This window comes from Epinephelus fuscoguttatus, linkage group LG2 (assembly GCF_011397635.1).
Source record: "Epinephelus fuscoguttatus linkage group LG2, E.fuscoguttatus.final_Chr_v1".
NCBI lineage: Eukaryota > Metazoa > Chordata > Actinopteri > Perciformes > Serranidae > Epinephelus > Epinephelus fuscoguttatus.
Genome location: NC_064753.1, coordinates 38,566,832 through 38,696,071, shown reverse-complemented (window position 1 = coordinate 38,696,071; position 129,240 = coordinate 38,566,832). Strand labels below are relative to the sequence as shown.

The 129,240-nt window shown below is 40.4% G+C and overlaps 3 protein-coding genes and 1 long non-coding RNA gene across 4 annotated transcripts; all 4 read right to left on the bottom strand.

Annotated features, from left to right (window-relative positions):
- Positions 1-9,533: 9,533 nt before the first annotated feature.
- On the bottom strand, positions 9,534-27,420 carry LOC125906150 (mortality factor 4-like protein 1). Its single transcript, XM_049604599.1, has 12 exons — positions 27,245-27,420; positions 26,737-26,783; positions 26,561-26,628; positions 26,339-26,425; positions 24,681-24,761; positions 24,452-24,477; positions 23,847-23,935; positions 20,328-20,429; positions 18,529-18,617; positions 15,756-15,928; positions 12,361-12,445; positions 9,534-10,101 (listed from the first exon to the last, which is right to left on the bottom strand). The coding sequence occupies exons 1-12, from the start codon at positions 27,282-27,284 to the stop codon at positions 10,017-10,019; spliced, it is 972 nt and encodes a 323-aa protein (XP_049460556.1). The 5' UTR covers positions 27,285-27,420; the 3' UTR covers positions 9,534-10,016.
- An 8,775-nt stretch (positions 27,421-36,195) lies between these two features.
- rxfp3.3a1 (relaxin family peptide receptor 3.3a1) lies at positions 36,196-38,455 on the bottom strand. Its single transcript, XM_049599966.1, has one exon. The coding sequence runs from the start codon at positions 38,052-38,054 to the stop codon at positions 37,068-37,070; it is 987 nt and encodes a 328-aa protein (XP_049455923.1). The 5' UTR covers positions 38,055-38,455; the 3' UTR covers positions 36,196-37,067.
- Positions 38,456-41,225: 2,770 nt separating this feature from the next.
- Positions 41,226-43,225, bottom strand: LOC125902635 (uncharacterized). Its single transcript, XR_007451120.1, has 2 exons — positions 43,103-43,225; positions 41,226-43,033 (listed from the first exon to the last, which is right to left on the bottom strand). It is a non-coding gene; the product is annotated as an uncharacterized LOC125902635 (long non-coding RNA).
- A 5,016-nt stretch (positions 43,226-48,241) lies between these two features.
- On the bottom strand, positions 48,242-127,699 carry LOC125902628 (E3 SUMO-protein ligase PIAS1-like). The gene is made up of 13 exons (XM_049599127.1): positions 127,679-127,699; positions 87,737-88,232; positions 61,123-61,207; positions 60,879-61,017; positions 60,545-60,679; positions 58,264-58,369; positions 57,397-57,470; positions 56,943-57,103; positions 53,910-54,046; positions 53,293-53,524; positions 52,296-52,435; positions 50,706-50,746; positions 48,242-48,657 (listed from the first exon to the last, which is right to left on the bottom strand). The coding sequence occupies exons 2-13, from the start codon at positions 88,227-88,229 to the stop codon at positions 48,298-48,300; spliced, it is 2,103 nt and encodes a 700-aa protein (XP_049455084.1). The 5' UTR covers positions 88,230-88,232; positions 127,679-127,699; the 3' UTR covers positions 48,242-48,297.
- Between the last annotated feature and the right edge of the window lie 1,541 nt (positions 127,700-129,240).

Here is a 129,240-nt window from a genome sequence, read left to right as displayed (position 1 = left end):
GACGACAATAGAAAGTGTTTACCTAGCTGCCACCACCTGCAATAAAAATTATCTTAATAACTACCTAAACTGTGTGTCACCCAGTTACCTGTCTGTGTGTGTCACGGATCACTGAGTTCACTGTACCTGTAACTGTACTGTGGTAGCCCTGCAGTTATGTGCTAATGTTAGGTAGGCCCACTGCAATTTACATGCTCCTGATTGAACCTTAAACTTGGTCTCACCCAAATTTAAAGAGGAAATATTAAGTATTTGAAGAACAACTCAGCTCTTTTATGTATTATACTTTATTAATTAATTGACAGGGAGAGTGTATGCTACTAACTTTTATGAACATATGTCAGAATTAGCCAGAAATGCTCAATTTTATTTATTTATTATATGTTATATTCTGATTATTCATGATCATACAATATCAGTGTTGTTAAACTGTGCAATATCTACACTTCTGTTGGTCAATAATGTAAAATCAGCCAATCAGTATGTCTCTTTATGATGCTTTCTTATTATTTAATGCTATTTGCTTATTGTTCTGCTCTTTGTTTTTGTACAGTTATTTACTTGATGTTTTTACACTCCTCAAAAAAATTGAGGGAACACTTAATAGCTACAGTATGACACCAAGTCAGTTAATTTTCACAGATATCAATCTGTCCATTTAGGAAGTACAAATGATTGTGAATCAGTTTTTGGTGCAAATGAAAGTGACAACAGGTGCAATGGAGAGGCAAAAACAAGACAACCCCCCCCAAAAGGGAATGGTTTCACATGTGGTGTCCACAGACAGTTGCTCTCTCCTCATCCTTCCTGACTGATTCTTCTCTAGTTCTGTGTTCTGCTAGTGTCCTTGTCACTACTGATAGCATGAGGCAGTACCTGCAGCCCAGTAAGGATGGGTTCCTCCTGTTGTAGGACAATGCCCGGCCTCCCTTTTGTTCCACTGACCTAAATCTAAGCACCTATGGGATGTCATGTATTGGTGCATCCAATGCTGCCCAGAATCACCACAGACTGTCCAGGAGCTCACTGATGCCCTGATCCAGGCCTGGGAGGAGATCCCCCAGGACACCATTCGCTGACTCATCAGGAGCATGCCCAGACAGGAGTGCATACAGTAACGCGGGGGCAATAATAACTGAGTCACATTATGAGTTATCATGATAAAATTCACACAAGTTGGATCAGCCTGTGATTTCAATATTTTACTGGGATTTCCGGTGTGATTTTAAATCCAGCCTTCAGTGGGTTGATGGTTTTGGTCTCCACTGACTGTTGTTAAATCATTTTGTTCTCAACAAATTATACAATGACCCCTGAGCTGTTATAACATGTGAATTTCCCCAGTGTGGGATTAATAAAGCCATATCTTATCTGATCTTATGTTATCTTATGTTAACTTATCTTGTCTCATCTCGTTGTTCAAGCTGGGTTATGCACTTTAACAATAGAAGCTGGGTAGAATCAAGACCTTTGACAGTTTAGGGCCCCTGTGTTCAAGATAAACAACAGATTTTCTGACAATCAGACAGATGCTCGTTCATTTATGTCCAAATCTCTACTGGGCCATGTTCTTTTTTGGGAGTACTGCCGCTTCCTATTGGTCAACTCCAGAATCATTTTGGGGACATGCTTCAATGGCTTAATTAAAAAAGTCCACCAAGTTTGGTGATGTTTGAAAAAGCCCTCATTGACCATGGCTAAATTTTGTGAAAGGCCATAGCACTTCTTTGGAACTTGTGGTGTCCCCTATTAAAGCAGTGACAAATATTCAGATACAAACAGAGCCTGCACTACACAGAGACAACAAAGACAACAGCTATTATAAGACACAATGAATTAGGCAAAAATGATGACGAGCAGGATAACAAAAGACGAAAACACATCAACAATAAAAGCACTCAACAGTAAAAGCAGTGGAAAATATACAGATAGAACAGAGCCTGCACTGCACAGAGACAAGGAAGACAGTGGTCATAACACACAAAGAACTGTGCAAAATAATGAATAACAAGACAACAAACAACATGACAACACTTCACTGGTCTAGTTAAAATGATATTTGTACTATAGTAAAATAGCAGCAACACTGTAAAGAAATACCCTGTTACAATCAGAATATCCTGCATTGAGTAAATGGGAAATGGGAAATGGGAAATGGACTGCACTTGTATATCACCTCTCTAGTCTTCCAACCACTCAAAGCGTGTCACTTTATCCATTCACACACATATTCACACACATGGTGCCACCTGCTACTCACCATTCACACACACTCACACACCAATGGAACAGCCATCGAGAGAAGTTTGGGGTTCAGTGTCTTGGCCAAGGATGCTTGGACATGTGGACTGGAGGGGCTGAAAATTGAGCTGCTGATCCTCTGATTGGTGGATGCCCCGCTCTGCCTTTAAGCCACAGCCCCCAAGTAAAAGTACAAAAGTATTAGCATCAAATTATACTTAAAGTACCCAAAGTAAAATAACTCAGTATGCAGAATGGCCCATTTCAGAATAATGCAAATAATATTATTGGATTATGATCCATAATAATTGATGCATCACTTTAATGTGTCAGCTGGCAAAGATGGAGCAGATGTTACTTACTTTACATACTGCTTTGTAGCTTAACTGCTAATAAGTCTTATAATTTATTAGTTCATTTATATTTTGTATTGATTATCTGAATCTAATCTAAAGTAGCTTGTGACTACAGTTGTCAAATAAATGTAGTCGAGTAAATGTACTTAGTTACATTCTACCACTGGAATTTATATGGAATATCCTACTTTTTACCCCATGGATAGAACGATAGCTAGAACGATAGCTAGAACGATAGCTAGAACGATAGATAGATAGATAGATAGATAGATAGATAGATAGATGGATAGATAGAACAATAGAACGATAGAACGATAGAACGATAGATAGATAGATAGATAGATAGATAGATAGATAGATAGATAGATAGATAAAAATAGAACCATAGATAGAATGATAGAACGATAGAACGATAGAACGATAGATAGATAGATAGATAGATAGATAGATAGATAGATAGATAGATAGATAGATAAAAAATAGATAGAATGATAGATAGAACGATAGAACGATAGACAGATAGATAGATAGATAGATAGATAGATAGACTGACAGATGGACGGATGGACGGACAGACAGAGTTTTTTACACTGCATAATTTTACCCAGAACAGTAGAATGGAATCTGTATACACTCTCCAATAAACCATAAGAATAAATTATCCATCCTTCCTATCTGCATTTATCAAATAATATAAACAGTCATATCTTTCTGCATCTAAATATAACCACCACTGATTACACCCATGAACTCAACAGTACGTTATCTATTACTTGGAATAAAATGCCTCATTTGTCTACATTTGCTGCTTTAAATAAACAGCTGCCATTACCTAAACTGAGCTATCTGCTGTTTTCCCAGAACAAACATCCAACTGTCTATTATCTTTAATAAACATCTTGGATGAAAATATACTTCTGTGAGAAAAAGGTCTTGAAGTGTTGGTTAGAAACAGCCAGATTGTTGCTGTACAGTATATATATTTTTTGATTTAGACCAGAAAATGAGATGTAAATACAGGCTTGTTGGTTCAAGGACATGTGGGTAGAACACTGAACAGTCATCTGCCCTTGAATTATCTCATTCCACCATTTTATGTGAGTGTGGAATTATACAGAATATAGGACAAGAGTTTTTAATATATACATACATATATATATATATATATATATAACAGCATGTACAACAGAACATGTGCTCACTACTTAATGCCTGAGGTACAATTAATACAGAAAATACCTGATCAATTGATTGAAATACTTGTTCCAAAGACTATTTGAGATTCAGATAGATATATTTAAAGATTATTTTGGAGGCTTTTTATGTCTTTATTAGAAAGGATAGACTTATTGCGAAAGGGTGAGAGAGAGGGGATGACATGCAGCAAAGGGCCACAGGCTGGAACTGAACCCATGGCTGCTGTGTTTTCGTACGTGGGGCACCTGCTCGACCTATGTGTCCCTTGGTATCCTAAGATCTAAATGTTAATTCAAATATCTAAATCTGTTTTAGGCTTATTTACTCTCTTTGGTATTAATGTGCCAGAGAGTAGAGTGGTGGATTGATTGATTTCAACATAGAATGTATGTAAATGCTGAAATACCACTGCACAAAGGCTGCATATAGCCTTCTATTATGTATTGTGTCATTCTGCTTAATAAAATGACCAAACTATGTCATCAAGGGTCAACAGTGGTAAACGCTTGACAAACAAATCAACAGGGAAGTAGCCAGTAGCTATTTCCACTGTCAACATCTTTTTACTTCTTCTCCTCTATATCTTAAAGGTAAATATTGGACGTTTTGCTCCACTGTATTTGTCTGACAGCTTTAGTTACTTTTCAGATTACGATTTTTCATCTCAACATCCAAGGAAAACCATGCATCTCCAGATTTGGTGTTTTGAATTTGAATGTTTCTGATAAAGAGTGAAATGTTCCTTTGTGGGGTGAGAAAATGATCCTGCTACTTAAAGGTATACCATGCAGGATTGTTGGCAGTACGCAGGTATACGGAGTACACCCGCCTCTTTTTCTGGTCGTTTACAGCAGTGGTTCCCAGCTGGTCCAGCCTTGGGGTCCAGATTTCTCTTAGTCGTTACTTCAAGGTCTACACAGTTTAATACATTCAGCATCATACATGCGTTTGGCCATGTCGTCGAGCAAGTTTGCTGTCTTTATCAAGTAGCTGTCCATTAGTCAATTACTCTGCAGCAGGAAATGACACTTTGAAATGAAGGCTATGCCTGAAATTCACTGTACTTCAAAATAAAGTGTTTTTTTTTTTTTTTACAAACTTGACATGTCCGCGACCCACCAGTTGGGAACCACTGGTTTATAGTATACCCACCTATCACCTAAAATGCCACTGTAATATGTAGGAGAGTACCCATCTCCTCCTTGGTTACCCACAGATCTACTTAATGGTTCTGCCACCTCATCAACTATGACTACACCACTGATTGTTGGTTGCTGCTTGTAAACGCCCTTGCCGGCGAAAGTAAAAGTAAAAGCCAACCCCAGATTGACTCTCATTTGACGTTTCACCTCACTATATTTGCAGATTTGTTTGGCATTGTGTCTCTTGGATGCCTGCTGCTTATGATCTTGCACCTGGTTGCTACCTTTTTATAAAACCCCACCGAGCACTGTGGGGGTACACATCCATAAACGTCCTGAAAAATAGAAAATAAGTACAGACAGGCGGAGGGAGTCTCTGCAGAGAAGTACAGCACCACACACTTCTAGTGAGTCATAAATGACAGTCATTCTGAGTCTTACATTGTTTTTTTAGGGCAAATCTTACTAAGTACATCTTTTTTTTTATCGCTCACTGAACGTCCTGCGTCTTGTGTTTCTATGTTCTTTGTTGGAATCCATCACTTGAGTGTCACAACTAATTTCATTGTATTCCTATGCAATGACAATAAAGGCTTTCAAGCTCTGGTTCAAGTTCTTTAAAAACCTGTCTTGGATCTGCAGAGAATTTGTTTCCACATCCTCTTCATGAGAATTTAATATTTTCTAAATGCATGTGGAACACCACGTCCTTCACAAGGGCAGAACGGGCAGAAGCACGGGGCGTCGATGGCTTAGTGGTAGAACACTTGTCTGTCCTATCCATTAAAGGCTAAAAATGCCAAAAAAAAAAAATCTTTAAAAAAAAGAATGGGCAGAAGCCCTTGTTTGCATCCAATTTAATATCAATCCACGTGCTAGTAGTAATATCATGTTATGTTGGGAGCTGGTTAACACAAGATCAGAACCTTTAATATCAAAGACCACAGGTCGACCCAGGACGACTGATAGCAACTGAAAAACAATTTGCTAATATGTTGTGACTCTTGGGCAGTGCCAGGACAGATAGGTTAATGAGGCCGGCCACTGCCCACAACAGTCACACGCTGGACTAATATTCTGACATGTTTTACATGAAAAGTTGAATTTAGGCAGATACATGGTTCTCACAGGACAGCCAAGCTACAAACATATGATGACCTTAAAGAATATGATGCATTGCTGTAGATTAAACTACCAAACAGTATATTTAACAACTCCAATCAGCACAACCTTCAGCAACTCCAGCAGCAAATTCAACATTAATGCAGCAGTAATATTAATCCAATATTTGTATAATAGTAAAACACTGTCAGGGAACATTTACTGCAGAATTGGTACTTTTACTTTAAGTAAATTCAGCTGATAAAACTTCAGTACTTTTACTTGAGGAAAATACTGAATGCAGGGCTCTTACTTATAGTGGATTATTTTCATTTCCAGTAAAGGATCAGAGTACTTCCTCCACCACTGGAAGCAGGTTAAAGCAGCAGGTGAAGTTTTTGGGAGAATCAATCAAACGCAGGGGGGAAATGCTGCCCCCTTGTGGCCTCTAATCGGACAAAACTAAAACAATGAGTCAATCAATCAATGGATAGATAATGAGTAAGGTGCAGTCTGGGAATTTGGGAAAACCACCTGAAACTCTGAGGAAACCTTGAGTGTTAGTTTTTAAACTTCGGACCCTCAAACACATTAATTTCACTTAATGAACGATGACACGTTCAGGTAAAATGGGACAGTCATGTGTGTTTATTTTTTTAAATGGTAAAATCCATTTATCAGTTTAGTTGTAAATTAATTAAATCATTAATGCAACCTGTAGCTATTCATTCAAAAAGTCTATCTAAAGCAAAAAAAATCAAACACTGAAATCTAAACTTGTTTTGTTTTTGTACATTTTGCTGAAATATGTTCTTTAACACATTCATTCATATGGGTTGTTCCACAGTGGTACCATGTTGTCTGAGGGTAACGCTCAGACAAATAAACTTATGAAAGGAGTTTATTTTTAATGTTTTTCAATTTCAAATGGCATGAATTTTAAACTTAAAGGTTTTTGAATATTTTCCATGAGTATTGTATAAAATTTGGATTAAAATTTTAGACAATAAGCCTTTTTTTCAATTTCTTACTCTAACGGCACGGTGTTGCTTTAAGGTAAAAAAAGGAAAATATATATGTGTGTGTGTGTGTGTGTGTGTGTGTATATATATATATATATATATATATATATATATATACAGCTCTACAAAATAAGAGCCCACTGATATTGTGTGCAAATGTCTGTTGAATTCCAACACAAGCACACCTTACTACTTAATGAGGTATTGATTAGGTGATCACCTCAACCAAATCTTATATCATAAGGAAAAATATAAAAACCACTGCAGTGATCATCACTATCCTCTTGCAATGGGACCAGCTAGACGGCAAAAACAGTGCTTGTAGTACCTCAAAAGTAATTGGAATCAAAAAATAGTTACTGACATGCCAAAAGAGTTAAAAGAAAAGTTTTGAGGGTAGAAAAAAGGGTTCAATTCTGGCTTTACTGGCAGAGAGATACAGTGAGTGTCAGGCTGCTTCCATCCTTAAAATTTCTAAGACGGAGGTTCATAAGAACAAGGTCAAGCAGCAGACACTGGGGACAACAAAGCTACAGACCAGCAGATGGTGAAAACGACTCTTCGCTGACCGAGATGACCGTCAACTCATTCGAATGTCACTCAGCAACCACATCAAGGGACCTACAAAAAGAATGGCTAATGGCAGCTGGGGTCAAGTGCACGACGAGAATGGTTTGAAACAGGTTCCTAGGGGCTGAAATCGTGTAAAGCTAGAAAAAAAGCCCTCCATTAATGAGAAGCAAAGAAGAGCCAGGCTGAGGTTTGCAAAAGACCATACGGATTGGACCATAGAGGACTGGAGTAAGATCATCTTTTCTGATGAGTCCAATTTTCAGCTTTGCCCAACATCTGGTCGTCTAATGGTTAGACGGAGACCTGGAGAGGCCTACAAGCCACAGTGTCTCGCACCCTCTGTGAAATTTGGTGGTTGGGCAGACTCGTCTTTGTGAAGGACGCATGAATAAAGCAATGTACAAGGTTTCCTGGAAGAAAACTTGCTTCCTTCTGCTCTGACAATGTTCCCCAACTCTGAGGATTGGTTTTTCAGGCAGGACAGTGCTCCATGCCACACAGCCAGGTAAATCAAGGTGTGGATGAAGGACCACCAGATCAAGACCCTGTCATGGCCAGCCCAATCTCCACACCTGAACCCCATTGAAGATCAAGAGGAAGATGGATGGTCACAAGTCATCAAACATAGCTGAGCTGCTTGAATTTTTGCCACAGGAGTGGCATACAGTCATCCAACAGCAATGTGACAGACTGGCGGAGAGCATGCAGAGACACATGAAAGCTGTGATTGGAAATCAGGGTTATTCCACCAAATATTGATTTCTGAACTCTTCCTTTGTTAAAACATTATTGTGTTGTTTAAAAATGAATATGAACTTGTTTTCTTTGCATTATTTGAAGTCTGAAAACACTGCATCTTTTTTCCCAGCCAACATTTGCATACGGGGCCCATGTGGGTCGTAAATGGACGTGAAAATGGGCCCTATGTGGGATTGTCCACAGGTTCCACACTGGGCCCATGCCAGTTGCACACATGAGTGGGTTTACCCAATAAGGGCCCAGATAAGATGCCAATTTTGGGTCCATACCCACTTGGTACCCAGGTAGCCCTAGCATAACACACTTGCAGTGTTCCACACTTCCTTGCCAGTGTGGCTGCAAACTTTATTTCATTTCTACAAGCTTCACTTTGTTTGTGTTTTGATCATTTGGAAAATGGAGCAAAGAAAAGAAGCTACGAGAAGTGGATGGATGACGAGGTCCAGGCTCTTTTGAACTATTTGCCGAGAAAGAAATTCAGTGGGACTTTGAGTCGGCGACTAGAAACGGCTGGGTCTATTGATTTGAATAAATTTTCCAGAACTTTGAGGTGCGGCGGAAACGTAAACCACACAGATTACCAAGAATTCTTTTACCCACGTAAATAAATTCCTGGAAATAAAGCTTCCTGGAAATGTCGGTGGAAAAGGACCTACGTATTTTTTGATATGGGGGTAAACTGTCCCTTTAAAACATCTGTATGTCAGGTAAAAATAATTTATTCATTTTGGTCTTGGGATGTGTTTAATACTTGTCTTTAATACTTGTAATACTAGTCTTAAAAACAAAGTTATTTTAAAATCAGTTTCATCCCAGTGATTTTTTTTTACCTTGAATAATAAAAGGTGGCACTTGCACGTTATATTTTTAATAAACTGACCATGTGTAGGACAGACAGATGTCTCTGCCCACCTGCCCCTCAGATGAATATGAAACCATCAAAGACTTTGATGTCTGATGTTGTGCCTTGATGTCCCTGTGAGACTTTCCTCTGTCATTTTTTCATCTTATTTCGTCAGAAATTTAGCAAAATGCATTTTTGGAAGAACAGTGATGACACTAAATATTTTACAAGATACGAACAAGAAAACACGAACAATTCAGAGATTGTGTAGAAACTTTTTTTTTTTTTTTTTTTTTTTTTTTTTTTTACAAATTGATACAAATGCACAAGATACAGTTACAAAAACATCAACTGCTGAGTGCTGAGCGTGTCGTCCAGCATTACACTGCACCTCATGTGGCAGAAGAAACACTAATAAATACACACATGCAACAGTAACAAATATCTATCAGGTGGAATGCACAAAAACACCAAAGAGCTGTTTGTGGAAACAGACACTCGTTGACAGAAAATACATTTTTTTCATGTGTATTTTTCAAATAAGAGAGCAAAAAGGACAGAGGGAGAAGAGAGGAGCATTTCTGCTTAAAAAAGGTTTCCTCATTTATGTATTTTTTTTTTAACTTCTGAACTGAGACAAGCTCCGGAGACCTTTACGGAGGAAGTGAATCAGTTCAAGTGAAAAATCTCATCCAAGTCTGCACTCAAAAGGATGGTAATGGTTATTTTACATGTGGCGTGGGAGATGAGCATCGACAGGAGCGCTGTGTGCTGAGAGCTCTCACACGGCCTTGCGGTGGTACTCTGGAGGCGCGACCTCGTAATCGGTGGCACTGAAGAGGGTGGATGAATTCTTCACCAGGTACCTGAAGAACATTTCAGATTGATCATTATTGTGTGGAAGGGTTATTACTGAAAGCTGAAACATTTGTCCCTCAACAGCGGCCATGTCCACAGCTGTTAGCTATCTGTTCACCAACACCGGCTGTGCTTTCCAATCCCCACACTACCATACTATATAGTTTAGTATGTCAAATGCAGTGTGCCAAAAATACCAGGATGTTCTACTACATCCAGTCTGATTTTACAGTATGTAAGCCAACATGCTTTTCTGGCTATTCTGACCCACAATCCTCTGCACAGTGGACGATATGTTGCCTCTACTGAGACGCAAACTGATGACAGCTGATTGACAGCTTTCAGAAGCTGCAATGACAGATGACGGCGCATTCAAGCAACTGATGACCAGCTGAATCATAATAATAGGAATATTAATTGTTCAAGTAAACAAAATAATCATAAATAACACAAACAACAAAAGGACGGAAGATGAAAATGACTGATAGAGAACTGCAGATGTAATTTCACTGTCACAAATATGTTCAAATCTACAATCTGTGCAGTTGTAAATTTAAAGTTTAACTACATACATTGCAAAATAACAACAGCAGAGCTCTCCAGGTTGATCTCCATCTGTGGCGAATTTGATAAGTGGCGTTTGTTTTATTTCCATGGTAACGGATAAAAAAGCAAGAGGGTCAAAGTTCAGGGCGTAATGTCTCGATTGTGTGCATACTGCATGCAATAGGAAGGACTTTTTAAGGGCAGCTGCAGTATCAACTAAAAGTAAAAAGAAACTATGCAATTTGGAGGGCACCCAAGGTTTTTACAACTAACGGCATTTTTTAAACATCAAAAAGATTGTGTTAAGACATCTTAGTAGCAACTGAGGTCTTATTTTCAGATGAATAATTCAGTCCCTTTGTAGACTTTTTAATGTTTCACAGGAACCCTGATGATTTTTAAACTGAGGTAAGAAAGTAAGAAAGTCTTTATTCTGCACAGCAGGCTTAATTTCAACAAAGAAAAATATCCCTCAACTCTACATCCTGGCAAATTAGAGTCCAAAAAAAAAAGGAGTCTTGTACAGTTGGACATTCAGTAAGGTTCATCTGGTTAAAAAAACAGATGAAATGAGAGAGCGTTCTTCACAGGAAACTGAGAATGAGCTTACAGGTCTGGTGTGGAAGTTAATAAGATTCACTGCCTGCATATATAAAATCATGGAAATGAGTGTACTGTGGATGGGAGGAGTGTGACATTATTCTACGGCAAGGTGCAAGGCTAAACCTCGAGTTGTTTGCCTCAGTAAATTTACAAATTCTATTGAACAATGATGTGTTTAACTCATAAAACATCAGACCACTCAATATTCAACACAGCTCACCAATTACCTTTTTTCCCCAATGTATTCAATCAGCAGTGTGTCAACAGACCATTTAACCAGTGTCTTATATTATAGTGTTTTTTTGACAGTGAGTACAGTGACATAAAGATGTCTGACATGATAAGTCAGAGGTTTTCTGGCCTGATATTTAGACTGAATTCACACGGATTTTTAGAAACTTCTGTTATCCCTTCTTTTCTACAACTAATGCGGTCTTTTGGTCAGAGAGTAACATCATGCTGGCAAACACAGAAGTGTAATTAACTAAGAAAAGAATGCCTCAGTAAGGTCCCCATTAATCCATTTTCCAGTCTGGTGCTCTGGCTGAAAAGACTTCACTTGAATGTTTGAAAAAAGTACATGGATCTTGACACTTCGGGTAATTTCTGTGCCTTGAGATCTTTTGCTCAGAATTACTATATTTTATATTTCAATGTGTTTCTAACATTGCACAAGCTGTTCCGTGAAGAGTAATTTCTGAAAATTAAACCTAAATACGCACTATTCCTAAATGTTGTGTTATGTCACCATTCAACCACTTGAGAATCCGATTTACTTCAGCCAGTAAGAATATGTCTGCAGTGCTGTTTCGGACTTAGTTTTGATAAAGATTTGACACAACTAATCAAAACGAATCAAACACCACGCATGACTCATCTCCGAAACCATTTTAAATAATAAAAAGAAGCCAAACGTCAGATCTATCTGCCACAAAAAGCTGCTGAATGTCCATCAGTCTCAGCAAAAATATTTTCCAGAGCAGAAAATCAATTTCATGTTTTGCGGATTTGCAACAAAGCTTGGCTGCACTAATACGAATGTGGATGTAACATGACATTTGAGAATCAGCCAAGCATGACATGGAGGCTCTGGTGGCGTGGTCGGAGTTGAACCTTACTTGAGGAAATCTTGGAGGTAACTGAGCAGCAAAGCCAGGCTCTTCTCGTCCAGTGGAGTGTAGGCCAGCATGGCTCCAATACGAACTGTCAGAGTAGAACAGACAGCGTGTGAGGAACCATGCAGAGGGAGACAGCAGGGTGGAGGATGTTTTTTAACATAGTGAGAATGTAAAAATGACAGAAATAACATGTCATACTCATGTTTGTACCTTATAAACACAGACTTTAAGTCTATTTACAGCACACAACATCCCACTGTCCTTTAAACCCTTACAGCAGATAAGGAAAAACTCCCCAAAAAACCTTAAACATGGGGGAAAAATGGTAGAAACCTCAGGGAGAGCACCTGAGGAGGAATCACTCTTCCAAATGGATAGACGTGCAAAAGATGACCTGTATATCTATTTTTTTTTAAGTGGGATACATGTTTTTTTCTTTAAACACAGCTGTTGACCTGAGATGAAAACAGACCCCAGGGTAGCTGATATGGACAAAATATTCTGTATTTATATGTATCACTGTATCATAGATTTTCTGGAGATTCTATGGCTGTTGTGTATGTCACTTTTAAATTCAAAGCTGCTACTGAGGTTTTCAAATAAAGCCTCTGATGTCTGTCGTTCTATTTTATGACGCCATCACTGTAAAAAAAAAAAAAAAAAAAAAAAAAAAAAAGTAAAATAAATCCTCGATTCGAATAAGGAGATTTACTGGATTAAATGCGTTAATCTTTTTTATAAAACCAACTGTCTTTAATGAGCAAACGTCATTTATGATGTACAAGTATGTGCCTTCCTTTGTGTGCAGCAAGTAGGAGAGCAAGCAGTTTTTTGACAGCGATGAAAATGTTGTTTTTAAAGGGTAAACACCAACAAATATAGACTGAAGCGAAGTATTATTATAGATAAAAACATAGTATGAATTTTGGAAGTAAATACATAAATAAATTTTGACTCTCAGACTTAAAGCTCTGGAGTTTTTGGAAATGTCTGGGTCACACGAGATGGAAACAGTCCTACACAGCCACCACTGGGGCTGCAACTAACGATTATTTCAATTGTAGATTAATCTGATTAGATTTGTTTACTTATCTTCAAACTTCAAACAGTTGCCTGGACTATTATTTTCTCAAATCACTGAACTCAACAGGCTTATATATGAGATAACCCTTAATTATTTTTGCACAAAACTACTGCGCAGCAAAGATGGGAAATACACTCAAATCTTTTATTTGAACCAGAATGAATATTACTTGTATAAAAATTGGGCTTTAAATAATATATCAATTATGTGTTATGTCATGACACTTGTTTCACGGCACTTGAGGATTACAGCACCCGGCATACCGACACAACACCATTCATAACTTGGATAAATTATCATGAAAAACACTTGAGATTCTTTTGATCGGTGGACCCTTATGGACTAAAGGAATATACATACATTACCGGGTGTAGGAGTCATATGTGTGTGTGTCATGTTGGTAAATCTGGATGTCTATGTGACGTGGGTGAGTACACGCCATTGGTGCTTCGGTGGTGGGCGTGTCACTGTGTGGTGCCCTCTGTGATTACGGATGATTATGCTCTCCTGTTGTCAGTGCTGGGTTTTTGTCCACGAAGGAGGGTGAGTCGGGAGGGAAACTTTCTGTTGACCGCTAACGCTTAAACATCACATTATTCATCCTGTTACTTGTATTCTTATGATTCATTGCATTAGCGCATGTATCAAATGCATGGCTTTGTGATATGGCATTAAAGAGAAAAGAACTGAGTAAAGGAGAGAGTGTGAATCAGTTTGTGGGCGCGTCAAAGTTATCTCCCGTGCTTAGCCTCCTGCGGCGTGCCGGTTTTATAGTGATCATCAGTCAGCCGCAATACCGGTTAATCAAGGAATGGAGACATATTGTATTTTATGACAGCCTCAGAGGAAGGGAGACACCACTTGTTTTCCATCATGCTGGTAAATCTGAATGAATTACAGTCTTCTCTGGTGCTCATGGTTTCAGGAAAATGACATGAACAGAGCTAACATTAAACATTTATATCTGTATGCACGATCTAAGCAGCTAACTAACGTTAGCTCAAGTGGGTAGCCAACAATCTGGTTTTATACATCCAAAGAACTTCTTAAAAACATGAACTACCTGGCAACCAGACTGGGTGTCTATTTGAGAAAGTCTAGCCACACTGGGCTAGTAAAAGGGACTGGGTGTTTAACTGGGACTGCACTTTTAATTGAATTTTTACAGTATTTGTGAAATCTATAGAATTTACTGTCTAGTCATGTTTCTAATGTGCATTAGGCTATATTTGGTGAGAAACCTAGATCAGCTTCATTCTCACATAACAGGTAAAAAGAACATTTCAGCTGAGATGACAGTCCTTCATCCTTTAAGCCAACTGTTATGCTTGACTGTTGAGTATTTGTGAAGTCAGAGGTGATCATTAGCATCAGTAACCAAATCAGTCATCTTAAGAACGCAGCTGAGTTTTCCTAGAGTGTGGTGTTCAATTTAACCTCAGTAAAAACCGATGTGACGGCAATTATGAATCATTTCACCATTAACTGTCACAGTAAATGTCACACTGACTAGCTGATCTGATTATCATCATGGGTTATCTTATTTCTACACAGAAAAGAGCACAAATAACTGAGCACATGCATTATTTATGCTCATTACTGTATAGCGCAGAGATACAACTAAGTTGATTTGGTGCATTATCTTAAACTGTGGGTGTGTAACCTGTAAAGGCCCGGACAAACCAAGCCAGCAGTCAGACGTTGGTCAATGTTGGACTGACAATGAGTTCCTGTGGCCCTCGTTGGCGCTAGTTGGATTTTTTTCATCTTGCTGAATCGACATTGGAGACCACAGAGCATGTTGGTCAATTAAATCGCTCTGATTGGCAGTTCAGCTCAGCGCATGAGAAGGACAACAGAGGAAAGGAGAGTAAACAAAGAGCTGAAGTCAAGAGGGAGAAAGACCAAAACAAACCACGAGCCACAAGCTCTTTAGCTGGAACAATTCTCTGTGGTTTGTGTTACTGTTCACTGGCACACAGTAAATATGTTCTGTTCTTTCGTCATTGGATTGTGTCGTTAATGTGCTAACTGGCTAATTAGCGTCAAGACAGTCTTTCAGCTTCCCTTTTTGAATGACGGACACAGACTACCACTGTCTGCTGGTTTGGAGAGTTATTTCCTCTCATGCAAGCACAGAACATACATGCTGGTTTACTGTCGATTTGAGTCTCTGTGGTGTGTTCATGTGCAATTTCTTTGGCAGACACGGCAACATGAAGTGATGCAGCAGGGGACTTTCCACTGAAACTAGTGCCTGTGGCGGTATCTGATGTATATATGTGTTTCACAGTGTGTCCAGGGTCCTTACCAAATAGGCGCAGCAAGTGTGGAGCTCCATACACCTGGGACATCGGCATGTCTGGGTGTTCAGTAAGGATCTCAGCATACTGCGGTCTCTCGAACTTATAAAGCAGCTGAGTGCCCAGCATGACGTTGAAGTATTCCCGAATCCCCGCCACCACTTCGTTTACTGCGTACTCCCTAAGTGAAGGGCACAGAGAGAAGTCACATGTTATTTCTCTGGGGAGAGCAGCAGTGGAGACTTAAGAGATCACAGCTTGAGGAAGCCATAAATAGAAGAGAATTTAAAATTTGCTTTACGAAGGAAATCAGTCAAAGCTCATATATTGTTTGGGTTTATTCAAAGTGAGTCAGTGTAGGGTTTTCATTGTGCTGTGATGCAGATTAAACTGCTTAAAGTCGGCCAGCCTGGTGTGTTTACCTGCTTGGAGGAATTTGGAAATGTGAAACTTGAGACTAAAAAACTATGACAGACAATTAGACCCATTAGAAAGACAATAAGAAATCAGGGATGCCATCAAAAATATATGAATTTCATTACTTTTTCTATTTGAACTCAATAAAAATGAGTTTTGCTAACTTATAATAAAGTAAATTGTTTCTCTGATTTGTAAGAGAGCACATGAACGCACCAGTCTAGCTAACATTTTCATATCTGTCTGTGTTCTCCACTGCATTACCGTACAACACCACGACTTTGATTAAACTAAGCAAGTATCTAATCTTAGCAGGTGTATTTTAATATCCTACTGAAATTAATTAAAAAAAGGTAGCTTGGTGAAAAAACAACAACAAAAAAAAAAACACCCATCAATTTAAAATGTGGTAATTTAGGAGAATGGCCAGCAGCATTAATGATTTGCAAACTGACTAAAATATGGAGATATATTCTGTTAATTAATTACACTTAGACAGTATCTGGTACTTTTCAACCTATTTTCCTATAATTTTGTTTCCAAATGACTAATAGGAACTGTCATTTTTGAAATAAGGCCAGAATTGAGCAAGAATGCTGCAGCTATCAGCCGGGAAACAGGATGCAATTTAACCACGGTGCACGGTGATATTTTCTGTCATCTTTTTTCCATGATGAAAACTAGACGATGACGACCTAAAAACAGATCTTGAAAATAATCTATGTTTCACTTTTGTTGATGAGACAAGGCGCGACGAAAATGTTAGCAGTGGACTATCTGACATTGAAAGCCGAGGACAACCTCGCTTCTAATTTTCTTCAAATGCCGCACGAGGGACGTGCTGGTAAACTCAAGTAAATAGTCTTCACAGACTTCTAGACTTCACAGCTGAACCCCGCATGACTCCACTCAATCCCGACTGTCTCAGGAGGTTTATGGTTAGATTGCTGTTTGACAGGCAGGTAGGAGGCTCAGTAGCTGTGCTGTTAGTAAACAGTCTGAACTCAGCTGAGTTTTCTCTGACAGAGATGAAAGCTTAGTTTTAATCAATAACTCTGTGAGACCAATCTGTTGTAAGTTATTTTTCTGCTTCTTAACAGTGTGATTGATAAGTCAGAGTTTACAATGAACCCTGGTACAAATCCTAGTTGTCTGATATTAGTTGGTTTGTTGTGTCAAAGTTTTTGAGAGCATAGATAGAGACACGTTGAGCTTTTCAAATGATGTAAAAAAAAAAATGTCTAAATGAAATTATTATACAACCTGTCACCTTGATTCCAATTTCTGATACATGAATAAATCAAACTAGATTAGATTAAAACATCTACAAAACCTAATGACTTAAAGCTGACTACAATGTCCTGAATTTAAGACTAAAAAACTACAAAGACTAACTCTAAAACAGATGTCAAAAATAATACGTGCACAAATAATTTACACTGCTACATCAACTAAAAGTGTTTGTTTCTGCCACTGACTGGCTCAGATTCTTATTTTAGGTGTCTGACAACATTATGGAGAGGACCCGACAGACTTTTTGTTGTAGAGTAGAATCTGTGCTGTTTAATGAGAAACAGCCCCAAAATCGTTACATCCAAACCAACCAGACCCCACTTTAGTGAATAATCATTTTAGCATGTATAGAGCCAGCATGTCTTCACATCTAACTGGTTGAATTAAGGGTTAATTTCAGCTGTACCAGAGTTGGTGATGGTTGGAACAGTGAAAAGAAGAAACAAAGACTTTATTTGTGAGTTTCATTTTCTCTCGGTCAAATTTGAATAAAGTGTGTTTTCTGATGTTAAAATACCTGTTTATTTAAATGGAGCTTGGTGGGTTTTGTGATGGTGATTTCAAGGCTTTTAATATTTAACAAATATGTTTCTGTAGGGATCCTTTCCATTATGTTTTCAGACACTTAAAATAATAATGTGAACATGTCAGCAGCAAAATCACTCACTTCCAGTGGACATGGCGGTGCAAATGTGCCCTGAGTGTTTATATTGCAGCCTGTTTTGCTACGGTTAGCTGCATTGTTCTCACTCAATACTGGACCAATTTCAAAAATTGTTGCTCCCATTACCCACCAAGTCAAGAAAACAAGTTGAGTCGGGGAAGTCGAGTCCAGGTTGAAAAACACTGAAATTACACTTTAATCACGGCTGAGGTAAAAGTAGATATTGTGAATAAATGGCACCATGCTGGGTAAAGGACACAAGATAATGCAGGAAACAACCTGTCATTTATTCCATAGAAGGGAAGACAGTGATGGGGAAGAATGCAAAAACCATTGTATGAGGCTGAACAGATTATAACAGGGTACAGACATGTCTCTACAGTCACATAATTTGCGTTGATTCTTACTTATTGTCCGAGTTTCCTTTTGATTTCTTGTAGTTTGCATAGTCCTCCAAGACAGTCTCAACATTCTTCTTAGCAGGCAGATGAAATAACTGTAGGCAACAGAAAACATGCATTTAGTCTGCTAGCGAGTTACAAAATATCACCGTATTCCTCACTTTGAAGGCGACGACAGGTATAATTGTGTCCAACAATTTCCTGTCAGCGCTACATTGCACAGCTTGTGCATCCCGTGACTTTCATCTGCAACTTTGATCTTCAGTTTGCTGCCCTCCACCTTTTGCAGGAGACTTTCGTGACAAATTCTGATCAGTGATGTCAAATTTTGGTGTTTAATCAACATCTTAACCTATCACAGTGTTATGATGTGGTATCATTTTGAAGTGGACTGTACTGTGAGATCTGATCTGACTCCAAAAAAACACGAGAGAAGGAATCTAAATTCTGAGAAAAGAGTTGAGGACTGATTTTGGTTTTGACACAGTGATTCACTCCTGGTTCATTCCCAGTAGGGCTGGGCGATATAACAACTATGTACGATGTATCGATACATTTTCAAGCACGATATACATTTAGACAACACAATTTATATCGATAGAGGGTCAAGTTGCATTACATAACACATACCAGTGTGCAGCTCTCCTCTCCCACACTCTCCGCACAGCTCTGCCTCACTCACTCACTCACAGTTTCTCCATCAACACTAAGAGAGACACAGAGCTGCTCCTCTGTGTGTAAATTAGTCTACAGTACTACATCGGTCTAGATTTCCGTTTCCACACCGAGCTGCGTCAGAGATGGACCTTTTCCGGAGTGGGTCGAAAAGCAGTGACATCTAGCCAAACGCAGCCAACACCCGGCAACCTTTGTTCTCCCCCTAAAACAAGCGTCAAGTGTGTTGCAACACTCTCCTCACTTCAGAGACCAGAGAGAAAGGTGTTTTTAAAAGTCTCTGTGTGTTCAGCTCTCAGTTAGTCTGTAGCTTCTGACTGAATCTCTGTGGTTTGGAGTTTTGTTTCTCTCCTGCATCCTGTTTTTACTTTAGATATCTGCTATTATTTTACTGTTAAATGTTCGCTTCCAGCCATGTTAGAAGTTGTGTGAAGTTGCTGCTCGAAAAACTCAACATTTCCTTATTTTGCTGCTTCACAATAAAAGTTTTTACAAAGCAAAAATAACAGGGGACTTTTATTATGAAGAATCTATCGGAAATGAAATATGTTTATCACTCAATTAGCTGAACTTTGTTAGCGGCTTTTCTTCAATTAAGACAAGTCTAATAATACAGCAGAGAGGAAGAGTACAGTCAGAATCAGCCACAGTGAGATGTTGATGAAGAGCTGCAGACAACAGGCTCTTACTGCACCTCTGCAAACAGCTCACCTCCAACAGGCAAACTTCTTATACCTGCCCTGCTGTGGAAAAACACATGCAGCAAAAATAACAGGGGACCCCAGCTGTGGGTCAGCTTGAAATTGATGTAATGTAGGTCACTTAGGAGAAAATATCGGGATATATATCGTGTGTCTCCATTCAGCCTTAAAATACAGAGATAAATTTGTTGTCTATATCGCCCAGCCCTAATTCCAAATCCAAGTTTCCAGGTGTAAAAATGGTTGTTAATAACGTGTTTCCATCATTAAATTAATTTAGTTGTATTTAAAAAGCAGCATGTCCATGTGAATTTGTTATACAGACATTTTCTTTACTGTGAAGCCAACTTTTTAACCTCCACAGGTCATCATAGCTAAAATAAATCCACAGCCACTTGTTACACTTTGTGTGTGTGTGTATTTTTCCACCTGTTTCTGTCGGGTGATGAGGTCCCAGTCATCCACTAGCCAGGGTTTCAGCTCTTCAGGGATCTTCACCTTCACCTCCACACGGTTGGTGAACATCTCCTCCTGGACACACATTGGTGATTATTTCTATGGGTGTCTGGGAGCAGAGATGGTTCTCTTTCTCCTCTACAGTGTTCAAGGTTCTGTAGTACACACTTCATACTTCTGTGTCTCACAAAGACACAAACAAGAACATATCAAACTGCAAAGTGAAAAATATAGGAATAAATGAAAAAATAATTTGTCTATCTGCCCTGTGATTCCTATCTGCAACATAATTCACTGGGTTCCTCCCTGACCCATGCTTCACCCGTCCACTAATTTTCATGAAAATCGGGTAGTAGTTTTTCCACAATCCTGTTCACAAACAAACAAGCCGAACTGAAAACAAAAGTCCTTGGTGGAGGTAAAAATAAAACCCCAGTATGCCAACATCTCCTGCTGTTGGACACCCGCTGTCAGGTCTTATAGGAGAGAATAATGATGTTCTGTGGCTGCAATCAGCCTCCACCCTCAAATGTTCAGGCCTTTAATGACATAAGTACTGTGACATAACTAATCCTTTGTTGGCACCCTGGTGTGTTTGCACATCATAATTACCTCTGCTGTCTGCATGCAACATTTCCTGCTATTTCTTGCTTTCTGAAAATAACTCAAGTCTTTCTCTGACCTGTGGGTGCACCAGAGAGAACGCTGTGCTCATAGAATCACTTGATGTGGACCACAGAGGACAGCGGTCACTTCCGTGCACAAAAAATTGACCTCTTAAACAACTTTGTGAGCCTGATAAAATGAAAATAAATGGTGTGATTTCATATATTTACAATCAAATTCAAACCTTTTCTTCAACCTCTCCGAGTTCTGTGAAGACCTCATCTGTCTGCGCCAGGCATGGGTTGATTCTAGGGGTGCAGCTATCGATTCTTTTAGCAATCAAGTATTCTATCGATTATTCTGGGAGTAATTGAGTAATCTGATAAGAAATACCTTGTGTTTTCATTAAATTACTTTACCTTTATTTAAAGCCAAGAGTAATATGTACAAGAGAAGATAAGAAAAGTCACGCAGATGACTGATTTCATACGCACTCACACTACGCTGCTATTTCTCAAGCTGTCAAAATAAACGGTGTTGGGTAGCAGCTCACTACAAGCAGCGACATTACGAATTTAACAACATTCTCAGTAGCGTGGTGGTGATGTCACTACTTTCTGAGTCAAATGGCTTTTCAGTGGTGAAGTTAATTAACAGACTGAATAGTGCAGTACTGTCCATAAAAGCTACAAAATCTTTTTCCCAGGAAAAGCTCTGACATGCACCTGACTGCAGAGGTCTGGATAAAAGTAAGGATAGTAAAACTGAGGAAAAGTAATGTGACTGATGCCAGCGCCACACCCAGGCATGTAGACAATAGGGTTGTCATCCGCCCCGGATAATATGGGATCGTCCCACATTAAAAACTAAATGTAATGTCCCTTACTAGTCTCGCTCACCAGACCTTTCTCAAGAAAGAAAGGTCTGGCTGGGCTGACTCTCACTTTGAGATTGGAGAAAAAAATGTCCCGGCTGCTTGTATTTCTTTCAACCAATCACAGTTGTTCTGGGCGGTGCCACAGCAATGGTGCGCTTGCAAAAATACTGCCAGGGGTAAACAGGTTTTGGTGTAACACGGCCACAAAAATATCGCCTACAGGACGCGAACCATGGCAGAAAAATGGCTACATCCCCGCAAGATCAAACACCACAAAAGTTAGTAAAGGATGTGTTGAAAACGGTTGAAAACTACTACACAACCAGAGGTGGTAGGGCGGGACTTCAGCGGGTAGCTCGTTCCGCCCAATGAGAGGCTGATCTCTGCAGCGAACTTCCGCCCACTCAGACTAGTCCCTTACTGATTCAATACAGGACGCAATTTTGTCATATATTACCCAGACATAAACTGATGCAGAAACACCCTTCAGTCAGTTTGCATATCGATATCTGTGCCCATTCCACCATTCGTTAGACCTGTCGATTAAAAACACAGCAGGGAAGAAGTGCAGTTTTACCGTCTCACACCAGCCTGGTTCTCCAACAGAACAGCTGTCACCACGGGTGACCATAACGCACGGCTATGGCTGTTAATAGCGCCTGTGCCACTAATTCATCACACGTACTGTAGGTCTACCCCGCAAACTATCCTCACAGTGATATTTCATTCTTCATTATAAAATGTCAGACAGATTTTTGATGATTAATTCATATCTCTACAGGTTACAGGTTGTCCAACAGAAATAAATATCCATGTTAAACAGTGAGCTGGGTAGTTCTTCTGGATTTAACGAAGGCCTTGAGGCTTTTTAGTAATCAAATTATTCGAGTTACTTGAGGAATCGTTTGAGCTGTAGTTTACTCAATGTAAAATTGAGTAAACTACAGCTGTTTAGCATCTCTCAGTTGCATTTAAGGGACAGTTCACTGACAAATCAAAAACACATATGTTTTCTCTTACCTATAGTGCTATTTATAAATCTAGACTGTTTTGATGTGAGTTGCTGAGTGTTGGAGGTGTAGGCAGTAGAGATGCCTGCCTTCTCTTGAATGTATTGGAACTAGTTGGCACTAAGCTTGTGGTGCTCAAAGCTCCAAAAAAAATACACCTGAAAGCCTCGACAGCAGTGGGCAAATAAAGCCAAAACTACCTCCACAGCTGGAAACCACTAGTAAAGTAGCAGAAAATAGACTCTTTGAATATCTGATCTCAAGGTGGTATGTTAAAGGGACAGTTCAGATAGAACACACCCGGTTTCTCAAGATAATCCACAGATCTTGTTGCAAGCAGTTACATGTAGGAACTATTTTCTTTCTATTGAACTACATCCACCAACAACATCACCGAGCAAAAGGAGAAGTGCATCTACTCATGCGTTAGAGGTCCATGCTTGTGACACCCCGAGATGTAAACATTTAAGGCTTCCTCCTCGGCTGAGCTGTAACGTTAGTCATTAGTGGTGCTAGGCGAGCTGGCAGTAGATGCACACTTCCTCCTGTGCTGTGATACGGTTGATGGGTGTAGTTCTTTAGAAATAAATAGACCCTCCATGAAACTGCTCACAACAAGGTCTGTGGATTATCTTGAGTAACCAGGTCATGATTTCTGGAAGAGACATTGCTGTTGAGCGCCATTTATTTCTGTTATACTGGAGAGAAGGCAGACATCTCTACGGCTGAAATTTACAACACTCAGCAACTCACACCAAAACCATCTAGATCAATAAGGCTGACATCCCAATATTTTACCACTCTGTGTTTTTGGAGTCAAATAATCAGTCATGGTTTCAATTTATGATTAAAAATATGCCCTGAGATAAAAAACAGTTAATCCTTTTCTCTGCTTTACACACAAACAAAATGCCATGCTATGATCTCATCAAGCTGTAAAATCAGGTGGGTATGTTTGCATGTGTGTCCACAGGGTTCCAAATAACTGATGATACATACACTCTCCACAGTGGGATCAACCCGAGCCCTCTTCTTCCGTGGTCCCTGCGGCGTTTCTCCGCTGCTGGTGCCTTCACCCGGCCCCGGGGCTAAACGAGACACCCATCACAGCTTATATATTATGAAGAAATGAGGGTTTCATGAAAAAAAAGTCTGAAAAAGTTATCAAGGTCAAAGCCTCTTCTTGTACTGAACAGATCCATAACAAGTTCACAAAATAAGACGGTGCTTTTAGGCATATTGGATCAGCAGGTAAACAACAAGTTGTTATGTAGTTTGTAGGACATGTAAATAAAGCAGCACTTCAGTCCATTTTTATCTACAGCTACAGGAACTCTTAATGTCTTTTCTCCATGGTGATTTTCAAGAATATGTGAAAACACTCACAATGCTGACTGTAAAGCAGAAACAATAATATGCAGTATTATAATATCTTAGATACATGAACATTTTGTCGTAATATTCAAATGTTACGGTCTCATTCTGATGACCCAAAAACTATCCTTTAAGACAAATACCTGATGTTAGATTTTAGTTTTAATTTTTAAAAATATTTTCTTGAGTTAAAGCTGCCACTAACATGTTGTGTGGAAACATTTACTTACTCTTCTGCTTTGCCTTTTTCACTTTCCTAAGATGCAAAACAAAAAGAAAAAAAGAAACATCTTAAGTGACAATATCACATTACACATGTACCCTGTGCGGTCCAAACTGCATCGTGACTATATTCAGTTTCTACATGCAACTTTATTCCATTCAACATTATGTCTACTTATATGACGTCTTTAAAATATACTGAATTAACAGAGTTGGTAAAATGAGGCGGATACTTACAGATCAACATTTTTCTGCTGCACAGCAGCAATCTTCTTGCTTGGTGCTAAACCCCTCATCTTTCCCTCAACATAATGGTCCCTGGGAAGGAAAAAAATGATTAAAGTTCATTAAAATAAATCCAGTTAAAATTAAATTATAAATTCAATTAAGTGCAAACAGTGTTGGGGAATAACTACATGTAAGTAGTCGAATGTTAATGAAGTACAAAATAAATGGAATTGTAATGAGTTACAGTTACTGAAAAAAATATGTAATTAAATTCCAGTTACTAATCAAAATGTTGGTGATTACAAAGGGGTTACATCCAAATATACCATTTTCGGTAAAAAGGTTATATGTAGAGTCAAGCAGCAAGTCAACATGAAGTGCCAACATCTGCAGTTCTTTATATGGCCACTTGAGGCTGGCTCCAGAAGCGAGTCAATCCTCATCGACCCCCATGTTAAAATGTCCAATTTTACAAAAGAAATAAAGATAAATAGTAATAATAAACTTTATTTATATAGCACCTTTCATACAAGAAATGCAGTACAAAAAGCTTTACAATAAGGCCAGTATAAGCACTGAGTGCTTCACGTGAAAACAGACAGAATGAACATGAAACAGAACTGATTCATTAAGTCACAGAGTTGTAAAACTATAAATAATAAAATCAAGTAAAATTTTAAGCAGCGTGAAGCGTAAATAGAAAGTAAAAGCACAAAAAGAAAGAGTTTTAGACCTGTATCTGGAAAGTCAGAGCTTGTTAAAGGCATAATTTAACAGATATGTTTTTAGCTTTCTTTTAAAAAATATTTAGTGAGCTAGCTTCCCTGATATCTATAGGTAGTGTGTTCCATAGCTTTGGGGCGTCACTGACAAAGGCCGCATCCCTGATCTTCTTCCAGCTGTTGCTGGGAACCTCCAATAAACCAGCAGCAGATGATCGCAGTGGTCATGGAGGCAAATAGTTAACAAGGGAGTTAGCAATGTAGCTCTGTCCCAGCCCATGTAGGGCTCTGTATAAATAAACATGTTCACAACCTGGTATAAAAATGGTTTTGGTCTCTATAGCTAATTTCAACATTCAAGACAACTGTACGGGGGTGAATTTCTATCTAACTCACCCATTTACATTTTAAGGCTTAACGTTACACACAGTGAAGGGCAGGGCTGCTTTAAGCTCCAGCCTCTCACCCAAATACGGTCACTTCTGGCTCCAAAAAACCAAGACAGTGATGACCAAAAGACCAAACTCAAGGCTTTGCACAAGAGTCCACAAACCAATGGGTGATGTCATTACTTTTACAATCTACGTGTAGGATAAAACATATTCTGTTGTTTTGCTTTTTTTTTTTCGATGTGCAGGGATGCTTTTTTCTAGCATCGCCTATTTCTGGACATTTTACAGCTCAATTGCCCAGATTAAATCATTTGTTGGAAAGGTAATCAAATGTAATAAGTTACATTACTTCAATGAAGTAATTAAAATGATTACATTACTTATATTTTTAACAGGGTAACTAGCAATTTGTAACCTATTACATTTCAAAAGTAATCTTCCCAACACTGACTGCAAACTGTCTTGCTCTCTTTTGTAAATGTTGAAGCAATTTGGGAGAAAAATGACAAAATATTCAACATCAGGGAGGTGTTTTTTGGTTGTTTTTACTTACTGATTGGCCTTTTGAAGCTCTTTTTGTTTCGCAAGGTTGCTGTCCACATATTTGAGAACTCTGCTTTCAGGAACCCATTCATCCCAGCTGCAACAGAAAAAACATCTCAAACCATCACAATGGAAAAAATAAGAAAAGTTCTCACTGGTTTAACTCACAGCAGGGGATCAGAGAGAGATACAGACACCAAACAATGAAACAGTAATAAACCAAGCTGCTCACTTTTTGTTCCATCCGCTGTAATGAATGAAGTATTTAATCTGTTTATCCTTTATGTTGATCTTTACACACTGTGAAAACAAGAAAACACACACAGCTCTAAGTCAATACGTTGGCTGACATTTGTCTTGCACTTAATAATCAATTCATAACAACAATTATAGTATGGACAGACAAACCTTTGCCTCATAGAGCAGTGGCCCATGAAAGCACAGGACTCTTTCACCTGCGAAGAGAGGAAACAAATGAAAGGACTACAAGAGATAAGAACAAAATAATTACAAAACATTCAAGTGTAATAACTCCTTAAACTACTGTGAAGGTTCTCAGATAGAGTTTGAACTAATATAACTTAGACTGGCATGGTTTCAGAGGCTCTTTTGTGTGTCAGTGACTGAAAGGGTTTAGCTCGTGCATAGCATAAATAACAAGCTAGCTAGCTGTTAGCATTGCGTTAACGTCTGTTTCACACATTTAACTTTATTTTAAGGTGAATAGCTTTAATGTGAATCAAATTTGGGCGTGTTTGAAATTAATTCCCCACAAATATGGACACAAATAAAGGCTCTGGAGCTCTGTTCTCCTTCCCTGGAGACCACTATTGTCGAGCTACAGCAGCAGCATCAACAACAACAAACCCGCCCCCTTCCAGCCGTTGTAACATCCGCGTTATTTCTCAGCACCCACCTTCTTGAAATTTAGGTTTAGGGTCCTGTTTTGGCGCCATTCACAGACTCAGCTGATCGGATCTCTGAATGATCAAATTCGTGCATTGCCAGAGTCCATTTCTTCCAGGCACAAACACCTCCGACATTGGTGCCAAAGAGCGAAGGAGAAGCTGAGAATGGCCCGCCTGCTGCTGGGTCACATGACCACACCGTGGGGCGTTCATGGTGCTCCTCCTGAAACTCGGAAAAATGACGATCAAACCAAAGATCTCGCAGGCTGGTAGTATTTCCAGCACAATCTGTATTTTCCAAAATGCCTATAAATAGATAAAAGAATAAATAAAAAAAAATAAAAAAGTCTATTTTTTATTCTAACTTCAAACCTTAATATTAACGTTATTTTTTACTTTAAATTTACTCAATTACATGTAATATTTAAAAAATAATTTCACTTACTTTACCATTTAATAGTAGGCTACTTATTGTTTTATAACTTTCTACACCGTTGTATATGATTATACCTCTGCTCATGCATATACTGCATTCCCATTTACTTTCACTTCATTGACTGACAATTACAGTGTAAATTACTTTATCTAATGTTTTATTTATGTCACATTTTATACTTTATTTTAACTTAAACTATGTTTCAATTCTCATTTTGTTTTACTTGTGTGCTCCTCTTTTTCGTTTTACTTATTTGATGTTGCATTGGTAGAGGGAGCCTGAGACTTAAAGGTCTGGTGCACAGGCATCAAACATACGCCCCGGGGGCCAGGGCTGGTTCTTCAAAGAGTCCAGTTCGGCTCACTGGATGACTTTGCACACCTAATACTGATGCACTTCTGAAGGCAAAGAGGTGCCAGGTTTCAGGAGCAGTGAGTATCCTACTTCATGTCAAATGCTGCTTTCCCACCCTGACCAAAATACAGCTCTTTGGAAGGTATTGAACATTGTGTAAGATATTGTCAATAAGCAGCTTAAGAGCAAAACTATCTGTATCTGATTTGTAAATGTTTTTTTTGTTTGTTTGTTTTTTAAATATATACAGTATACAAGGATGCAGTGTTGTTTGACCTGTCACTCTGTGACTGTTTAGGGGTTCATCAGAGCAACACCTTGTGGGGAAGAAACTGTCTTTGAGACGGGTGGTTTTGGCGACAATGCTCTGTAGCACCTACCGGAGGGGAGGAGTATAAACAAATTGTGTCCCAGTGTGTGAGGGGTCTACAGTGATGTTTCCTGTCCGTTTCCTGACCCTTGACCTGTGGTGAGGCGGGGTAGTGTCGGGGGGCTTCTCCTGAAGTCCACTGTCATCTCCACAGTCTTGAGCGGGTTCAGCTCCAGGTGGTTCTGACCGCGCTATAGGACCAGCTGCTCCACCTCCTGTCTGTATACAGACTCATCACAGTTGCGGATTAGACAGTTGACCGTGGTGTCGTCCGCAAATTTCAGGAGTTGCACAGAAGGGTTACCTGAGGTGCAGTCGCTGGTGTAAGGAGAAGAGCAGTGGGGAGAGGACACACCCCTGGGGGGCGCCAGTGTTGATGGACTGGGAGCTGAATGTGATGCTCCCCAGCCTCACACACTGGCTCCTGTCAGTCAAGAAGCTGGTAATCCACTGACAGGTAGAGGCAGTCACCGTGAGCTAAATGAGCTTCTTGTGGAGTATTTCAGGGATGATGGTGTTGAAAGCCGAGCTGAAGTCCACAAACAGGATCCTTGCGTAAGTCCCTGGGGAGTCGAGGTGGTGCAGGATGTAGTGCAGTCCCATGTTGACTGCATCATCCACCGACCTGTTTGCCCTATTTTAGCCAGAGTCGATGACATGCTGTTAAACATGCAGACAGTGGGGGCGTCTGTGGCTTAGTGGTAGAGCAGGTGCCCCATGTACAAGGCCGTTTCCGCAGCACCCGGGTCCGAAATCATCCTGTGGCCCTTTGCAGCATGTGAGGAAAAGTAGAAGCAGAAAGTAACAGCCTGTTTCATCATGAATCTTCTTACTAATAGCTGCTAATTAGTGACACTTCTGATATGAGAAACCAGCCCACGCATGAATCACGACCCTTGATTTGTCTCAGCAAAGAAAAATAGGGTTCCAATATGAGGTCATCTGTGACTGTGAGAACACGGACTTCCAAATGTTTCCAAAAAATCCGCTTCTAGCTTGTTGTTGGGCAACGAACTGAAGTGAAGAGGACATTTTTGTGGAGTCACTGCATCAGTGTGTTTGAGCTTTTTCTGGCCTGTGACCATATTTCTTAGGTCATAAATTTCTCACAGACTCTGAATTTAGTGAGTTGTCACACTGTCATGTGAATTTGATGTTTGAAATACTTCTGTGTTGCATTTTTAATAGCACTGACAGACGACCAATTTTGGAAAACTTAGAGTGGTACAGTGGAGACCATGTGAAGTCTGAAACTGGTTGAGAGTCTCTGCACCATTAAATCCAATTTAAGATCCGAACACTAATATGATGTTCACCTTCTCACATGATTTACCATTGCAAGGCCAAGATGTGTGGTGAGAATGAGGATAACAGCATCAGCTAGGAGATACAGGTTCAATCTCCTGTTATGGACAACAGTTAAGCCCACGGAGTCCCATCAACTGCAGCAGACAGACTACAGCGTCATAGTTAATCCCCCTTCCAAGACGAATAAACATCTTTTCAACCCTTCAAATACTGGCTGCTTTTTAGTTAAAATGGAAAATAATACACTTTCTGAAATGATCCCGTAGAGATTAATCATGAGGGACTGCATGAGAAAAGGCAAAGACTCATTATGAAATGTCAGAAAGACTCAAGGGAGGCAGACCAAATACCTCCGAGGGGTTTCTGTCAAACAAAGTTTGTGAGAAACCCATGACCCTTTAATTAATGACTCCTAAAAACCTGCAAAAATGTTTTACTGCATCTCCATTAATGACTCCTTTTCAGCCCCTTTCAAGCCTTTCTGACTGCACAGTAAAAAAAAAATACAGAGATATTGTGTTAGACTGAAGCTTCCATCCATCCATCTTCTAACCGCTTCATCCTCTTCAGGGTCGTGGGGAGGCTGGAGCCTATCCCAGCTGACATTGGGTGAGAGGCAGAGTACACCCTGGACAGGTCGCCAGACTATCACAGGGCTGACACATAGACACAGACAACCATTCACACTCACATTCACACCTATGGACAATTTAGAGTCACCAATTAACCTGCATGTCTTTGGACTGTGGGAGGAAGCTGGAGTACCTGGAGAGGACAGGTGACACTGACACAGGGAGAACATGCAAACTCCGCACAGAGGGGGTCCCACACCCGGGATCGAACCGGGAACCCTCTTGCTGTGAGGCGACGGTGCTAACCACCACATCACCATGCCACCCCTTAGACTGAAGCTTTAGTTTCTTTAATGCTTAGTTGATCTTTGAGTTTGGGCCCTAATTTAACCTCTTTTTCTAGTTTCTTGGGATTTATTCACTTTGCCATTTGTTATCAACTTCTTTAACTTTGTATCCCTCTTTTCTTGACTCTTAACGTTCTTCCAGGCTGTGGGTAATAAGTGGGCTACAACATTTATTTCTTCCTCTTCATTTAATTTTTTACCAACATGGCAAAACAGTAACACATCCCAGCTTAAGGGTACAGCACCTTCTCCTCACTCTTAAGCAGAGGCACTCACTCTCTCGTGTCTCACTTATACCTCTCCCCACATAACAAGGGCAGGTAGGAGCCAATCAGCTCATTACCAAGGGAACACAAGTGCCAGTAGAAGTATAGAGAAGTAGAAATGATAAACTCTAGAGCACCTAAGAACTGAGCTCAAGTACTTGATTAAATGTACTTTCAGTGCTCTCTGAGCTACTTCGTGGCCTGTTATGTGACCCTAAAATGCATTTCATATATTGTTCATTGTGAAATGTGAGTAGTGGGGTCGGCTTTCAAATGAATCTAGTGAAGTAAGATATTTCCCTCTGAAATGTAGCGGAGCATAAATATAAATAGCAGAAAATAATATTACTCAGATAGAAAAAGTAGGACAGGTAAAGCACCTCAGAATAGTTCTTACAGGAGAAGAAAGAAGACAGAAGAGAGAAGGAGAAAAAGAAAAAAGAACAAGAAAAAAAGAAAAAGAAAAAAGAATAAGAAGAAAAAGAAGAACAAGAAAAAGAAAAAAAGAAGAAAAAGAATTAAAAGAAAAAGAAAAAAGAAGAAGAAGAAGAATCCTATCCATCCTCGTCACTCCCAAAGAGAACCTCAACATCTTCATCTCTGCTCTTCTATCACACCTGACACTTCTCCACCTGTTTGTTTCTTCACCTCTTTTACACACTCTCTGTTGCTCTGGACTGTTGACTCTAAGTACTTAAAATCCTCCACCTTCTTTTTTCTACTTCCTGCTGTAACCTCACCGTTCCACTTGGGTCCTTCTCATTCACACACATTTATTCTGTCTGGCTATGACTAACTGTCATTCCTCTCCTTTCCAGGGCATACCTTTCCTCCACCCGCTCCCTGTTTTATGTTTTATGTTTTTATTATGGATCCCCATTAGTCTTCCCAAAGTGAAGACTATTCTTCCTGGGGTCCAGACACTCATATATACAGTACAATCAAAATAAAAACTTAATACAATGAAACAATACAGTAAAATACAAAAACCAAATGCATACTCAAATTTAAACAAAACAAACAGAAAAACTCAGTGTTTCTAATAACTCTTAATGTACAATCAACATACCTCATTCAAATAACCCAAAACATCATTACAGTTCTGCAATTTCAACTTGCTAACTAAACACAGTTTCTTTACCAATAATGGCTTCTTTTAATTTCTTTTTAAATCTCAATTTATTATCTATCCTAATTATATTTGGCGGGAGCCTATTCCAATATGCTATTGCTCTATACATTACAGTTCTCTTCAGTGCATTAGATCTTGGTAGCGGTAGAGTAAAGTGAACACACATAGCATGCCTAGTGGTATAGCCATGTCTAGCATTTATAGGTTGTAGCTGAAACAACAAATTCTTGTATTTACCAGAATGATAAATATTAAACAGAAATGTCACAAGCCTACATGCCAGTCTTTGATCCACTTTCATCCAAGACAGTACTCCATGCATCCATTCAACACTACTCCTTCCATTACAGCGGAGTGCGAGGCGTGCCGCTCTGTTTTGAGTGATCTGGAGTTCATGTAAGTCTTGTTTTGAAGCGCTAGACCATATTGTTGGGCAGTACTCAAGACAAGATAGTACTAAAGATTGCAATACTAGTTGAACCGTTGAGCCAGACAACAAGTGTGCGGCCCTTCTTATCATTGAAATATTTCTACTCATTTTAGACACTATTTTATTAATATGTGATGACCACGAAAGTGTTTCATCAATAATCACACCCAACAATTTGGCCTCTCTAACTTGCTCAATATTAGCACCCTGTAAAACAAGATGGAGTTCAGGATTAGATCTTAGCATATATCTAGAGCCCAGCATGATACTCTTTGTTTTTAAAACATTCATCTTTAACCTATTTTCACTCACCCAATAAGAGACTAACATCAGCTCCTCTTGCAATAATTTGTTTACTAACACAGCATTTTCCCCAGAGACATACATTGTAGTATCATCCGCGTAAATTTCCATGCGTGCATTTTTTAATACATGTGGTGAATCATTAACATAAATTGAATATAATAACGGTCCAAGGCAACTTCCTTGTGGGACACCACATTGTAGGGTCACCATGTCTGAAATTGTACCATTAAACAACACACATTGTTGCCTCTTAAACAAATAACTTTTCATGAGTTTAATAACACCTTCTTCAAAATGATATGCTGATAGCTTTCTTACTAATATCTCATGATCAATTATATCAAATGCTGCGCTAAAGTCCAGGAGCACAGCACCCACCATTAACTTCCTATCAATGTCTTTAAGCCAGTTATCAGTCAACGATGTTAGTGCCGTGTTCGTGGAATAGCCAGCCCTATATGCGTGCTGACACTCAGTGTTAATATTATTTAGTACAAAACAACATTGAATCTGCTTACATATAATTTTTTCCATCAATTTACTTAATACAGGTAGTATACTGACAGGCCTGCTATTCGGGCCTGCAAATGTCTCCCTGCTGTTTTTTCTCAGCGGAGTAACCTTTGCAATCTTCCACATCTGTGGATAAACACCGTTTTGAAAACATAAATTAAAGATATGACATACAGGCGCCGCAATAAACTTAGCCGCTAGACGTAGCAGTCTACCATCTAAATTATCAGCTCCACATGGATTATCCGTTTTAATTGAAAGCAACAGCTTCTCCAGTTCCTCTACTCCTATCCTCTCAAATTCAAACCTACACACCTTGTCCTTCATAATCTTATTTTTTATAATGTAATCCAAAAATTGACTACTGACCGGTAATATCTTGTTTCTAATTGTATTTACTTTATTGATGAAGAAATTATTAAAATAATTCCCAATGTCAACTGGTTTCGTTATAAACACACCCTCAACCTCTTCTCCTCTGCTCTCACTACAGATCACAATGTCATCTGCAAACATCATAGTCCATGAATATTCCCGTCTAACCTCATCCGTCAACCTATCAATCACCAGCAAACAAGATGGGGCTCAGAGTTGATCCTTGATGCACTCCCACTTCCACCTACAGCAAACCTCACCCCTGTCCGACAGCTCTCATACATGTCCTGCACCACTCTAACATACTTCTCTACCATCCCAGACGTCCTCATACAATACCACAGCTCCTCTCTCGGCACCAGCATCCTCTAAGCAAATACTGCACCAGTGAGGATAAAAACAAACTTGTTCTTTTCAAATGAATACAGTCATGGATATGATACAGCCCATGTATAGTTTATATCATGATAAGTGTGTGTGTGTGTGTGTGTGTGTGTGTGTGTGTGTGTGTGTGTGTGTACTTTTAATGAAAATTGTTGAATGTATTGTTTTTCCATGTCCTTTTGTATCAAATTGATTTGTTCGTCTTTTATGTTCATCACGTCTATTTTCATGTGAAGCACTCAGTGGTTATGATGACCTTATTGTAAAGCACTTTGTGCTGCATTGCTTGTATGAAAGGAGCGATAAAAATAAAGTATATGATGAGAGGACATTTTTGGAAGGTGAGGACACTGATCAGTCCTCACGTCTACAGAGGCCTGTTTGTTGGAGGGTTGAGACAAAGTTTTAAGGTTCAGGTTACAGTTAGGTTGTCACATGATCAGAGAGTTGACATTGGATGATATAACAAAAAATACAAAAGGAAAAAAGGGGTACTGTTTTTAATTTAATGAGAGTTTTCTTTGAACACAGATATACAGTATTTCCAACGTGGCAATCACTCATAAGGGCCCATTCTTCATCCAACACATCACTGAAGGACCCACTGTCTCCATAGAACCCAGGCTCACTCTGAAGTTGTTGAAATCCAGCACTTGGCCAGTGACATCTGGCGTCAGACACCGATGAATAAAGCTATCCTTTAGCGTCTTTGCAGCGTCGTACCGACCTAGTGCATTTATTTTGAAAGAGACTGCATGTAAACATTAAATTTCCTGTGAAAACAGAAGTGTATGTTGAAAGAAGACAATGCATGTAACAGGCGGAACTTGACAAGGCCTCTTGGTACGGCAAAAACCAACGCACCCAGGGTACCTTGCATGTTGTATCTGGACTCGGAGATGTGAGGAGTTCGAATCTGTTCGAATCTGTTGCTCTGTGTCACCTATGGTGCCACCCAGAGGAGTCGTCCCAGAATTGCCCCACACCTACATTTTTTTCCTTAGTTTTATATTGTTTTGGCATTAAAAAATTAAACATAAGAGAAATGATGGAGTGTGTATGTGGAGAGCATTATCATTGATAAAATAAAATAAAAATGAGATAAAAAAAAAATCATATATAAACAATAAATAAATGAATAAATAAATAAAAAGACGAAATTTGCACATTTGTTGTCCACGTCTTGCCTTAAAAACTATTACGTCAGTGCAAACTTGATCGCAAATAATCATTGGTAAAGAAAAACCAAAACAGACTGATTGTTCCTTTACATGCTCCTGTAAACAAACTATACCCCTTTCTGAGGCGACTGAGGTCCTCCTATGCTCAGGATTTTCTATGAGTCTGTGGTGGCCAGTGCTATCCTCTATGCTGTTGTGTTCTGGGGCAGCAGGCTGAGGGTGGCGGACACTAACAGACTCAACAAACTGATTCGCAAGGCCAGTGACTTTGTGGGAACGGAGTGTGACTCTCTGATGGTGGCGTCAGAGAGGAGGATGCTGTCTAAGGAACTACGAACTATCTTGGGCAATGTCTCACACGCACTCCACCATGTGCTGGTCAGGTACAAGAGTACTTTCAGTGGGAGACTCATACCACCAAGATGTACCACTGAGCGCCACAGGAAATCATTCCTACCTGTGGCCATCAAACTGCACAACTCCTCCCTCTGAGTGGCCCTGAGACTATTTCACCCACTGTCAACATGTGCAATAATTTAATTTAACTTAACTAATAATCTTGTTTAGGTTACAATATATATATATATACATAACTTTTATTTTTTGTTAATAATCCAGTTTATTTGAACTACATACTCTTGTTAAATTTCTCATATTTTCACTTATCTTTCCACTCTTGCAAGGAGCACCTGCAACGCAAATAATTTCCCCTCGGGGATCAATAAAGTATTTCTGATTCTGACTCTGATTCTGATAAATAAATCCCTTTCTGTCTAATTCAATGCAATATTTTACAGTCACTTCAATCCAATGCTGCAGCCAGCGCCCAGAGAGAGCCTGCTTTTTAATGTTCACACTGACACCCAGCTGTGTGCGCGCGTGGGCTGCAGCTCGCAAACCCATTCAGAATGGCCTTTGTGCACGCGGCTCATGTAGTGCTCGTGCGCGGAGCCATTTTTCTCTGATGAGTGATGTTGAACTCCCGGTGTTGAGCATAAAAAGCCATTAAGTCTATTTCATCAGCGCGCTTTGTATGTTGATGATGGTTTAACCCATTAGCTTCAATGTGCAGGTCAGCGACACACTTCTGCTGTTTTTTACCTGCACTGTTAGCAACTGTTTCCACCTGTTACATCTGGACTCGAATAGGCCGATGATATCTGAGGAAAACTAACCAATGTGACAGCTTGAATACATCTTTATTTACAAATCATAGTGGATACATTTTTTTTATTTACAAGAATCATGTCACACATTTTGTTGTTTTTTTGTGCTCAAACAATTGATTTTGGCACGTTGTAACTTAAAAACACGACTCGTTGCTTTCCCTCCTTTGTTCCAGGAGGTGATGTTTGCATCCATGACTGACACACTGGTTACATTATTTGCAAAGAAATTCACAGATGGATGTAGAAAGCGCTCAGCTCCCTAACCGTTTGCCTACAGCTATAACGCAAGCACATTAATGCATGGTTATTTATCATGCGCAATTACGCACGCAGTCACTCCAGCAGTAGACCAGGGACACGTCACTACTAATGGATATTGAACAAGCAAGGCCACAGTGATCATACGTGTAACACATTTTTTACACAAAATTAGGAATTGGTTTGCAAAAAGCCAAACGCCAATAGAACTAAGCCACATTACGCAAGCCTTTACAGACAAGAGGCGCTGATGACAGTTATATTTTTCCTCAACAGAGTGGAGTAAATAGTCTTGATATGATGCTGCTTGTCGTCACTGAGCTTTCTGACAGGTCTCCTCTCTCACCCCGTGCCTTTTTCGCCGTGCGCACTCGGTGCGTCACGGGCACTGTTTGTCAACACATGAAATCATTCCCAAAGCCCCAAAACATTATCCCCTGTGAATCAGACTTCTCAGCTTGTTTCTGAACTCCTTCCTCATGAGGCAGTAAATAATCGGGTTCAGGCAGCTGTTGGTGTGAGCCATACACACCGTCAGTGGGAACACATATGTATGGACTATGTAGTAGGCTTTGTCCCAGTGCGCAGCGTTCAGTTTGACTAGTACACTCCAGAAGGTGATGGCGTGGTTCGGCATCCAGCACAGGAAGAAAGACAACACGACGATGGTGATAGATTTTGTAACTTGGGATATCCGTTTGGGGTTGCTTGTTTTCATACTCCGGTTGCGGACGAAACGCAGCAGCATGATGTAGCTGATGGACACGATGGACATCGGCAACACAAACCCTACGAGTATTTTCTGTATGTGATAAACTGCTAACCAGTATTGTCCCCCGGGAAACCTCAACAAACAGAGTTTCTCTCCGGTTACGTTACTGACAGTTGAGAAAATCGAAGTCGGCGCAGTCGCCACAGTCGCCAGTGTCCAAATGATTGCGCAGGTCCACTTGGCGGAACATGACTTCAGCGCGGTGGTGTTCTTCAGAGCCGAGGCGAGCGACCAGTAGCGGGTCACACTCATGGCAGTGAGGAAAAACACACTGGCGTACATGTTCATCACGGTGACGGAGAGGATGATTTTGCACATGGCGTCTCCAAATGGCCAGCTGAAGTCCAGCGCGGTGTCCACGGCCCAGAAGGGCAGAGTGAGCACGAACTGCAAGTCCGTCACTGCCAAGTTGAACACGAAGAAGTTCACCGTGGACCTCTTCCTCTCTTGTTTGACCCTGATGAAGAAGAGCACCAGCAGGTTGCCTATCAGACCCGCAGCGCACACAACAGAGTAAACGAGGCAGATGAGGAACCTCAGACCCGGGCTCCCGTCAGCCGTCACGTCGATGTCCTCCAGCTTGCTGAAGAAGTCCACCTCCAACAGTGACCTGTTCAAACACACGCTCTCATTCTCTTTATCCATGACGTCAGCAATTCACACTTAAAGATAATGTAGCCAGTGAGTGGTCTTCATTTAAGATACATAAAAACACTAATGTCCAAATAGAGCTGAATCTTGGAGTGCCACATTATCACAAGATGCCAACTCCTCCGCCTGTATCCATCCCCACCCTCCTGTCCTGTCATTTCTCCGCCTCTCCGCTCCAAGACGCACGATCATCCAACAACACTGCTCTCAGCTCTGACAACATGACAGGAGTGGCGGGGTGGAGGTGTTTACTGGCGAGCATTAGGTGTGATGTGTCCATCAGTCTTGTGCGTAATGGAGGCTCATCGGAGCGCGAGGCTTCCCCATCACTTTTAATTAAAACACAAACATCTAATTAATAATTTCAGATGCTCATGTTATGTGTAGCCAACCAAAGCCAGTAGGGCACAGACTGGAGGGGGGCAAAGCGTGCGTAATGGCAATTTGTAATATCTGCAGGCTGGGCTGGAAACGCCACAGAGAGGGGGAAGTTGATGAAACGACTCTGCTGCCATCTAGTGTTCACTTTTGGTGTAGCAGGGTGTTAAAATGTTACTACAGCAACATCTTCCTAAAAAACAGAGATGATCTTTCATAACAAGAGAGTTTCCTTATAAGATTTTGCACAATTTCTACCCTTCTAATACAACAGTGTTATAACAATCAGCTTACCTTTAAAGCCTAGTAATGAGTTATTTTCAAAAGCTACAGTTATTACTTAAACTTGGTTAGTGGAGTAGACAAAATACGGGGTCTGACCCTGGCTCCCTACTGACACCAGCAGCAGAACGTAATCAAGAAAACTTAAATAGACTCAAACATGATTTATTTATATATTGTTCCCCTCCCCAAATGAAAATACAGGAGGAAAAAAATGGAAAAAAAAGAAGGAACGTCCCCTTTAATAATAGTTCTCTTTGTCCAACTCAAGGTAATCCCAGTGAGACAGAAACGCCCATGTCCACTAAATTAATTAAAATGACAAAACAGGCACTAGGAAAAAGTAATGCATTGCAAAAAAAAAAGAGGACTCAAACTCACCGAGGTGGAATTAAAAACAAAGAAAACAATCCGGTCCTACTTGGTAGTTGGCTCACTTCCTTTCTGGTCCTCCACACACACACACACACACACACACACACACACACACACACACACACACACACACACACACAGTCAAGGAATCACCAAAAGCACGAGTCCACTGAAGTTTATTCTCCTCTCAAGGCAGGCTGTCTGGTCTCCACCACCGTTCTGCTCCTGTGAACCTAGTTAACTCACAGGTGGCAACAACAAGGGATGAGAGTGAGACACTGCAAGACACATTGAGATTATTTTCAAAGGCTATTCTGTTTTTAAACGATCCTGTACATGTCACTCCCCTTGCCTTTGTGGTGGTGTCAGTGTCAAGATTCACTGACTATTGTTCTTTATGTATTTTTTATACTCTGTAAAGTGACCTTGGGTGTTTTGAAAGGCGCCTTTTAAATAAAATGTATTATTATTATAATTATTCAATAAAGTTGAATAAAAAAACTACAAGTCATGCCTTGCAGTTGGAGCCATATGTAGCCATGACAGCTGACAATGCTTTAAATATGAATGTTACTGCAAAGGAGCTACACATTCTAAAACATGGCTGCTTTACACACGTCTTCGACCCGGCAGCACAGAAGGTCTTTACAGTTATTGCAGTTTCAAGATGGACACCCAAGATTAGTGTCACACTTCAGTATTAACCAAATGTCTCCCCTTCTGTTCCTGAATGAAAGTGTTAGTAATGACCAGAGAAGTGTTTTGGCAGAATATTATGATGTCACAGTGAAGCTGACCTTTGACCTGTTTGATATAAAATGTAATGTCTTCTTCATTTTATTCTATACGTTATAGATATTACACGTCTGTCTTTGACATTTGTGTGAAATTTGTCATAAGTAATCGTCTTGCTGTTTTTTAAACGCCTGTTTTTCTTCTTGCAGTAGACCAGCAGCTTGTCATTCAGTCAGCAGAATTCTTGAGTTATGGCCAAAAACTTGTTTTGTGAGGTCACACTGACCTTTGACCACCAAAGTCTAGTCAGTTCATCCTTGAGTCAGAGTGAATGTTTGTGCCAAATTAGAAGAAATTACCTCAAAGGGTTCTTGTGATATTGCATTCACAGGAATGAGATGGATGCAAGGTTACAGGGACTTTTGACCTTTCAACACCAAAATCTAATCAGGTCATCACTGAGTCCAAGTGGACGTTTGTGCTGAAGAAAATCCCTCAAGGGGTTCTTGAGATATTGCGCTCACGAGAATGAGACAGATGCAACATCAAAGTGACCTTTGACAGCCAAATTCTAATCAGTTCATCTGTGAGTCCAAGTGGACATTTGTGCAAAATTTGACGAAAATCCTTCGAAGCTTTCTCAGGACATTGTGTTCACAAGAATAAGACAGATGCAAGGTCACAGTCATCTTAATCTCTCAAGACAGATTCTGCAATTCTGCAGATTCTGCAATTTACATTGTAGGAAGTTTTTTTTTTTTTTTTAACCGATGGATTTCCAGATTGCAGTCATCTTGACATTTGGCCACCAAAATCTGATCAGTTCATCCTTGAGTCTGAGTGAATGTTTGTGCCAAATTTAGGAAAACTCCTCCAGGGCCTGCTTGAGATATTGCATTAATGAGAATGAGATGGACGTAAGGTCACAGTGAATTCCTTTGCTCAAAGCTTTCTTGGGATATTGCGTTCACAAGAATTTTTAATTTAAATTTTTAAAATCTGTATATACTTTTATTAATCCCCCTGAGGGGAAATTCAATTTGAGAATGAGACAGATGCAAGGTCACAATGACATTAACCTTTATACACTAAAATCAAATCAGTTCATCATTGTGGATGTTTGTGCCAAATTTGAAGAAAACTCCTTAAAGCATACTTGGGATATCGTGTTCACCAGAATGAGACCTTGACCTCTGACCACCGTATTCTAATCAGTTCATCCTTAAGTCCAAGTGGAAGTTTGTGCCAAATTCATAGAAAATTCCTCAGGATATTTCATTCACGTGAATGAGACGACATGATGGACAAACCGAAAACACATTGACTCCGGCTTTCACCGGCCTGGAGGCATAAGAAGAGATGATGTTTTAAAACAAAGGAAAACACACAGAGAACTAACAGAATGCATTTTATTACATCTAAACTTTTCTACATAAACAGGTAACATTCAATAAGTAAACAATTTCTTCCAATGCAGGTAATAAATATTTTTTTTCACTTGGTATATTTGTACAAACTCTACTACCACTACTACTGTACACCGTCTTCTCCTCGCCCTCCTCGAAAAGCCTTTTTATGATTTTTCTCGGGTCGGAGCTGTGAAACAGAACCTGTGAATGTTTTAAGGCAGTGAGTGCAGATGTCGACTCGAGTCTGACTTTGAGATTATTTCTGTTGTGTAAGACTCTTTATTGGCCACAGTCCTTTTTTTTGTAATAATAGTACAGCTTTTATTTTCTAAAAAATATATAAATTAATTTATTCTCTCGCTCTGAATTGACACACAAAAAGCATACAAACGGACATCAAACACCCACGTTTGGATCTGAACGTTTAGGTTTCCATACAGACATAATATACACATTGTTGACTTTTCCCTTTTTTTAAAATCTAAGGTGAGACGTCATGACAACCAGAGAGTTGAGCTGCTTGTCACGGTTTGTCGGTGGAGATTCTGAAACACCTTTGAGAGTAACTACTGATAATAGTGGCCTTGTTCCATTCACTGTATTTGGTGCAGATGCTGGTTTCGGCCCGGCGTCCTCATACCATCAAACACCTAAGCTCAATTTACTGCGCACATGGTCACACCTGTGTGTGAGGGACTGAGATGGCAACAGCCATGTGCTTATCCATCCCTGCATGCAATTTGACATTTCATAACAAAAAAAATCTCTCCCAGTTGAAAAGTGACTGCTTCTCCCTCAGAAAACTATCAACAGCGAACCACAGGATGGAGCTGCGGACATGTGACATCATGAAACAACTCGGTCATCCCGTATAGTCCCCAGCATATAGAGCACTTCGACAGGAACACATTCAACACGGTCCGCTCTCCCACTTCATGTGCACAATCTGCTGCACCGTCTCATGACAAGTGTGAGGAAAGAAGAAGTTTAAATAAATTAAATCATGATCAAATGCATTTGTTAAGCTGTAACCACGTTATCAAGCAAATACTGGTGACTAATGTTCAAACTAATATGATGGAAACTTAAACGATCTTCATCAGTGTAGCACGTCTGGGTAATACTTTATGATGAAGGTGACACACACACATTTAAAGTATAGAATTAATTAAAGAGTCATTATGATTTGATGCATAAATTCCGGTCACTCACTATGATCAAGTTGCTGTGAGGTTTTATGATTATCCATCCATCCACCTCCAACGGGAGGCGCCCAGGATGTCAGATGCCTGAGACACCTCAACTGACCCCTTTCAATGTGAAGGAGCAGCGGCTCTACTCCGAGCTCCCCTCCTTATATGACTAGTTAATGGATCTTCAGTTAATGAACTTTAAATTACTTTAATCATTAATTCATAAGCCACCAAAATAGCTGGGACCAGTTGCAGAAAACATCTCAAGTTTTTGACCACCAAAATTGAATCACTTCATCCTTGAGTCCAAGTTGACAATAACATTATCTCAGGGTGTGTGCGTTTTTTTCATTAATCACCAGGAACTTGGTCACGTTGCAGTTAAGATAGAGTCAGAGGTACCTTAAGTTTTTTTTTTTTTTTTTTTTTTTTTTTAAACCTTGCTTTGGTTGCTAAGGTCTTTTGTGCAGCGGTCTAGGGATTCCTTAAGTATAACACCAAGCCAAGGAGAAAACCATAAATAGTTAAGTGAACATTTTTAGGAAACCTTAAGGAGAAGAGTTATGGGTGTTTTGTGCAACCGATTTTATTTAGAGGAAACCTTAACTAGGACTTTCATGAAAACCTGAACTTGAGGTGTTTTGTGCAACCCATTTTATTTTGAGGAAACCTTAACTAGGACTTAAATGAAAATCTGAACTTGAGGTGTTTTGTGCAACCAATTGTATTTTGAGGAAACCTTAACTAGGACTTAAATGAAAATCTGAACTTACGGTGTTTTGTGCAACCCATTTTATTTTGAGGAAACCTCAACTAGGTCTTAAACGAAAATCTGAACTTACGGTGTTTTGTGCAACCCATTTTATTTTGAGGAAACCTCAACTAGGTCTTAAACGAAAATCTGAACTTACGGTGTTTTGTGCAACCCATTTTATTTTGAGGAAACCTTAACTAGGACTTAAATGAAAATCTGAACTTAAGGTGTTTTGTGCAACCCGGAAAATCTGAATTTAAGGCGTTTTGTGCAACCGGCCCCGGAATCCAATTACATACAGAAGCATCGCCGGTTGTCACAAAACAAGCATTTTAAACTTTTATACAACACTAATATAAAAAAACATATCCCATACCTCTTTCCATATCATGGCAAAAATAAAAAAAAGTTTTAGGGGACAAAACATAGATTATATTTTCTATTTCTAAACAAATTCAGAACCTGCACACAGTGCTGGTACAGACATCTCCAGTCACAGGATGGGTTTGTTTCTGGAGAGAACGTCTCAACAGCCACAGGTCAAAGACCAGCTAATTTTCTTCCCTTCATCTGTGCAGCCTTGGGTTGAAAATCTGATTGTAGATCTGTTTGTTTAAAAAATAGCTTTGGTTCTTTTCATACTGTCGAACATATAATTAACACTGTTTTAAACATATGGTATCAAAACTGTTATCACTAGTCTTGACAACCTCAGCGGTGTCACTACTGAGTTCTACTTTTCAGGAGGTAAGAAAAACTCACCTGTGTTGTGACAATGTATTTTCAGCCAATCGAATGGGGTTTTAAGTTGTTTATTTTGCTTAAGAAGTAGGAGATTTTTCTCAAAATTCAAAATCACCAAACTTGGATACTTGGAAACGAGGTCATTTCAGAGCCATATATTTGATCACCCGCTCTGAAAGCTTAACAGCAACCTGTTCTAACAGAAGTATGAAGATGTTTTCTATTAATTTCAAACATCTGCATGTTGCTGCTTGACCCAGTGGTCATTGTCTGCCACATTTTAAAAGCTAACAAGTGAATCTTTAAATCTGTGTACATATTTTTGTCGTTGAAAGAAGTTGAGTGCAGCAAAGAAGAGAACGGTGCGCTAAAATGAAAAACATTTGGCAGGTACCGCTCTGCAAAACAGGGCATTAATGGATAGACGTGTTTAGCCTCCTGAGACCCGAACTTTTGTTTGGTATGCATTTTTAATTCCTCCTAGCGATGTGGGATCAGTAGGACCCGATAAGTACAAAAAACTAAACACTGTCAATGACAATTAAGTCCCAATGTCTTCAAACGAGTACTTCCTAATTAACAGTGTCTTAGCCTGATACTGTTGCTAAAATTTGGTAGTAGGACTGATCCTCTGAGGGACCATGAATGTCTAAAAGGTTTCATGGTAATCCATATAACTGTTGCGTAGATATTTCAATCTGGACGAAAGACCTGATCTGATTGTGCCAACAATGTTAAAGATGATTTCTGCAGCAACACGTCGATGTTTGCGTCTGACTGATAAAAAACAGCTTCATGTTTCTAGGAGACGTAATACTATCCCTTGTCTATGTAACTGGATTCCAGATAATTTGGTGGCACATAAATTACAGTATTAAGTAACTGAGTTAATCATCAGCAGATGATCCATTAAGCTTTAAATAATCTCATAAACTCACAGCGACTTGGTGAGCAACAGGAATTCATAATACATCCTGAATTAATTAATACATAAAACTCATGAGTCATGCTTGTGTGTTTTGTGCCGTCATTATAAAGTGTTACTAATGGCAGCTCCCAAGAAAATACACAGAGACGTCTCTGTGACAAATAACTAAATGGTACCTTATTGAGACATCGTGCTGCTGGCAAGGAATAATAATAAAATGCATATTAAATAAAATGATATCACAACAGCTCCCGAGTGACGCTTGCTCACACGCTCACCCGTGGCAAATCAAACAATTTGTAAAAAATATAATATATAGAAATAAGAATACACAATAAATAAAATACTGCACAACACAGGAAATACACGAGACTTGTTCCGGGTCAGTTTGAGAGCCGGGGGTTGGTTCCCATGAGAAGAACAAGGAATATGCCAAGAGAGCGAGCAAAGGAAGGAGGGGCGGGGGTCATTTTGGGTTGTCTCCCAGTTAGTTGCTGAAGGACAAGATGTCAGGAGATGGGGGGGGGGGGGGGGGGCTGTCAGAAGTGATTATCTCATGGCGGGGGGGATAATTGGGCTTTGAAGTGAGCTGCCTGTCTCGGACGTCTGGAAGTGGGACATGGAGGAGGAACTGATAAGAGGGAAAGTTTCAAGGACACACAGGCTTGGAGGAGGGGTGGGCTCACTGTGACTGGGCGGGAGCGGTCTACTGTATGTAGCTGGTATGTGACCTCTACGACCTCTGTTAATAACTGAAGTAGGAGCAAAGACCAACAGTTCCTCCACTCTGAAAACTGTACAATACATTCATTAGCAAACTGCAATTCCAGCTGAATCGAGGTACACCACCTCGCTTTGACACTTCCACATTATACCCCGATGAGCCTGTGGGGCTTTTAAATTACAGACAAGTCATGTATTTTTAAACCAGCTGGCTTTGTGCCCAGTGTAAGTTGGCATGTCGAGATCTCCCTCCTTCACTGTGGCACTCTTGAGTGATTTTCCACAAGCAGTTTCCCAAAGATACCTCCCAAGGTAATGCCTACACCACCAAAGCTATCAGTCACAAGTCAAAAGCTCGGACAGAGATGGGACAAAGGTCGTGGGTGACCAGTTAAAACATTCTTTTGAGTTTGAAAACTCAAACATCCCAAACACGCTGTGAAGCATGCACGCACACAGGCACTCATTTAAACTTCACATGCCATGGTCGCCCATCTCTTTAAAATGCCCGACACTGCTACAACAGCTTGACAACAGCCCGGCAAAAAAACAAAATGATGAAACTAAAGACAAGAGACAAAAGAACACAGTATAAGTGTCTGAATGATCACAAGCTGGAAACGAAGACGTGTACACTTGGACTGGAAACGCTGTGGCACACAGATTCAACTGCACTCTGATTATTGTGAGAATTTTCAAAGGTACCGTATCTTATTTTTGGCATTGTGCAAAAAAAAAAAAAAAAAAAAACCTAAGAAAGAAAACAAAAAACTCTTCCAGCTCAAAACTCTAAATTGGCAAGTATAAAGAGTCTAAAAGTCTCAATGTCTAAATGCTGAATGCCAGCAGAGTCTTTGAAAAGAAATGGAAATCAAGGAGTGAAAATGAAAAACCAGAAATGGCTAATTTTCACCTGCACACTCCTCACCGCAATAACCTGAAGGTCAAAGGGAATGCATATATATATATATATATATATATATTTATACACACAGTGTATATATGTACATACATATATACACTGTGTATACACCAAGCCACCACAACATTAAAACCACTGACAGGTGAAGTGACTAACATGATCATCTCGTCACAATGCAATGTTCTGTTGGGAACTTGGAGTCCTGGCATTCACGTGGATGCCACTTGACACACTCCACCTACCCATACACCTCTGTAGACCAGGTACATCCTCTCATGGCAACACCTCTCCCCAGTGGCAGTGCCCCCCGAGCAGGACAATGTGACAAAGAGCTTGAGGCATCGACCTGGCCCCCAAATTCCCAGATCCCAACCTGGTCGAGCATGGGATGCTTGTATCCAAGAGCCGAACCAGAGCCCAGAGAGCGTTTGATCCTCAGTGGGACCTCCTTGGACCTGGCTTGGCTTTGACCTGCTGAGGCATGGACACAGGACCTCTGGGGTGTCCTGTGGTGTCTGGCACCAGGGTGTTGGCGGTGGATCCTTTGAGTCCTGTAGGGTACCAGCATGTCCCATAGATGCTCAATCACATTGGGATATGGGGATTCAGAGGCCAGGTCGATGTGTTCCTCGGGCCATTCTTGAGCAGTTTTTGCAGTGTGGCACGGCACACTGTCCTGCTGCAGGGGCCACAGCCATCGGGAGTGGTGTTACCATGAGGCCATGAGGGCGTGTACTTGGTCCGGAAGTGTGTCGTTATGTGGAGCGTGTCAAGCTGCATCCACATCGATGTCAGGAACCAAGGTTTCCCAGCAGAACATGGCATTGTAACGAGATGATTAATGTTATTCACTTCACCTGTCAGTGGTTTGAATGCTGTGGCTAATCAGGGTATATATATATGTATATATATATATATATATATATATATATATATATATATACATATATACATATATATATACATATATATACATATATATACATATATATATATATATATATATATATATATGTATAGTTTAAATATACATAATTTAAAAGCATAATAAAATTATTAGTACATGAATAAACTGTATATTCAGTGTTCTTGTCATTGGACAGAGAAATAATACACCATGAGTTTAAAAATGAGCTCGAGCAAGAGAGAAAACAGAGAAAGGGAATATACTGGAGAAATGCAAATGAAAAAAAAAAAGCAGGGTAAAAGGGGAGAAAAGATAACCACATGGCAACAAGCATATGTATAAGCTTTTGTGAGAAAAACAACAGAACACCTCAGTCCTCCACTTAAAAACAGCGATTGAAGCAGCTCACTAGACTGAAAATGTTCCGATTTAACATACAAAAGTAAAAGAGGAAAATATATTTTGTTCTCTGTACACGGTGCCACTCCTCATTTTTGTAAAAAAGAGCCTTCCTCCTTTGTGTTTTTGCTCAGGTAGCGTCTCTGCTTCTTTGTGCCGGGTTGGTACCAGTATCGCAGTTTCGCGGATTCACATGCTGGACAGGTTTCTGATCTGAATTCAGGACACAAACACGATGTCCACAGCTGACCCCTCCAAGTGATGACTCAGTACTGTTCTCGGGTCAGTCTTGTGAAGCGAACCCTCAGGCCTGTTACCCACTCATAATATTAGTGCTCTTCATGAGGCAGTCTCGTCATTGCGGCTCCATAAACGTTCTCATGACTCGTGGCCAGTCTAGTTTCTGCATCAAAACTTTACCCTGCAGTCAAAAAAGTTTGTTACCGGATCGTAGTTGGACCCAAAGTGTAGTCTCGACTCTCCCCGAGTCAGTCCAACGATATAACGTCAGGTATCCCGCCATAAATAGCTGCCACTGCTGCTTCGGCGCTGCTCCGGCTGGCAACCACCCCGGGGTGTGTGTGTGAGGAGTGTGAGCCCGAGTGTGTGGAGTGAGTGTCGCGGAGGCTGCTGGACGACACCAGGCTGCTGCTGCTTCCCGAGTTGCTCGCGCCATTGGTCGGCGCAGTCAGCGAAGTGGCCGAGGAGGCTCCCGATTGGTCGAGGAACAGCTGGGAGGAGGAAGAGGAGGAGGAGGTGCTGTAGGGCAGGAAGCGGTTGAGAAGCAGCTCGTGGTCGTCTGAGGCTGAAGCGGCGGCTGCTGCTGCCATCACCATGGTGTTGTAATGCTGAGCCGCGGGAGGAACACAAGAAAGAAGGAAGTGTGAGTTCACAGTTAGAGGCTGCTAAAGTTACCAGAGGCCTTATTCATTAGAGGCGGGAATCTCTGCGGCACCTCACGAATCAATTACGATTCAGAGGGCTACGATAATAAAACTATTATGGGTGCATCTCGATCCATGGAAATTTAGATTCACAGACACACTGTGAATACCTGCTACTTTTCACACATGGCTTATATGTAGTGATCCATAGTTAAATAAAGAGATTATTTTACTTGCATACAATGTGGCTCTTGTACAGGTCCCTTTTTCTCTTCAGCTTCACAGCCAAACACTTCCATACGCTAGCTATTAAACCAGGCAGTGCCGGTCGGATTGTATTCATCTGTGGGTGCTCATGCTAACCTGCTGTGAGATATTTATGCCGGTGTAGTGTGCAGTGTTTGCATACTGTAATATTTCACCGAAACACTACACAATTCATGTACTACTGGCTTAATACTAGGGTTTCGGACATACTAAAAAATCTCACATTATATAATACACGCATATACTGCCCAATTGTGGCGCTCCTATACAAGGCTGTTGCTGCAGCGGCCTGGGTTCGACTCCAGCCTGTGGCCCTGCATGTCATTTCTTCTCTCTCTCTCTCTCTCTCTCTCCCCCTTTCACGCTTAACTTTCCTGTCGATTAAAGGGAAAAAATGCCTCCAAAAAATAAAAAAAATTATCTAGGCGTGTTAGTCGAGCTATGGACAGTCCAATTTCAGTCGAACTAAGCCAATAATTCCATTTTCTCAAGCTGTATGTAAACGTACTGATTGTTTTCTAATTGGAGCCGCGCCTCGTTTTCAAACTGTATGGTTTGCCTAAAATGAACAATGACAGCAATATAGTCCACGATGAGCAGCACTAAAATCAACCTGCGTTGACCATCATGTTTTGTTTACTTCCTGGATTTTTCCCACATGGAAATTCTGACCAATCAAGAGCAGCTTTCTCACACAAGGCATTTTATCTGGTCCGCTTGTAAATGCTGCCGTGAGAACATGAACCAACTCTAGGCAATTATGTAACTTTGGAACATAATTAGTCCCTGAGTCAGACCAAAGCAAGACAACTTGAGGTCTGAAAGCACCCTAAGAATCAAATTGTCCCCCCACCCCTAGTTTGCAGTGAGGACTTTGGACTCACCAGAGTAACCAGGGCACTGGAGCATCTCTGCCAGGACATATAGTGAGCGTCAAGCACTAAATTTCCTGAATTCTGGTGAATTTGTAAGCAACGATTTGTACATTTTCTGCATCAATTTATGGTGGCAATGTCTTTAATTTCATCAAAATAAAAGTTCTCACCTACTATGTTCTAAGTATTGAGAGGGGCGTGTCCCCTGTGTCCCCCTTCCTGAAATCTACGCCTCTGGTGAGAACCAAATATTCCATTCACCCCGACTGAAGCTGAAATCTCAGAACCAAAGCTGTGAACAGCTACATATCACACCCCTCAAGCTTATTTGGGAGGAGCAGCCCTTTAAAATGTTAATCTTTAATAACAGATCTCAAACAGAGCAGAATGAAAGATGTCAGAGACGAAGAGATGTCTGTATTTATGCTCGACTGCCTGAGAGAATTCAACCCACCAGTAACCGTGGGGTGATGACCATCATTTGTCAAATGTCTCGCTCTCACGTCGCCCGTAGAGACAGAAACAGACAGTGACACAGATGAACTGTGTACCAGCAGGTTGTGTGTGTGTGTGTGTTATGTTCTTTTTTTATTCTTAAGTGTTTGACTCTGCATGAGGGATCTTTTATCACTCTTCTGTTTACTGCAGAGAGGAAGTTTGTTATCAGGAACACTCAGTGCACGGCTCTGATTTTGTTTTTGGGTGAGCTCAAAAAGAAGTTATGGTCACACGTACAGTCCAAGGCTCTTTGTGTCCCTCCCCCCATTTACTCAGCTGAATTATTTAAAAATGAGCCATGGTCACAGTCTTCCAGGACATCAGTGAAAGTGTTTCAGATGGTACATTCAGGGATGTACTGTTTGTACGTACCTGATGATTGTCGCCTTGAAGGAAAGAGAAGAAGTTCAGCTCTGAAAATCGAACACAGGCAGAGTCGGTGGTGAATATCAACAAAATCAGTATCACAGATCCAAATACAAACTGAATGTGTTTAAGTTAATGAAAGCCCGAGGCATATTATACAGACAGAGGGGTTTAAAGGTGTTTTTAACCAAATGCATTTTTATGAAAATCCGCAATAGAGCTTTTACAGAAAAAAAAAAAGATTTAGAAAAAAAGTCACTAAAACAACAACTTAAAGGGACAGTTCACCACAAAAAATATTTGTTTTTTTCTTTTTTGGCATGCAGTCTGTGCTGCTCAAAGTGCCAAAAAACATACATGTGAAAAACTCAACAGCAGTGTCTCTTTCCTTAAATCATGACCTGGTTACTCAAGATAATCCACAGACTTTGTCGGCTGAGCTGTAACGTGAGCTAGCTCATTCATTACATTCCGATTAGTCCGAGGAGGGAGGACAGACCTATAAAGACAACGTCAACAGAGCATCAGGCAAGAGTCCTTTCAAGTCCACACCGGTCTTATTCCATCTCACCCTCAAAGGGAGTAAAAATAAACATCGCCATCCAACATCCCATATACATGTAAATCACAGAGAAGAAATTCATTTAAGGAAGGAATACAAAGCAGATAAATACAGCCAAGAAATCACCACCACATGCTTCCTTTCTTTCTACGTAATATCCTTACTCATATGCAATAGCCATTTGGTCATAGAGAGAAGGTCAGTTTCTGCATCTCATACATTTCCTTAACAACTGCTACCCATTCTTCCTTTGTTGATGGTTCCTTATTTAGCCAGTTCTTAGTTATTGCTAACCGGGTCAAGTTTAAGGAAAGAGACATTGCTGTTGAGTTTTTCGATTGTAGTTTTTTGGGTCTTTGAGCACCACAAGCTGAGTGCCACCTAGCTCCTTAATATTCAAGGGAAGGCAGACATCTCTACAGCCGACATCTCCGACACTCAGCAACTAATGCTGAAACAATGTAGACTGATAAACAGCACTACAGGTAAAAGGGAAAATGTGTATTTTTGATTTTGAGGTGAACTGTCCCTTTAAATTTGTTTGTTTCCTTGTTAAATTTCCGCTGGAGTTTTTCTACACTGTATGATTATCTGCTTATTCCGACACTTTATGAAGTCACTGTAATGATTTTGTGGCTATAAAAGAATACTGATTTCTGTTCTTTTTTATTTCTATAATTTATTAGAAATTCAGCTTGACATTTGCCTGATCAGAGTTGTCAACTTCTTATAATCCATTTCCATCTTCAGAATCAGTCAACTTGAAGTCAGTGGAGTGGGCAGATTCAAACTTGTGGACCAAGGCAAGCTGACATACAATATTTTAGATTTTAGGCAAATTCGGATTTCCAGTAGAATTTGCGATAAAGTTAGGAGAGTTGGTTTAAAGATGTGAATTTGGACCTGTTGTCTGGTAAAGGATGGACTCCAGAGTAAATACAGTTAGAATTAAATACATGCATTACATGTCTGAATATCATGCTATTGCTCTGACCAGTGACCTCGCTCAAGTCATCTTGTGTGTTTGTCGTTACCTGACAGGTCGTTGGGGGTGGGGTAGTAGGGTCTGAAGTCCTGGATGAGTGGGGGGACAGGGGGGATGTAGCTGGTGTCCACAGCTGGCATACTGGGAGTGCGGCTCACAGGAGAGGCCTGGTGGTGCAGGTTCAAAACTCTGAAGGCAGATAGAGAAAGAGGTCAAGAGATGAAGAGGTAAAGAGGTAAAGAGGAGACTTAATTTATAATGAGGCTTTTATTTTATGTCATATTTATTTGTTAAATATAGACGTGTTTGGTTTGTCCCTTTTGGGCTACTGCAGAACAACATGGCAAACTATGACAAAGAGGACCCGCTCCCTCTGTGGATATAAACGTCTCATTTTAAGGTAACGAAAACAAGATTCTTATTTTTCAGGTGACTATAAACTATAAGTATAAATATAATATCACCCGTAATCCTACACACTGGACCTTAAAATGAATCTTTTCAACTGGTGAGTTTCATTTCATATAATACTGTCAGTGGGAAAAATGAAAAGGACTGTTCCTTCCCAAAACCAGCCCAAAATAGCTCTTCCCTCTCCACAGCTCTATAAGGTCAGTTAGTTGAATGTTACCAATCCTTCCAGATCCTGGGGGGTTTGTCAAGCACTTAATTTGACATTTTATGTAAATGTGAAATAGGGACTGACTGAACTTTCATCCTCTGATCGTGATTCTAATGTGCAGAAAAACAAACAGCTTTAGTGTTTCTCTTTTGGAAAGTCACCCACTTATAAATCTATAGATCCAAAGTAAAAGAGTTAAGACGCAAAGCGTTCTCAGTCAGCACTCGGCTTCCTTCTGTGAGTGCTTTTGAAGTGAAATGGTAAAAGAAACTTTGAGTGCCTTCAAGTGCAAAACTCATGAATCATTTAACATCCAGAAACATTACCACCCATGTCAGCAGCTAAAACGAGCCTCATTTCCACATTTAATGAAAAACAAACACGAGGAGATGAAGTCAGGGTCTTGAGTGGGTGTGTGTCTGACCCTTTGTTGATGATGGGCGGCGAGGTCGGGGACATAGAGGGACACGCTCTTTTGGGTGGAGGAGGCAGTGGTGGCGGCGGCGGAGGCGGCGAATCCTGTCCCTCGTCTTCTGAGGAGCTGTCCAGTGTCAAGTCGATTACCTCCACTTTCTTGCTATTGGTGCTGTCGCTGCCACCGTGGCTGGATGAGGAGGAGCTCCGCTGGTCCGAGCCCGCGGACGTCCGACATGAACCTGCGGAGCAGCAGACGTGTTAGTTTATATTTGTGTGCTGGGATATTTTTTTTGGGACTGCAACAAAGCACTGCTGAAAACTAAATTATGCTAAAACGCATGCACACTTCCTCCGCTCTCGTATGAGATATAGTGTGTTTGTTACTATGGAGACAGGCAGTTTACTCAGTGGCATCATGATTGATGCCCTACCAAATTAAAACTGACAATGCATAAACAAAGAGGGGAGGGGACGTGAATGCACGCTCTCTCTCTCCTCTCACCACGTCTCTGTAATCCTAATTTAATTACTTCCAGGCTCCTCTCACCGCCTTCATATAGAGGCAGCCTCTCTGTCTCTTACCCCACCCTGTCACCCCATTCAGCCCCCCATGTCATGTCTCACCATCCAGCCCGTTGTTGTAGGAAGCAGACGAGACCTCCTGCACTTCCTTCTTAGACCTCATGGGGGCCCAGCTGCCATCCTCCTTGAACTGGATCTCATCACAGTCCATGCAGCTGTTGAGGATCTCCACGAAAAGCCTGAGAACAAACATATACGAACCCATCCAGGAAAATGTACACAAACACACAGAGAAATTGGGCTTTTTTTAAACAACAGCTGAGCGTAGTGGAAAAGACCCTCCACTTCTAAAGACAAGAAACCTACTCTAAACAAACTAACGTCAACACTGTGCTTCAGAGAGTGAAAGGAAAACTCCAACAAAAGCTCCATCTTTTTATATACTCGCAACCTGCAGGCTGTAAGGGCGGCTGAGTGTTTGGAAGGTACTGAACAAAAGCATCAATGTTGGAAAAATGTTTTTAAAAAGCCTTTATGAACATATGTTTTCGGTAACCTTCGGTTTCTGGTGTGAATCGACACTGACGAGAGCTGCTGTCCTCCACAAAGGAGCAAATTACAAACTTTTCAGAGCCAGCTTCAAGCCCTCAGAGGGTCAATCCTTCAAAAGACTACAAACAATTAAATTTAAACAAGTTGTGTCAGTTTTTGTGTGAAGCTCTAGATTTTGATACCAGTGTTAGAAATCACAATGTATTTCTGCAGTTTGTCTTTTTAAAAGAACAGAATTTGAACTCAGTGTAGACTGTAACCATGAGTGAATGCAGAGGTATAAGTAGTAGTCATTACGAGTAAAAGGTTTTAAAATAATCTTTAAAATTCTGCCTTTAATGTGAAATACAGGCACCAGTTTAGATCACAGAGTTTAAAGGTCTGATGTGAAGGATTGAGTGGCATCTAGTGGTGAGGTTGCAGAACTGAAACTTCTCCCATATGTCAAACGTGTAGGAAAACTGTGGTGGTCGGTGGAAAACCCTGAAAACGTGAATGGCCCTTTTTAGAGTAGTGGTCCAGCCACGGGGTCCAGACTTCTCCTCCGTCATTACTTCAAGGTCCACACAGTTTACTACATTCAGTGTCATGCTTGTGTTTGGCCATGTCGTTGAGCTAGTTTGATGTCTCTGTCAAGTAGCTGTCCGTTATTCACTCACTCCACGCAGGAAATGGCACCTCAGAATAAAAGCTTATGCCAGAAATTCACTGTACGTAAAAATTAAGTGTTTTGTTTTTTTTTTTTACAAACTTGAAACACTCTGCGGTCCGTTCAGAATGGACCTGCGACCCACTTTTGGAACGAGATCCACCAGTTGGGAACCACTGCTGTAGAACAACAGTGTGGTCTCTGTGGAAAACAACCGGCTCCTTATGTAGATATAAACAGCTTATTCTTAGGTAACAAATACAGGATTCTTATTTTAAGGTGATTATAAACTAATGAAAACATAGTCATGTATATTTTATACCATATCTGCCTATAGATCCCCCTAAAACGTACCCACTGGACCCTTAACAAAAAAACACATGACCACAGACTGCACAGAAGCAAGGCTGGGGAAGACAACAAGATGAAGCTGAAAGCTCCAGAAATAAAGCTAGTAATCGGACATTGAGTTGTGATTCAAGAGTAAAACACATAAAATAGAAAAATGTACAACATAAAATGTGCAAAATAAATCTGTTTTTAAATGAAAAAGAGCTGAAGTGTCGGAATGAAGAAGACACTTGACTGATTTCTTCCTCCTCCTCTGGTTGGAACAGACGGTTGCTCAACTGTGTCAAGAGAACAGTGTGATATTTATATAAGCTTATAACAGGGTTCCCACACCTTCTCAAACATCAAATTCAAGTATTTTCAAGTATTTTTTGAGGACGGCCCAGTTTAAGACACACATCAAGGTTAATTACTGTTATAACACTGAGACTTTCTATAATGAGGCTGAGCAGGCTTTACAGACACTCACAGACCACAATTAAAAAGACAGGGAGGCTTGAATGTGTGAACACGTCTCAGTTGTGCTGTGACGGCAGACAAAAGCAAGAGACAAAATTTATATTTTTGTGCATATATATGTATATATAAAACTCACGTACTTTCAATGACCTGTGTCTAATTATGTCTGTTTGCAAACTGTTTCAAGGCCTTGTTTGTTCCCCTTAAAATTACACTCAAACACTCAAGGATTTCAAGGGTCCTACGGGAACCCTGTTATAAGCTTTTGTGCTGAGAGTTGGATGACAAGATTAAAACCACTCTCATGTCTGTGAATATGAAGCTATAGCCAGCAGTTGGTTAGCTTAGCATAGCACAAACACTGGAAACAGTGCCTAGTGCCACCTACCAGCACCTCTAAGCGCCCTGACACGGGAGGCCGACGGTTGGCTGTTTTTTTTGCCATATCAGCCTGCTGAATCAGCGTCGGAGACAACAGAGCTTGACGGTGAATGAAATCACTCTGATTGGCAGTTCAGCTCAGTGCACAAGAACATAAGTAGGGAAAGCAAACAAATGACTAGTCAAGAGGGCAGGAGATCTAAGATTATTTTCCTAGCCACTGTGAAGAAACAATATGTAATTGTTTGTGTTACTGTTTGCTAGCACACGCTTCCTTTGTTCTTTGAACTTCAGGTTGTGTTATTACTGTGCTAACTGACTAACGAGCATCTTGAATCTGTCCTGTTAGTTTTCTGATTTGCCTTTTTTAATGATGAACGCAAACTACCGCCACCTGCTGGCATGGAGAGTTATTTCCTATCATGACGGCACATAACAAACATACCCACTGGCCAATTGCTGTGGTCTTTGCGGTGTGCTCAAGTGCAACTTTTTGGCTGAGACATTGGGGATGTGAGACGAAGCAAAAGTCAGCCTCCACTGCCACTAGTTCTTTGATGTCAGTTAGGTGTGTCTGGGCCTAAGCCTCACAAATTTACACGTATATATGTGTTTAATAGGTACAAAAACCAAAGAGTAAAAATGACATGTTGTGTTTTTGGATTAAAGGTTTGAACATCTGTTACACTGTCTCCTAACAGGCCGTCTGTAGGATGGGGGTTTTGGGGGGTTCTGTGACTTACCCGTCAATGATGAGGTGTTCATAGGGGGCCTTCTTGTCACAGACAGGACACACCCAGGTGGGCTTCTTCTCGTTCATCTGGATGTACAGTGTGGCGTCAAAGCACTGCAGGTGGGAGCATGTCAGCGCCCGGCATGGGATCATCAGCCGCATCTTCCCCAGCTGCACAGTGTGCACACACATGTCGTCAGGGCATGAAAAGGACACCCGCAGCGAGGGATGGAGGGTATATACGGGATGCATAAATGTCACAAACATGCCAAACCCACATGGAAAAGATGCGTGATAAGGGCTGAGAGGACAATTAGACAGGTGGCTCGTGTACAGAACATAAAGTTGAGGACATATAGGCGTGTTGAGACACATACAAAGAAGAGGAATGGACAGACATGTCTTGGCATGACTGAATGACTGAACACTGCCTTAAATTTATGAAGAGCAGGGAGCGTGCTTACCGGGCAGAGCAGTGACACTCGAAGGCTGGTCGTGGCGATTTCACTGTCTGGGTCTGCTGTTAGCTTCTCTTTGACTGCAGATAAAAAAGCACACACACATGAGTGAGTGAGAGCCAAACAGCAGGACTTCTTCTCCCAAATGTGCTCAGGTTCTCATTTCAGACTGCAACTTCTTTACTACATATTTCAATCCAAGGTCACGAATGAAGCAGGTTTCTATAAATGTATTGGAGAGCTCCTCATGCTGTGTTGGACCGACTGAGTCCCATCTGCACCTGAATCTTCTTATATCACTTCCCATGCAGTGTAAAATATATATGTATATAAATATATATATATATATATATATATATATATATATACATAGGGCTCTTTAGCTTATAACAGAGTTTTACATCTCAGATAAGAAAGTGTATTTTATTTCTACCTAAGATGAGAAGTAATGGAGCAAAAAAGAAACAACACATGTTGGCCAGCATCTGACTAGGTTTATCTGGTTGGACTGGTAAGGCCTAAACTTCACACACAGATCAGTTATCTTCATTGTGAAAAAGAGGTGGGATGCAACAATACTACTGTGTCTCTCCCAATACCTTCGCTTAGGGTATTTCCTGATATCGACTCCTCATTGACACCAGCCAGTTCTCTTTTTCCCACATTTAAAATCTGCATACATCACTGTGTGAAACTCACTGGAGTAATTTTAATGTAGGATATCATGAAGCCTGAGAGAGTTGTGCTAAAAAAACATTATAACATAAACACTGCATTAATGTGGATATGTCATGTCTGGCCAGGATCCAATCCATTTACATATAAGGTCAGTATCAGTCCTGATGTGTTTTAAGAGAGGTTGGCCGTCCTTACTGAGTGCTCTGGAGTGGTCCGGGTTTCTGATGCCTTTTGCCCGTAGTCTCTGTAACAACACTGTGGACGACTGCTGCTTCACCAAGTACACTGCCATGGAGTAACTCTGTGAACACACATGAATGCATACAGTACTGTAATAATGTACAAACTAGGGCTGGGCGACAAGGACAAAAATTAATATCTTAAAATCCCACTTTAAGACATTTTTTGATTAGATTTTTTGTCAGAGCTCTGAGAGAGTTACACAGAATCTCCTCGAATGGTGTTACTGAAGGTAACTTTAGCAGGCTACATGTCTTTGTAACCTAAAGAGGATCCTACTACTCTGCGACAAATGTATTTTCAGCCATGTGTATAAAAGAACAAAGGGAAGGAAGAGCCTGTGCTGACTTCTGAGGTCAGTATGAACTTCAGCTGTGAGATTGTTCCTCTACTGCCCATCTATAATAAACTAGTTTTAGATATATATACAGATTTATACAGTCTTAAATGTTCCATCAAAAGGTGATTTAGTGAAAAACTCTGCCATCAGCCTTTACCCAGCATGCATTATGATTATACAAAGTCATATGGACAGACTTTTCCTGCAGTTTAATGTTTTCATTCTTACCCTGCGCCATCATCTAATACTGTTTTGGCTGTAAGAACTCAACACAGTCGTGGCCAGAAATCCCACTTCCTGGGCTTCAAACCGCTTCCCACACACATGCATGTGATGCGCACACACAACCATTTATTCACACGAGCACTGTAGGCAGGATGTTGAATTTAAAGCTGCCGTATATAACAGAAGACTGCAGACTGTTTTCTCTTCTGTCGCACGTTTGTAGAAGTTTTGTTTTTGTGGTGGCGTCTGTGTGTCTGTCACTGTAACACATGTCACCATGTCAGCACAAGACAGCAGACAACACCTGATTGAATCTGATTTTACAGGGTTTTTTTACACGGTCTATCTTAACTTCTTAAGGTAAAGAGTTCATATAAATATTACACATTTATATTGATGTGCATGATTAAGTGATACACTGATTAGAGTAATTGGATAGATTAAAGATGATAATCAGAGCTTCAAATAATTCTTTGTATGATCAACATAACTTACATTAAATGACAAAAAAGCAGATCACAAGTCACCAAAAGCTCAAATAATATCTCCAAATATATCTACTTTGTCTCCATTACCAGCCTAAAACGCAAACATATTGAATTTGGAAGGACAGGAAACAAAAAAGAGTAGGCAAATCTTTAAGTATGAGAAACCTTTATCAGAAAATATTTAGTAATTTTACTTAATAGTAGGGGTGGGATTCTCCAGGCACCTCACTTATCGATTCGATCACTATTCAGATTATCGATGCATCACAATGCATCAAAATGTTTGATTTAAACATGATTTCTTTTTCTCTTTTCTTTAAAATATAGCAGACTGTATTTTTGGTGATCCATAATTAAATAAACAGATTATTTAACTTGCATACAGTGTGGCTCTTGTCCAGGTCACTCTCCCCTTCAACCTCCCTCCATACCCTCACTTTTGAACCAGGGGGTGCCAGTTGGATTGTATCCGTCTGCGGATGCTCACACTTGTCCATTGTGAGACATACATATATATGGGATATACACAGGCCTGCATATAGTCTAGTGCTTGCACGCTCTATTCAATGATATGTGGTCCGTATCCTTTTCATTTTAAAAAGTTAACTGCATTGATGAATGAATTAATGAATTTGAAAGCACCATGCAGTCTCCTGTGTGTGTGTGTACAAATAACATGGAGGCGGGAGGGGGGGATGCTCCGCCGCAGCTGCTGTGTTATTGCCAGCAGAGGAGCTGCGAGCAGCCTCTCTCTCTCTGTTAGCGCTGGTGAAAGCCAAGACACTGGGCAGGCTAGGCACAAGGTTTTTAGGCAAAACAGACTGAACAGAGAGTTTTTGTCTTCACCACAGAGGTGTTTTAATTTGGTTAATGCCACAGTGTGTGCTGGTCAGCCGGTTTACGCGCTATTTGCAACTCCTCTCACTGAATGCTGCAGATGCTACACTGGCTTCGCAGTTGAGTTCTGCCTCTTTTGTTCCGTCAACATCTTGTTATGAACAAACATTTATATAATTGATAATTGACATATGTGAATTGATGCCGAATTGTCCACTTCCGCAATGGGATTCATCTAAGACCTGATTTTTTTCCCCCAACCCAATTATCAGATAACTTTTTTACTTATCAAAGTTTTCCCTGATCATCAAAAGCTCAACAGTCCCTGTTAAACATTGGTTCTTACCCTTCCAATCTCAGCGGTCCACGACACCACGATGGTATTGGGGACTGTGGTGGACAATCTGACCAGTGAGGTAATGTTGATGGGCCGGCTGGGCCGCTTGGGCTCTACGCCGTTTTTGGTAGGTGGAAGATAACCCTAAAAGACAGACAAGAATATTCAAAGGAAAAAGATGAAAAGTTGTTGTGAATATTAAGAGGTTAAATTCTGATGTTCTTCAAGAAAATGTATTCAACACTAACACAGGGCAGAAAAGGTGGAACAACAGTCATACAGTGGTGGAATAAAGACACCGTGCTTTGCTGGCTGTTTATGTGATTAATGCGGAGCGCCTCACCGGCAGGTTACATGGCTTCCCGTTGACTTTCACACACAGATTGGGTGGAAAATGGTCTTCCTGAGGACAGCTCGTCTCCGACAGGCAAAACCGCAACTGAACTTGAACTGAGAAATCACATTTGGTCCCCGAGATGTCCCTTTGAGCACAGAAACAAATATATCAGCACACATCTGTAGAAAGCATGTACATGTTTGAATTATTCATGGAGCGCATCCTGCACTGACAGCGGCGTTCATCTTACATCGAGCTGCTGATCTGCTGGACTTGCTGTGGCGTTAATGCAAAGGCGAAACACGTCTCCTGAAATCTCTGGCTGTTGTCTGATGCTGCAGAGAGAGGAAGGAAAATGCTTTTTTAAAAACGGAAAATTACAACATGCACCAAATTTTTAACAGTGGCCAAATGTGATCAGTGACTCCAAGACAGTGAGATGAAGGAGCCCAAACATGACAGTAAAGTACAGTGAATCACTGAAACAAAGACAACAGGTGAAGAGGTGTGTGTGCAGCAGTGTATCAGTGGCTGTCTCCTGTACAAACAGCATTATTAGGTAGAGCTCGCAGGCATAAAATTAGCAAAAGCTAAAAAACACCTGGGCGTCAAAACCAGACCACCTCACACAGAGGTGAGGAAGAGAAAAATGTGTGTGTGTATGAATGTGTGTGTGTGTGTGTGTGTGCTCTATTTATAGGCCCACCGAGAGGAGCTGGAAATAACTGGTGCTACTAACCCAGCCTCCATTAAAGAGACAGCAAGGCTGCAAAGGCAAGAAAAGTTTGTGTGTACATGTTAGAAGGAGGTTAGCAAAGAAACTAAGAGCTGTGAGGAGTCAAACCCAACTGTGTTTTGTATTTGCAGTTATGGAACAGTTCAACATTTTGGGAAATATTTTCATTAATTTTGTTTCTGAAAGTTAGATAAAAAGATCAAAACCACCCTCCTGTCTGTGTTCAGTGTGACACTTGTGGCGGTAGGTGATTAGCTGAGCTTAGCACAAAGACTGGAATCAAGGGGAGACAGCTAGCGTGGCTCTGTCCACAATAAAAAAATAAACTTAAAACTAGACATGTTGTATCTTGTTTCATTTGTGCACAATTAAAAATGCTCAAGTGAACAAATGTCACTACATTTGCTAGGTCAATAATAAACCTCTGAACTCAACAGTTTAGAGGTTTATTATTGACCTTACTTGCATCAGTTTTTTTTATAGTAGTAACAGCTATAGCATTCATACTGAGCATGCGGCAAGAGATCGTTTTTCACTTCCTGTTTCAAAAACGAATGCAATGCAACGCACTGTAGTGTTCAGAGGAATGAAACTATGGATTGGACACTACATATGTAACAAGTGCAGGTTAAAGAGATACCTGATGGCACAGAACACCTGCCCATTTCAAATAACATAATATCTGACTGTACAAATGTTAAAATGAAACTTTCCTGGTCTTTTCATACTCTCAATCACTGTATATGCTGTTTTTCGTAGAATTACAATCACCTTTGAGCTGTAAAATTATTATTTTTTTTTTTTTCTGACAGTTTTGATAAAGTGAGAATACTTGTTGTCATTGGTGTAATAGTGCCATTAGTAGTTTTTAATGTGGTTCATTTATTGGTTTTGATTGTTTAGTTTTTCTGTTTTCTTGTTGTATTTTTAATTATATATTTGTTTTACACTATAATGTAATGTTTGCTTGTGTGGACCCCAGGAGGAGTACTCTGACTGATGGTGATCCAAATAAATAACTAAATAACAGGACTTTATTAATTCATACAGTACTGTACACTACAGCATTTACTGTGAGACCTCCGCAGAGTTTTTCCTCATTTTAGGAAGATACACATTGTAGGAGCTGGATGTATGTTCTGTTGTATATATAAGTAAATATAATGAAAATAAAACTGAGCACTGTATAAAATGTTTTTAAAGCTCAGGTAGGGAGTTTAATTTGGACGTTATTGGACAGTCTGAGAGAACACTCGACTTCTGCACATCTGCTTGGCTCTGTTTTCAGGCTTTGAAAATCTAGCCAGTGACGGGAGACACTGGCCAATCACAGGCCATTTTCAGAGACAGCGGCTGTCAAACACGTCAATCACGGCTCGTGAACTGCCGTCAAACTGTCAAACCTGGCAACGCTGATTAAATATGAATCAAAATTCTGTTACTGCATTGCCTGTTTGTCTCCTCAAATGTTTTCAGATACACGTTTTAAAATGAGACTTTTCTTTTGGCTAGCTATTTTCAACATGGCAGCTGGGTCATACACTTTCTCATTTTACAGCTAAGCAGTACACTAAAATATGTTTCTGAAAATGTTTGAGATGAGCAATGGGCAATGCAGTAACAGAAGTTTGACTCATATTTGATCAGCGCTGCCAGTTCGAGCACAGTTTACGAGCAGTGATTGAAATGTTTGACAGCTGCTGTCTCTGAATGTGGCTCGAAAATGGTTACTTTCATGATTCTTGCAAATACCATTAGGAGCACTATGAGGATTATGGATTATCGGCCACATGCACTACTGTCAGGATATAGCAAAAAGACAGACAAACAGAACAAAAAATCTAGAGCCATCTAGAGAAACAGGGAGCACTGGCAGCCTTCCATTCCTTAAGAGTAATCCTCTTTGCTACTAACATGCCCACCATCAGGGACGTCTGTACAGTATGTAGCAGAGCAAGAGAAGCTTCAGAACAACCAAACAAGGCAATTAATGGGTCAAGGTCAATCTTAATGTCAGAAATATTACAATACCAAGAGAACATGTCCTGTTAAAAAAGGATATAGAAACAGTTAATCAAATAACTTTTTGTCATAATGCTAAAAAAAAAGTTACCTACTGTAGCTTTAAATTTTGTGTTTATTTGTTTTTGTTTTTTGACAGCAGTTTACAAAGCAAGACATAAAATATGATAAAGTAATTTCTCCTGCTGTTCAAATTTTTTTCACAATTTAAGAAGTTTGTAGAACATTTTGGGAGAGATTAAGTGTACATATAAGCACCATATGTTGAGGAGACTTGATTAAAGAGACAAAAAAAGTATAGCAGTAAATGAGGTGGGTCTTTCACCCACTTCGCCCAGAATTTAATGAACACATTTTTCTGAAGATGAGGAGAAAAGGTCATTTTTTTCCCATAACATAAATATGATTTACAATATCTATCCACTCCTCTAATGTGGGGGTTCAGGAAGCAACCAGTGCCTTGCGAGGGCAGATATCAGAATACCAAACATATATTTATCAGAACGTTTTGCCTTAAACCCAAACATTCTAAAAAAAATTGCAAAGGAAGATCAGTGTTAAGTTTCTTTTTTACTGCTTTATGAAATTCTGTCCAGAAAGGTCTGATCACTGGACACTACTAGAATACATGCCAGTGACTGGCTCCATGAAACCCACACTGTCTCCAGTACCTGGCGTCCCCTCCGGCAAAATGTGCTTTGGCGCGATTAAAAAAAATCAATACAACATTTCCACCCAAACTCACACCACACATGTGAGTTGCTGCATTTCCACTGAATTTTTTTCAGTCTGTTCATCTCATTCAGCCATTTTTTTTCTCTCTGGACTGAAGAGACAAATGATCATATTTTTTCAGTAGGCTACCTAAAATTTAATTTGTATTTGTAATATTAATAACTTATATAATAAAGAAATCAAAACTTTTGCCACACAAAAATATCGTGATACTACACTGGATCTATTTTCCCCCCACCCCTCCTATTTACCGACTTGGCTTTCACTAACAATCATCATTAAAATCCTGTTTTCTAAATTCCAGTTCAGATAAACGACAGATGACGCGACTCTGCAGGAGATGTCTCTGCTCTAAAAGTGAAACCAACTAAAATCTTCACTGCTGAGAAAAAGCTTTTAGCATGAACCACAAGAGTGCTCCGTACACCGGTGAGTAAGCATTACAGACCAGTGTTACCTTTGTTATGACAGAGCTCCTTTAGTGTGTTCGTGTCATATTTTGTGAGGCATAATTGCTGAATCTCAGTGGGAATCTTTTGGCCTGAAGGCTGCGTAAGTGAGGGGGAAGATGAGTTACATGAATTACCTATCCATGAGCCCCATTGTTGCTTTAATTGCTTAAATATGTCAGTGAATGACAGCTTGCACGCAGAGAATCTATGTGCACACATGATCATGAACTTAAATGCACACCCAAAGCACACAGAGGTAATTTCTATTCCATGTAAGCCTCATAGGGGGACGAAGAGGATGATTACTGGACCAATCACGTCCCTCCTCTCATCAGCCTTTCAAACAGCCATTCGTTATCCCAGTAATGACCCCGTCTTACCACCCACATGGTTTATAATTTGTATGGCGTGTATTTACTGTATGTTTCTGTTCCTGCATCTTTGGAGCGGCAGCCTGTGTACTGCAGAACAAAATCATACGCACCAAGTGTGCTTTCGAACAACAGTCTTCCTCCTCTCCGGGCACACAGGCTATAAATAGAAAGTGCTCTCTCACTCTCTCTCACTCTGTCCTCTCTTGCTCCCCCCCATCATCTATCCATCGCTCTATAACTCACTCTGTCTCTGGCAGCAGATTTTTTTTTTCTGGTGTTTCAATGTGTGTGGTTAGGAGAGATATGAGAAGGGTTGAAATGAGTTTTGATTGATGTCTTCCTCTCTCTTTCCCCTTAAAACACACACACACACACACACACACACACACACACACACACACACACACACACAGAAACTTACCCCCCCCAACACTCATGCAGACTCACATTGTGACTTCTTAACGATTTAAGATGCATACACAGGGTTTTTATTTATCTGACACATTGCAATATTAAAACTAAGGCTAAGTACAAAACAGTAACACTTCTATGGTACAGACATATTTCTGAAAAGTGGTATCAAATGCTCAGATTCATTCTCTTCTCCATATTTATCCTGTTTTTATTTAAGCAGAGAGTTCTTTTATGACTGCTTGTGTTACACAACATTTATAGGAATAAATACAGGAATTTATAGGAATAAATATAGGAATCCCCCTTGAGTAGACTCAAGGGGGATTTATACTTGTGCGGCAACCAAAGGTGACAAAATCTGCATACCAGCTCCTCTAAAGCTCATTAATTAACATATTAGACTGTGACTGTTTACAAAACACAAAAACTGAACCGTAAATACGTCAAGTTGCAATTTTAGCAATGGTTAATGTGTAAGACCAGTGGTTCTCAAGTGGTCCAGATTTCTCCTTAGTCATTAGTTCAAGGTCCACACAGTTTAATATATTCAGTGCCATATTTGCGTTGAACACGTCTATGAGCTAGTTTGCTTTCTCTGTCAAGTATCTGTCCATGAGTCGCTTACTCTACAGCAGAAAACCACACTTCAAAATAAAAGCTCTGTGCTGGAAATTTACTGTACTTCAAAATAAAGTGTGGTTTTTTTTTGTTTTTTTTTTTTACAAACTTGCGGTTTAGAAAGGACTCACGATCCACTTTTGGACCACGACCCACCAGTTGGGAACCACTATTTTAGACGATTCCTTTGGGAGTAGGGTTGGGTACCATTCATATTTGGACCAGTACTGGTACCAGTACCTAATGGTACCTATTTTCGGTACTGAACTCTCTGTAATATCAAAAATGGAATTACAGTTGTAAAAACTAAGTCCAGATTTCCACACGCTGTGTAAAGTGAAGGAACAGTCTGTGGGATGACAAACCAGAGCACAGTGTACCTCTGTGTGTCTGGAGACAGAACACTGTGTTCCACCTAGGTTGTAAGATGTAGTGAACTTTAATTATTCAGTGCCTTTTTATTGGGCATCAACCTTGCGTACTGTTGAAGGTAAAATAGACAAGAAGCATATATAAATGCTCCAGGTTGCTGTTATGCCTGTGAAACAAAGCTGAGACATGAGCCTGCAGCTGTGATGATTAAAGTAAGAACGAATCTGTTGCAAGTGAAAAAAGCATCTGAAGTACTTGCAGTCTAGACGGGAATAAGACTCTTTCAGATACCAAAATTTGCCACAGACCGACTTGATTAACATGAAACCATTCTTGGGAGTGTAAGTGTAATTTGGTCAGTACCCAACCCTATTTGTGAGTTGTTTCCCTGTTTTCAGTCTTAATGCTAAGCTAAGCAGCTGCTAGCTCCAGCTTCATATTTAGCATTGGGACGTAAGAGTAGCATATTTTTATCGAAGGCCCCGATCACACAGAAAGCGCTTTAGCAGCTGGAGGTGGCTTTCTGTCATCATTTTCAATAAGAATTAAGTTTTTTGCTCGCTGTTTTAGCCTTGCTATGTGCCTTGCGTTTCTATGCACCTCTCATGTCTGCGCTCTAGGCACCTGGCATTTTTGCTGGAGCGCTCTGAACTCCTCCAGTTAAAAAACTTCCAACTTAGACCAGAAGAGCGCCCCACGTCATCTTTGCTTTTTTCTCTCCATTGTCCACTGAAGTGATTTGTGAGTTGTGGGCCTCCTGTGGTGGTCACGACAAGTTGACAGTTGTTAAACAATGGAGCAGAAACTGGTGATGCTCAGTCGCTCTGCAGGACTGATGGACTCTCTGTAGTTGACGATAGACAGTACGTTGTCAAACTGCCCTCGAGTCATTCTAAATTATGCATGGAAACAGCCATCATTGAGGTGAAGCGCCTGGATCAGCTGGTGATACTCCCTCTTTTTTAGGGTCTCATGTACCCACACAGATCTCCGTTTATCTGCGCCCAAACAAACTATTTGCTGACAGCCTCTCACCCTCAACCAGAGCAACAGCAAGTACTCTCTGCCTCAACATTTTGGTAACTAGATACTAATTACTGCCAATTAAAATAAAAATAAATAAATAAATAAATAGTAGATTGATTACACTGGAAGGGTTAGGGTAAGGAGGTGATGGGGTGGTTGCCTGGCAACAATAAAAAGGCGCAGCAAGTGTTTTTTTTACTCATGGCATTCAATTAAAAAGCCTCACGTTTTGCAACCTGCAAACTGCTTTCTGTGTGAACTCACAGGGAGAAAGCAAACACAGTTATTTCCCAAAATGTAAAAACTATTAGTTTAACATTTGAGAAGTTGTTTTTTTCTGTTAAATTGAAAAGTTTTTAAATAAAACCATGTTTATATTCCGTAATGAAATTTATCTCATACAGTCTGATAAAGGTATCGCTGCTGCAACAGTATGAAAGCTAAAAATACTGTCATACAGGAAAAATATTTGACAGTTTATGTCTGTTTATGTGAGGTAAATTAACTGAGAAATTAAGGTCAATACACTTCACTTCCTCAGGTGTTTGCCTAAGATTAAATTTTAAAATTCACTTGACTGACATGAGCACACAGAAAAATGGTGACAGAAATATTTTATCATAGTTCACAGCCAATGATTTAAAACATCAGAATAGGCCTGATTAGTTCTTTTTTTAAAATAGAGTTAATCTCCTTTATTAGGCTTGATTACTTCGGCTAATCACAATAATTATGTTTTAGCAATCTATCTTCTGCCAGAACTAATATTTGGAGGTGCAAACCAAAGGCTATTTCTATTTAACTGGTCATCTAATAATTTTTGCCTAAAATCAGGTTACAGAGTATTAATCATTATAGTAATGCAGGTTTTTTATGTTCTAAAAACACAGACGTGACCTGACAGAAGCTCCTTGTCAAATATCAAACATGTACAGTATTATGGTAAAAACATACATAAATATACACACGTGTGAACTGCATGTATGGCTTTGGATCATGACATACAGGATGTTAAATTAATTTTTATCACATGTTGTCGAGGCAGAAACTTGCTCATTGAAGGATTAAGTCATTATAAAGAATTAATTTGACTAACTCACATACAGAATGTAATTCCAGTGAAGTAGAGACTTCACTAAAGGACGACACAAAATGATTGGAGCTGCTAGCAGAGTTGTAATTACTGTTATTGAGCACATTTCTGCCGCTGCATGTAATCCTATTTCTGCTTATTAGAACACAAACATTAATAACTCATTGGGACATTAATTTTGAGACACGAGTGTAATTAAGACAAACAAATAAGAGCTTCTATCAGTGCAAATCTCACAGCGTGCGTCACAGAGTATCAAGAGTTTGTTCTGACTAAACATCACAGCTGATAAAACCTCGCTCTCCGCTTTAAGGAGGTTAAAGTGTGTAAGAGTGGAGTAAGTGGATATTACTACTCTCCGAGTTGTCTTGAAGAGAATGTGAAAATAAAGACACACTTCTTTGCAGTGACTGTATGGCATGAAAACTTGCAGATTCTCCGTCCTTCATGGTCCACAGTTTGAAACCCCTGCTGTCTGCTGTACTGGCCACTGCTCTGCATTTTACATTGTTAAATAATATAAGATGTATGTGTTGGAGAGACAGATGGTGGTGGGAAGAGTGACAGATGGGAAAATGACCTCCAATGTGTTTATGTTTACAGTAAAGTAGATAGGACCCAAAACATACAGCCAGTTACCATTATATATATATATATTCTGTCTGCCTCGACTGGAGAAAATAAAAGTAAAAGCACTGTGAAAATAATTGCTGGTTCCAGCCTTAGTTTGCGGTGCTGTTGACTCGTGTTGGGTTAAGTGTTTCGGATATTTACCCTACTGACAGAAACCACACATAACCTGTACGGACATGTATCTAAACTGTAGATCTGTTTTGTGTATGTTTCAGTTCAGTTCAGTGCGCTTATTTTCCGTTTCCACTGTGAAAAGTTTTGGATGGTACCAGTGGAACCGTTCCATACCGTCCCCATTTTTGGTCCCCCCCCGTTGGGGTACCTAGCACACAGATCTGGTACTAAAAGGTGGAGCTGTGAACACTGCAGTCTGTTCATTGGTCAATAGAGGACGGTCACTCTGCTCAGGGCTGAGTTATGGCTGGTTTTGAGGCTCATGTAACCACTGTTCATACTGTGCAGAGTTTTACTAGTAAACTGTAACTATATAATGAAAGGATGTTTTGCCGCCTCTCACAGCAGCTTTAGTCTGAGAAAAAATGTATTCACTTGGCCGACTGCCGGCGACTTTTAAGGTGGAATGTTAACTTGTAATGTTACTCAATGTTGAGTTTGATCATTATTTTAGTTTTTAAATTACATACACTTTTATTAATGAGTGGATATTCAAGCGTCAATATATATCTTTTTTCGATGGTGTTATGTGAACTGAACATATATTTTTAGCGTTGTGGAGCGTCATTCCTGTGGGCTACAGCAACACTAAACCCCTGAGCTTGCCTTAGAAGGACTAAATGCACACCCGCTATTTTTAAATATCCCATGGAGAGAGACTGTCACCAGAGTCTGTTTGATTTTGTTCTGAAAATGCTGGCGTGAAGCCTCGTTCTGTAGACGAAAAACGAGGTGCAGACTTCCATCTGTGTCACCGGTGAAAACGAAATACAGAGAGTGCTGGACGGAGCAGTGAGAGACAACAGTCACGCCCACATTTAAGAGTACGGTCTGTGGTGGAAACGCTAGGGTCTAGGTACCATGTCTGAGGGTTACTTTTGGTTCCAAAGGTACCATGCCATAACCATTTTTTAGGAAATCGGGCTATAGAGACCAATGAAATCTTGCCGACTAATGACTCTTCTAATCAACTAATGTTTGGTCGACTATTGGGGAGCAGTCCTAATTTTCACAGTGTGAAATTAGTACTTTTACTTAAGTAAAGGATCTGAGTACTTCCTCAACCAATGCTTAAGACTACCATCATTGGTCACATTGGGAGGAAGGGAACTATATTCTTGTCATTTACGTTTTCAGGTTAGTAACCAGAGAGAAAAAAAACAAGATTTTTTATGCTTTACATTTATGCTGAAAGTAGATTCATGTTTCAGTTTGGTCACATCTGGTCTGAAAGCACTTTACAGATAGATTTTTACACTAATACGAAGCTGTATGTTGGTTTTTCATGGTGAAACTTGACGGAAATTATTAACAAGTTGCCTTGTGGCGAACATTGCCTACTAGTATGGAAAGTCTGAATATTCTTACAACACTGATTGTGACCCTACAGCCAGTGAAAACCTAGAAACCCCTCAGTGCTGGGTTTAGTTCTGGTTTGAAGAGAAGACGTGTGAGCTAAGCCACAGAGAATGTGCTCAGCTCTACAGTCTGTCCTCAGCACAACAAAGCCCAGCTGGAGTTTATTAACTTGTTAGTGGCTTTGCTACTTTTTCTCTGTTTGGTGCACCGCAGGCACACACACACACACACACGCACACGCACACACACAGATACACACACACACACACACACACACACACACACACACACACACACACACACACACACACACACACAGACACACGCACAAACACAACATACAGCAACATTCACAGGCAGAACAAAGACAGAAATCATTTCAGCGTCACTCAAATTCAAAACTACAGTGCTTGAAGGATCCAAAACAAAAGGTCAGATCTGGATGTTACACCCACTCTCTCTTTCACACTGTCAATTGAAAACTTTCCAGAAGTGTTACTTCCCTCTCCCTCCAAACAGCAGTGATTATCCTTTATTATCTGCATGAGGGTGTCGTACAGTTACATATTGACAGGGCTCATTAAGGCATCCACTGCGGTTCCAGGACTGCTAAGTCTGGCAGTCTGGCAGCTGAACCCTGCTGTCCCTGTTGATGTATATGTACTGTAGCAGGCATTTCACAATGCCTTCAGATTTTAGCTTCATGCAATAAACGCCATGCCCAAGTCATTATATCATGGAACACACTTTAAATGTCTGACACAGTGGAAAAAAACAACGCTGCTTATGTTTGAGATCAACTACAAGAGCGAGAAATGTTTAGAGGTACAATCAGAGCTCAGGTCTGCCTAATTAGGAACAATGATACTCAGACTAGAGTTGGGGAATTGGATGAATATGTAATTGATTGGAAGGGCTGTGACGACAGGATTCCCTACACATTCATTTATTTGTGACGGGCTGCCACGATTAAAACATCTGCCACCACGTTTTGATTTTCTATTGTTGGAGCTGGACCATCAATTAGGAGCGCTGTTGGAATATATATTAACTGTTTGCTCCACAGACAGAGCAGCACAACACCAGTGAAACTTAACCTCTAGTACACTGGGTCAAAAGTTTGCTTTCACTTACAAACAGCTGCTCCTCTCATCTAATGATTGGATCCGATCAGGTCTGATTGGATTGACTGATCAATTATCCACTATGTGACTCATAACTCCACTAACTGCTGCTGAGGGAAAAGAAGAGGACTTTCTCCGAAACTCTGAATTTAGAAAGGCATCATAGTCTGATACAAGGACACACGGGCAAGATGGAAGTTTACGTTAATAAAGATAAAATGTTCATTTTATAAATTTATTCAGTGTCCGGCTTGTGTAAAGGTAGACTAATCAAGCTAATGATATGTTACAGAAATGTCACTGACCAAAGATCTGATGTTTTCTGAGGGGCAAGTAAAAGAGTTCCCTCCGTAGCCTTGTGCTGCATTTAGGAAAACAACAGCTTCTAGAAGCACTGATAAAAACACATAAAAAACAGAGAAAATAAAACACTGTCTATATGAACTTAAAACTTGAGTAAAATCAGGAAAGGCTCTACGATAAAAATATATTTTAAGAAGGGACTTTAAAGAGATCACTGACTCAGCCAACCTGATTTCCCAACACTCTGAGCAATACTAAACACAGGCTATCTCATGCACTGTTTGTATGTATGCAGTACCTCCGAAAACTAATTCTTACACAACCTGTGTAATCGTGCAGGCTGCTATCATGTGACAAATGTGCTGACGGGAGTAAAGACAGAAGTAGTATAAAGAGCAAATGTCCTTGTAAGACATTGGCGTGGTGGAAGGGTCAAACAAACACAGGACTTTTCCCAAGGACACGGGTGTTCGTGTCTCGTGTGAAGTGAAGTTTAGGTTATTTCAAGGTACATCATCAGGTTATGTTACGTTAAGTAGGTAACTTTAAGTTAAGTATGTAAAATGACAATGTGGAGCTATGTTTCTTTTCTTAAACCTAACTTTCACGACTTAACTTTCCTAAACCTGACCTATGTAACTTTACCTTGATAGCGTAATGTGACGACACCCACCCATAATTCTGAATTGAAGCTGTACCCTGAAGGCTGATGTGCACCTTCCCAGAAATGTAACAACTTGCCGTAGCAACACAGACCTCCTGTCTATTTTTGTAAGCTGAACCCATTTCCCTCAGTGGAAGCTATGGCTAAGGGTCTGCCGCACAAGTACATATCCCGGTTTAGTAGGAAATAATGCTGGTTTTATAGGCTCTGAGAGAGGGAGGCCATTTTGTGCAGCATGTTTATAGTTTGGAGCAGCAAGAGCTCCTTTGTTGACGTTCATTTGTTGTGAGAAGCCTGAGTTGTTTACAGGGAGATAAAGATTTTGCTCAGGATCACACAGAGGTCAGAGTGTGAGCTGGTGAGTCCCAGCTTGTGTTTTGATGTTGAGTGCAGAGGTGCTTTCTTTTCTGTACTGTCGATGTTTTGGGAACATTACCTCCATAACCCGATGGATTGATGTCACTGGTAATGTATATGTGATATAATATCTTCACTGACTGCCGCAGGAGACGTGCATTTGCAAAACAGGATGTACAGAACAACTTGATTAAGTGTGCTTGCTCAGGGACACTCCAGGAGGAGAGATAACTGCTGTCATGGGGACTTGAACAAACAATTCAATTCAATTTTATTTATAAAGCCCAATATCACAAATCACAATTCACCTCAGAGGGCTTTACAGCACACAACATCCCTCTGTCTTTGGATCCTCACAGCTGATAAGGTAAAACTCCCAAAAAACCCTTTATTGGGGAAAAAAGTTCTGACTTTTTGCCAGAAAATATCCTAAAATGCAATTTCTGACATCCTGCTGGTGTTTGTTTCCCACTTTGTATCCCACAAATAAATCAAATAAACAAAAGTGAATACTCGTCAAAGATTGGCCTGTTGCCTAGTTACTCTTGGATGGGGTTGATTGGATCTATTAATTGAACTTACAGTCGAACCTCGCATAATGAGCCGGATCTCAAGCACAGTTTTCACTCAGTGAGTCGTTAATTCAAGATTGATTGTGCTCTACGTTGCTTTCTTGATATCATGCTGTTGGTGATTAATCTCAGCACTTCCTGCAGATGTTTCACAATAAAATCCTTCATGTGAAGTGAAGGAGCTCCTGCTTCTGAACAAGTGAACGTGTTTCAATGTGAAACAACCGAACAACTCAATTAACACAGCAAAAGGGAGCAGATCAGAAACTAGAGGAGGATCTTCGTAAAATATGATCAAATATATATTAGAGGTAAAGGCTTGTCTCTGATGACAGCCGATCTGAAGTAAAGGCCTGGCTCTCTTCACCCTTTTATCTTTGTGCTTTGGTTAACTGACAACTTAATAATATATTTATACAACACAACATATAATACTTTGTCAAGGATAGAATGAAAAAGTCCTGAACTTATTTCAGCTCTTGTCCCTGGTGTTTACCCCTTTATGAAGACAGAGACAGGCTGACATTAGGAAATATTAGAAAACAGGAATTTGGACAAACTAGAAAAGGCTGAGGTACACAAAAACAACCAGCAGTGCCCAACCTGCATGTTCATAAACTTGCAGCTGGAGAAACACAGGGACAAATAACATTTTCTCTAGTTGTACTTAATGTCATGTTACTGCTGGTTACACCCAAAAATTATTAAGAACTACTTTTGAATATAGCAAAGATGAGTTCAGGTTTGGGGAATTTAATAGTTGTTAAAAAACACTGAATATTAAATGTATTCATGATCAATTAATGCAGATATTTTGTGGCTGCTCTAGAGACACTTGAGCCTGACGTCCTGCTTCAATCAAGGTGACATATGGAACATAAATAGTTATGCAAATAACATCATTTGTTTTTCTAATGAATATGATAATTAAGAATATTTTCAAGCAAACACAGTATTTTACATAACACGTAGGTGGTCTTAATGTAAAAATGTTTATCTAATACCTGTGGAGGTACTCTCACTTATATAAACACTCTATGAATCAGAGACTCCAAAATAGAGCTGCAGTCAATAAACTAATTACTTGACAAACAGAAAATTAATCAACTATTACAGTAATCGATTGATTGCTAAAGTCATATTTTAGGTAAAAAAAACCCCAAAACAAATATTCTCTGCAAAATGATTAACTGATTAATCAAAACAGAATTTGCAGATTAAATGATAATGAAAAACCTCAAGGCAAGTTCAGGACAAAAAAAATTTTGTCCAAACTTTTTGACACTAGGCTAATTTATACAAAGTAAAATGCCATTGGCTTGTGCTAATAACATAAGCATCTTATATTTGTTTGGAAAACATGTTTAGTGTAGGACAGTTGTTTTGTCGTTGAACCTTGTGAGTTATAAGAGACGAATTATGTACTGTTACCTTTGTTAAAATGTTGCTGTTGTCCCTGGCTTCATATGAGAAGAGGAAAGTCCACTAGCCACTAGGCTAATTTATACAATGTCAGATGCCAAAGACTTGTGCTAATAACGTTAGCATTAATGTGTGTTTTGAATCAACTACATTTTACAGCACTTCACAGAAACCCCGTTGTGGACTGGTGTTTTGGAAGTGTAACTGCAGAGTGACACAGACACACCACCGTACAAGTTTAAATGTTCACAATGGCGTAGGCCATGTGCGTATGCAATGGCGTAAGGTCTGCCGAACAAGTATAAACCCCCCTTAAAAGGGAGGAGGAGATAATGTCCGGAAAAGGGGTTAGTGACTCTTACTTCCTGCTCATGGTATGTTTAATGGTTATGCAAGAGTGCGGTCTGAGGGACTGAACTGAAGCTTCTGTGATCCGATGTGTGTTGTATCAAACATATATTCAAGTAAAATCAACTGTAGCTCATGGAGTTTATTTTATTATACATCAAAAATCTAATCAAATCCTGCATTGTAGAGAGGCAAATTACTTTTCAAGCATTTTAAGCATAAAGTTTGTATCAGGTATCATCAGTTTTGTTGCTCACAGTGTAGCTGACAGGTAGATGGCACTATGCTTCATAACCTGTAACTAAAATAAACTCTACGTAGAGCTGAAGATAGACGACAGTGACCTACTAGCCTAAATGGGTGGTAAACAACATTCCTAACAATCAAACAGCTGCACCTAGTTATCAAAGAGTTTCTCAAGATTCAATATAAAAACAGGAAACCATCAACTGTGTTCCAAACACTTGATTAGACTGACATTTTTTAGCACGAGTTTCCTCCTTTGTGTGAATATCACAGCAATCTTCCCATGTAACAAGCCATTATGCACAAAATGCTCATCAAACGCGAAATGGGCTTGCATCCTTTTTCTGAAGATATGGTGATTAAATCATGTATAATGCATGTGCACCACAATGATATCCATAATGAGCACAGAGACATCATTCTCTATGGAGGACGGATAATGATGGAGAAGAGTTCAACCAGTGAGGTCGCCATGGTAATAAAAGGAGTAGCTGGTGCAGCCCAGACTGTTGACCAGTTTAGAGTGGCAGGACTAAACTGTGGGCTGGATAACCTTTATCCCACAGACTGATAAGACCCAGCAGAGAGCACAAGACTGCACCAGAGGGAGAGGAGGGAGGGATAATGACAGGGAAGGAGAGGGAGAGAGGGAGGATGGTGTGAGCGAGATAATAACTACGATTACATGCACACAAGAAACCAGGTTACATAGAGGAGACATCAGGTTAAGGCAGGAAATCTGCAAACACGTTGACATGCACCACAATTCCTCTCTTACCATAAACCAGAATTTACAATTTCTCCCCCAACCCCTCTACTGTCTGCTGTCATATTTTTAAGTTTATTAATGATATATGCTGCTGCAGCTTGAGGAGTGGTGTCGCAGTGAGAGGAATGGCTCTGTAGCGAAAGAGCACAGTTTTCTTCTTGCAGTGCATGTGAAAAACTGCATGACTTTCTTAAATCAAACTAAATTATACACCTTACATTATTCTCTTACAGTATTCATCCATACACCACTTACTGAGTGAAATGTTGGGAAATCATGCACATAAAACAAATAAAAATCCTTCTCATACATACAAAAGACAGCCAAGAGAATTGCAGACAAAATTACTGATCAAAAACCAACAAACTGACAGCTTATTAAATTAAAATCCTCAAAAATGTAGAGACTTAGTAAGTCGGTGTATAAAGCCAAGAATTAATTAGTGCCTGAAGCCATCACGAGAGGAATATGCATGCTCAAGAAACAAAAGGTCAGAACTAATGTGCAAAAATCATTAGATCTCAGTTGAGGGGGTGAATTTATGGAACAGTTTAAGTGAGGAGCTAAAATGGTGCGGCAGCATACTGTGTAAATTAAAAAAAGAAAAAAAGTTTTGTGTTTGAACTCCTTCCTTAAGCTCTCTAATTTTATTCTTCACACAATTATATCCGTCACTTTTAACGTGTACAGATGAGCACAGTAGTAAGCATGCTGCCAGGAAAGACTGTCTGAAAATGCAACTCAGTCTCACCCAACTCGTCATATACAAACCCTGAGAAAGTGGCCCTCAGTGCCAGATACAGACGTACAGACGCACCCTTTACTGGTGGCATGAGATGCGCAGGGTGGCAGTATTTTTTGAAGCTCTGAGCAACTGTTGTAGTAGAATGGATGGATGGATGGGTAAAACAAACTTACCACCCAGGATCCCGCTGTTTGTGCCCTGTATAAAACCAAAAGTCAACCGAGCTGTTTTAATGATAATGTAGTGTGCTAGTATGTGTAATATACTATGCTAGTGATTTACGTCACGTGATGTATGTGGCTTATGTCACGTGATGTTAAATTAAGTTAGTTGCGAATGTACTTATTTCATGCCAAACTAGGTAACTTTGTTTTGTTGCGACACCTAGAGCTCTAGCCTGGTTCCAGACCAAAGACCCCGCCCACTCAACTGAGTAGGCTTGCATCTCTGGTCTGGCATACTGCAATGAATTTGTGATTTATCTCGTCCAAACGATGGAAGGACCAATGAAGGCCGGGGGTGGGGGCGGGTCTAGCGATTAGCCAATCAGCGCCACGCTGATGTCAAGCTGTGCGCCAGTGGGTAACTGGTGAGGATAGCAACAATGGTGACCGCTACAGATTCTACAGACCACATTAACGATGCTATCGAGGTATTTCGCCACTACTCGTGTTAATGGAGGACCAAATTAAGGAATCTGCTAAACTGGATTTAATGGCAGCTGGGCATGCACGACGACGGAGACATTTTAAACGGGCAATGCTCGCTTGTTTTCGATGAACTAGGCTTAAGGAAGTAAGCCTAAGAACGAAGTTTATCCCCTCTAAGTTCTAAGTTTATTTTGAAAAGAGACAGTATGTATCTAAGAGGCAGAAACTGTGCACTTTTTCCTGTGAAAACTGCAGGGTATTTTGAGAAGACACAATGAATGTAACCAGTGTAAACTGACGTGCTCTCCAAGCAGTTTCCAAAACTGGTGCTGGATGGATACCTGGTAGAGCCCGACCGATATATCAGTTGGTTGATGAATTTGTATGATTTTGGCCTATCAAAGATATATCAGTATTGGCGTTTTTGATGTCAGATATGCATCTATATTAAAACTTTTTTTTTTAAGATATTTTCTGGGGCATTTTAGCCTTTAATTGACAGGACAGATGAGTGTGAAAGGGGGAGAGAGAGGGGGAGTGACATGCAGCAAAGGGCCACGGGCTGGACTCGAACCCGGGCCGCTGCGGCAACAGCCTTGTACATGGGACGCCTGCTCTACCCACTAAGCCACCAGCGCCCCAAAAACGTTTTTTTTTTTAAGATGGTAATGCAAGAAGAGATGCATGGAATAATTTATAATGATTAAATCACCAGTGAAGTTTACTGTTTCACTGCACTGATGTCATTTTTAACATTAAAGTTTATTGTTAAACTGTAAAATGTCCTGCCTCCATGTCATACCACTGTCAAGTGTTCAATTGCAAAAAATAAGGAAATTTTTTTTACTCCCTAACATCGGTATCGGCCGATACTGATATCCAGTATTGGTTGGGCTCTAGTACCTAGATGACAGATGTGTGGGGACACTGACCAAGTGTGGGTAGCCTACTATAGGAGTTGAGAGTGAGAATATGTTGCAAAAAATGTGCCGATATCCCCATATTGAAGTGAATATATGTGGGGATAACATGTGTCTTGCTCCTCTGTATGACGACTGGCATAAACTAACCCTTAGGCAATGTTATATTGCTTTCTATTGTACTATTTTTTGGAACTAATTCTCTTTTTTATTTGCCTCCTTTTACTTTCATGCCAAATTGTTTGTGGACAGGCATAAAACTACTTTCTATTCATATGCGTCTGAATTTTACAAAGAACCTGCTGTTCAGCTGTGATTTACTCAGACTCATTTATTCCAATTTTAGATGCAAGGACACCAAACAAGTCTAATCTTTCTTTTGACTGCACTGTGTTCAGTCTCTCATGCACATGCGCTCTTGTAAAAAGAAAAACCCTGTCAGAATCTTGGTTAAGCACATACATGGCCAATAAATCAGCTTTCTCCAGCAAAAAAAAAAAAAAAAGAAGAAATCTAGCAAACCAAAAGAGCAAGCGAGCAAGTGGGGGAAGGGAGTCAGAAAGAGACTGGAGAGACTGGAGGCAAGGCATCAGGAGAGGCAACAACAATGGGGGAGAGACAGAGAGAGGGAGAGGAAGAGGATTGAGCCATAATCAGAAGATCAGAGAGAAGTAAACAAGCAGAGAAGAAGCAGAGTATGTGAAAGAGTGTGATCAGAGAGTGAGGAGAGTACAGCACTTTCAGAGCGAGAGAAAAAAGTCTCCCAGTCTGCCCATGAGGAGGAATCACAATTAATCAAGTGGTTTCATTACTGCCCTCCATTATTATAAGGATAAAGAGGGTCATTTCTGAAACAAATTCAGATTTTCAGCTCTGTGAGATGACGTGCACCATCTTCCTCTGGGCTTTTTCCTCCTTTCAGTCATCCTTTCGCTCTCTCTGCTTCTCTGAGAACAATATGATCAGCATGCATTATTTATTGGGAAAGTACGGTTGTGTTTTGAAAGTACTGTATGTGCAGACGTGTGTGTGTGTGTGTGTGTGTGTGTGTGTGTGTGTGTGTGTGTGTGAATGTGCGAATGTGCGATTCAGATTCAAATGAGGGGAGGGTGTGTTCTGCGGGCACAGGTGTACGCCTGTATGATTTCATCACTTTGCATGCAAATTTTAACCGAGGATGGCCGCGGAGACGGAGTGAGGGTGGAAGACAGAGTGCGTGGAGAGAGCGTGAGGAGGCCGAGAGGGATGGAACATGTGCAGGAAATGGATAGAGTGAGAAAGGTTGAGGGAAGGAGGAGAAAGATGGTGTGATGACAGAGCTGCAGGCGCTGTGTTTGTACATGCATCTGCAGGCAAATTAATCACGAGATGGTCTCTTACTCCATTAAAATGCTAATGTAGGAAAATCTAGACATTTCCATATATTTGCAATATATCCCAGAGCCCGAAGAGTGTTATTATGCTAAATGCAGGCTGGGTGCTCCATGCACACCAAATATAACGACAAATCTGACCAAGATAAAGATTAAAAGTCTCTTAAGTGGTGAATTAAAGAGCAGACTGGATATAAGAGATGGTGCTTAAATACTGAGCCTCTATCATATTAGACAAGAGGAGATTCTGGATACCTGGACTTATTAAAAGCCTTGAAAAACTATTTTCTCAAGAAGCTTCTTCCTCTGAGTGATGACGCCTTACATCAAGGCACTTTCTTTCTGCCAAAAGTGGAACAGTTCTAGTTCATTTACATGACAGATTTGTGTATTTGCATTTTTGTCAGAGATCCTGTCAGCGGTTTGAAGTGGGTGGAGCACTTATAGGTGATGTCACATACATCCCTGCACCAATAAGGATTTATCCATATCTGAATCAGAATCTAAGGACAGTAAGCGGGTTGTTTGCTTCCGGTGCCACTGTTAATAAAATCCGATCAAAACACACTCAAACCTTCCTGATGAAGCGAGTATTTGACTGTCGAAGGTTAAGTATGCAGGATTTATCTAAGGCTCAGGAGGTAAAGCGGCTCGTCCACTAATCGCAGGATCAGCGGTTCGATCCACTGATGGCAGTGGCCGATATTTTTCTGTTGTGTCACATTAGTTTTGCACAGGTTAAAAACGAACAGTGTCCCGTCATCCCAGGGGAAAAAAAATGTGTTTGTGACAGAGATCTTTCCCAGAATGCTGTTGGGAAGCATTTGGGATGACATGATGTAGTAAACGTAATGCTACATTGTGAAAAACAACTCCATGTTGAAATCAGCAGGAGGAGAACTAGTTAATGTTAACAGCTAACGGAGGCTGCACTGAGTTACATTATGATGCACTTCGGCTCTGCTCAATAATAATAAGTATTGGGCGAAGATAAATTATAGCGTTATAATGACGTGTTCAAATGTAATGTCGTAAAATTTATTTTTTGGACACTTGAATAAATATAGCTGTTTCAAGGGGGAATTTGTTGATGTTTTCACAGCAATATAAAATAGATAGTGGAGAGGGAATTATGATACATATATAGTAAGGGGTCGTACACATGCCGCGTTTTTTGCATCTTCAAATTCATTGTTTTCAATGTAGATGTGTGGCAGGTGTGCTCAAAGGCCAGAGTGACGCTGTCACAGCCCACAAGTGCTCCTGAGTGCCTACTTTTCAGGGTGTTGGTTGCGCCTCAAACAGAGTTTAACTTTTGGAATGCAGCAACGCAAATCACATGTCATGTGACGGGGAACAACCAATCACAACTGACAGATATCTTCCCCTTTATCCGTAATATCAGTCTGTGATAAATACGGAAAAGTTGATCATGTTAGTGCAGGGCTACCCAGAGCTTTACATACGTCCCACAGATGATAGGCCTACACACATATAAACAGCTTGTGGAAGAAGATCAGCTCTGCATTCAGGATTTCAGGTAAAGAGGCTATCATACGGTACTTGTTAAGGTTGCTTAGTAACCACAGACACAACCTGCTGCTGTGCTATTGAAAGCTGGCTCAAAAACGCCCAGCGTCCAATTTGCCATTTTCCAGGTGGTTACAGATGTGGCATGGGAACGGGCCCTGAAAAGGCTTTTTAAAGCAGTTATTTTTTTATAGGATATTGTTAGAGCCATTTCTAGAAAGTCCTAGTTTCCTACTTTTTTGAGTCACTTGAATGCGCCATCTGACCTAGAATCTGGGGAACCTTTAATTAAGGGCAGGTGTGCTGATGTGAGTGTGGAGCGTGGAAAACACCACGGGGTTAAAGTCTTTAACTGCTGGCTGTTTGGTTAATCTTAGTTTTTACTGTTTGATGAAGTCGTTTAATGCCCCATTGATTTGAAGTTTGTTTTTGTAAAGGCCTGTTTATTTGGGGAATGTTTGTTTGGGGATTTTGTTTTCATTTTTTAAGCGCATCATCCTGCAACTCTCCACACATGCTGCAAATCAGACAACTCTTAAACCAACCGAAGCACCTGGATCATCAAACAGTGAGTAAAGCTAAACACAAAACAGTGTGTTTATCATATCTCCCATTATAGCGTCTATATTTTGAACTTATTAGGAAGCTGCAATTGATACTTTTCATGAAAAAGCTTATATTAAAGGTTGTTTCTTTAATTTTTATATGACTGAGTTTGTGCTTATTCAAAGATAATGGAGATAACTTAAGTTGTTGCATGCTTAGTCATGAAGATTTAATGGTAACAGAGAAAAAGAGCTGTTGTTTTCTGACAACTAACTTACATAATATGCATCTTCTCTTATTGTGGACTCGACTGTTTCCCTGCATGGAAACAGAGCTGAGTTTTGTTCAGGAAGTGAAGAGGTGATGGTTTTATGCAGAACTGTTTTCTCAGCAGTGCTGCAGACTGACGGCTCATGCTGTACATGAAAGGTTTCCTTAAAACATCCTAAATGTCTTGGCTCTTATTGCTCACTTAATGTGGTATCCTAGGAGACGTGTGACTCTGTTTAAATAAATGCAGCACTGTCAACATATGTTGCTGAAGGTCTACCTGCAGTGATTCATTTATATTCAGTGGCTCCACGCTGATGTAAAAATTGGTCTCACAGCAAGAAATATACACGTACAATGAAAATATAATGACAATTCATCATGTGGCAAAACAAATTCCAGCATAGCAGTCTATATATAACAATATAAATATCTAAATAAGCCATTACTCATCTGTGATGCAAAGTGAAATGTGTCCAGTGGCTGAATGTGGAAATGGAAATAAACATCTGAGCATATACTACTGCTGTTAGGTAAGTAGCATAAACTGTGTATAAAGATGGACGACATTACAGCTCCCCAAAAATTTAGCTGAAACATCTTGATCACTCCCTTGATGAGACATGGACCAAACTAAAAGATCAGAGTACACGTTAAATAAATTTTTCCCAAACATGTTTTCTGTCATTTTAGGTAGTTGTTATCACATAGATGAATGTTTAAAGCTATAGTTGGTAACTTTCATGTAAATAACATTATGCCATATTTGCTGAAACTGTCACTGTATTCTGAAAGAAGTACATGAGAGTCTGAGAGTCTGTGGAAAAAAATCATGTCCGACCTCCGCTTCCTAATGTTTCTAATGGTATTCGCTAGAATTAGACTGCGGCGCGGCAGCAACAACCAATCAGAGCCAACGAGTCTCTCTCACAGCTGTCTACCAAATCATTCTGCGGTCAAACTATCAAAACAGGAAGAGCTGATCAAACATGCTGGAATTTGTTTTGCCACATGATGAATTGTCATTATATTTTCATTGTACGTGTATATTTCTTGCTGTGAGACCAATTTTTACATCAGCGTGGAGCCACTGAATAGTCTTTTCCATTTTATTTGCAGATGACACAAATCTGGTTCTTTCCCACAAACATTTCAAAACTCTTACTGAAGAAGCCAACCTCAGTCTTTCAGTCATCTCCATTTGGTTCCAATTGAACAAATTATCACTTAATATAAAAAAAACTAATTTCATATTATACTGTGGAAGGAAAACTATGACCCAGAACAAGCTGACCTTTTTATTCAAGGTAATAAAATCAATAAAGTTTCCTCTGCTCGATTTCTGGGTGTAACTGTTGACGAAAAATGTTGTTGGAAAGAACAAATCAATGCTGTGTCTGCCAAAGTCTCAAAGTCGATGGGAATTATTAGAAAAATCAGTCCTTGTCTTAATAGATCCTGTCTGTTAACTTTGTATTATAGTCTTGTGTATCCATACCTCATATAGTGTAATCTTGTCTGGGCCAGCACTTGTCGCACATATCTCAACAAACTCTATTTACTCCAAAAAAGATTTGTTAAAACAGTCACAAGGTCACACTTCCAAGCCCCATCTGCTCCCCTTTTTTTAAAACTTAAGATTCTAACCATTTTTGATATTAATTCAATGCAGATCTCTATCCTTGTTTACAAGACCCTTTACCTGAGCTATGCACTGCCACTCCACTTCCAACAATACTTTTGTACAAAATCCAATCTTCACAGCTATTCAACTCGACAATCATCTCATCTTCATCTGTCCCGTTGTCACACGACTAGAGGGCAATATAGTATTAAATACAGAGGGGTCTCTCTGTGGAATAAAAACTCAAATTTAGCACCTAGCACTCCGTCCCTCCCTATATTCAAACCTAGATTAAAAAACAAACTCATTGCTGAGTTGTAAACAACTGCTGACCCGGACTATCATCCAAGTATTGTTTTGTTGTGTACCTCGGTAGTTAGACACCTTATTCTTCTACTTTCAACTTACCTTTGTCCCTCTTACTTATGTTGTTTTTTGTGTGTTTTCAACAACTTCTTCTTGTTATATTCTATGTTCTTTACTTAGTAGTTATTTTAATTTTGTCCATTCTATCCATATTGTGTTTCTTTCTTTTTTTTTAAATTATCTTTTATGTTCTAATAACCTAATTGCATAATAGTGGTAAGGCCACTAGGCCGATTGGGATTCCAACCTCTCCAGCACACACTTTGTTTATGTTTTCTTTTGAGACCACTGTATAATCCTACTACAAGATGTGCAAATAAACAAACATGAATCAAGATTCAGTTACTGTATTGCCTATTTCTTGCTTTAAAATGAGGTCCGGCTGGTGGGCTGTGCTCGCTACTCCCGTTTAACTATAACAACATGGTGGCAGAGTCACAAGCTTTCTCATATTACGGCCAAACAGTACACTAAAATTGCAAAAACATCTGAAGTGATGGGCAATAAAGTAACAGAATCTTGATTCATATCTGATCAGCGCTGCCTCGTTAGACAGTTTGACTGCAGTTCACAGAGTGACTGACAAGATGGACGGCTGCATTAGAGACTCCTTAGTTTTGATTGGTGGCTTTCATTCACATGCAGTATGGCTATTAGAAATACTAATAATAGGCCCGTTTCCACCGCAGGCACTTTGGGATAATTTTATGGGGGCCGGGGCCGTTGGTGCGTGTCTCCACCGCAGGAACCACCCCTGAAGGACAGAGTTCCAGAACTTTTACGGGGGCTAAACAAGTCCCTGCCTCGGAGTAGGTACTCAAAACGGCCCTGAGAAACTCCTGGCTGGGGCTTGGAGATTACTTGGTGCTGACTGGATATACTCAAGGCGGGTTGATGTTTTGTAAATAACAACATGGTTATCGTAGATTAGCTGGGCTAACCATTAGCTGTTAGTGGTGTCTGAAATAAACTCAATAAATCGTCCGTAAAAAAAAAAAATTTTTCCAGCGGATATCTCAGTTACAACATGATTGAGCTAGCAAAGCAGTTTTGTGTTGCTATGTGTGGTATTTATTCAGTTTTGGGAAATCACGATGTCTAGAAAGCATCAGCTGACAGGGACAGCTAACAGCAGCAGCAAAGCTAACATCAGGACGTTATCTGTTAAAAGCCTCCCATTGTCGGATACGACATGAAACTATTCCAGTTAGCTCAATCATGTTGAAACTAAGACATCCGCTGGAAAAAATATTTTTTCACGGACCGTGACCGGAGTTATTACAGACACCGCTAATGGCTAACGGCGTCCCCACGCCCCTACGTCGCCACAGTCAAAATGGTCGCGCAACGATTACGTCACATAGGAGCCCGGTAACTTTACAGGAACCTTCCTCCTACTCCGCTCTCTCAGTGGAGACACGGCGGTTGAGCGTTCTCGCAAGAGGGCGTTCCTGTAGTAGTTCCTGCCTCCCAAATAGTACCAGGAACTTCTTCAGTGGAAACAGGCCTAATAACTACAAGGCAACAGAGTAGACAGAGGAGTGTAATATTTTACACAGATTATCGGTATCATTTAGGCAGTGGTGGTGGTGCAGTGGTTAGCATTGTTCCTGGTTCAAACCCACGCTGGGGGCTGTGGGAGCCTTTCTGTGTGGAGTTTGCATGTTCTCCCCAGGTCAGCGTGGGTTTTCTCCAGGTGCTCCAGCTTCCTCCCACAGTCCAAAGACATGCAGGTTAACTGGTGACTCTTTTGGCCGTAGGTGTGAATGTGAGTGTGAATGGTTGTCTGTCTCTATGTGTCAGCCCTGTGATAGTCTGGTGACCTGTCCAGGGTGTACCCCACCTCTCACCCAATGTCAGCTGAGAGGCTCCAGCACCCCTGTGACCCCCAACAGGATAAGCAGTTACAGAAAATGAATACATGTATGTAGCTTTAAGTGTTCATTTTTCTGTTAAGTTTAGTTTTAATTAGTTATTAGATGCTCTAAGGGGATGTGAGGTCATGATTGTCTGCTGTTTGCACCAAACACTGTATTCGGTATTGGGTCAGGCAGAAGTATGGGCAGACTCTGGCTCCCAGTGGCGTCACCAGTGCAAGATGGCAGCACAGGATATTTTGGCTTCATTTTTGTAGAGTGGGAGGAAGTGGAGATGCATCGTCCATCTCTATATACAGTCTATGGTAAGTAGCAGCATAAGAGTATCTGAGAAAGCCAATTTTCCAGCTTTTATTTATAAATATTTTCACTTACACATCTTATGAACCAACTGTGGCCTCTGTCTGCTCTGAACCCTCCTGGGAAATCTGCAAATTATATTTCTGCAGTAACATTTCGGTGCCCTGTCAACACATTAGCAGGCAGCCCAGCACCAGCACTGGCAGGGAGCCTCTCCACAACGATGGAAATATAAATGTCAATGTTTTCTGTGACTGCTGCCATGATTACTATGGGAATAATATACTGATATAGACACCCACAATTTTGCAGATTATTTTTTCAGCTTTTTCATATTCATTGGGTAGTTTGACAGTGAAGATATAGACAGGAAACATATGGAGAGAGAGGAGAATGACAGGCAATAAAATCCCTGCTCAGTCGCAGTTACTGTATTTGAGTCTTAACCCGCAGGCCAACAGGAAGCTCCACAACCCTCTATTTATAATGTTTTCTTGCCTTTCTAGACATGGAACTTGGCACATTATACAGCCATGTATATTCTGGCTTTGTGAAGCTAAAACAAACAAACATGTCTCATACACTTTCTTTTTTTTTTGAACACCAAATCGTAAAAATAAAATGGTGCTATAATGCTGAAAACTGAAAGCAGGTGTGACTTAATGAATTATTATCCACCAGGAAATTCTTGCACTCCATTTAACAATTAAACTCATTTACTATACCCTGCAGTGTGATGATATATAGTGCAAATGTAGCGCATTCATGGTGATTGAATGTATTTATCTACGATCTTCAATCCAACTCTCACACAAAGCACACACACACACACACACATACATTCCCTCACCTAGACTCGTTGGCTTGATGAGCTCGTCCAGCATGTCATAGAAGGGCAGCCTCTGGAGCTTGACATCCGGGTGGACCGGGTGCAGTGTGGCCGAGCTGGACAGGTGGTGCGTCAGCCCGGTTAACTCATGCTTCCCAGGGCCGAGCAGTGAGAGGGGCAGTAAGGCAGCGGGCGATGGGGCTCCACCGTGACCGGCGTGACCCTCATACGCCAGCTGTGTCAGGCCAGCGGGCAGCGCGGCGCCCCCTCCTCCGACCACTCCAGCTGAGGCTGGGTGGTGTGGCCCGGGCATGGCCAGCTCTGAGTGGGATACCATTTTGGCAGGGAAGCGTCGTCGGTAGAGCTCTTTGATCTTCATGTGCACGGCGGGGCTGCAGCCGGCCTTCAGAAGATGTAGCGCCTTGGTCAGCAGCTCATGCTTGCGTCCGTGCTTGTTGCGCCCAGCGTAGCCCAGAAGCACCTGCAGCTCTGACACCCGCAGGCTCATCACCATTTGCTGTGATAGGAAAGAGGATGAGAAATCAGCTCTTGTGATGCTATTCATGATTGATACAAAACTGATATAGGTCGATAGATCAACAGAATTTCTGTTTAAATAGAACCACTGAAGTGTAGAGAACCCAGGACAGAGCCAGGACACAGAGGTGTGTTCATTCTACCAGCCATTCATACATAAGATCCATTTCCACCAAGCAGTTCGGTGCACTTTTTGCTGTTTCCATTGTGAAAAGTTGTGGATGGCACCAACGGAACCGTTACGTACCATCCCCATTTTTGGTCCCCCCTCTGTTGGGGTACCTAGCACACAGATCTGGTACTAAAAGGTGGAGCTGTGAACACTGCAGTCTGTTGATTGGTCAATAGAGGACGGTCACTCTGCTCCGGGCTGAGTTGTGGCTGGTTTTGAGGCTCATGTCATCACTGTGCATACTGTGGAGAGTTTTATTAGTAAACTGTAACTATAAAATGAAAGGATGTTTTGCTGCCTCTCACAGCAGCTCACTGGGCCAACTGCCGACAACTTTTAAGGTGGAAGGTTAACTTGTAATGTTGCTTAATGCATGAGTTAACGACATGAATCCAACAGCACACTGACAACTTTGACCATCACTTTAGTTTTTATATAACATACACTTTTAGTACTGACTGGATCTTCAAGCGTTTATACATTATGTTCAACCGGACTATGTGAACTGCATATAACCAAATCCTCAGTCGATGACGAGTGCCATTCTGGTGGGCAACACCAAACCCCTGAGTTTGCCTTAGAAGGACTAAATGCACAAACCCGCTATTTTTAAATATCCCATGGAGAGAGACTCTCACTGCAGCCTGTTTTATTTTGTTCTGAAAATGTCGGCATGAAGCCTTGTTCTGTGGACGATAAACAAGGTGCAGACTTCCATCTGTGTTCCTGATAATGAGGATACAGTGAGAGCTGGATGGAGCAGTGAGTGACAACAACCCCACCCATATTGAAGAGTACTGTTTGCGGTGGAAACGCTAGGTGGACCAAAGTCGTAGGTACCATGTCTGAAGGGTTACTTTTGTTTCCAAAGATACCATACTGAAAGTGTTTGGTGGAAACGGGGCTATAGACTTAAGGTGCAACAGCGATAGGTGGCTCATTCATTGTGAATGGGACCTGGTGCTGCTGCCTGGTTATACAGAGATTTAAAAAGGTGCCCAGAGGCTCTACGTGTTGAGAAAGGCTCAACTTTATGTAAATGTCCTCTCAGGCAAAGCAGGTGACAACCACGCAATAGCAATCATATTGATTCTTACAGAAACAAAAGCACTTTGACAGGACTGAAAACAAAACCCATTCTGTACTCTGGATACAAACTGTGCAACATGAAATGAACAACTTCCTTATGCATAGTTTGGTACAATATCTAGATCAGAAAGCAACTGTAAAGTCGCAGCAGGGTATGCAAATGACATGCTCAACGCAACACACCCACAGAGCTGCAGATTTATGAGCGGCCAGAGACCGTCTACTACTTTGTGTGAGTGCAGCGCTACTCCTAGTTTACCCTGCAACACTGTGATTCCCCAGGGAAAAGCTTAACAAGTTAATGTGGGAGAAGACATTTGGCTGCTCTGTTAGCCCTTCTGCCACTGCCAGCCTGACCAGGTACACAAATTAACCGATAGATTGAATTTTAAATACATAACTGGATGATTTACATTCAATATTCTGTGTCTTTATCTGGCACGAGGCTGGTGTGTTGCCTCTGAGCAATGCCAAACTCTGTGCTGAGTCTCTCCCTACACTCAGATACGTCAGTTCGGCACAGCTGGCAGTTTGCCCCACAGATGTTTAAAAAAAATACACACACACACACTGTAAAGTTTCCTCCTGGCAGACACACACTTCATCGCCCTACAGCGCATAAAAGTCTCAGTATTAGAACAGCTTAATTTCCCAACATGCTTATGAGAACCTGTCAACTGGATCAGCACCTGTCCAAATACTACAGACATCACTGACGCTGGGAAGCAGCATGCTCGATGCAGTAAGTTTTTGTATGTGTTTAAGTGAGAAAAAAACTACAAAGGATTTTCCCTGGCTCAACGTGAGGCTGAGGCGCTACCTCCCAGGGGGTTGTGGGATGGAGCTGCAGCGAGAGCATGAGAAAAAGTGTTGCCTGCACTGACTTCAGGTTTAGCTTCAGGCTTGCCCAAACTACAGTGAGCACCAGCAGCTCTTCATCTGACGACAGCAATTATCCAAATGTGTATATGGACTAACTTCAAGTAGAACTTGACAAAGAAAAACAAAGTTGTAGCCTCGGTGACTGTAACTCAGCACTTCCTGCGGCTGTTTGAATGCAAAGGCCATGATCAATTATCACATGAAGCAGCTACACCCAATGCTGAAACTCCATTATTCAGCTCAAGTGATCAAAAAACACGTAGACAAGCCAGCTGAGATTTAAACCGTTTTCCACACACTTGTCCTGTCTTAGCTTGACTCAGTTTGACTTCAAGGTGTGTCTTTGACTGATGATGGCTTGTCTTGAGTTGATGACGCTTAAAAGCAGCAGGCTGGTCCAGTGCTCGTCCCTCATAATTTTGCTGCGTTTTTCCATCACACAGCCTGCTAGGTAAAAGAAGACTTGTCCTACAGATTCTTCACAATAAAAGTCCCCCTTTATTCTGTTATTTAAAAGCTTTTATTGTGAAACAGCAAAATAACAACATGTTAGCAGAAGCTACGAAACGACACAGGGCTGAACACACAGACTTCTGAAAACATCTTTCTCTCTGGTCTCGTCATCACCACTACCAGCTTGGAGTTGGTCAGACACACTTTTAGCCTGACTCCAGAGATGATCCATTTCGGGTGTGGCTTGGCATGTTTAAACTGACAATGGAAACGCAAATCGGCGTGGTTAAGTTTAACTTGGCGCAGCCATAAGTGCCAATGGAAAAGCCTGATTAAACAGACAAAGAAGCACAACTGCCTAGTTACTATATCTACAGTAATTACTACTGAAAGGTTATAATTATTTGCTCCAGATGACTCAGAACGCTGGGCAGATCCCAGGTGTGAATTTAAGAGCTTGGATTTGAAGCAGGACAATGCTGAAGTTTTAATGCACTCAAACTTTAGAAAAACGATTTAGGACACCAAGCTGGCCTTGAACGGAGGGACCTGAGACCAGAATTTGTTTTTCATTTTTAAACAACTGTATACCAGAATTTTATCACCATTCACGGTAAAGGACAACTTCCCTGAATTAAGATGGTGAGGTTTAATTTTCTTAGAATAAGAAAGAATAAGTAAGAAGCTTTGTTACTATAAATAATCAGCTGCCTACAGTCATGTCAGTTTTAGCGTGTTTGAGATGTCAGATACAAATAAGAAAAATATACCAATACTGTAGTGGCCTTTTCAACATACCACAGTTTCTAGGCCACTTAGTTTAAGTGATGTCTCGATTTTGACTCGTGTTTCTGTTCCTTTTCTCGAGTTCCACAGTACTAACGTGAGGCACGGAGGTTTCACGTGGTTTACTGAGAATCCAAAAAAGATCCAGAAAACAAAACTACAGGCCAAGTCTTTCCAAAATTACATCTTGAGCTGTCCTCTACCGACTTGATGTCTCATATCTATATATTCTCATCATATTCCCATTATTATACTTCAACACTGCATAACAAGTCAACACAAACTTCACTTCGTCTTTACGCACCACACATTCCACAGTCTCCTACTGCCATACGCACTAAACTGCTTTAGGCACCATACCTGGCATAAATATCTTGTGTATGCATACTCATGAATAAATATAAACATAACTTCAGTATAGTCCACTACCATACATTATGCAAAATATACAGAAATGGTTGTGTAAACTTAAATATCATCATGATGTGTCATGTCAACACGGAAATCCTTACCAAATATTAATATGTGCTTAAGTGGCTCTTACAAATACTTTCTTCAGTTACAGTTTTCCTATTATTATCTGGGTTGAAACTAAGATAGAAAGACAAATAAACACATAACAGGACAAAATAAAAAGAGTAAAGCACAAGCTCTTTATCTTAAGATGGAGGTGAGTGATAAACAAGAGCTGAAACCTCAGCTCATTAACAAGCAGCCATCACTGACATACATTAAATATGTGGACAGAATGTGGATGACTAAAGCTATGAGACAGACCTTAAAGAAAGCTGATCTTAACTGCATTACACAAGCTACAGACAAGGACACATACTGTATATGCACGCACGCACATACACACACACACACACACACACACACACACACTGGGTAGACTTGTAAGAATGTCTTGGACAAACATCCTCCCTTCATCTCCTTTAATGACAGAGCAGGGATAAATAACACAAACACACGCCCCCTAAATGACAAAGCACGCAGGCCTGTTAGTGCCCAGTGTGTCAGTTTCCGGCTAATCAATTATATACACACAGTTATAATTGTTATGTACAGAATATCTGTGCTGCTGTGTCCACACAAAGGATTAAACCTTCAAGCCTTCTACATTTTCTTGTTGTTTTTTATAATGAGGCCCGTTCCTCCTGGGTTACGCTGGAGTCTTGCATTTAATTGACATTTAAAATGACATATATTATGGCTGCTGTAGGCTGTTTTTTGTGACCTAAACATAGCAGCTACTTATTAGACTTGGAAAAACAAAAACACCAAGATGCACCAATGCTGCTTTTTCACTGCTGGAATGGATTTCTTGTAAATATCTAGCTTTATATTTAACTTTGATGCTAAGCTATTTATAAAAGTTCATCAGCAGGAGTGCATTTAAAGAATTAAATTAATGCACAATAATCTGAAAATGCATGTCAAATTTAGCACATATCATTTGGAAAGAAATACCCATTTATACGCCCTCATTTATGATCTTTCTTTTTTCAGGAATACCTTAAGTTTGACTGCGATGTTGAGGAGACAGAGCAGAAGCTTATTCTACTGCTGTCCTACTTTGCTCTTTGTGTCATCTAAATGTTGCTACTACACATATCATAACTCAATACAGTACCAAAATTGCTTTCATTTTCACAATGAGTGGCCCAGGTGTGAATAAAGCCTTTCATTCTGGTTCGACCACAGAACTGCACTGCATCACCAACACTGACGCATGAACGGTACTTTTGAAAGGAACTGAAACTCCACAAGTTTTTGCAGGTTACTGTAAAACTTGCTCCACTTTAGCACATCTTTCTGTCAGTGTGTGCAAGAGCAGCAAATCAATACCTGCTTCAAGTAACACCTACAACACTTGAAACATCTAAAGCCACCCAAAAACATTTTCTGTATGGGCAAATTTAACTAGTAAGAAATACAACAACAAACAACTTAATCAGCCAAATATTCTAATCTTCAGTGAATAAAACAGCAGATTTCATCCAGAGGATGCTGTTGAATATCGCCTTTTAGTCCCTTTCTACTGCAGGAACTTAATAGGGATCAGCAAATATTAACAAGAAAATTAAAAACAAAGTGACTCTTTCTCGTGTCCGGTATGTTCAAGGTCAGCCTGTTGAACATCCAGGCTCATGAATGCCCGCTGCCCACACACTGTTATCATAGGGTACTGCCCACACTGCCTGCTACAGTGAGTGAATGAGAAGCTATTAAATCAGACACAAGTTGTGACCTCCATCAGCCAAGACCAATGGTGCATTCACTGGTGCATTCTTCTGACTTTGGTGTGACTCAGCATGGTCGCTACTATGAAGTTGTGTTGTATTTGATTGTTCAGAGCATCTAAACCACACGTTGATAATGAAGAGCAAAGGATACAGATCGGGTGAGCCATGAAACTCATGTTCCAGATTATTCCGACACAACATGAATGCAGCACAAGGGACCAAGGTAATAGTCAGGTTCACTATGTCCTGATTTCAACCTTTGTTCAAAATCTTTGGGGAGTTTATAAACTATATATTTTTTGGAAAGTTTAGAGTGTGACAGACCCCAAAACCAATGTTTCCATTTTTTTCAAAGTCTCTGTGGCGGCCATCTTGGACTTTCAAAATGGCGACCACCCATAAACTGTTTTTAGGTGGATCCCTCATGATAAATCAAACTAGTTCTGAGTTGAGGAGTTAATTGCAAATTTTTCAAGCCAAAGAAACAAATGGAAACATTAGTTTTCATATTCCTCGTGTTCTAACGATTCCAAAAATGTATAGTTTATAGACTCCCCAAGAATTTTGAACGAAAATACCTTAGGAAGTGGACTACAACTGGGACGTCTGCTATGTGCCCCTCAAATAACGACAGACTGTTTGTCAGTGACATTTCTGTAACATCGTTCTGAGCTTACATAGCCCACCTACATACAAGTAGGATGCTGAATCAGTGCATTAAAATGATTTTTATTAATCTAAACTTCTACATGATGACTGGTAATGCACTGAAGAGAGGTTTTGTGAGGTGGGCAGCACTAGCTGTTGAACGTGTATGTACTATAACAGGAGTGTCACGGAGAAACTAACGCCATCAAAACTCAAATGGGCTGATATTGACATGTATCAACATGAAGGAACCAATAATGTAAAAAGGAATCGGTCCACCCTAACAACTATCACAGATTCTTTGTGTCTGCTGTTCTCCACCCACTTTGGGGATGAGTTCCTGGAACAAAATGTTGGCACTGCTCAGGAGGTAATACTAAATACATGTTCCAGGTACTTTGGTCAAGCTGATTTGATGCCACATCACATTCATTCATTCATTTTCCGTAACCACTTATCCTGTTAGGGGTTGCAGGATGGCTGGAGCCTATTCCAGCTGACATTGGGTGAGAGGCAGGGTACACCCTGGACAGGTCGCCAGACTATCACAGGGCTGACACATAGAGACAGACAACCATTCACACTCACATTCACACCTACGGGCAATATAGAGTCACCATGTAACCTGCATGTCTTTGGACTGTGGGATGAAGCCGGAGTACCTGGAGAAAACCCACACTGACACAGGGAGAACATGCAAACTCAGGCACCCTGGGTTTGAACCACACACCCTTGCTGTTAGGCGACAATGCTATCCACTGTATCACCGTGCTGCCTGTAGCAGAAACAGGGATACAACTGGAGCTAAGGCAAAAATGCCAAAACATTCCCTCAGCGTTATGTGATAGAAAACTGAATATCTTAAAGGTAGGGTCTGGAGGATTTTCCAGTTGCTGTTTGTAAACACACATTCAAATTTGGCCCCTCCTATCAAGCTCTACTCTGCCGGGTGCACAGAGCCCGGAGGTATGGAAGAAGGCATCACAGAAGAGGTTCAAGCAAGGCTCGCGCTGGTGCACGCTCAGACAAGCTCGGACACGCTCAGGCATGGCACCTGCGCTCTCTCATTGGCTGGGGAAATCTCTGCCCAGACGCGGTCCGAGCTCACAAAAACATCAAAATACAGTTAAAGGGCAGGAGCTCTGCAAACAGAGTCACCACCACACATGAGTAGAAGCCCATAGGTGATGATTAAGCAGGATTTCATTTGTACATGTCTATATTTTGTTTTGTTTCAAAAGCCTCCAGATCCTACCTTTAAGGTTTATGGCTATTGTTCGGACAATACATGCACTGTGATGATGTTATATTGAGCTTTAGGAAATTGTGACGGGCATTTTTCACACCGATAGACTGAAAGATTATTTGAGAATATAATCAGCAGCTTAATCCGTAATGAAGATAACTATTAGTTGCAGCCCTTAATAAAACACAGGAAGAAAAAATAGAAAAAGATAAAAAATAAATGACCAAACAACTTGCTGGATGCTGTTTGGGCCACTGACTGCTTGTGTTGCTCCCAACAGTGCAGTGTACGAACCTGTATCTCACTTTCACATGAATGAGTATCAGTAACAAACATCAGCACCACTTCTTCCATTGTTGACTGTTTTAAAACCACTTACTTCACTCACCAACTAAAAGCACATTAAAATGAGGAGATCACCCTCACCGTGGCCTCGCTCACTTTCACACAAACATACCCTTATGTGAAACACAGTGGAAATGCAACACTTCACCAAGTACCAAAGCCCCACAAGTATGGCTGTAACTAATGCTTATTATGTTCATTAATCTGCATCAATCTATAAAAAATTTTGATCCATGATATAATAAAGAATAGAAAAAATGTCCATCATAAGTTCCCAGAGAGGTGATGCATTCAAATGTCTTGTTTTACCCAGCTAACAGCCGTAAAACATTCACTTTGCTCACACCTGTTATTCACATTTTAGGTGCTGGAACCAGTTATTCATTTACTTCAAAAAAATTACCTAAACAACTATTTGATTATCATGAATGCTGAAGATAAATTTTCAGTCTACTTGACATGTTAAGGGGTTGTTAAGTTCCTGCATGGAGACAAGATTTCAGACAACCTGGGCTCCAAACAAGCTCCACACTGCTCAAAGTGACAGAGCAGAGGATGCTGTTTACAGACCAAACACTGCATCTTGTGTACAGCAGCTGTCACATATGCATAGCCACACACACACACACACACACACACACACACACACACACACACACACACACACACACACAGATACTAACAAAATGGCTGATGTATACAACACCCCAACACAATTACCAGTGAGGACATACAGGACATAGACCCGTCGTTGTCCTTTGTCACTGCGAGCATACATTATAAACACATTCATGGTGGGTAAGAAAAAACTGTAAATGTAATTCTGATGCTTTCAGTCTGAACCACACTGCAGTTATAAAAACACATCAGTCAAACACAGACGGCTCGTACAGCAGGAAGCTCAATCACAGGTGCAGCACGCAGGCAGGCGGCAGCTGTCTGTGGATTTTCAACATTCAGAGATATTTTTTAACAGAATAATAATTCTGTTTTTTCAATATCATTCTGTTTAGTATTCCTATACTTGGACTGCACACACACATGCACACACACAGTGTATTGGTCCGGCCAAGAAAACGCTCCTGCTGGCGACATAAATGACCAGTTCCATGAAATATGCATGTTGTAGAGAAGAGGGGGGTGTGAAAAAATGATGACACTGGCTGCCCACTGCTTCTCTCTCTCTGTCTCCCTCTCACGCACACACACACAAACACACACACACACACACACACACACACACACACACACACCAACCAACCCCCAATCCACTCGCTCTACAAAGCAAACACACACTAAAGAGAGACAAATACACACAAACACTGGCTCAAATAAAGGTGTCACACACACACACACACGCTCCACCACACTGCGGATGTGTAACATTCCTCTGGCTTCAAAAAAAAAAAAAAGAAAAAAGAAAAAAAAGAAAGAAAGATGGAAAACAAATAGAGGAGAGAAAACAGTGGGGCGAGTGGAGGAGAGATAGATGAACAGCTCGCACTTATCTCCTCTTCCCTGCCCTCCTGTCCATTAGACAATCATTCTCCCTCACCGGACAGGTGTTCCCTAAACTTCTCCATCTTCCTGGTCAACAGGAGGGGAGGAGGTTCCTGAAGCTATTCAACCATCCAACAAGCAGCTCTGATGGAGTACACTCGCAGCTGAACAGTTCAAAACCAAGAGGTAATTAGTTTACTGTCATATAAGACAAAGACAGGCTGCAAATGTCCAGTTGCCTACGATATAGCACTTCCAACAGGCTGCAAATCCTCACATTTAAGAGGATGGGATTTGCAAATGTTTGTCACGTTTGCTTGAAGATGAAATTGTCTGTTGACATGTTATGGATTAACTGACCCTTTGCTAAGTCCCGCCCCTCGGACACAGACTGGCCAATCACAGTGTAGCTTCTTTTTTCATTTCCAGGCTGGTCATGGTTGAACATTGTGCCTTGGGCTTGTGTAATAGTGATACTCATTACCCGAAGAGGTAAAGAAGACATACATTTCTTTCATGTTTCAAAACAAAAAAAATCAAACCCTGAAAAGCAGTGTCTGAAATTAACACCTGCCAAAAGCTGAGGGTAGATTTTCCATTTGGTGAGAAAATTTTAGAAGGCTATCAGCCACAAAATGTAAATGTTTGTACCAACACAGTCACGTAATAAAAAAGTACGCTGGGAATCGCAACCGTGTTATAACGTCATTTACAGCTGCGCTGATTCTGTTCTCTGCAGTCTGTCTGTGACAGACGAGTTTGACACTCACAGCAACATGGACTTCATGGTGCATTCAAGTGCACCTCATGATCTCTGAAAAAAACATTGCTTTGTACAGCAAAGTGTGTGGGCGCCAACCATGACGCATTTAATTGCACCGTGTAAACTCTGCCATGAAGGTTGTTTAAAACAGAAGAGTTTCTATTTTTTCTTGTTGTCATGTGTCATTACTTTCATGTTCTTTCACAACAGCATTTTTAATAATTAGATGATAAAATCATAACAATATCCCATTAATTTCTACATTAGCAGATTTTAAAAATTCTATTTAAGAGTAAAATCAAGTTGTTATCAGCAAACCCCATGATATTCTTGTACAACAGGTCCTCTAGTACCTCTGTGATCATTTTGAAGATATTTTACTGCAGCATTTTTAAATAATTAAATACTAAAATCATACCAAATATGCATGTATTTTGGCAAGAAAAAATATGCATGTTCGAAATAAACTAAACTAAATTATCCCAGTCTGCTGCTCACTACCATTATTTTGGCCAGTAGAAAATCTGCTTGGCTGGTGGATTTCTTCATCTACCAGTCCCCTTTGCTGGTGAATCAAAAAGCTACTGCTGGAGACTCGTGAACAGTGTGGGGTTAGCTCGCTGGCAAGCACATATTGTAGACCCCTCTGTCTGCTTCTCTCTGAAAGTGCTTTTTCATTTTTCTAAAAAATTTGATAGTATTTCTTCAGAAAGTGCAGTTTGACAGTGACAGGCCATAACAAAGGGGCGGGGCTTAGCAAAGAGTCAATTTGACCAATAATTTGAGCTTCACCTCATATAATTAAATACTAGATTAAGAATACATACAAACAAGGCATTGCTTACTTAATCTGGGTAAAACATACAACAGCAAATCCTCCTGCACTCTATAATGAACCAGTGGATGTAGCAAAACACTGACTGCCTAACACTGATCAAAGTAATTGAAAAACAACAATGAAATGCTTTAAAGTTATATCAAATACATTGCAGTGTCACAGTATTTTACAGCATGTGTGGCAGATTTTACCATTCTGACTTAGAATGTAACCTTTTGCTTAATTCACACAAAAATCAGCATCCTGCCATCACCGATCCAACTGCACTGAAAAGCCGGGTTCGAACAAAGCATGTCTGTGTGAGAATGTGCTCTATTGTGTTGTTTTACTGAAACTACTTGACATGTAGGTGCAAAGGGAAGCTGCAACAAAGGAAGGAGGGTGAAAGGCAGAGAGAGAGGATACAACACAAAGAGAATAGCTGGTGGTAACAGGGGAGCTCTTGCACACAGAAACACACACACACACACACACACACACACACACACACACACACACACACATACATCATGCGGTCCAGTGTGGGATTTTGCAGTTGAAGAGGAAGTTTCTGCCTTAAATTTGCCAGCCTGTGACATTTAGCACCAATAAACAATATATCTAAATGTGACAATTTGGGTTGCCAAAGAAAATATGAGGATTCACTGCGTCCGCCACAATGATATACTCGTCCGAATGGAAGGGCCCATAAAACAACATTTTGACCGACGTATGACGCTAACACTGAAGCCCACAAAAACCCAGAGTGATGAAATTTCCTGAGGCAAGTTTTAAACCGCTGCACCAAAATTCATTTAGGAAAAACACAAAAAAACACACTCACACACAACTAGAACTGTGCAAAGAAAGGTCATTTCACATTTTCACTGCAGGGATACAGACAGTTGTCATTTCGCTTTTGGGAAGAAGAACAGTCCAGAACTTCGGAGGTGGATGAAAATAACTGAACGATATCTTTATAGTGTTGTCAAAAATATAGATTTTTCGATACACATCAATTCTTTATAGGACTGCCCCCCCAACTAAAAATTTTCCTAGTTGACCAAAAGTCATTTAGGGCCATTAGTCGACTAGTCGGCCACATTTTTACGATATTAATTTAATTATTAAATAATATATTTTGGGCGGGGCAACACAATGGTTTAAGTTGAAGGTGTGAGAAAGAATAGTATCAGTAACATTGTTAACACTGTGCTACATTACAGAGAAATACAAAACCGTACTAATGAACCTTCATTAATATAGGCCTATATTTTATCTACAAGTGCACGTCACACACTGAAACTCACTGAAATTAACACTCCCTGTTAATGACGCTGTGGGCTAATGGGCATGTAGCTACTTCCATGTTTCAGATGATGTTCAGATCATGTTTGTAGTCGACCAATGAAGATGAGTTTACATATCACCTTGGGTTCGTCCTTCACCTTCTCAGAAGCCTGTGGAATAACCGCAGGTACCAGCTCTGGAAATTAACCTGACTCCTGTCTGTCTGCTGAGCGTGGCCACTTCCTGTGTCTGTCCTTTCAAATTAAATTCCCACATGGTCCAGTCATACAGGTTTTGATTTATTGACAAGGCGCAGCTCCTAATAGAATTTTACGTTTGTTTTTCTGCGACTAAGTGACCAATGAAATCTTGCCAACTGTTGACCTTTCCGGTCGACTAACATTGGTCGACTATAAGCAAGCAGCACTAATTCTTTATATTTGAAACTCTTTCGATGCTCATTTTTTCATAGTATCAATATAACTTTCCAAATCTCTCTTCTCTTTAACAGCAAAGTTGACACTCACACCAAGAACTACATACCTTCAATGGCTTTTTTCCTATTTGCATTTACTCCACCAACAGGAATGCTAAAGTGATGTACTGTAAGCTGAACATCAGTTGGTACAGCACCATCATTTTTGCTTTGATGAATCACAATCACTTTGCATATGCTCAGTAAAACCTGGACTTCAGTGTTTGTCAATTTGTCTGTGTTGTGTTCCCTTTTTTTGTTTCGTTATGAACTTTTGTTTGTATTTTGTGCTGACTGTTGTTTACACAAGCCTCACACATTTCCATGATTTGAAAGTAATTAAAACTTGCACATCTGTCACCACACACACAAAGTCTAGATATTTTGGCATATGATATTTGTCAAGGTTGGATCAGGGATATCGTTTTTTTTAGACAATGAAAACCTCTGCAACAACCATAACTACTCTAAAATGTACTGTATAGCCTACAACTAATTCTACTATAACTTTACTTTGACATAAAGCAACCAAGCAACAGTCCTAAAATAAGTTCAATTCAAAATCAAACCGAAAAGGAAACAGAGAAACTATTATAACTCATGGCACCTCGTTGACTTTCGGTACTTTCCCTTTTATAAAGCAAGAACTTTTCCAGTAACCTTTTGAGGAACTCTGACATTTACTTGCTTTTACAATCTGGTTTCTGTTTTGGTTCCTGGGTGGTGTTACTCGTCCCCGAAAAAGTCCCTACTGAGGTTTTACTTCCTGATGGCTCAGGCACCATCCAGGTGGAGTTTGTGGTGCTTGACCAGTTGCTGACTGGTGTAATATGAGCCTCATGAGTCATTCAGACGGCGAGTAAGTACTTGTCATCAGTCGTGTGAATGTTAAGCAATGGGACGTGAAATGTAATTTAACTTAAAAAAAAAACAACACTTTAATTCAATAGTGTTAGTAGAGCGATAGCACGAAATAAGGAAACAACACCACGCAACTAAAGTCCTTGGCCTGGTAACAGAAACAACCTCTATAGATTTAATACTCGATTTAAAAGGATTCAGATTCAATTAAATGCTATCAAAACCCAAATTTCACTCTACCCGGGCTGTTGATATATCATCCAGATTGATATGTTGGCTGATATAAGCTTGTGGCTGATCAGTACTGGGATCTGTATGTTCTGTATTGACCTAAAAATCCTACTTGTATTGGCTGTAAGTCCTGTTATGGTCTTAAGTCCAATTTTTGACATTGTTGACTTGTCTAAGATTATGCCTGCTTTTGTTTGTCTTCAAAATTACTTTATTCCTAAATTTAACTCTTAGTTTTAGTTTCATTTCATTTAATCGATGCAAATATTTAGGTCTGTGCATGACTAACAAAAGAGTGGTTAATTCTGGTAACTGGCTGGAGGAAACCAGAGGAAAATGACATGAAACTCCGTAGAACAGGTGCCTCCACCACCACCATGCAGCTGTGAGGGTATGACAGCTCCACATGTTGGATTCTTACCAAGAAACAACACAACTTATCTTTCTGGAAAGTTTTGAGCAAGTCCTGTTCAATCAGAGGAAGGAACAGATGGGACCCTGTTACACTCCACCGGCAGAGCAGTAAACATTAAAACATGCAGTGCTTCCTGCAAAGCATCATTTCTCACAAAGAAAAAAGACACACTTAAAAAACAAACTGACTGAACATAAACTTCACATCTTCGTGTCTGTGCCGATATATAGCAGGCAGATGAATCCACTGTCAGCTCTGACTCTTGGAAGAGTTTAGTCCTTCAAAGCATTTTAGATGCCGTGTTGTTTTTGCCTCATGCTGTTTCTCTTATGCTTGCTGAGACATGTTGGGTCCTTTTCCCAAAACATCTGTAGCTGACTGTGTCCAAACTGGCCCAAGTTTTTGAGGAAACATTGCTGGGCCATTTGAGGGGACCCAGTCACCAACTAACAAACCCTGATATTAGCCCTTTTTACATAGAGATCCACAATAGTGCCACAATGAAGACTCTTCAGTATGCCGGCTTTGCTTTTTTATACAGAATGTGATGCTGCCACAGTGTGACATTCAGGAAGCAAAAGAGGAGTCTAGCGTGACATACAACATATGTGTCAAGCAGTGCTTTACAAACAACAACAATGGCACAACATGGCAGTAACATTTACCATCACTGTTATATAGCAGTTAACCTCTTTGTCAGCTCAGAGGGTTGGGAGCTACCAGTTGTTTCAGTTGCTGTTTTTCTCTTTTGAGTTAGCTGCTAACTGCTGCTAACTGCTTAGCAGTGGGTCGCTCACACAATACATCATTAAAATATAAAATTTCTGACAAAATTCTACATTACAACTACAACACCTAGATATCTGTTTTCTGATCATCTTATCCTTTTTTTTTTTAGAATACCACAAATCCATATTTTTTAAGACTACACCCATCCAAAGACAGCTAAATATAAAGATACATCTTTTCCCCCACAGCCTGTGGCCTTCTGTCTCATACCAAGCCTTCGTTTTAGACAACCCAAAAGTGAGCTTTCTTGAAAACCCTTCCCAGAAAGGAGAAAACCAAACCACACTTGTGTTTTAGTGTGAATAAGTAGACAGAACTTTTCAAAAAAGGTAATCTACTTGAATGATCAGGTCTGTATAAAAGTTGATTTAACTCAATACAAACGCCTATATAGCCGATTATGGCCAATCATTACCACTTTGTACTGGTGCAGACAACAGAAACAAAAACAGTAAGATCAACAAAACTGTAAGTTAAGTTGTATTGACGAAACAGCACACATGAAAATGAAAAAAAGACTAAATAACAGTAGTGTGGCGGCACTATTTAACAGCTTTACATAATTAGCAGGTTTATTGTGGACGTTTTTTTAGTGGTAACTTTCAGCTTGACTTAAACGATGGTAACCACAGTCTCATCTCTGTCAGTATGTTTGGTAGATTCTTGTCAGACTGGAGAGAGGTGGTGTGTCGGGTGATAATGTGCTGTGTCCAGAGCTGCTGAGAATGACTGATGGAGGGATAAAGGGAAGGGGGATGGGGAGAGAGAGGCAGAGAGCAGCTGAGCCTCCAAACCAAATAAAATTCTCCACAGCTCCAGTTTTTGCCATTGGTTTGGTATGGCTGGTGACATTACTGTAAATAAGATGCCCATGAGCCTCATGCACTGTTGCTATGGAGAAGAAACCAGTCGGAGGCACAAAATCAGAGCTGTGGCGAATTCATGAGGCTTCATCACGGTAGTTGCCAGAATCATACAAAATTTATTCAGAATCTGAAGCTACACTAACTTAAACCGCTGAATTATATTTGTTTAATCTGCATATTATTTTTTTTCAGTTAATTATTTGATCTTTAATAGGTGGGAAAATGCCTATCTCTGTTTCCCAGAGCCAAAGATGACATCTTCAAACATCTTGTTTTGTCTGAACAACAACCCAACACCCAAAAATATTTGGTTTACAATGGATAGTTTCAGTTATTTTGCTTTCAATAGCCCGACACCCATCAACCAGCAACAAAACAGTTAATTTTTAAGAAAAAAAAAAAAACACAAAATGACATGAAATACAAGAGGTCTTTCCTTACTTAGTGTGGTGCTCCACTAATTCAGTCTGAGCTTTGAGTTTTGAGCTTTGGCACCAAATTTTAAAGCGCTATCCGTTTAGAGGTAAAATTTGAATGTTTTGTGATGTAACTGTTTTGCCCTTTATTGTATTTTCTTTCCTGTTGGTTTTGCTGACAGACTACCACCTATCTGTGTTAACGTGGAAACAAAGTGCCCACTGCAAACCCTCTGGTCTCCACTGGTTAGCCAGCCTTGGTGACTCTGCACTGTGCATCACCCAGGTCCAGTGGGAGCTAACTAACAGCGCCGCTCAAATGCAATTACTACTGATAACACTGCCATTGCTGCGAAACATGGTGCCCATCCTCCGGTCTTCCCCCGGGTAGCCCTGGTCAGTGAACAGACTTTTAAACCTAAAAAATTCCTTTAGCATTGTAAGCTATTTTAGCACCACTAGCCTTGCTGACACTGCTAATGAAGCTAACAGTGACAACAATACTAAATGGGGTTTGTGGCTAAAACTGGGCAGCTTACTCACCGGGGCAACCTGTGGGGAGACCGCCATGTTGGCACAGTCTTTCCAAAGCAACACTGTTGGGTCGGGATGGCATTACTAGAGGTACAGAATGAGTGACACTGCTAGCCAGCTGCCACCAGACCCGGGTGGTACGCAGTGCAGTTAACAGAAGAATAGCAAAATTTACCTACAGACCGACATGCATAATTGGTCAAAAATATGTTCTGCAGTTATCTGAGAAACAGTTAACCGTTGACGTCCCTGTTTACAATGATATAAAACAGAAAAGGAGCAAATCTTCACATTGAGGAGGCTGGAAACCAGAGAATAATTTTTATTTTTCTGTCAATCCTAACTGATTAATCTAATAATTATTGTAGCTGTTGCTTCTACAAAGAATTATCTTTCGCTGCCACTCACTGTTAGCAGCACACGCGCCAAGTTTTGAATTTTTCTGACCAAAATGCACCTTGGGAGTCGTAGTTAACTTCTCTCCTCTGGGTTTTATGCACAGACATGTACCTCTCGCTCCTACTTTGCACTGATTCAACTGGGAGAGTTCTGTGTTTAAGCCTTGAAGATGCTCCAAATGTTAGTCATCTAACATCCCCTATGTTAATGTTAAATTAACGAGACTTTTACTTCCAAGATGCCTGAAATAACGCCTCCCACTTCTCAACTCCATTACAGTAACATTTTCAAAAACGGAGCACTAAACCGAAGATAGCAGCATGCCTAATGTGTGAGAGGGAGAGATTCAGAGTGACATTACTGCATCTGTCAGAGGCTTAGATGTTATTAAAACACCAGTATACACACACACACAGCTTACTGCAACACGCAAAACAACTCCAGCATGCCGACTGAAGAGACGATCGCTGATGTTTTTTCCCCTGCTGATATTAAGGAACTAAATTATTAGAGAATAAAATCTAAAATCAGCGCCCCACTGTGCGTTTACGCCTCCTACTGCGAAATGTCAAAATGTCTACAGTGCGAAAGGTCTATTATTGAATGTTTTTATCACTGTGTTTATCTTAATTAATTTATTCACACACAATCAACAATGACACAAACAAAATTTAAAAAGGGAAACGGCAACAGATAAGTGCAAACAGGAAATTCACAAATGCGCACACACACACACACACACACACACACACACACACAAAAATACCCAATATTTCATGGTCATCGTGCGAGGTGCCTTAGTTCAGCTGTGCACACACGCAGAGGGCAGTCACAAAGACAGTGCATGCGTGCCTCAAAGAGTTGGCATGCAACGAGGGGAAACATGTTCTCACACACACACTCACACACAAAGCATCAGGACCCACGCACAACACGCAGAGATCATTAACCTCCTAGTGATCGCATGTGCTGGCCAAATGGCTGGTGTGTGTGCAAAGACCCTCAAATGCACCATTCAGCCACATGATTATCGTATGACATGCACACAACAACACTGTCTGCATGTGAATAAATCTGCTCAAGTAGCTCACAACCTTCCTTTTCACCGGCTTGACAGAGATAAAAATATGTCTGATAATGATTAACTTCACCTGTGCTTAGAAATAAATTATTGAATGCAAGATTGAAAGGACTGGTACAAATTTAGGCTTCTTTCTTTTTCATTGCCTGAAGCAACACAGTACACCTAAATATTTTCCTCCCCTCGTGATGACACTGAGAAGTAATGCGGTGAAACAGGAGTCTCGAGACCACACCTTGATTCTGACTAACTCACAGCCTTTGGCGATATCATGATTTTACACACAAAAGCTTCACAAATGAGTCTGAAAACATTGGCAGTCATCTTATAGTGCACTGAAACCTCCATGTTTCCATCACTGTGTTGCCTGTATTTACTGACTGTGGATGCTGATGGTTTCCAGGGCTCAAATTGCAATCAATCTGCAACAACAAACAGTCCAACTATGACTCCATGAGACATCTTCTATCAGCTAATATAACTGTCAGACAACGAGCAACTCCTGGTGATACTGGTGGTACAGGTTACTATTTTAAGAGAGCACAGTTGAAACTCAACAGAGGTACAATCATCATCATCAGAGAAATCAGTACGTTGTTTTTTTGAATGCACAGGATGAAAAGATGATACGTATATGCTGCAGGTTCACAGTGAGGGATGGGTAATTTTCAGATACTGGTGCAGATATGATACCTCAAAACAATGTGTGGTCCCTTAATAAGTGGAACATGTTTAATACAAAAACCGACTTTCTAAAAAAAAAGAAGCCTAATTTCTCAAATATTTAGCAACTGTGCAAGAGCTTTACTGGAATAAAACTGTCTAAAACTGGCAAAAGTACTATTTAAATCAGAAACTGACCATGTGACCTTGATGCCACCTTGCGTGCCATGAACAGCCACTTTGCAGGTGTTTTTCCACTGCACCATACAGTCAGGTAAAGCTGTTTACCTTGATGACGTGTTGGAGATGCGCTGGTAACAAACCTCAATTTGAATTTGTCGCCTGAAGCCCTTTTAAGCTCAGTTGCCATTTCTGTTTGTACTGTAGGGAATGCGAATTCAAGTTGTGTGCCACGAGGCCGCCGCATTCGGAGGATCACACTCTGTTATCTCTGTTTAGAATGTGTATGCATTAAGTCCAAAAATGAGGCTGTTTAAAGTGTCCTGGTATGTGAGTGGTGTTGCATCCAGCCTTGAGCTGCCAAGTCTTTTGGATCTATGTCGTTTATCGTCGTTAGTTTGTCCAAATATTGTTGCTTGACCACTGTGGCAGGCAGAGGTAACACATCCTCCCAAGATGGTGCCCCTGTCCAAAAAATTCAACATGGGGTAATGTTAACTTTACATTCTCTGTACCTCCAGGAGGGGTTGGGTGATATGAAGCCCGTACTAAAAAGATGACCAATCAGTCCTTGTTTAGGCAGTTAAGTGTGTGAATGCAGAATGGATCCAGCAATGTGTATGTGCACATCCACGCAACCAGTACAAGTCTACGGACGTTTAATGCACAAGCATGGAGCACCTGTAACGCCCACAATTTCCCCCCAGGGATCAATAAAGTTTCTCTGATTCTGATTCTGATGTCCAGGACATCAAAAACGAAACTTTCTCTGTAGGCACTGGTACAACCACATATCTGTACAGACAGGGAGGAGACCTTTGCAGGTTGGCCGTGGTCAGCTCTGTTACCAGGATGAAGGGAGTGAGACGCAGCAATTGGTTTGGCACAGTGTGGCTAAAGCAGACAGACCTGGGCTCATGGAAACTAACTATTAGAAACAGGTAACTTCAGACCAGTGTAGCGCTGAGCTGTGCAATGTTGTTTATAAAGAGAACAAAAGTCAATAAATATATCTGACAGAAACAAGTAAATTCTCCTGTGGCTCCTTGGAGTGTCATTGACTACAAAACCCATAAGCCTTTGCAGCAAATTAAATGGCTTAAAACCCTGGAAATGTCAGGGACTCATACCCCTTCAGCTCAGGTCCATGTTGGCTATTGAGACTACAGCAACAGCTTTGGAAGGCTCCTATTGGCTCGAGTGAGGTGTCAATAAAAAGGCAAGGAGTTCACTTTCATCATGGCCGCCACCAGTCAGTTTATATGCAACACGGGAGAAATTATGGATAATATGTGGAGAAAAAGAAACAGTTCATGGATATCTACGGATATAAAAATATGTTTGGATTAGATATTTTGCTGGAATAGGAAGCCTGGACATCTGGGAGCTGTGTAAGAAATGAAATGGGAGCTGTGTAAGCAGTGATTTCTTCTGAAGAATAAGGATCCATAGATTATGATAATGCTTCATACATACCTTTTTATTACAAAGCTTTCATTAAATTAAAACTATTAAAAAACAACATATACAGCAGCAGTTGTACTTATCATAATCATCAAAAAAAACCCACAGGAGGGCCCATGGACAGGCACAGGCCGTCAGATTCTTAACAGTTTCCAAATGACACTTAAATATCAATATGATTAAATAAAATTTCCATCCCAACAGAGAGTTCATTAAGGGTTGCCAGTGTCCGACCCAAGTTCAACCCAGGGAGGAGAATCACAAACAATGATCAGCTAATGAAGGTTGACCCATTCAGATCAACTGCCAATGTGGGCTTAACCCGTGTCACAGCGTAAGACCAAATGGGGTGCAATTAAAGTCTAAAACTACCGCTGGTGTCCCCTAGAGGCAGAGCCGGTTGTTACACCTAACCAGACCACAGTAGTGGCTTTCAACAGCTGACATCGTTTCCCTTTGAGCCCCACATTTGCTAGCAGAGCTAAAAAAAATCTGCTGCACTTTACATGGTTTTGAGGAGGTGAACAGTAATGCAGTTCTTTTGAGTCCCAGGAGACTGAGAGATGGTGAGGCTAATAATGTTGTGCCAAGCAGTTTCTGCAAAGGTTCTGCAGGATGTGTGTTTATGTGTTTGTGTGTGGGTGTGCGGAGGATGTGTAGGCGGACTGGGGGGGAGCTTGCACACTACCTGGCCATTATATAAAAGCTCCCACTCTCGGCTAGAGGGCTCTGTACTGAGTGCCAATTCCCTCCCCATCCTCCTCCCCTCTCTGTCCTCCCATCCCCCCACCTCTTAGCCTTCCAGCTACTCTGACTCAGGCTTAACTCTGAAATACCTCCGCCTGTTGTTTTCTCTCCCTCCTGCCTCTGTGGTATCACAATCACGGCGCACATGTGGATCAAACAAAAGACGGAGTTTGGGACTAAAATATGATCGGGACATTCCTTCCCCCAACAGGATCAGTTCATGCAACCCAGCTGGACTGAGTTCAGAATGATTTCTCTTTTAATCATTAGCACGTTAAATGCTGTGCCATCACACCTGAGGCTACAGAGGTCTAGTCCCAGCTTGCCACAGGCAGATGGTGATTCTGAAACCCGCCCCTTCGATGCTGAACGGCACAAAGATGTGATGACACGGGAGGTTTGTAATCTGGTGCCAAAACGGTGCAGGTGCATGCTGCTGGTAGCAACCAAACAGCACGGATTTGCTGCCATGTATGTGGTCTGGGGATGCCAGGGTGAGGAAATGTTCTCACCAGTTAATAATCTTGTGACAACGCCAGTGTTACCAATTACATCGGACATTTGACGAGAAAAGACATTCGTTGATGACGCCCAATATCTGTAGAGTGCTTACTTTTATCTTTAACATTTGGTCTTTAGATCTTCTCTTTACTTTAAACAAGAGGGAACATGATCGTTGAAACTTGTTGAAGTTTTTTGCCTTTTTGGCTACGGCTCAGGCTCGGTAGCAGCTCCCTCCTCCTCTTCCTCTTCCTCTACTCTCTCGGGGTGCGCTCCTTGCCCAAGGGTGACCACTTCTTCCTTGTGATGTCCTTAACATGCGAGTCGTAATCACCCTAGTAACACTGGTCCATGAACGTTGCCTTGTGCATCAGGTCCCTGCTTGTTTCTGGCACAGCTCTGTGCTGCGACTCTGCTGCTGTACGGAGCAGACGCTCTCAGATTATAATTGTGGCATCTGTCATTTAACTAAACATTGATAACACACTTAGTATTGTGCAAATAACAGTTTTTTTATTTCGATGAATGTGTGCGCTAATATACAAAAATGACCTATGGTAAATGGGTTTATTTCTATTTTTAAAAAAGCACAGAGACGGGGGTGGGGGTACACCAGTAATGTAATTGATGTATGCCGAAAAACCTGTAACGCCGCCTATGGTAAACCTTATGTGGACAAAGACAGTTGGAAGGAAAAACTCTGACTCTTAAGTATGATGGTAGAGTGGTACAAACAATTGATCTGGAGCAAAACACCTGTTTTGATTATGACTGAGCGTAGAAGGACGGGAGAAACCAAAGCTAAAAGGCTCAGAACAAAGACATTAGACACCAAAATCCCCCTGCACAGGTCTGGTGAGAAAACGAAGAAGAGTAAGAAGACACCTTTGAGTTGCAATCGCTCTCTTCACCCTGTTAATCCTGCAGAGGTTGGCAGACACGGAGATAAAGGGGAACTGTAGAGACAGTAGCCTGGAAGAGACAGCAGCCTGAGACTGCAGGCTGTGCAGCAAACATGTTGCGGGCAGAGTAAAGAGCACAGATGCTTTTTATCATTAGAGTGGCTCCTCTGATGTTGGGCTACATCTTAGGACCGCCTGGGAACTGCAATTGCTTTACTGTGGTCTAGTCCTGAGATTCACTCGGAGAAAAGAGGGAGCATAGACGGCTGCACCAGGCTGCTCTGTGCTTATGTTGTACACCAGTGCATGAGCATAAACATTTTTTTTTTCTCTTCTAAATTTACCAAACTGGACCAAACCACTAACATTTATCAATGTTAAGTATCATCTTGACCTGAATGTCACTAATATTTCTCCTGCTACCATGTTGTTAACTCTGCAGCCCTCCTTCACTTCTCTTTCACTGCACAAGGTCGTCTTGACCAGGACTCCCCGGGAGAAGGGATCTTGTAACTCAATGGGACCTTCCTGGCTAAATATAGGATGAATAAGATGAATAAAATGCACTAATCAATTATTTAAGGATCAGAAAATAAAACCAAAACCAAAGGAAATCAATTAAAGGTCCAGTGTGTAGGACTTACAGATATACACATTATAATAAGTGCATTTTCTTTGGTGTACAAGCACCTGAAAATAAGAAATCTTGTGTTTTCATGACCTTAAAATGAGCTGTTTATATCTACATGGAGCGGGTCCTTGTTCACACAGTCCACCAGGTTGCACCGCCATGTTTGTACAGTAGCCCAGAATGAACGAACCAAATACTGGCTCTAGATAGGGCCATGAAGGGTTTTGCATCAACCACTATAGTTAGCAGCCCCTCCAGGATGAGCAGTGTCGCAGCTGAACTGCTTTATTCGGTGTTTTTTAAAAAAGCAACTTTAAATCACTGTCTGCTTTGGAGAAAATGAGACGTCTGTGAATTTGTGGCCCGCTAAAAACCCTCTGAACATCTGGATCATAAACGTCAGCAAAACAAAGTGAGTACACATTAGCAGGCGCTGGGCTAGCAGCCTGTAGCTGAACAGTGTCAGAGAAACACTGATTTGTAATGTGAAACTGCTTTATTTTGTGTTTTTTTAATCAGTTTTAATCACCTGGTCTGTTTGTTTTGGAGAGAGACCCCTGCGGATTATTCAGCTTGTGAACAATGAACACTGAAGGAATTCTAACCGGGAGTTCATGCTTGGCTCGCATGTTTTAGCTGGTTGCGATCTTCAATCCTACCACCTAGATGCCACTAAATCCTCCTTTAATTATTATTACAGACACTATTGTGAAAAATGGGCATTTTCACTTGGTATCACACAGAGCTGAAAATGTCCTATAACTGTGTTTATTACATAGCAAACACTGTACCAAACGCACAATCAACCATTATTCCACAGGTAAGAGCCGACCCACTGGATCATCAAAACAAATTCATTTAGTCTTATCCTTCAAGCAAAACATACACAGCTGTTTTCTTTAAAACAAAGAGGTTTTTCCGCTCACAGCAGGGCCACTTCCTAAAGAATAAAGAGTGTTTGGTGAATCAGTGTCTTAAGCTGCGGTCCCTCAGGTCACAGGTCACTGAAGAGACATGCGCTCGTTTCTATTATAAGCCATTAACCCTTGCAGCTGGCTGCTCAGGTCTCGACAGGAACATCTTTACCAGTCCCAGATATTCGCAATGACTTCATCACCTGAGACAAAAGGCTGCGGAGCTGCAGGTGTCATGGTATGACGTTAAGCAAATATGAGACAAGAAACTATTTGTCAAGGAAGGCAAACAGCAGAGTGCATGTCTTTTCTCATTGACATAGCCTGATATTAAATGTATTTTCTATTTAACTTAAAATGTAAGGACAAAATGTGAAAGGTGGTGCATGATTATAAGAGCATCTCCCTTTAATTTTTGTGTATTTCTGCATTTCACCTGCAGGAGGGCAGGTACATCTGGACAAACACCACAGAATACACACATGTAATGCAAAATTCACACTCACATGATTAGTAACCATAATCAGTGAGGCAACTCAGGCCAGAGAATGTTTCCATGTTTTTGTACATCAACTATACTCTGAAGTTTGTAAGTGAATGCAGAGGTATAAAGAATAACTTCTGTCCTCATTAACTTGCAAATTTATGCAACAAGGTGTCCCAAATCCCTTTCAAATGATTGTTTCTATTTGGGTAACCTTTGGTGTAGATGCTATCAGGCAAAACAACATCTAACATACTGCACCAAGGCACACACAGCACACACAACTTAACATTAATTAGAAAACAGCAGCTGATTCGGACGCATGTCATAGACAGAATCTTCTGACACATTGCTGCTAATTATAAGTGAATTATGAGTCAAGAATTACAAAAGTGACATAAAAACTAAACTCTGAGATTTATGCACTTCAAGGTGGGGGTCTCACAAACACACCAGACTCCTCCAGCCTGCGGCAGGATGAAGAAATATTCTTCTCTGGCGACAAGTCATTTTTTATTCATTTATCCCTTTTGATTCACACCCAAATCTCTGATATTCCAACATTTAAAAACCTTAAAAGAAAATCTGCCAGGAGGGTGGCCAGTGAAATGTCTGTCTTTCTTCTTCCAGTTGGAGACACACAATTGAGCTCCAAACTGCTACCTACCCATGTCTGTCTCGATTGTGACATGTTTCCACGGCAACAGGACTGGGTAACAAAATCTCCACAGGAGTTAAGAAAAAGCTCCATCTCGCAGAATAACAGAAGTCGATGGCTGCAGACAAGATGTGCTCTCACGGGGCAAAAAATATCTGACAATGTAAGACCTCAGAGTGTGGTTTGACTGGATGGAACATACAGAACGTACTGTAGTGTCAAAGCATCAGGGCTGCGTAATATACCTTTTTTTTTTGTTGTCATTGCAATGTCAACTTTGAAAGACTGTGATATTGTACATTGAATTAAGGCTACGTGATGTGCAAAAAAACATATTGCAATAATTTTGACAGATATTGCAATATGAGTAGCTGTTTTAGTAGGAATGGTAAGTTTTGCATTTCATTTTCACTGAAAAATACATAAAACTGGGACGCCCATTAGCTCAGTGCTGAGAGTGGTGATCCCATGTACAAAGGCACTGTCCCTGTCGCAGCGGCTATGGGTTCAATTCCACCTCACAGCCCTTTGCTGCATGTCAACCCCCCTCTCTTTCTCTCTCCCTTTCACACATAAGTTTGTCCTGTCAAATACAGCCATAAGCCACAAAAATAAATAAATAAATATAAAATTTATGATGATGTGTACCCACCAGGCATGTTCCCTTATGTCTGGAATATGATTTGTGGGCTGGGACACCTCAATAACACCATAATGCTTCATTTATAATATTATGTTGTGACACATTTTACCTTTATCAAAAAACTGCACCTCCTGCGATTTTGATACTTGGTACTACTGCAACTTTAAGTAACTGCAGCCCCACTTTGAATATAGTGACAACATATTAAATTACTTTCTGTCTATATGCGCTGTTTTGGCTAAAACACACCACACTGTTAACCCTCTCTGGCCAATCAAACAGAGCCCTCGCCGTTAGGCAGGATCTGACAATAAGAATTGCCTGATGACCCGAGGCCAGTAAAAAAGCCATTGGGCCAGTTACCGATCGGGCCATTGCTCAGAAAAGTGAGCAAGCGACATTATCCGCTCTGCTCTCTGAGACTTTGCTCTGCTCTGACAGTGGGTGCGGTTACATGATGGCTTCTCATCCAGAATGAAATGAATCTGAATGAAATCATTCGGAATTAAAGTTTTTCCAGGTAGTTTACATGGGAAATATTCATTCTGAATGAGGGTTTACACAGGAGATCAGTTTAATCGCCTTTTAATCCCTTTTATTTGGGTCCGTGCAAGGTTTGGGGCAGGGAAGGTTTCTGATTGGAAAAGGGGCGGGCGGATGTTACGCGTTTACTGGAAGAAAACACTGTAGGCCTCGTTCCGGATAACAAGAAGCTTGACGACGCCGTTATTAGTGCCTTTCTCGGCCTTGTTTTGCTTATATTCTTGAAGTAACAGTACAACAACAACCTTGTTCTGCTAATGCTTCGTCTGATGAGGAAGAGAAGAGAGGTAGAAGGTCGAAGAAGGGAGATAGAAGACCGCCTGGGACCATCTCTTTTTTTTACACGCTGCCATCTTGTTGCGCGCGTGCTATATATGTCATCACGCCAGAAGGGCAAGGAAACGAGCATGTGCAGAAAGACCGGAATGAACTTAAAGAGGAACGAGTGTACACAAGTGCGAGAAATTCTTTCATTCGGAATAAGAAACGTAATATTCCAGCCCCTTAATATCGGCAATGGCATCGGCCATTTTCATTTCAAATTTGGTGTTTACAAGATCACTTTTAACAGGAAAGAACTTTCATTCCAAATGAAAAGGGAATTAAATTGTCCATGTAAACTCACTAAGTGTCTGTTTTGGCGCAAGTAAAGCACGCTGTGTGAGGACGGACATAGGCAGGCTAGTTAAATTCAAAGATGAAATGGTGGTCAATCCGAAGACAGCATATGAGTTCAAATGCATAAGAAGATTCATTACATGTTGGAGAAAAACATACAACTGGATTGTGAATGATGACTCATGTTGTAAGAGTGGTGTAGCTCCTTTGGGGAATAGCTTAGTGTGGTCAAGCGAGAGACAGAGCAGTTGTGGCTGGGCTCAGAGCAGACAGGTGTTGGTGAACAGTGCAGAGAATAAAATTAACAGTAAACATGTCTCATGTTAGTAAAAGAACAGCGTAGACTTGCGATTTATCTTCCCACTGTCATTTTGCTTTTCTTTTAATAGAGGGAGTTTGAGTGTCTCAGGGTATTGTTCCCGAGTGAGGGTAGAATGGAGTGTGAGACAGATCAGCAGTCGGTGCAGCTTCTGCAGTGATACAGGTGCTGTACCAGACCGTTATGGTGAAGAGGGAGCTGAGACGGAAGGTGAAGCTTTCAATTTCCTGGTCCATCTACGTCCCAACCCTCACCTATGGTCATGAGCTCTGGTTAGTGACCGAAAGAATGAGATCACGCATACCAGCGGCTGAAATGAGTTTCCTCCATGGGGTGGCTGGGCTCAGCCTTAGAGATATGGTGAGGAGCTCAGACATCTGGAGGGAGCTCGGAGTAGAGGCGCTGCTCCTTCGTGTCGAAAAGGGAGAGCTGAGGTGGTTAGGGCATCTGATCAGGATGCCTCCTGGGTGCCTCCTGTTAGAGGTATTTCAGGCACGTCCCACTGGTAGGAGGCCTCGGGGCACACCCAGAACATGCTGGAGGGATTACATATCTCATCTGGTCTGGGAACACCTTGAGGTCCCCCAGGCGGAGGCAGGAAAGTCTTGCTGGGGAGAAGGATGTCTGGGGTGCTTTGCTTAGTCTGCTGCCCCCGTGACCCGGCCCCGGATAAGCGGATGAAAATGGATGGATGGATTTTAATTAACAGCCTACTTAGCTGGATGACGGACACTACAATGTTGAACTGAAAGTGTCAGCTCCCTACAGCAGCGCAGAGTAGCGGGAGTCATATTTCTCTCATCACGTAACAAGTAAGGAGAGTTGACCAACGAGATGATGGCAGAGGATGTGGTGTTGATTTGGAAATATCTTGGATTTAAACCCATAGCTAACAGGGAACCTGATAACACTAATGAGGGGACAAGAATTTGCTTGGCAGCTCTTCATCTGACAACTCACTGTGCTTCCTCTTCTTCCATAGCTCCCTGCAATATTTCAAATTGATCCACTGTCAACAAATTGCAGAAATGACCATTGTCTTGTTTTGTAGACACATTTATGCATTTATGATGGACGATAACACAATGCATTCCCTGTGACTACTTCATAATAAATGTCAGTTCCAGTTTTGCCAGTTAAATGAGTTTAATGTGAAGCTGCGGCTGTAGAAAAGTTCGGTTTGCATTAGCAGTAACTTAATACAACACTAGATATTGAGCGTTATCCATCAATTTCTTTTCTTCTGAAATGTCCGATGTAAACTGTAACACTAGTGTTGTCACAAGTTAATTAACTGATGGGAAAATGTCCCCACTGTGGCATCCCTAATGCAGTGTAGGTTTCGGTTTGTCCATGAATAAACACTGCAGCTCCTGAAGAACCAAGACAAATCCTGAATACACCATATATACAAGCTCAGGTACTGTGCAAGTCTAAGTCAAGAACTGAGTACACTTTAATATCAGTTTATTTATCGCAAGTAATATCGTTATCGCAATATTGCAAATCATATTGTGCAGCCCCACAAAGCATGTTTGTTGTCTTTATCCGGCAGCTGGACTGATAAACTTTATTAAATACTGATAACAAGAATAAAGGCAATAAACTCTCTACAACTGTTGGTTCAACGCTAAACACCTCTGCCATCTCTGCAGCAGAACAGACATGTTACATCTGTATCCCGTTTCACATTGTGAGCTTAATACCTTCTGCTGTTCACCTATCTGATTTTCACATATCCAGTACTTTGGTGTCTGAGATAACACTGTGAAATGCCACAAAATCAAACTCTCTATCACAGAGTATGAGCTTGAAACACACGCAGACATCTGCGCATGCATGTGAGCTTTAAATACAACAGCAGCTGAGAATAGTTATCATTCACTCCGGTGACTTCCAACGTCTTATTCTCTTTAAACTGAAATTAACTGCTGCGATAATGACAATGACAACAAGAGCAATAGGCAGGTGTTGAAAGGATGTAGGGGAGCAGAGAAGAGGGCCTGTATCATTAGGGATTAACCTAGCCACAGGCTCTACAAATAGACTGTCTCCACCTATAAGCCGCCAGCACACAGACAGTTATTTGTATTGCCAGGTTGCTGCTGCAGCAGCTCCACAGAAGAGAGAAGACAGTTCAAAGAAGCCGAGGTGGAGCGGGACTCCTGCGAAACAAAATGCGATGCAACAGGACACATCTGGGGGGCCTGGCAACATCAGAGGCTTTCACAAGCACAGGTTTTTGTCTAAGATAACTGCATCACAGATTTATGCACCAATTCGGCGTATAAGCTATAATAAAATACAGCCTGAGGCAGCTATGAACAAAAAGTGCAGCAGTGCAAACCAATATATTGGAGCTGAAAGTATTTTAAGTCATTTTTTCCAGGTAGAAATCCCAAATATTTCTTTGTTCAGTTGTGAAGATTTGCTGCTTTTTCTATACTCAATTGAATATATAAAGCGTTTAAACAATTTCTCAGATAAAACAAGCAATTTTAAATCTTTGTCTTGAGCTTTGGAAGAGTGTGATGGATATTTTTCACTATTTTCTGACAATCTATAGATCAAATAAGTAATCAAAAAAAGTCACATCATGATACTAATCATTTGGTAATAATAATAAAAAAAAAATTACCCCTACAAAGCCAAAGACCAACTGCACAATTACAAATGTTTTTTTGAATATAATTAAATCATTTTACCCATTGCCGCCATTCTACAAAACACTCTTTTTTTTTTTTTTTTTACTAAAATTAAAAATATTAAAGCAGGTAGGGCCAAACTATCATCAGCAACTACTTCAATTTAATCATTTTCTGGTTTCAGCTTCCTATATGTGATAATTTCTTGATTTAGATTGCTTGGGTTTTGAATTACGCTGGACAAGTCAAGTAATTTGACGACATCACTTAATGATATGCGAATATCATGTTTGTTTGGCAATAGACAACTGTCAAGGAATAATGATTCCTATATTAAAAGAATATATAAACCGCAAAATGTCCATTTGTTACCAATTATTCACCGCAGGTTATGTTGAATTTGTGAAGAAAACTGTTTTTCTCGCATGCCTTCACAGTGAACAGAGAATCCAAAAAAGGCGAACAGTCTTCATGAAATTAAGTCACAGGGGTCTACATTCAAAAACAGCAAAACTATATCAAAACATCAGTTTATAAACTGTCACACAACTCATGCAGTATAATCCAAGTCTCATTTAACCAGTCATACACTCAGTACTTCCCAAACACATACATTTCCAAACAGCCGTGTGTCCAGGCATGCTACTGGTCCATGCATGAGACTGAAAGCATCACTTTATGATCTGGAAACCTGATGCTGGCATTCTTCCTGAATTTAAATATTTGGAGACCACTTTTAAAAACAGAATAACCATACCAAAAAATCAGTTTACAATCTGTCACACAACTGATGCAGCATAATAAAGCCTCATTTAACCAGTCATACGCTCAGTGCTTCCCAAACACATGCATTTCCAAACGTGTGTGCCCAGGCATGCCACTCGTCAGTGCATGAGACTGTGCCAATGTGCTTTCATTTTTAATATTTTAGAAAAACTGCATGTGTTTGCAACGTTATGATCATACCACTGAATAAACAAGACTCTGATTAGCTGTGTTGGAGTTTGTGAACTGTTGTTTTGATATAGTTCTGCTACACGCGGTTTGGAAGATGTTCACCTTTTTTGATTCTTCATTCACCTTGGGGAGATGCATTTTTCTGACGAATTGAAGGTCACACCTCGTGAGTAACTGATATACAAATAGTCTTTTTGCTGGTGAGGTACTCAGAAGCTTACTCAATAATGCAAATATTATTTTTTTGCAGGAATATATCTTACAGAGCAAGTAAAGGCTGTGTTTGTATAAAGTATTGAACACTGTAATGCTTTTAACTTCCATTCTCATTCATGTTTTTCACAGCCACAGCTTTTGAGCTCTCTTTCTGTGTCTGGTGGTCTGATGACTCCTGCCACACACTGTCACCGTTGTATGTTTGCAGCCTTAGAAGCGACGGAGGCCAGGCCAGTGCACAGCATCACAGCTCTCTACACCACATGATGCACATGGACCGAAGGGACTCATTAAAACAACACACATTTTTATCTCAGGTGTGAAACAGTGGTGAAATGTCTTAATGTACCAAAATCACTGGGGCTCATTTTTAATTATTTAACAATTTCACATCCTAGTGTGGAAATTCAGATAAAAAAGGAGACAGGAGGGGGGATGGATCATTATGATTGCTGTAACATTACAACATAAACATGTCTGTAATCTCTCCTTGTTGCATCAGTATTACTGATGTAACCGTGTATCATGGCACAATGTATCACAGAGCAAAAATCTGAGGGCAAATCGTGGAGCTGAAAAATGGATGTTTATGACTCCCAAAAGGGCCACATCTTTTTTCGCTTACGTTAAATGCAACAAGATGTAATTAAACACAGTCTCCATCGACACATCGAAGTCTCAGCTGCAGCTTGAAAAAGTTGACAAGCTCACAGTCTTAAAAAATGTCCTTGTCCTAGTCTGGATCTAAAAATAGTTTGTGAGGAGGTTTAAATTGGGGTTTGTGGCCAACGGACTTCCACCAAGTTCAGACATTTGCTCTTTAAGTGACACAATGCTCACCAAGACATTGTTCAATCTTCACTTTAATTTAATGTATAAAAACACCTGCTTGTAAAATTTTATCAATTACAACTACATTAAAAAAGTGAACCGTCAAACATAAATACAACGTGTTCGTAAAAGAGGAAAAAAACGAAGATAAAATAAGTCTGATTTTGTTCTTCTTTTCAGTTGTGTTAAAAATATCATGGGTGTACTGTGCACCGCCCTGAACTGTGAGCTGTATTTTTACACCTCTTATCATTATCTTGTAACGTGTTGTCCCACGTCTATGTCATGTCTCTTAGTGTGTGCGCTGTGCTCAGTGAATGTGAGATGTCCTACAGCATTAATACTTAAAAAGATGATGATATGTGCTCATAGCCAGGATGGACTGCCAGGAGTGGTAATTCTGGATTATTTGACTGAGACTCTGGACATAAATAACAATAAGACATAAAAACTAGCATTATAGTGATGGTGTAAACAAAGTAATGATACCCTCGGACGTCCTCACTTGCTCTTCCTGAGGTTTCTTCCATTTTTTCCCATTACAGGTTCTTTTGGGGGGAGTTTTAGGACGGTGTTGTGTGTTGTGAAGCCCTCTGAGGCAAATTATGATTTGTGACATGAGGCTTTATTGAATTAAATTTAATATAAGTGGCCATCACTTCTTGCAGGGTGTCTACAGGTATCAGACAGTTATATTTAATGCTTTTTAAAATCCATTCAAGACTCCTTTTAACCAAATTACGGCAGATTGTTGGACAAATCATGTTTTACTTATCTAAGCATCGCAGGTAAGCATTGTGGGAAAGTAGTGTATATGTGGTCATGTGCAGAGGTAGGTGTTATGTAGGAATATGGTTATTAAACTGAGTTAAGTCAAACTACATTTTGCCAAGAAATAAGTGCAAGTATGAAGTAACATGACAGTATTATAGTTTTTTAAAGATTTGTAACATAGAAAGGCTTCACACAGTTTCACAAAAAGAAATTTAATAATGATAAATGAAATCATATAAATGTTTGTGGTAGTTAAGACCTGACAAATTCAAATTTAAGACTATTTAATGACTTTTAAGGCCTTATTGTTGTAACACTGAATTTAAGACATTTTAAGACTCTTTAAGGACCTGTAGACACCCTGTCTTGTCTAGTCATAAACTGACTGATCAAAGCTTGAATTATATATAGGGAGGAGATCGGCAATAATTTGTTGATTAATCGACTTGTTCATCGACAGAAAATTAATCACCAATGACTTTGATAATCGAGTAATCGTTTCAGTCATTTTTAGGCAAGAAGCCAAATATTTGTTGGTTTTGTGTTACATGTGAGAATTTCATGCTTTCTTTGTCATACATGATAATAAACTGAACAGCTTTGAATTTCTGGACTTTTGGTTGGATATAACATAGTCTGAGTGGGCGGAAGTTCACTGCATAGATCAGCCTCTCATTGGGCGGAACGAGCCACCCGCTGAAGTCCCGCCCTACCACCTCCGGTTGTGTAGCAGTTTTCAACTGTTTTCAACACGTCCTTTACTAACTTTTGCAGTGTTTGATCTTGCGGGGATGTAGCCATTTTTCTGCCATGGTTCGCGTCCTGTAGGTGATATTTTTGTGGGCGTGTTACACCAAAACCTGTTTCCCCCCAGCAATATTTTTGCAAGTGCACCGTGGCTGTGGCACCGCCCAGAACGACTGTGATTGGTTGAAAGAAATACAAGCAGCCGGAGCGTTTTTTTCTCCAATCTTAAAGTGAGAGTCGGCCCAGCCAGACCTTTCTTTTCTTGAGAAAGGTCTGGTGAGCGAGACTAGATATAACATACTAGCTGAAGATGAACCTTGGGCTCCAGGAAAATTACACATGGTATATTTATTATTTTCTGCCATTTCATTGCCAAAATGATTAATCTTTTAATCAAGAAAAAAGTGGGCAGATTAATCGATAATAAAAAACAATCGTTAGTTGCAGCCATAATATAAAAAGGCCTGGATTATAAACATAAAAGTTATGTGTCAATCTATGTTCCCGTGCTTGTTATGTTATCTTTTTGTCTTTTCAGACCATCACAGATAATACACACTGATAATAAATAGCAGTTGCTGAAGATGGAGGGTTTGTTTAAGGGTTTCATCTCTGTGCATTAGGTTTAATATTTTGTGTAAAATGTCTCAACAGACATGGTTTAGCAGCTTCACTTGTTAACAGTTAATGCTCAGAGTCTAACTCATTCCTGTGGAGTAAATCAAAGCTCAGGTTTGAGATATTTCCTCCTACAATTACAAAAAAAGACCTTTTCAGAGACACTGTTGTTGAATCATGAATTCCTGTGACAAGAAAAGTCCCAACCAGCATTTCAAACAATCCTTCCTTTCTGCAGATCTCACACTTCAGCAGAGGTTTAACAATAACACTCATCTGGGACAGAGGAGCAAGAGCACGTATCAAAATAATCATTACACCAAATCAATTAGCAACAAGGTTCATCCTTTTCATAGACTCACACAGCTCTCACAGATTTTGAAATTACATCTCTCAATCACAAAGAGGTACAGATAATGCCTCTATCAATGCGTTTGCTGCGTTTGTTAATTTAATTCAGCCGGCTCGTTGTGTCCACAGGAATTCGTAAGTGATTGACGTTGGTTACAACACTTTAAGCAGGTTTGCAAGAGCCAAATCAATCACCAGTAAATCACTGGTAACCAAACCTCACTTGTTTCTAAACAAAGTCCTCAGGCCACTTTGTCAGAGCTTGTCTGTCTTTCTACAGTGCTGGCATGAAGCTGTGAGTAATACAAAACTGAAATAAGCTATCCATAAAAGCTTCATCAGTTGTTCATAATTGCTGTGCAGTCAACAGCACGATGTGAGGTTGACATTCATACACATAAAAAGCAGACCAGCTAATGACTTCTTTCATGTTTGTGCAGACAAAAATTCTCCAACTTTTTCAATCTAACAACAGCACACAAGAAAACACCTCTGTCCTCAAAAGGTTAAGGGCTGCAACTGATTCATCTATTGACTATTATATTTTGTTGTTTGATTTATTCATAACCTATACGAAAAAATAACGCCAAATGCCAATCGCACTTTGCCATAGCTCAAAATTATGTTTTTCCTTTAGTTTAATCTGCAGTCCAAAAACTCAAAAGTGGAGTCGAAACCTTCAGAAAACAAAATAAAAACTATTTTGATCCATTAAAGGTCCAATATTGTAAAAATTCAGATTTCCATGTATTTGTTAAAGTTGGTACAGGGGGCACATAAATACTGTGACAATATCAAAACGCTCAATCCACAGACAAATGCACACAGTCCGTTTTCAGAAACTGTGCCGTCAGGACATCTGCGAAGTCGTGATGTCACAACTATAATATATAAAAAGGTAGAATCTGCTGCTACAGAACAATTACGGTCATTCCCCTGGCTGCAATGACGGTGCAGAGACACCAAGGGCGCATGTGTAAAAAGACCTGGAAACGCTGACCAATCGGAGCAGACTGGGCTTTTTCGGAAGGGGGTCTTAAAGACACAGGCGCTCGGGCAGACAGTATGAGAAAAATAAAGCGGTTTTTGAATATTAAAGCTTGTAAACACGTTCTAATAGAAACCCCAAATACATGTACAAACCTGAAAATGAGCAAAATATGGGACCTTTAATTGTTCCAGCTTCTCAATTGTAAGGATTTGCGGCTTTTTTTATTCTTAAGTGACAATAAATGGATGATCTCTTCAGGTATCTGACTGTTGGTCAGACAAAACAAGCAAGTTTTAGATGTCACTTTCGCTTTGGTACACTGTGGCATTTCTTACTGTTTGCTGACATTTGATAGATTTGCTGATTAACTGACATGAAAGCAATCATCAGCTGCAGCCCCGTGCCCCCACATATTCAACTTACATCATGAAAATGAAAAAAGCAAGCAAATATTGACATTTAAGAAGCCGCAACCATCTCTCAGCAAAGACCTGCACTTTCATTAATCAGGGAAAGCTTATAACACACTGTAGTAAGACCACATCTGGATTTACAGCAGGCAGAGGGTGCAGCTTCATTACAGTCTGCGCAGCCGAATGGCAACTGGCACAAAGGAGCACGTATAGATCCACAGATCCTGGCCAGGCAGTGGAAACACACTGGGGGAGAGTCTAAAAATAGCTCAAGACTCAAGATCAATAACTGCTAGATATGTTCCAACTCTGCTTCATCACGTTAAATTAAAACAGTGTTTCGGCGGAGCTACAATGCAACCAGTCATGTTAACAGAAAGACGCATCAGCGATGAATTTCCAGTGGTGGAATGTAACTAAGTAAATTTAGTCAAGTGCTGTATTTCACTATAAATTTGAGGTATTTGTACTTTACTTGAGTATTTCCATTTTATGCAGCGTTATGCTTCTACTCCACCACATCACAGAGACAAGTATTGTATTTTTACTCCACTACATTTGTCTGACAGCTTTAGTTACTTTTCAGATTACAACTGTGCACCCCATTCCTTTCCAGTGAAAACCATGTATCTCCAGAGGTGGTGCTTTTGAACTTGAATTTTCAAGATAAACTGAATTATACCACATCTTTAGCTACATAAACAAGAAAAAGAAAAACTTGAATCAGCGGGAAAATGCATCAACACAAAGCTGAAAAGAGGGCTGTTTTTCTGACACCATGAGAAGTTGAATTTTTATAGATATGTGGTTTTCAAGGACAGCGATGATGCAAACATGTGATGATCTTATATAATATGATGTGTTGCTGTAGATCAAACTATCCAACAGCATATAGAGAAGTTAACCCTAAACATCTACAGCAGTAAAATGCAACGTACAAACAAATGCAGCAGCAATATTAATTTAAAAAAGATATAATCGAAAAACACTATCAGGAACATTTTGATCATTTCCCTTTTTATATTTTAAGTAAATTCTGCTGATAACATGTAAAATAAGGTTTTGAAAGCAAGACTTTTACTTGTAGTGGAGTATTTCCACTGTGTGGTGTTGGTGCTTTACTTAAATACAGGACTGAAATATTTCTTTCACCACTGTGAATCTCTGAGAGTCGACCACCTGGACACTTTGCTGATATAATGTTTAATCAGGTGCCGGTGGTGACACACTCATCATGCCTGTATCATTTATTTCTTTGTACTGTTTTACAGGTCACAACTTACAAAATGCTTGATTTATACAGACAGGCTGAGGCTGCAATACCATCACACAGAAGACAGCATTTTAATTTCATATATATAAATAAATATATATTTATATAATATTCAGTGTTGGGGAGGTTACTTTCAAAATGTAATAGTTACAGGTTAGTAGTTCACCCAATAAAAATGCAATAAGTAATGTAACTATTTTAATTACTTATCAAAGTAATGTAACATGTTACTTTTTATTGTTATTATCTTTCTGCACCTCCTGTCTACATGTTTGCAATCGGTCTTTGTCAGGTGATGTAACGCTTGTGACAGCCGCAGTGTATTGTGGGTCGAATCGCCATTTTGGAGGGTCACTCGTTGTAAACAACTCAACAGTGAACATCGTCTTTGCGTGTGGCATTATCTTTGATAAAATGGGACACTCGTGTTGTGTAAACGAGGTAGTTTGTTATATCCAGCGATGAAGTTGGAGGCAGTAATGTAGCGTCGGAGCTCCAGTCTTTAGCTGTGAGGTCGTACAGATCTATGTTATTGATTGTCGACAATTTAGCCAAATACCGGTCCCTGGCCACCTTGATAAGTTTGTCCCTGTACAGTATCCTCTCATCCTTCTTATTCTTCTCCAGCTCGGCGACTGGGTAACAGTTTAAAAACTCACTACTAACTGCTAACGTTACTTACTATGACTTCCCCGGACAGCTACTCCAGTTCTGTGTTTACATCCGCGGTACAACCAAAATGGCGCCTGGGGGCGTGTCTGCCTATTAGGACACGTGACTGACAAAGACTGATTTTTAATGGTGACATTTTTACTGTAAATCATTTAGTCATTAATTTTACCTTTTTATCTCTTTATTCTTTTATTGCAAATCTGTATCCTTTATGGTGTTTTATATTTTATTGCTCTGAAAAGCACTTTAAATTGTCCTGGTATATGAAATGTGCTACACAAATAAAGCTGCCTTGCCTTTCACTGCTAAAAATGTTTAAAATTGGGCAATAAAGCTAAAAAAAAAAATGTCCTGAAAGAGGCTCTGCCAAAAGAAGACATTCTGCACAGCGGAAGAAAAAGCAACAGAGTGAATGTGATATTCTAGCCTACATGTAAACTTTTTACTGCAAAAAAAAATTGAATGTAACTCCTCCTTTGCAATCACCAGTTTTATAAGTAACTGTTATTTAATTACAGAAATTTTCTCAGTAATCGTAACTGATTACACTTGTTTTGCAATTTAATTACAAAACTCAGTATATAGTTGTTTCCCAGCACTGATTAAATTTATATTTACACCTATTTTTCCACACACCTGTGTACATAATAGTCCTATGTTATCTTTACCTTTATTTGTCCAGCTTCGTTGATTTGTTTTAATCTGTTATGTCTATTTTTGTGCGGGAAAAAAAAACAAAGTTTAATTTCTTGTATGTTTGCACATACTTGTCCAATAAAGGTGATTCAACAGGTAAAGTGAGTCGCAGGTGTTAATGAACAGGTCAGGTAACGTGACTGCAGCTGCACACAGCCTCGCTCAGGTATCAACTTTATCATGATTCATATGTGAGAGATGATCCGTCCATGTGTGCGTGTTTTCAAACATGCAGCATGAAGCCGCTGTCACATCCACACAGTCAGGAGGCTGTCCGCGCCACTAAACGCTCTCGAGCTAACGTTTATTTATACCTTAAAAATATAAATTAAAGACACCGGACAGAGCCAGGTGTGATGCCCTTTAGTGAGCCGCTGCCTCCCGTGTTCAAACCCCACACAGAGGATGGTTGTAAAGTAAAAGCCGCCCCGCCAGCAGCTGAAAAAGGTCCGTTCGCACAAACCAGCGCGTCTCAATATCAACATAAACATGCTCGTGCAAGCTTTGGCGCTCGCGCATTCAATAAAGTTGCCGCTGTGTTTGAGCGATAAACATTAAAATCTGACAACATCTCAGCCCCACGAGATTTAAATCACCGCCGCGCGGTGTCACTTGACAATCTAACGCTCGGTAACCGAGTAAAATTATAACGATTTCAGGCTGCGCCTTACCTTCAGTTCCGCACTCTCCGCCATCTTGTATTTGTTTGCGCAGGCGTGGTGAGGTGCTGTCACATGACTGGGACGCGCAGAGCTGCTCCGGGAACGCGCACACAGCACGCAGGGGTGCGTTCAGGAACACAAATGATGGGAGGAAAAAACAGCTGTAAACTTTTATCGAATGTTACAGAAATGAAATATAATATAATATAATAATTTTTTTTAAAAATATGCAAAAATATATTGTTTCGCAGATATATAGATGAGGACAGGTTGTATTAGGGGAGTGCTTATTTATTTTGTAACACTGGTTGATACTTGGACTCTAAATAAACTGGGTTTATTACCGATTTATTTAATTGGGTGGTAAATAGACTGGGGACAGTTATGTATTAGTTGTAAATAAATTTGGCAAATTGTTGAAATAATGTATAAGTTAAAAGAAGGAATGTAAGAAAAGGGCAGGGACACATAAGTTTTACTTCTACCTACTCGTTTTCGGACACTTTTGTCTTTGTCTTGTTTGTTTTTTATTATATTTTTTTTTAAAATTTTTTAATTTTTGGTTAAAAATAAAGTCAGTCATTCATTCATTCATTCATAATATAATATAATATAATATAATATAATATAATATAATATAATATAATATAATATGATATGGGCGGCACGGTGGTGTGGTGGTTAGCACTGTCGCCTCACAGCAAGAGGGTTGCCGGCTCGATCCCGGTCCAAAGACATGCAGGTTAATTGGTGACTCTAAATTGTCCGTAGGTGTGAATGTGAGCGTGAATGGTTGTTTGTCTCTATGTGTCAGCCCTGCGATAGTCTGGCAACCTGTCCAGGGTGTACCCTGCCTGTCGCCCAATGTCAGCTGGGATAGGCTCCAGCCACCCCGCGACCCTCAAGAGGATGAAGCGGTTAGAAGATGAATAAATGAATGAATAATATAATATAATATAATATAATATAATATATTGGTTATAAATAGATAAATCTCAACTTAAAAGTCCAGTGTGTAGGATTTACAGGGATATATTGGCAGAAATGGAATACAATATAATAAGTATATTTTCTGTAGTGTATAATCACTTGAGAATAAGAATTGTTGTGTTTTTGTCACCTTTGAAAGAGACATTTATATCGTCGTAAGTAGCGGGTCCTCATCCATGGAGACTGCCATGCTGACCATCATGTTTCTACAGAAGCCTAGGAGGGACAAACCGAAAACTGGCTCCAGACAGGGCCACTCAGGTTTTCACATTGGCCATTCATGTCGGCCACCATAGTTAGAAGCCCATTTGCAACATGCACTATCAGAAAAATACTAACTTGTAACATGAAACTGCTTTTCTTGTGTTTTTACTGGTTTAAATCACTTGGCCTGTTAGTTCTGGAGAGGAAGGGACCTCTGCAGATAATTCAGCTCCAGGTGACAATGTCGTGAACATCTGCATCTTAAGTTGTCAGAGAAAAAAGGTGAGCCTACATTATCATGTTGTGGGCAAGCCACCCATCTTCAATGTGCCAAGCAGTGCAGGACAAAGACCCATTTGTGATGTGACACTGCCTTA

Excerpts from the sequence above, each read along its gene's own strand:
- rxfp3.3a1 (XM_049599966.1), bottom strand. The coding sequence starts at position 38,054 with ATGGATAAAGAGAATGAGAGCGTGTGTTTGAACAGGTCACTGTTGGAG.
- LOC125902628 (XM_049599127.1), bottom strand. The coding sequence starts at position 88,229 with ATGGTGATGAGCCTGCGGGTGTCAGAGCTGCAGGTGCTTCTGGGCTAC. Across the intron at positions 61,018-61,122 it reads CAGCAGATCAGCAGCTCGAT|GGACATCTCGGGGACCAAAT; the intron begins GTAAGATGAACG and ends CTGTGCTCAAAG. Across the intron at positions 54,047-56,942 it reads GAACACCTCATCATTGACGG|GCTTTTCGTGGAGATCCTCA; the intron begins GTAAGTCACAGA and ends GTTTGTTCTCAG.
- LOC125906150 (XM_049604599.1), bottom strand. The coding sequence starts at position 27,284 with ATGGCGCCAAAACAGGACCCTAAACCTAAATTTCAAGAAG. Across the intron at positions 18,618-20,327 it reads TCATCACCCGACAGAAACAG|TTATTTCATCTGCCTGCTAA; the intron begins GTGGAAAAATAC and ends TGTTGCCTACAG. Across the intron at positions 10,102-12,360 it reads TACCTCCAAGATTTCCTCAA|GTACCTGGTGAAGAATTCAT; the intron begins GTAAGGTTCAAC and ends AATGTTCTTCAG.